Consider the following 132,167-nt stretch of genomic DNA (forward strand, 5'->3'; position numbering starts at 1 on the left):
AAAAAGGTTTGAGGAAGAATTTCTGGGATTTTGTAGGGCCCAAAATAGGGAGGGCAAACAGGTGCAGGGGGGTATGCAGACGGCTGCTTGAACGGCATGAGCATGAGTGGAACCTTCTCCTTGGTTCCACTCATCCCTGTGATCAATCTTTTATCCAGAAAAAGAGTCAAGGAAGGAATAAAGGAAGAAAGATGTCTCTCCTAAGGCACAAAAGACAAATGAGGCAGACAGCAGGGTGGATGTGAGGCTTCAGACATTCATTTCTGGGAGGGGGTTAGGATTTCTCAGCATCCAGCTCCAGCAAGGTGAGTCACCGTGCAGCCCGCGGCTCCAGCCTGAGAGCTTCCACTGCTCCGCACATAAAAGCTACCAGCATGTAAATGCCAATCAAGTGGGCACAGCAGACTTAGCCGTGATCGCATAAGATCATCCAGGAGGATGAGCTCTCTGGTAGGAGTCAGCAAGGGTCAGAAATGCTGACAGCCACTTCTTCACTGCTTTCTAGTGAGCGCCGTGAGCCATGTGAGCTCGGGGCACCGCAGCTGCCGCCCTTTAGGAAGCTCCGTTGGTGGCACGGTGTTGTGAAGCAGTGACACATGGCCGTTTCCTGGTCTGTGAGGTGAGTGTTTTGGGACACAGCATTTTAAATAACTGTTCGTACAGGAACAGCTCATTGCCATGCACTCATCAAATGTTTCTGAGGTTACTCAGTGCCACAGGAACATGGACCAAGCCCTCACCGAGCTCCAAACCCTGCAGCCTGGGCACCACAGGCTGTTTGCACCCTGCCCGAGCGCCTGGGCTCAGAGAGCAGCAGAAACTGCTTTGGCTGCTGGAAACACACATCTTAGCAACCTTTAATCAGCTTGAGCATCCCAAGTGCATCAGGTCTTCTGTTCCCACCCATTGTTTATAATGACAAGGAGTGCAGTTACTAAAAGTGGTTTATTTAATCGCAGGAGCTAATGCTGGCTGAGGGCTGGTGTGCTGCATCTGGGCCTGTGCTAGAAGAACTGTGGGAAGAGACAGATCAGAACACCACAGCTCTTCTGGCAAGCGTAGACCATGCCAAATACATATGAGGAGCAGGCGGATCATTCTGACCAACTTTGCACTTAAAGATCACAGAAGCACAGAATTGCAGGAGTTGGAAGGGGCTTCCAGAGATCAAGTCCAACCCCCCTGCAAAGCAGGCTCCCTACAGTAGGCCACATGGATAGGAGTCCAGGTGGGTCTTGAACATCTCCAGAGAAGGAGACTCCACAGCCTCTCTGGGCAGCCTGTGCCAGTGCTCTCACCCTCACTGTGAAGATGTTCCTTTGCATATTGAAGCAGAACTTGCTACGGTCCAGTTTATGGCTGTTTCCCCTTCTTCTGTCCACACAGACCAATAAAAATATTTGGCAATTGGCAGATTCAGAGAGACCAGGCAAACAAAATTGGGTTCCACTATCAGCAAGACAAATTGGAATATCAGGAACACTGCAAAGATTGTATCATGGATTTCACAATATTTGGTGCTGTTTTACACAGCCCTGTAATTATGTGAAAATTGCTACTTTCATTTAAAAGCAAAAGAAAATGCCTCCACCCTGGAAAGTTTAAAAAACAGTAACCAAGCCCTCCAAATCCAAAAAGCAAATAGAAAAAGAGCACATCAAAGTAGTTATTAAAAAGCCAAAATCACTTAGACAGCCCACGATGTGCGGTGGTCTGAGCTCAGCTGATAGCTGCTGGCTGCTCAACTGGAGAAAATGTGGTTTTCTGGAGGGGGAGGCAACTGAGGGGAAAGTATCTGGTTTTAAAAGATAAGAGTAAAGTCTAGTGGCTGTGTGACTGGGAGGAAGGAATATTTCCAGTTCTTGTGTGTTTTTGCTGTGACAGATGGAGCTGGGAGAGATGCTGAGAGCAGAACCTCGCTAAATCTTTAATGGCTATCTTTGCTCTTGTTCCCTATCTCTATCTGTGTTCCTTATGCACCACCACACAAGCTTTTGAATACCTGGGAAATGCATCACTATCTGGGATGGATATATGTCTAGATGTCTGTGTGTGTGTGTTTTAAATGCCCTCAAACCTGCAGCCACCTGAGGCCTGGTATGAAGCAGAAGCCACTACGCACAGGAGCCACAAATTCCCCCTGATCCTGCTTTAATTACCAAGCAAGCAGGGCCCAGTGCTGAGGCAGACCTTGCTGCAATAGTGCCTGATGACGCAGAGCTGTACAGTAGCAGGGAGAAGTGAAGGCTGCAATTAGGAAACCACTTCATTGTGCAGCAATGCGCTCTGATGAAAGCAGCCGATGGGACCAGCTGTGACTGCATTTGCATTGACAATTGCCTGCCTGCAACATCAGTCTCTGTCATCTTTCCCCTCTCTAGCGCATTTCTGAATGCTTGGAGTGAAGCAATCTCTCTGCAACACACAGACCGAAACCTTTCCTTCAGTTGCTCCTTGAAATCTGTTCTAACTCACACAGTGCAATGGCCACCACATCAGGATAGGACTCTACACTTTTTTTCCAGAACATTTTGCACAGTTTGGACTAGACAAGCCAATAACTCTGCTGTGAATGGTGACCAGATAAGCCTCTTGTTTTCAGCTTAGCTTTCAGTGCATAGGAAGTAAGCACAGGAGGAGGCTTGCCCACCCAAAGAAGCTGTGGGTGCCCACCCCTGGAGGTGTCAAGGCCAAGTTGGATGAGGCCCTGGGCAGCCTGAGCTGGTGGGGGGCAGCCCTGCCCACGGCACAGGGTTGGAGCTGGGTGATCTTCAAGGTTCCCTCCAGCAAAAGGCGTTCTGTGATTCTGCTGCCCTTGCTGTGCCAAGCCTGAGCCTGCAGGATTTTGGCTCTCCAGGGCTCCCCATCTAGCAGCTTGTACTGCATTACAGATGTACTGCTCTTTTAACCAGCAAAGAAAATAAATCTTCCTTGCCATAAATGCTAATGTTCGTGCACAGAGAAACTCAAAGTGAGGCTACAGGGAGAGAGAAACATTCCCCATGCGATGATTAAAGTGCCAGTCCACGAGCGCTGACGTCAGCGCATGCTTTCAGGGCGGCAGAGCACTTTGCATTTATCCTCTCCTTGTTTGTGCTCCATCTGGACAGGTTCCAATGGAAAAAAAAAAAAAAAAAAGAGAGAGAGAGAGAGAGATTGAGAAACAGAGAAGCCTTTCTGATACATTCCTGGATTCCCTCAGTTTCATGCAGGGAGCAGCTCAGGAGCACCTCGTGCCTGCTTGCCCGGTTCAGTGAGATAGAAGAGCCCCAAGGCAGCTGATGCTGTGGGCAGATCGAGTTATAACCAGGCTGTCACAGCGAGCAGTCAGCTGGTGCAGCTCCAAGGATGACCGAAGGAGAGCACGCTGGTAAATAACGTAATTAAATAACATTATCTGAGGATTTGACAATTTGCGAGGCAACCCTGTTTGCCATCAAGCAGATTCATTCCAGCTCCCAGATGCTTTCATATAAAATCATGGTGGTTCAGGGAACAAAACGCCTGAGCACAAAACTACAGGTTTGTGCTAAAAATGGCCTGGTGGGAAGAAGCAAAGGGCAGCTCATGACTGCTGGCAGCTGGCTGCAGGATGGAGGATGAGCAGGGTTGGTACTGGGCTGCCAGTTAGAGCAGATGGATAGAGCAGCAGTTTGTTGGAGGCTACAACCTGAGGGCATGCTGGTGAAGATTCTGAGAGGCAGCTTTATGTGTGCAAAGGCACTTCTCCCTTTTTTGTTGGAGTCAGTGAGGAAGGCTTTACCCCATTTATCTTGGTCACACAAGGGCTGCAGCTCTTGTAGAGCAGTGACATTGCACAGCTTCATGTTGCAGGTGGCTGAGGATGCTGTGGTGCCAGAGCTACACACTGCGGCTGCTGAGCAGTGTGGATGACGTTGCACTAGGGCAGTTTTGGTCTGTGATCACTCTCAGAGCGGGCAGGGCTGCATGGCACCAACAGCTCAGATGTATCTCTGCAGGAGGCTGCCTTGCAGACACTTGTAGCAAGTCTGGATTTACTGGAACAGTATGGTTTTAGCTGGAAAATAAATCTAAAGGCAAACATCCTATGCTTCTGAATGTTCTGAAGCTAAGCAGTATTTCAAGGAGCTAAACAGCCTTGCAATAACATCCAAAAAGGGAAAATTTCACTTCGGGTCTTTTTTCCCGTCTCACAGCAAGGAAAATATTAGAAGACAAACAGAGCAGCAATGCAAGAAAAAAATAGTTAATTTCAGCAACGCCATTTCTTCCCAATAGGACTTTTTCAGAAAAAATACTGTCCCAATGGATATACCTCCACCATGCAAACAGGTCCAAGATCAGATCCCCAAAAGCCCCAACCCTTCCTGCTCCAAGCAGCGCATCAGGATCACTCCAGAACAAGGCGATGCACAGCCCACAGCTTTCCACCCCATAATAAGCGCAGCCTGGGCCCCACCAAGTGCTCGGTGTCCCCACACAGCTCTGGAGCACCAGGGCAGGCCTGGTTCCTTGTGTCCTGCCCGCTACAGAGCTTGCTGCACCCACTACTCCTCCCCACAGGTACGGGCTGCTGCTGTTTCGCTGAGTTTGCATTCACTAGGGGAAAGCCAGGCATAAAACTGGCACAGCAACCAGTCTGGCTCTGTTGGTGATTGAGTGATAAGTTGTGTGGTGGTTACACAACCAGGCTGTGTCTGTGGAGCCAGGATCCTGCGTTTAATTTCCTGCTCAGCCACTGACTCATCACCTCGCCCGGGGCACATCTCTTCACCTCCCTGCACACACATTTCATTGTCTATGTGGGGGGGGGGTAATAAGGCTGCCTCACAGGAATGTCAGGACACGCAGACTGCCCTAATGAATATTTGTAAGACAATTTAGACAATGTTTCGATAAAGGTATCAAGTATTTCACTGTAGAATAAGTAGCAGCCCGGAGAATGTCCCACATGGCAGGCTGGTTCATTTGTCTACTATGCACCATAGGTTTCTGGCAGCTCTATTAAGGATGCCTCAGGTAAGGGAGAGGTAAAGAGGTTGTTGGACTTGTGCAGCAGCAGCATGAAAATGTCAGCTCGTGCCACAACACAAGCATGTGGTGGATGGATGTTATGCCATGGGCCAAGAGGCATTTGTGTCATTTTCAGCCCAGACACACAAAAAGCCAACACAGATGACTTTGAAAGGCCAGTACAGATGCTTAATGTTGTTAAGCACAGCCACATAATTTCTTCAGAATCCATTGTCAACTCTGGGGACTTAGAAGGCACTTAGACATGGGAGGTTCTGCTTTTGCAGATCTCCAGAAGTGTCATCTTGTTGCCCTTGCCCAGGTGTGCCAGTGCCTCAGATCCCAGACGATGTGGAAGGGATATTCAGGGTTATTATATTATTTGTGTAGCCACATGCTTATGTTTTGGGACATCAAGGAGCTTCTGCACTCCAGGCCTTAGGGGCTGCATTTGCACACAGGTGAGCTTTGAGGTTCCCTACACCTGCAATGAAGCTGGTCATTGCTGATGGAAGGGAAGAGGAAAGCAGAGAGCCAAGTCAGCCTTAGGTATTTTCAAGGTATTCACTATCCAACCTATCCAGCTGCATCCTCCCCACTTATTTCTAACTCTTGTGTTTTACTTTGATCTGAAACGTGTTTCAGAGGATACCTGTGGGCAAACTGTCAAGTGCATGTAAATCCCTGGCAGGTGCAGAGTTATTGAGCTGGCCAGCACCTGTGACTGCCACAGAAGGCTCTGGCTGCAAAGCTGAGCTGTTGTGACAGCACGGAAAGCATTTTGTCTCATTTCCCACTGTGAAATGCCCAAGGCCTAACTTCCCTGCTGCCGCTGAACTGCAGAGCAGTCCTGGCTGCTCTTTTGTTTTGAGGATTATCTCCTATTGCAACCTAAACACACCTGGCCCTCCAGTCACCTAATCAATGCAAATGGTACAAACAGGGGTCTCCTTACTGGCTAGTTTTTAAGACAAAATGGAATTTTAAAGAATCTGTGACAGTTATAACGCGGACGCTTTCGAGGCAACAGGAGACTTTTCTCTTTCATGTCCATAATCACTTTACAGCAATGAGAGAGCACTATTAAATGTTTGGAAGTGGCTGGTTTCTCCACGTGAAATATCTCATCCCAGGGTTAACCCATGGATCAGTGGCAGAAGTCTCTCCTGCCTCTCACTGAGTCACATCCACACAGCACTGCTGGTCTGAAGAGACTCTTAAAACCTTCTAGTAAGGAAGAAGAGAGCTTGGGGAGTGCAAAATACACTACTACTGAATCACGTTCGTGGACCAACAGAGGATTGGAGCACGTTTCCATACCCAACTTCTACAAATTCTCTAATAAGGAAAAAAAAAAGAAAAAAGGAAAAAGAAAAAAAGAAACCACATAATTCATGAATGAAATTTTCCCAGTAAAACCCACATAACTGAATCCAGTTATAATTGTGTTATGATTGACGGTCACAAGGTAGCTACACAGAAATGGAAAGCCATAAGGCAACTTCCAGCAGGCAGTCCCAGCTACGTCCTAAATAAGCTCTCCTATATTTCCTTGGATTGACTTGATCAAATTGCTCAAGCCACATGCTTTCTGTCTTTTCTTTTGGGTTCTCTCTGATGGGCATAAACAGAGCTGCAACAATTTCTGCTTTGTGCTAAGAGGTTCATCAAAAGAGCTAATGAAATTTTTTCTTTTTTTCATCTGTCAGCTATGAGTTGATAGCATCGAGTCTCAAGTTATATAAGAGAAAATGACTGCTCATAAAGGAACTCAACAGGTGAAAGGTAGTGTTGCTGGCAATTTAATGGAAGATACTCGGCATGTGCAACGTTAAACATTCCAGCTTCTTTCCATTCTTCCACTGCCCTCTTTTTTGGATAGAGCCTAATGCTGCTAGAAATAACACTCAGCTCTCAGGATGAGCAAACTCTGTACTCAGGATAGAAATAGTTTTAACGTGATAGCTCGCAGAGATCTGTGATTCTCAGAAAACCTGTTTCCTTTTAAGTAATTTGTGAGCCACCTCTTGGATGACTGTTCTTCTTGTTGTTCCCAAAGTCCTAGATACTTTCCTTCCAAAATGGCTAAAAAGGAGCAAGTTCTGCAAACCTGTGGTCTACCAACAGCAAATCCTTTAAATAACTCAGGGAATATGAATAACCCAAATGCAGAGTTGTAAGAATCCAGGGCTCTTCCATCAGTCGACAAAAAGGACAGGATTTGTATTCAGCTGCTGCCTAAGCTGTAGACAAACTGCCAACAGTTATTAGAATCTGACACTTCCCTTGAAGACCAGATCAGTTTACATGGCCACGCAACAGCACACCACTTCTCCCAGCAATCACCTACACCAGGCAGTCCCTTGGTCAACAACTGTCCATGTGCACCGAGCTGCAGCTCTCCCCCAGTGGAAGAGCTAAGCCAGTTTTCAGAGGACATACGAGGTGCTTTTCAGCAGCAGGAAAGACCACTATTGTCTGAAGTAAAATCCTGGGCTAGGACACCATCCATTTCATGCTTCCTTTTTCACACAGGCTTGAAGTTCCTCCTACGCCTGTCTTCCTTTGTGCATCAGTAAGCAATCTGCACCCAGCAGTGCAACGAGGAACATGCCATAGGGCAATGAAACCAAGGGCGTGTTATTAAGGAAAGAGGGAAAACAGACAACTGACAGACAGGATGCACAGATTCTGATTTAATGCTACACTGAATGCAGTCAAAGATCCAGACCTAATAATTTGCCATTCATTTCAATTTAACCCTAACTCTACTTAATAAGCACAGAGAGTACTTGGCATTGATATTTACAAGGAAACAGTTTTGCCTGTGAGACAGCTGAAAACTGCACGATTCTTGCTTGTTTTTTACTTTGTTTTTAAATGTCCATCATTTAAATGTTCATCACATTCTTCAGTCCACACCAGAAAGATGCCAGAAGATATTTCCACAGTCTAAATAAGGAGCACACAATTTCCACTTCCATCTCTTACATGCTCCTGCTGTAATAGTGCAGCAGAGCTGTACCCAGAGATACTACAGGAAAAGGCTCCTGTTGCAGAAGCAGCATGGAACCAATATAGTTTAAGCTCAACAGGCTCAGTTCCCAAAAGCTTCAGTAAAGGCAGCATTTCTCACAAAGCCAAGTGTTTCAGGGAACTGAGTATGTGGAGTACAGTCTGAAGTCACCCAAGCAATAATAATTTCCACTAGCATCCTTAGAAATACTGAAGGAGGTAAGAGCAATGTTTTTGTCTCACTTCCTAACTGGCTGCATCTCTAATGTTTTTGCTTTCAGAAATTCAGAACAAAATTCAGACTCCTACATAAGGAAGGGTCCCTCCAGTAATTCTCATAGGGGGCACCAGCATGAAATCCAGAACAGATTTGCATCTGTCTCCAGGGTACCCAGTACTGATCAAAGGTTAACAGAGAATGGTATCTTTTTCTTCCTTCCCAACCCAGGGGCCACGTGATTTGTAGCTACCCAGGATGGAAGAGGACTTATGAGAACAACAATTAAGAATGAGAAGAGATTGTAACCTTCATGACCCACTGCGATATTTGGTCAGGTTCCTCACACCTTATAATGTGTCTGAGGTAATGATGCTGTGGAACGTGCTGGAATATAGATGTCTTGCATTATGTGTTTAAGGCTGTTTTTGTTTCCAGTAGTTTAACTAAATTAGTATCAGCAGTTGAGACATCAGGTAGATGGTTAATGATGCACACTGAAGACAGGGACTGGAAAAACAGCAGAGCTGTTTGAGCTTACGCCTGAGCTGCACTGAAACAAGATACAGGTGCTTCTGTTTTGCATTTCAAATTCACCTCTGTTTGGGTCTGCATACATAGCTGCCACACTGAGACACACCTGTGGATAGGATTAATGCAAACAACAGTCCTACCAGTAACAGTCCAACCTTTGAGAGCAGATCAAAGGATGGACGAGTGGAGCTATGGCTCCTCACTACACACGCTGTATTTTACCCATCTCTTTTTTATCTTGTCCAGAACAATGTGCGAAATGGAGCCTCAATACCTTCTGTGTATGTGTGTAATGACTAGACTTAAGAAACACGATATACATTTTTATACTTCTTTTCTTTTTTCCCCCCTGAAAGTGTTTTAATTTTCAGCTTATTTGCATTTCCGGAATGGAAATGTAAAAGTCGCACCATTACAAACTATGCTTTAGTTTAAATAAAATCAAAATTAGAAGTGTTTGGCACATGAAATATAGGTACTGAAAAATGAGACCACAGTAAATATATGTAGTATCATCCATGGTAGTAGATCATAGGAAATGACCTGCAAGTATCATAATAAGGAATGCCTGGCTACCGGGAAAGATCATCTCAACTCCTGAGAAGTTTGAAAAATCTTTGCAAATTCTTTCTTAGAGAACAACCCCAGTGATTCCAGTCTGGGATAAACTGAACACACCACAGGTCCCACATGAGCCAGACTGCTCTGGCACATGGTTGATCAGAAGCTGCTAGAAGATGTTTCCTTGGTGTTGCACTTTCCTGAAGGTTCTAGTATGACCTTAGCACCTTCAGCTCAGTGGTCTTACTGGAAGCTAACATGTGAAATCGCTACTTCTCTTCTTTCTCACACCTTACCATTGGGTCACAACTGTGGATATGTATCTAAAATTTTATACTCAGAGTTTTATAGGAAAAAGGGACAAATAAGGTGCCAAGGTGCATGAACAAGTATGTATGATATCCTGTATATTACAGAATAACATATCCTGTATGATATTCAAGAAACTGAGAATCACATCCCAGCATGAAAATGCTTTAACATTTTGAACTCCATTATCCACCTCACTGATCTGTGGAAGCTAGCCCTACAGTGCATTTCTGATCAGTACTAGAGTGAGCCCAAAAATTCCTGGCTAAAAACAAGGTTTGACGAATGTCCAACTGTTTTTTTTTTTGTTTGTTTTTTTTTTAATTCTGCAGAGACAGACTTTTGCTTCACTGGTTTTACAGAGATGTTGTTTTCATGTTCTTTTCTGCATCGATCTCATGTTGGTGTCTCCTGGCTCTTCTTCCTGACACAACCCAGAGGAGCAAAGAACCCACCAGGACTCCAGCTACTGCTGCCACAATGACTGCCCAGTAGGGGACTGAAGGTTCCGTTTTCTCTAGGTTGAGAGGTGAATTCCTGAATCCACTGTTTCTCAGTGTAGAAAGAAAGGGTTTCTCCTAGAAAGGGAGATGAAAGGTATTTTACTGACCACAGACAACTCACAGGCAACATTTAGATAGCCGTATGGGAACTGTAGGATCACAGCCTGAACCATTGAGTCAGCCATGGGAGCACAGGTGAAGGCAATTCACCTGTGTGACCTCTTAGACCTCATTTAAGGGCTGACTGCCACTAGGAAAGGATCACTTTCTGGAGATTGCTCCCTTTGAAATTTTTCCACTGCGAGCCTGGGATGCAGGTGAGCACTCCATCCCTTTTCAATTATTCCCTTCCACCAAAATAATCTTGTCTGTCATACTATTTTAACTGTTTATTCTGTTAAGCATACATCTATATAAATACTATTTGAACTACTAATTCTGTTAACTATACAGACAGCATAGAATACCCCCTCCCAGAGAGGGGAGTCAATTTCTAGACCCACAGTCAACTGTTCTGTTTTCTGTCTTAGCCCAAACTGTTTCCTGCCCCGCTGCTTGAAGCTCCTAGAAGAAAAGAGAGAAGTCACCTCAGAAACATCAGTGATGGCATCATTTCCAAATCTGTTTGCTGCAGACAATCAAATGAAAATATGTAGACTCACTGAAACTGGTTCAAGTAGAGACTTTTTACTGAAGTAAGGACATATCTTCTACATTAAATTTTCTGTAGAATTTCCAATGTATAATGAACAGCATATTTTTGCTATTTAAAACTTTTACAAAGATGTTCTTGAAAAATAAAGAAAAACAATAAGAAGGGAAAAATAAATGTGATTAAAGGAGAGTACAGCTTTTACTTACAGTGTTTGGACACTTGAGTTTTGATCTGTCATAGGTAAAATTATTGTAAGTCTGCTTTTCACCAACTGGTTCCATCTGAGGAAGGAAAAAACAATAGTAAATAATGAGGACTTTTTTTTCTCCTCAGATTCCTGACTTGTGTGCCTACAATATTTCATCCAATCTTTTGGTGCCTGCAGCAATGAAGAAACGTGGGAGAAGGTGCATCATAGGAGAGTTTCCAAACATTTTAACACTCATGAACTGAAGACACTGAGAATCTGACGCACTGTCTGCAGAAAAAGAACTCAGGAAGCAAAGAACAGGAGAAGCCTTTCCTCCTTTTGCACCGAGTGCAGGAGAAAATAGCTCTGACTACCACATACTTTAAATATTCTGCTACAACAAAGTGGTTCACTATATACCCAGTTCTCCCACATAGACATCTCAAATGACAGTATAAACCACAAAGAAAAAAGGTCACATGAGAGATATTAGCCACATTACTTAGCACAGTACTGAAAGAAAGAAGCTTAGGCGTCATGGTGACAGAAGCATGTTCAGAAATGATGTGGAGTTACACAGGCAGGATGAGACAGAACCAACCTTTGCAGTCTACACTCAGACAAGAAAACCCCTGGGAGTTTCAGCTAAGGGTAAATTCACAACAGTACAGGAAATGAATTAAACAGAGCCTTTTAGTTCATTATTTGTCAGCTGAGCTGTATTAACTGACCATTGGCTTTCCCTGAGTCTATTTCAGATGGAAAATAAAATACGTCCAGGTTAACAGCACAGCATTTGTGGTTGGCTAGGAGTGCACATACCATCTGTTACCATGGTTAATCTAAGAAGTAGAAGCTTGATCAGTCATGTTGAGTGAAGTGTTTACAACTGTGTATGGACACACCTGAAGTAATGACCTGAGGACTTGCCCATAGAGAACTGCAGAGCTGTCACCCACCATTTCAAGTATACAGCACAGAGAATCAACACTGCTATCATCTATACACACATCTACTGTCCCACATGACTAGAGCATCACTTGTATGCTGGTGAGAAATAATACCCTTTCTAAACCAACACAAGATGGAGAGGAAAATTCCAGTATGGAAATTCCAGTTTGGGAATACTTTATCCGGTTTCTTAATATGAAACAGAGACAGAAAAAAAAAAAAGTCAAAGGGGAGAGATGAACCAACACAAGATGAAAAGGCTGTTGCCTCATGTATTAAAGATATGAGAAGAAAATAAATCTAAGAAGTGCAGGGAAGATGAGAAGCAAACCAGAGGGTAAGGTTTTACTGGCTGTCCTGAGGTCCTGGTGGACACCTATAAGTCCTAATCATTTGGCCTGCCTTCGTGCTGATGTTGTGGATATTTGCTATTTTATTGCACTTAAGGGGAAAAGCTCAGGTTCTGATGTAATTATTTGAAAGATGTGTGGCTCGTTTCTTGTGGCATTCTGTCTGCAGCCTGACTGGTTAGTTGCAGACAACTGTAACACTTTTTGTGCCAGAACACTTGGCAAGGGGTCTGGCATAATGCCCAGGCTAAGGACAATGAGGTGCAGAATTCTATAGCTTGTCTTTTTTACTTTGACTCTATGTGATCTGTATTGCAGGAGCATATCTTCTGAGCTCCAAAGATGACAGCATCTCCAAGTCCATAATTGTACAATTTCTGGAAGATGCATGCATGTAGCAAACACAGAGGCATAATACAAGCTAAACATGCTATCTGTACACTCTTCTCCTGGGTCAGGGGACTGATGGGGTAGATTTGGGACTTGTAGGAGCCTGTTAAGATTAAAAAGTTTTCTGACTTCATAGGGTGGGAGCACACTTGGCTTTGTGTGAGGTAGGAAGGGCACAGAACATCAGGGTGAGGAAGAGACTCCTTAAGCCATCCCCATTCCTGCATACCCACACAGTGGCCAGGCACAGTCTAGCCCTTTGTGTGGACTGACAAGAATACATGTCATTTGGCCATAAGCCTACTCCTTGCTGAGCTCTTCAGGGAACAGCAAAACAATACGGCCTTTACAGTAAGCTTGCACAACCTCTCCATACATGGACAGGGAGTAAAAAGAAGGGATGTGTTACAAGAATTAGATTTAACTAGGAACTAGCCTAATCAACACAAACTGACACAGCTCTGTGGAAGTGAAAAGTTCCCTTTGTGTTACAAAGAATCCTATCCCCAGTAACCTGTAGAAAGCTGAGTCAGTACTATCATGTGTAGGAAATGAGCCTGGACAGAATTAAAGTTCCAGTGGCAAAGAAAGAGGACTAATTGTGATTCAGGAACGAGTAATGGCTAATAGGAAAATCATGTGGCAACAAATCCAATTTAAGGCTACCATATGCCCAGGTATCATCTCTTTTTCTCCTTGGGATCTCCAGCCATGCACTATTTGAATTTTATTTACATTTTCCAGGGGGTTCTGAGCCAACACAAACCTTGTTAGAGCTACTACACAAAAAAAGTCTACTAGGTTGCCATCAACTGGAGTCCCACACAGTGAAGCCTGATGTTGAAAAATAGATCTGTTGTGCACAAATCAATTACTCAGCACAATCACACATACTGTTTTTCATAACCCTGGACGTATAACTTATACATTATAGAGGGCAACTGCATAGATTTAAGACCTGATGTCCTAATCCTTGTGCTGAAGTTCATTATGGAATATGTTGAAAGTTTCTTATCTTGCTCAAATTTTTACTTACAGTGAAAATAGTTTATCCTCCATTTATGTCTGTTTCTTTCACAGACCAGGATACAGTATTTCTGCTGGCACAATGCATTTGCAAACTAGTGTTAATGAGACAAGAAGGGGAAATGTTGCTGTGGCATGAAAGCACTGTAGTCCTTTTTCCACTGTGGAAAATAACACCATTCCAAAAGTGACTGTTACCTTGGAGTTATCAAGTCTAGCATATGCTTCTTATACACTGTGCCAGCACTATTCAAGAATTGCTTCCCTCAAAATGACAGAAGGAACATGACTGCAAGCAGAGTAATCATAGGTGTGATTTCAGTCCTCCATTAGCTTCAGTGGCTCTGATAGAATTGTCTCAGATATTTGAGTGGATGGTACAACATGTCCACACTTTTAATGGTAGAAGAAAAAAATAAATCTATCACGTGTTTTCATAAGTCTAGGAGACATCAATGAAGAAAGGCAAGCTCATTCAGCAGGATTTTTCAGGAAACATACAGGACTGCACGCTTAACATGGCTGATTTTTGCTTTAGCCCATATTAATTTGCAAAGCAGAAAGCGACTTTTCTTCAGAGTTATGTTGGAACTCTGAGATATTCTCATAAGCAAAGGTGATAAGTAAAGGGTTATACTGTTTTAGGCAACAGGGCTGAGTTCCCAAGCAATGCAGACAGAAGGATCTCAAGAGTTCACTAGTCCTTCTGTTAGCATAACAATTTTATCTCTTGCTTACTATTTTGTTTCACACAAACATATCCTTTCTCATGATCTTTTGCTGGGACTCCTACAACAAACACATAGGGATCCACTTTGCAGCTTCTTACCATATTATTCCAGAGAGCAATAGCCATCTCAGCATGGCCTTTTTCACTGAAATGAAAGCAGTCTGCAGCAAAGAAACTCAGATCTGGCTTGCCATTCTGCAATAAAAAGAAAAATAAATTTATAAATATATTTCACATTTTAAGACTTGACATACTGTATCTAAAAGAGCACTGTACTTGCCACACCCACTTCACACTTTTTGGTATCTGCCGAGAAGGATCTTGGGTGTTCTGGGGGACAACAGGTTGTCCATAAGCCAGCCAAGAAGGCCAATAGGATCCACAGGCACATTACAAACAGTGTGGCCAGCAGGCTGAGAGAGGTAATCCCTCCCCTCTACTCTGCCCTGATGAGGCCACATCTGGAGTTCTGTATCCAGTTCTGGGCCTCCTAGTTCAAGAAAGACAGGGAAGTTCAGGAGACAATCCAGTGGAGGGCCACAAAGATGATGAGGGTCCTGGAGCATTTCCCTTACGAGGAAAGGCTGAGAACCTTGAAGCTGTTCAGTCCAGAGAAGAGAAGGTCAAGAGAATTTAGAAAATATAAAAACTGGGCTTGTCCATCAGAGGCAAATGTCTGCCTTAGAGAAAATACGCCTTATTGCTATTGAAGTTGTAACCATTATTTGGACTGGCAGAACAAAACAAAGATGCTGTAACAAACAGATGAGTATCATGCACAGCTGAGTGGTTCTGAGGAAGTGGTTCTGAGGATTCATGCTGAGAATTTGTACCCTTAACTACACAGCATATATATAATGTTAGATCTGAGTAAAAGGAAGAATCAGTGTTTGGCTTCAAAGGCTGCTTCTTGTTTCCAGTCCTAGGTGAGTCAGGCATGTTGGTCTCCATATGAAGAAAATCTGAACATGTTCAACAACCTAAAGCAGAGAAAAACACTGTGGTGAAGGCTAACCCAGCCCTCCAACAGCAGAAGCAAAAGGGGACAAGCAGTTCAGATGAAGTATGAGGGTATCTAGGTGCAGCATGCCCATTGTGAATGTTTCCCAAAGCTATTTTGATCCACAGGCAGCACAGCCTCTCCTGTCCTCTCCTCTGTCACTCTTATTACAGGTTCTACCCTGTGGCCTCTAAACCACGCGAAGAAAACAGAGTCCTTGCCTCATGGATTCTACTGGCTTAGAGAAATCAAGATACTGGTCCTTGCATGATGGGAAAGAAAAATGGGACTCACGCTGTCCAGAGGCACAATGGTGTTTCGGAAAAATGGCTGCACAACAACTGCAAAGTCCTCACGCTGCTCGTACCGACCACTGTTGACCAGCTGTAAGGCTTCAGCCTGTGGGGAATTGCATGGTTGGAAACAGGAAAAGAGTTTGTGAGGTCTCTCTACCATTTAGCTGCTATTGTAAAAATATGTGTATTACATTTTTTCAATGTAGGTGGTACAAATCCAGCTGAATAGTATTAAACAGTCCAAAGAACGGCAAAGCAAATAATTTGGAAGAGATTTGCATGAGAAAGATGTAAAGAAGCTAGGACATTTGGAAAAACAAAGTTGCTTAACTTTGACTGTACAAACTGTGGTGTGTATCTTAAAGAAACCAGTGCTTCATAAGCATGAGAGAAATGTATGGAGAATTAGAAAAAGGAATAAGGCCAAACTTTTTAGAAAAGACAGAGGACTGGGGACACAAACTTAAGCCATTTGGAACATGCTTGATTTTTCAGCAAGGTGTGCTGAAAGTATAATGAAATACAATCACTGAAAAGCACCTGCTACTTTTGAAAACTACACCTACAGACAATCAAAGAGATAATGAAACTGTCTTCTTAATAACTTCCAGCTTATGAGTATAAACACTAATGGTCCTGGTCATATCCCAGAACAGTTCTAGTCCCACTTCCCTAGTAAAGATAAACGCCCACCTGGGTAAGTTTGTGTGGGTGTTTTCCAAGATGGATTTTTTTTAGCTTTGTCAGATCCATCAGGCAACATCTACAGCTATAGAAAGGATAGGAGGAACGGAGAACATGCAGTGGTCTGAGAGGGATCCCTGCATTCACAGAACTAATGATGGAAAAATCTTCTGCTCCAGTGGCTATTTATAGCCTTTGTTAAATTTGAATCTTAAGCTAGAAACTATGAAATGTTACTCTCAGATAATCAGTTGACCCCTAGTAAGGTATCTGTGTGCTAACTCTCAGCCTATGGTAAAAGAAAGGAATATCAGGTTGGTTTAATTCATTTCCTTCACTAAGATTTATGACAAAACTGCTGATGCAAGTTAATTTGTTACCCTTGCAGTAGCATGTCAATTCCTGTGAGCTCTCCATTGGATTTATAACAGATATATACCAACAAAACAGGCATCATCAGCAACTCCTTTCCTAATGCTCAAAGCAGCAATGGGAAACAGAACTAACTGAGCTCAGGACTAAGCTCAAAGAAAGACTTGCATTGCTGCTCATCAGCTAGCAGGCCAGGGTTTTAATCAAACTGCAGCCAGGCTGTTTCACCAATCACACCTCATTCTGAGGTTTTGTGTGAGAGAAAGGGGATTAAGGGAAAAGATGAAAAAGAAACACAAATGAAGACAACTAGTTGCAGTATCAAATTGTTACCTGAAAATCTCTGTTGACTCTCTTAATTTCTTGCAGATCAGAAGAATTTTCTTTGGGGTTTAAGAAACACGGGCAAAAATTCCTTCAACGAAAGAAATAGTGAAATTAAAAAGCCAACCTAGAGTAGTCTATGCAATGACTCAGTAACGTGTCTGGCACAAGAAGCTCAGAACAGCTACCAGTGCTCACAGGCAGGAGAGCCTCCTTGCTGACTTAGACACAGGTACTTCAGGAAAAAAAAGTCCTCACTTGACTTCATTTTCACTAAGCACCTGCCACAGCCAGTAAGAGCTGCGGGATTCACAAGTCTTGAATGTCAGACACAAACACGCTTGATGTGCCACACACTAGCAGCATATCATGTTTTCAAATAAAAAAGCCCTACATATAGACATACCCAAGAATTTCAGAAATCTAGGAGTTCAGAAAAGAAATCGTTCATGTGATCTGACCCCTCGGACTACTGTGTTTCTTTCTCCTATTCTCGTATCAAGTGGTAACTTGTGCTTCAACTGAAATACATTCTCTAAGAAAGAATAAATATGAAAACATCAAGCAAGACAGTTGATTCACTAATGTCCCAACTAGTGTGCTTCAGTATTTAATTACTTCTATTGTTAAAAATCCATGCCTTACTTCATTTGAATTCATTAGGCATCAGCTTCCAACCAATGGTCTTTGTTAGAACTTTCTCAGATAGATTATAGAGTACTACGCTCACTTTACATGGACATAAAATGCATCCATACTGATTCTTCTGAGGGCATGGCTACTTTATAAAACAAGTTCCACTGTTTTCTAGGAGTTATGATTTTGGTCTCCTTCATTTGGTGGAAAACACAGCTCCTGGTCTTGCATTCTGCAACCCATCCCACACAATAGGTAATGCACCACTGAATACATGGAGAGACATCAGGGCTATCAGCCTGAGCTGCTGAGCAGTGAATGGCTAGGCATAAAAGGCACTAAGGTCAGTAGTAAGGCAACTGTGATTATTTATACCGTGATATGCTGCCTTAGAGCTAAGGAATGCAATGACCAACCACAATCTGCAGGTGCATGCCTTTTAAGCTGAAGTACTGGAAGAAGCAATAGAAACTCAGTGTGAACTAGTGTACTCATTTAAAGGCAGCAATAAAAATAGATCAGAATGGTCAATGTGGCTATCCCTACCGCAGCAACAGTTTAGATTGGTCAGAACAAACAAACAGAAACAAAACCCAAAGGATATTAAAGGTGAAGATTTGTTGTATTCACTTACTCTTCTGTCAGAGTGCACCCCGAAGAGCTTGCTGCCACCTGACGCAGTCCAGAAATCTCGAGTATCTCCACCATGTTGATAAAGACTCTTGGGAGCTGGAGGGATTATAATAAGCAGACATACCGAGTCAGAGAACATGATACCACTACAAAGGGAGAAACAAGTGCCATCCTCAGGTCAGTGAGTCAGTGCAGACTGCACTGACTGCAACCATGTGCAAGGGTAATGTATGAAGAGACGGAGACATATAGTGGATGCCAGCCAAAAAATTCCTGGCAGCTAGTACAAACTAGCTGAAACGCTGCTTCAGCCCCTGGGGCATTTCCATTTTCTCTAGGGTAAAGGAAACTTTGCAGTCAGTTCAGCCACCAGCACCGGCAGTAAGGCTGCAAAATGTTTGATCTGCAGCAAAAAAAGCATGAAACTCAGTTGTCCTGAAAGAGCAGTACATTTTCTCAGGGCATTATCTAACACAGTTGTTTGACTGCTGCTCAGTGCTGCATTATGATCTCAGCTCTTTGGAAGATAATCTTGCATGAAACATAATCACTGAAAGTCTACCAGAGGTGAGAAAAACTTAAGTGTGCTTGCCAGGAACAGTTTGCTAGGGTATCTTTAAAGCTTACCTCCTTATAAAAAATATCCAGAGCGTCCTGAAGGTGCTTTACATAGTTCTGAACTGAATATGCTTCCTATGGAATCAAAATAAAATAAAATAAAGATCAGTCTTCTTTCAATAACCCAGAAGTTTGACTGTTTTCATCTGAGCAATGGAGTCCCTAGTAGCAAGGCAGTGCATGAGGAGATATACCAACAAAATGCACCTTCCTGCTTCTGGTGGCATTTTTGGAACAAGAGGTTTACTGCCATGCTCATACAGGTTATATAGTGCCATGGGAACACGAGCACTAACACATTCACTTAAGCTCTGCAGAAAATCTAGAGCTATGTAAGAGTTTTCAGTAGAATCTCTCCTTGGTGGATAAACAAAACCCATAGGCAAAACAACTCTGTGTGTAGTTAAGTTTCAGCCATGGGGGTAGAGACTGCGAGCAGTCTTTAAAGGAAATATACCAAAACTGAGAGAACAGTACTCAGTTATTTCAATGAGCTGGAGCTCAGGACCTCACAGTGTGTGCTATGGGAACCTTTTCAAGGTGGATGACCACTGACAGCTAGACAAGACATCTTTTTCGCCATAAACTGGACTTCATAAACTGAACTTGGTGTCATTCTGAAGCAAGAGACATCTCCAGTAATTATTGCAGGGAGACACTTTCCAGAGTAAATCCTCACTTGTGTCCCCTGTAACAACAAACATAAGACATCACACTTCTTGAGTGCTTTGTCCAGTCAAGTTAGAAGAGCTCTTCAGTTTATACTTTGCTTTGTTAAGTATAGGGCAGATAGCTGGTTCTTAAATAGTGCATTACTCCAGACCTGCAGTGCCTCAAAATTAAAAGCTGTGTGCTTCTTTCTTATACAACACAGATGAAAGGAATTGTAGTCCTAAGTGCTTTTTAAACAAAGAGGAGCTTTGGCTCATGGAGAGAAAGAAAGGTTAAATTTCCAGGGCTGGGCTCCTGCCAAGTGTCCAAATAAGCATGCCTGCTTCAGAGATACAAACCTTATCCAAGCAATACTGACACAGGTCATTGCCTCCAATGAAGATAGTGATCAGCTTCCAGTCCTCCTTGAAGTTAATCTTCTGGTGGCACAGAAAATAAACAGATTTCTGTGTTTGCCACTTAGACTTGCAGGTAACATTTACCAAAGGGGGGTGTAGAGGGGGTACAAACTGCACAGCATAGCAGACCAAAAGAGGCGCAGGGACAGCAAAGTTATAGCATGGCTTAGATTGGAGGGGCATTAAAGCCTACCTATTTCCAAGCCCCTGCTGCGGGCAGGGCTGCCCCCCACCAGCCCAGGGTCCCACCCAACCTGACCTTGACACCTTCAGGGATGAGGCACCCACAGCTTCTCTGGGCAGCTGCGTCACTGCCTCATCGCCCTCTGGGTAAAAAAAAAATTCTTAACATCTAACCTAAATCTCCCCTTTTTTAGTTTAAAGCCATTCCCCCTTTTCCTATCAAAGAAAAGCATCTGTCTGGGAGGATGTGAGAACCGTTCGCTAGTCTAGCTGCTGCTCACCTTGGCTTTTGTAAGGAAATCCTGAACAGGATTGGAAACAGATACTGGCTTTGGGGCGCTGTGGGGACAGAGCTGGGGTTGCTGGAGTGGCTGGTGAGAGCCGGGGAAGCGTGCTGCTGCGGACCCAGCCAGCTGGGTAGAATTGGCCCACGGGCAGGAGGGGAGAGAGGCACCCCAGGGACCAGGAGAAAGGATTAAAATAGCAGAGTCCGGGAGGCCTGTGACTTCACTGAGCTCATATAAGGGCAGCTGCAGCACGCACGTCACCGCGCTGACAATAGGCGCTGCTGAGAGCTGGAGCTCAGCAAAACATTTTGTAGCGTTCAGAACAAAGAAAGGAATCGAAGGCAGCTATTTTTAGAGCGGTGCATTTACATAACAAACAGCTGCGAAAGGATCCCGCAAATAGAGGAAGGGCCTGGGAATCACCCACGGGTCTGAATTCCCTTCTTAAAGCAAGGCTTTGCTCGGAAAGCGTTGCACAAAGCGTGGCGGGGATTTTCCCCCTCTTTTTTTAAAGAGGCATAAATAGCAGTGAATAAAACTGAATCTAGAGCCATGTAGTACTTCACTGAAGTGCCACGGCAGCTCCCTTCACTGCCAAACTTTTGGTAGCTCAGTGTAACTGACAGCGCAGTGAGCACGCAGCATGCATCAGGAGTGCTGGCACAAAGGGATACGTGCTTTGACAAATCCTGCCTATTCAGTACCTCTCTTTCCCAGTCAGTCTAAGCCAAGGAGCACCAGGCTCTCCTATTCCCTTACCGGACACTCTACGAAGCAACAAATCACACTTCAAACAACAAATCACACAAATCACAAGTCACCAGCACAACAAATTCAGACCATGCTTGGAGCGGGACAGCCTCAGCTTTCTCCCACGTTTCCCCCCACACCCCAAACTTCAGCACTATCCACTGTGTTAAAAGCCTTTGCAGCCCCCAGTGGAGCAGGAACAGTAAGTTGGTCCACAGTACTAGATTCCTGACCTAAGAGCTTGAGGTGTGGCAAGGATTTACTCCACCATGAGGATTTTGGTCTTTGGTCACCAAAGAACGTGACTGATGTTGGTCATTAGGCCCCTGCTCCACGCCTTTATGAGTTCCACTTTGAATGCTGCTGCTTACTCCAGATCTCCTCCTCCTCCCCACTGCCATTCTCACAACTCACAAATACAGACATATTGGCTTCTGCCCTTTGTGTTTGCACACTTCCTGGGTGGATTTGCATAGGTAACTTTTAATCTGATGATAGTGACTGACTCTTAGTTGCTTATCTTGGAAAACATGCCAGAGATGAGGACACTGACTTTTCTCCTATCAGTAAAGAACTCTATTCAGTTACCCAATAACCTGGCGCCATGAGTGCACTGAGGTGCAGCCTGAGGTCCCTGCTTTCTTTCTTAGGAGCAATTCACTCACCGAGCTGCTCTTCATTAGCTCCACCAGTTCACGTGCTTGGGCTGGCATATTGCTGTAGGAAGAGGACAGAAGGATTTTAGGTGCATGCTCTGAAAGCTCATCATTATTTTCTCTTGCACTCCTCATTTCAGGGAGCACCAAGAGTGGCAGAAACCCATACAGAGAAAGTGATGCCTCAGAAGGAAGAGTAGTGACCAGAGCAACAGCAGTTGCACAGACCTGATCTAAAAGGGTTTCAGCTAGGACAGCTGCCAAGTGGCAGTCAAGTGGGATGGATTCTTCCCATCTCAGAGTAGGCTCAAGTGCATTTTATTTAGAGAAAAACACAAATGCCCAGATGTACAGAGATATTTAGCTGCATAAATCCTTTTGAAATCTAGTCGTGTTTACATAGAAACTGGGCACCTAACCAGCTTTCCTGCTCTGGCCTTCAGCCCTACAGCTCATCTGAAAGATTTTGCTCATACTGTGGAACCTCTGGGCTGCAGCTCAGCTCTGTGAAGGATGCAACATCCACAGAGCAAAGCACAAGCCATGCTGAGACACCAGCTGGAGGCTTGAGCTCCTGACATACTGGGATGAGTCTGCGCTTGAGCTAATCAGTCCAGCATTTTGCCAGCAGCTACACAAACAGGGCCACGTTTATTTGCACTCCCAGAATCACAGTGAGCTCAGAGCAGTAGCTAAACAGGCATTGCTAGCTATCTTGAAACACTCTTACAGAAAATTTGATGACTGTTAAAGGGGTCACAGAGTCCTGGAAACAAATTCCATGAGCATCCATACAGTAGGCACAGTTTATGCAGTACAAACAGATACATTTTTGTTCTTAACAGACTAGTGGTGTTTTCTTTCGAGAGGAGAATGGTTGTTTTTATTTGTTTGTTTGTTTTTTCCCAGATGCTCACTCAGTTCATTTTCTTTACACTGCAAATGAGGAAAGTTTTAGTGCAATTAGGTAACAGTGAGTTTCTATTTGTTAGTTTAAGACACATTTCCCAGAAATCAAGGAATAACTGAGAGGGTCATCAACTTTTTCTGGTTACAAACAGCCTAAAAGTGAACGAGGAAGCTGCAAACTGATGGCTGGGCAGAAAACAGTATGGATAGAAACCTCCTTTCTTCATTTGTCTTCTGTGCACACAATATTTGAGCTAATGCCTCAGTTATGTTTCTGTTTTAGAAAAATAATTTAAGAAAAAGAATAAAAATTTAAGAAAAAGAATAAAATTAAATCACAGAATACTGTCTTTAGAAGAATAAATAATCAGAAATCAGACTACAGAAGCATGTACAATACAAATAGATAATCAATATTAACTCAGCCTGAACACGCAGCTCAAAGACAGTCCGATGTCTTGGAGAACTGATACACTGGCAGACTGCCTTTTAAAGACAGTATTTTGTGGGCTCCAAAGACATCAGTTCCCCTTTGCCATTTGTTGGCTTCAGTCACACTTACTGCGACGTGGTGCCTCCCTTGGCAACATTGAATCCAGCCCCTTCCGTACTATTGCCGATGGAGAAGCCAAAGAGGTTTGAACTGAATTTTTTCAAGATATCTTAAAAAGAGAAGACACAATGTTTAACCATCCAGGGCACAACTGGCAGTAGACGCAAGTGCTTTGGAGACTTCAGTACTGCAAGTATTTCTTGGGCCAGGGCCTGGTGGCCCCGATGACACCCAGCTCCCATGGAACACACTGTTATTGGCAGTGAGTGCCAGAGTAATTGTGGTTACTTCTCTTCATGTACCAGGAGCAGAGGCTCCAGAGATAACCCTCTACCTCCCACTCCCCCATCTACCCGTTAAGATCATATTTATTGCAGGGAAATGAATTCTATCCATGTTTACAGGCTTCTGTGAAACCCTCAGCAGGAAAGCGAGATGCCTGCAAACTGTTATTGTTACTGTATCTGTAGTGCTGTCTGAAACCTCTTTATAAGGTCTCGCTTACAATGCTGCCTGCATAATTAAATGTATTTTCTATTTTTCCTTAAGCACAATGTTCGTGGTACAAGACAAAGCATATCAGTTTTTATTACCAACAGTGTCAGATATTGTCAGACTGTTCCACAGCATGGATCACATACAAATAGATGAACCACTGTGAACCAATTCCCCTCTAATTTATGGTCATGCTGACCACTTAGTGGTTTCTATGGCAACTACAGGGACCAGTTACACAGAATGCTAAGACAAGAGACTTATAGTATTTTTAGATATTTTGAGTGTGATGTAGCAGCTTGAAAGCATTGAGAGAAATCAACAGAAAACCATAACCTTGCCAATGATCTTTTCTAAATGGACTGCTAATTGTTTTGTAATCCTTCATTTGCCTACAGTCATTGTGCACTACAGTTGGTGACTGGAAAACACAATGGACTGAAGAAGGAACAGATCTGACATGGAGTCCTACCACCTACAGTACGTTTACTCTTCAACATTTCTGCCAGAAGAATGCATTGGCCACATGCAGACCCTGAAATGTGGAGTGGCTGAATTAGCTTTCCAGCTAGGAAGGTCAGTCTGGGTTTCAGCTGTGACTCAAGTGAACTGCTCCCATTCACAACAGATGGGGATGCCCACTGTTGACAAGGAATGTGTGATGGTTTCCAGATGTTTTTGAACACCCCCTTGGAATGCTTTCAGACTAATAACATGCTTTCCCCGTTACTCATGCTGGTTTTTCAGGATACTCACTGGGTAAAGTGGTTTGGGTCTCCAGGGTGCCATCGCCTCCAATACTGCAAAGGAAAAGCACGGAATTACTGAGTAGCAATAGTTAGCAACTCTCTCGTTGTTAACATTCATTGCTGTGGCAGCCCAGGAAGGTATGTTCCCCTCAAACTGGACTAAGAATATAAAACCACAACACATAGAAGAATTCAGGAAAAGTACTGAAAGGAGATTTCAGATTAAATCAAGCAGGGTTTTAGCTAAGATAGAAACTACATCTATAAACTGAGAATGGAGCATACAGGAAGAATTAATTTTTTATATGGACATGCTGAGATGCCCAGTGTAGGAAGGCATGTGACTTTGATGAAAATACATCTGTGTGCATGGAAGAGAGACTGCATTAAATGTTCATTATCCACCTATCTGGGATTTTGCAATGTTGATAATAAAAAAGCTTCTGCCTCTACTGTTGCCATAAATTGGTTGATCATGGAACTCTCTAAGACTCAAGTTGAAGTACTAGAAAGCAGGCATTCCTTATTCTCAGCACTAGGTATAAAAATGGATCCTTCCACCTAATTGTGCATACCTGGTACAAAAGATCTTCAGCTTGCATACTTTACTTGAGTTACATAAGCAAAGGTTTTCCTAAGTAGCATACGTGTATTTAATACATCCCCCAAAATCATTAACGTAGGGTCCTGCTTCCTTGCACATGCTCAGTCTTTTTGTGGTGGTTGTCTTGAGACCCTCAGGATGAAGTCCATACTCTTCCTCACTGTGTTTGCTGGTTCTTCACACATGCTCAGTTATCTCCTTGCCTTGATCGCACAATATTTGCTTTCACAAAATTAGCTGATTCAAGCAGAACTTCCTTATCTACTCAGTACAAGGAGTTCAGTATGTCCTCGTTATCTACTTGGTACAGGGGCACAGATTCTTCCTGCTGTCTATACAAACTACAGGGCTATCCATCAGTGAGCATTAGCAAGCTTAACAGTATCGCTACAGCTTGTATCACTACCATTCAAATAACGTCTGTGTGCATAGAGAGTGCTCTCATGTACCACCTCTGCCAGGCCTTGACATGGGGGAAGTACAAAGCAGAGAAAAGACAGATGAAGAAAGGAGTATATACATGCACATGTTTATCATATATACCATTCATACTTCTGCCCATAGGAAGCAGGCAGTCAGTTTCTTTCCACTCTAATGCGGACATTGAAATTCACATCCTCTCTAGCGTATATTGTCATTGCTTGCTTTGTAATCACAAATCAATGTGGGACATCTTCACTGAATATGCATGTGGTGCTCTCACCTCGTGCCAATCGGCACTTGCATAGATTTTCTAGCGTTAAAAGCTGCTCTCAGTTATCACAACAGCAGCAGTAGACTGGGCCCAGGACCCCACTGGTAGCAGTCACTTCTCGTTTGAAAAAGAAAAAAAACAAAAAAGAAACACCACAAAAAGAAAAAAATCTTTCCTTTTCCAATTCTGCTCTCTTAACCAGTGATACTCAGCACCCTGTCCATATACTTACTCTCTGCAAGGAGAAGTTTGTTTAATAGGAGTAGGATTTTGCTACTACACTTGTAGCAGCACACCCCTTTGTCTGAGATATTTCATTCCCATCCTCTTCAGAATGCAGCTACACAACCAGGTGAGCCACACTTGTTGCAGATGAAAATACCAGATTGAAAATTGAGCATATTTACCTCCAGGAACATCCCCTCCAGTCCACTTGTGGGTCAGTTGTGCAGGCTCCTGCTGCAGTCTGAAAAGGGTGAAAAGAATAATTTGTAAAATACTAGAATGGGGTGCTGCAAGTTTAGGGAAAACAGAGAATGTTCTCCAGCTGAAGAACTTTAGTAGCATTATTCTCCATCTAGTTGAGCTTTTCCAGTATCTCCTTTACAGCATAAACACTCCCTGTCCTTATTCAACAGCACACACTGTCCTCTGGGTAGTCCTGCATCTCCCATGCTTCAAATCATGGCCTTATCCTCACGTATGAAGGCGACTCATTTAGACATCAGACCTTGGAGCAGAGAAATACAGTCCAGCCAGGAGGCATCAGACTGTGAGGTCTTTGGAACTACATTTGGCATTGGAACTACAACTCCAGTAATAGTGTCAACAGATCAAGGGGAACCAGATTGCCACCTACAGTACTGTATTTGTCTGGATTTTTCTGATGGGAAGCGCTTAATTCTGGCATGTCTTGAACAAAGCTGATGTTGAGAGGCTTAATAATCCAGGGAAAAAAACAGAGTCGACAAATTCCCAGTCAGTTTTAGCAGTAAATAAGTCAGAAGAGGGGCTGTTTTTTAAACTGCCAAGAAAACAAATCTTTGGTGCAGAACCCAGTTTTCTCTGTTGCACCCAGCCTGGAAGCCTAACATTAACAGACTTAATGAGATGTAGGCAGGATTTTTATTTTTTATTTTTGCCAATACAGATGTGTTGGCTTATCTATTGCATTCACCACACACTATGGCTGAGAGGTAGGACAGATACATTCTATTCAGTGACATGACTGAATTGCTCAATGTTTCATTAATCTCCAACTGCATCTAGACTGAGAACAGTCTTCCAGCAGCCTGAACTTTATTACAATTCAGTATAGAGGAAAGTCATCAGAGCAAAGAACATGGTGATGGATTTGAATGTTCATAGGACTGGGACAGAATGCTCTTATTATTTTACTTTTTAAAAACTTCTAGCAAGGTCAGCAGCTTGACTCACTTTCATGACAGCAATAATGAAAGTAGGTTATTCTGCAGCTTTTTAGTTCACTATACTATTCAAAAAGCCCTGTGTCCTGGTTTTGGCTGAGAAAGAGTTCTTTTTCTTCATAGTAGATGGTATGGTTCTGTATTCTAGGATGAAAATAGCTGTGGTAAAAACACTGATGTTTTCACTGTTGCAGAGCAGTGTTTGCACAGTCAGAGCCTTTTCTGCTCCTTGTGCTGCACTGCTATTGAGGCGCTGGGAGTGCACTAGGACCTGGGAGGGGTACAGCCAGGGTAGCTGATCCAATCTGTCCAAAGGGATATTTCATGCCACATGGCAGCATGCCATAAAACTTGGAGGGATTTGGCTGGGGTGGTACTGCTGCTGCTTGGGGATTGGCTGAGCATCAGTTGACTACTGCTGAGTAATTGTGTTGCACACCAATCACTTGGTTGGTTTTGTCTGTTTTATGTCTACTTTTTTTCTTCCCCCTTCATTTCTTATTAAACTGTCCTTATCTCAACAGACAAATTGGCATACACCATTTTCAATTCTCTCCCCCCTCTCCCTAGGGGAAAATGTGTGAGTGGCTTTTGCGGTATTTAGCTGCCTCCTGCGTTAAGCTGTAACATCACTTTATCAACACAGGCATCAATACTGACTGCATTCAGGGCTCTTGGAAGAAATACCAGGAGGAAAATCAATGCACTGGGGAACCAAGACAGATCTTTGCTATAGTCCCTCTGCACCAGGGATGAAGTACGAAGTATGCACCACTGCTGGTGATACTAAAATTTCATGTGCATGTGTGTTCATATGTGTGAGAAATATTCTCTCTCTATGCCCCTCAACCAGCATTCCATGATAAAAGCCCCAGTCACACCTTGCTAGGGCAATGAAGAAGAACTGCATGAATAATGGTGGTATGAAAAACTGCCTTGCTATGCAAGCAATCTTAAGTGCTGGCAATGGATAGGAGGGAGGTTTGCAGGGTCATTACTGAGGTCTTCTAAGAAAAGCTTGGAGCTCAGTAGGAGGGAAGCCAGGATTACTTCAGGTCAAGCAAAATCAGTTTTCAGAGGCGAAGACATACGTGCACACCTGCCTGTCAATAAGCCTGGTCATCTGAGAGCTGTAGTCCATTCAACTCTCTCTCTGAACTCTGCAGGAACTGAAGCTGCTAGAATGAGCACAGGTGTAGCTCAGAAGTTAAAACTCATGTTGACACCAATACCTGCCTTCATTCCATGCCAGAACAATTCTGTAGTGCTGTGCAATTCTGGGATAATTTCTCAGAGAACTTCAGTGCAGATCACCAGTATTCCCTGTTATTCTTTTCTTGGGCCTTTCTTTTCTGAGACTATTCAGTTTACATTTCTTGGTACATGAAATACATTACAGTTAGAAGTGGAAGTTAAAATTAACCCAAGAAGCAGCATTTGAAAGCAAATTTCTGTTACACTGAAGTGTCAGAATTATCTCAAGTGAGAAACACTTTGGTCTGTAATCAGTTATTTCCCTAGGAAATTTCATCAAGACCTCTCATTGCATGGAAAATGGCAACTGATAGCTCTTATGTCAGAAAGTACTGTTACTATCAGGCAGACATTTCCCTTTTCTAAATCACTTGAATAAACTGTGTGCAATAGAGAATGTGATCCAATTTCTGTTCTGTTCTGAATTATTCATTACTAGATTACTCAATTGTCACTGCCAGTGTCATTCATATCCCTTTAGGCTATCTCTTTGTAAGGGGACACAAGTAGATGAGTTTTCTTTGCCAAACAAAACAGTTTGCTTTCTATCTGATGATGACTGACATAACCACATTGAGGTAAGAAATCACTCTTCTCGTTCTAAACCTGGAAATACAGCAGTACTTACAGTCAGGGAATCTCCCAGTGCTCCAATGACTCTGATGTCAGCAGGCTGTAGTTCATGTACTAAAAAGGAGTAGAAGTAATAAAAAAAAACAGCAATCGATAACTTACAATAAATACTATTTATCAGAATAAAGGTCCAAGTCTTTGGTTCCAATTTGATGTTATTTTTTATAGACTTGTTAGGAAATTGAGCTTCAAGTTCTACACGCCTGCCAGCCAAAATGTGTAATTTCTTGCCATTTGTTTGTAACAGTGTGCTCAACCAACAAGGAAATAAATGAACCTTAAGACAGCTATTCAAGTATCACCTTAGGAAAAAAAGGAAAATGGATTAGATATGTTCAGGATTTATTTTTAATATTTGGGTCATAGATCAATAGTTCCCACTAGTGATCTGCCCATGATGACTTCCAGTTATGCACAACACTGCTACTATGCTACTTACAAGGCAAGGCAGGTCAAACTTGCTGAGCAAATAACTTACCTAGACAACTTTAATGTGTCACATTGTTATATGATATATGTATATGATAAATGTGATTGCATTTATCTGCCTGCTGCATTGTAGAACTTGCTGTCTGTGGCGGAATGGATTTTCCTGTTTTCCAGTTTGATATATCAATTTTTATTATTTTCACTCTATCTAGAATTTGCATTTTTGAGACTGTTTTAAAAACACAAGATTATATCTTTCCTGTTCAGAATTTTAGCTGATGACTTCATTCTCACCTGATGTTGGGACATTACTGGATGGAGTCTTTTCAGAACACGACAAGTCACTGCCCCAGTTCTGAAATGACAGTTTACAACTGTGTCACATTTTGGTTAGAAGACAACATGGAATACGTATGTGGTTTAATTGTATTGTGAAGGACAAGCCCAAATTGGAAAATAGATCCTAGTTTGGTTCCTATGTAGCTCAACAGTCATAGACTCATTAAAGTTAGAAAAGACCTTTAAGATCAGAGTCCTTCCTCTTCTTTGTAGAATGCTGTCCAAACATATATTACTTCTGGTGAAAATATATCATTTTGCAAAAGTCAAGACATATAATCTAGAAAAATTATTTGTGACAAGGTTCCAGGAATGGATACTTCCCTTTCTACTGTCTAGAGATTTTCTCCATGATCTAGGAGGTGGCATCTTCATGCTTGAAAACCTGTAATTGTTGTGGTGATATCTGCTTACACTGATCTCAGACATGACCCTACTTGGAGCAGGAGGTTGTATGACGGATGCCCTGAGGTTCCCTTCCAACCTGAATTATTACTGTGATTGTGCAATCCTATCCTTCAGAGAATAAACAAACATGGGCGAGTGGCTTTAAAAAAGTGTGGTTAGTAGTGTAATAGACTCTACTATCAACCATCTAGTTAAAGGTTGACTCCAGAAGCTAGAAAGGACAGATGGGCTTATTTTGGGGTCAAACAGGAAGTTGGCTTGTGTACTCTCTGGTATTTCTTTCCTTCATCTTATCACTTCAGGAGTTATTGCAGTTGAGATTTGCTAAGTACAACAATTGCCATTGAAAGTATAACTAGCTCTACAGATTAAAAATCCCATTTTAATATTACAAACTATGGCTTGCTAAAATAATATTAGCTGTTTCTCTTTGTAACCCTCAAGGCACAAGGAGGTTTTCATAATTTAGATAGGCATGAGGACCCCCCAGTATGTCCAGCTATGCTGTCAACTTTGACTGCTGTTTCCAGTCATATCTGTATTATCAAAGCTGAGCATTCCTTGCATGCCTGCACTCACTTGTCAAGAGCAGGTTTCTGCCCCGTTTCTTCAAGTCCAACACAAAGTTTGCTTAATTTGTAGCCTACTAGGGTAGTTGCTCATTCATCATGAAAAAAAAAAATCCCTGTGAGAGCAGATTCTCAATGCGTGCTGTGCAGCTGGTGGCATATGCAATAAGTAAATATGACTGCCCTCTACAGGTTAAATCTACCTGAGGGCATGGAAGTACAGTGGCTCAAAAGCATATAAACTTTCCTTCAATCATTTGGGGACTCAGCATCCTAAATTCTCTTCCCCCTGCTTTAAGGTACTTGCAGTACAAGTTAAAGATGCACTCCAGGCAACTCACTGTAGGAAATAGCTTTGATACAATTGCACCTGACACAATTAGTTTTGTCTGGCTTTTACAACAAGAAGCATTTAACATTTGTTTACACAGGAAACAATGCAATGCAAAATAGACATTTCTGTATGAAAACTGGTGATAGGTTATCACATTTATAAATTGAGGAGGATGTATGAACAGTCAAACAGGGGCTATTTTGCACAGCTTGTCTAAAACGCAGCAAAAGATGCAACGATTACCTGTGTTGGCTCGTTGGTGGGAAGCACAGGAGGACTTATATAGTCACTATTTTTATTTGTTCCCAGGAAGGAGTTTTTCTGTGACAAGGAAGAATTTTAAACGTTAGATAAATTAGGCAACACATGGCATACAACATAGTAAGTGATGCTGGGACAGAATATCACCAAAGCTTTAAATGTTTGAGCAGCAAAATGGAGGTCTGGACTTAAAAACTGTGTTCCATACCTTAAAATTCAGAAGCAGTGTATCATTTTTACCATGAGAGACTAAAATAAATATATGTCAGATCCTGGTTAGCAATTTAACATTCCCATCTCCTAAGCCTTCCACAAATTACTTATATGTTATTTGCCGTTTAGTCCCTTTAAAAGACATTGTTGTAAAGTCTGGAGAAACATGGGCATATCTTCCTGTGTCAGTAGAGAGTAATAAAGTATTGACTACTGTATGAATCACTCCTCCCCTCCAAGAGAGACTGTACAAACTGCATTGTCATTTTTGTCACCTACTAATGCAATGTGCATTAAGGGAGACAGGCACATTGTATAGGATAAAAATCTTTGTAGGGATATGTAGTTATCTCAAGAGCAATTCCAGAGCAATTTCTTCCACAAGGAGATCTAACAAAGCTCTAAAATCAGAAAGCATATTTAATCAATTGAAATATCCTCTCATCTTTATTTGCAGGGTTTTATCCTACTCTAAGTGGCCTTGATGCAGTTTTCCTTGTCTTTTTGGGGCCTCACATTCTGTCACACCTGCTGTTTTCATGGACACACATCCAAATAAAGAGCCTAAAACCACACTCAGAAACAGTAAGATCAATGAATTGAATTTGTGAGTGTCCAATTTCAATTCATTTACTATTCCCCTTAGTCATACAGAAGGCAAAATCATAGAATCATAGAAAGACCTGAGTTGGAAGAGACCTGAAATACCCTCCTGTTCCAACCCCCTGCCATGAGCAGGTCTGCCACCCAGCAAGTCAGCCTGCCCAGGGGCCCATCCAACCTGGCCTTGAACACCACCAAGGATGGGCACCCACAGCTTCTCTGGGCATCCTGTGCCAGGGCCTCATACTTACCTGTTGAGTAAAGTGCTTCTTCCTAATATCTAATCTAAATCTTGTCTCTTTCAGTTAAAAGCAAATGAACAAACAAACACACTGCTCTTCATCCCATCACTACATTTCCTGATAAAGTCCCTCTCCATCCACTCTGTATGTCCCCCTAGGTAATGAAAGGCCACAGTGAGATCTGCCATCTCTTCTCTAGGCTGAAGAAGCCCAGCTTGCTCAGCCTGCCTCCATAGGAGAGGTACTCCAGTCCTCTAATCATACTCATGGCCTCCTCTGGACTCACTCCAATTTGCCCATGCCTTTCCTGTGTGGAGGCACCAGAGCTAAATGCGGTAATGCAGGTGGGTCTCATGAGAGCAGAATAGAGGGAAAGAGTCCCCTGAATTGCTGGTCACACTGCATTTGATGCAGCCCCAGATACAACTGTCTGCCTGGAAAAAGCTAATTCAGTACGATTGTCCCACTATTTCTTGTATTTTACCTCACAGCTGAGTAGGGAAAGGTACTGGCATCTATATCTATGACTGTTTTAAATCATAACAGGATTACTATTTCTGAAAATAATGGCCATATATTCCTTGCAAAGGATATAAAACTTTTCTGTGACTATGTCTGAACAGCAGCATCTTCAAATAGGGGTGGATTAAACAGAAAAAAGTATACAAGTCCACATTATCTGGCACTGAATAAGTTGCTAGGTTAACTTCAGCTGCCTGAAAAAATTACTGGGCAAATTAAGTAGGATCAGTTTAACGAAGTCTAATGATTTTTGAAACGTGCTAATTAACAACATAACAGATCTTCCCTTTCTAACAGGATGGATGTAACACAGACAGAATATTTCTTTAAGTCTTGAATAACTGTCTCCAGACCATATAGTTCAAATCAGTTCCCCAGTCTGTTCAGTTCTTCGGTTTTCTCAATGAGACTGCTGAAGAAAGCATGTTATTTACTGCTGACTGCAGGGATCATTTCCACATGCTGATACCTAACAACTGTACCATAAGTTCAGCAGCTTGTTTTATGAAAGTAGAAGTATCCAAAGAGCCTGAAGCATCCCTGTTAGGGACCAGGCCAGCAAAAACAGCTTTCCACTAACTCATGATATAACAGATATTGGTATTTTCAAGCACTATAATGACTGAAATCCATTGTTTCTAATGGGAAAATTAATTCAGAGTACTCTATTTGCTGCTGAGCTGCCTACGTACTTCAAAAATATATATTTTCTGATAAAACTGAAAACACACAAATCAGCTCACTGTGAATCAGTATTCATTGCACAGTAAAGGGCCAACAGATACCAGAGCAGGTATACTGAGAAAATCTGCTCATCCAAAGGTCAGCAGAATAGGAAAGTTTTCAGCAAACTCATCCCAGACATACAAAATCTCTGCACTCTGTGGGGAGCACAGGTATATACAGATGCCTGATACCCAGCTTCCACAACATGGGAATTATTTACCTGAGTCGGGCAGCTGAGGACAGCGTCAGTCACGAAGTCAAATGAGTCATCTTTCTGGCCTACAGGCTGCAACTAGGAGGGAAAACAAAATAAAATAATAATTAAAAAACCACGCTATTGTAGCTTTCTCAGTTCATCTTACATTTGTATAACAATTCTCATCAAAAGAATTTAAACACTACTTTCAGATTAAAAATAAATAAATAAAAAATGTTACATTTACTGACCTTGATTTACCCGAGGCTGAAATGCTACTCATTTCAACATGGTAACTGCGTAACAAAACAGCAGCTCTAGAAAGAAGTTTAAAATGGGAAGTGGAAAGCTATGCTGGATCAGCTTAAACTCCAGGAGGATTTTGGCAGGCACATGAAGTTCCTTGGAATTTTGCCAGAAGGCAAGCTTGTAAACTCTGCTCTTGCATAAAAGACACTAAGAATCCCTTTGTTCTCATTGCTAAGCTGCCTGATGGCATCTTCAACAAAAGTCTGTTTATGCGCAGAAGATTAAACAAAATTCAAAAAGAGGTACTACTTGACAATTGCAGTCATGTTAGCTGCTAAGACATTACCTGGAAGTAGGCAGCATCCAGAATCTGCTTCTGACTGCAGTGCTAATACTCCTACTGCACCGTAACCCTAACCAAATGGGATTACCTAAGCAATCACTAACAACTCATTACTAGATTTTGTTTCCAAAAGTAGTAAAGTTAATCTGAATTAAAACTACTTTAATTCTGAGAAATACAAAGATTTAAAACACTTCTAAGTTATCCATTTTGAATTGACACACACTGCTAATTATTCTTTATTTTGTAGCTTTTCATTTAAGACCATAGAAAGCTCGTCGGTATTAAATAATGTCCTGACTTTCACGACAATGCGTGAAATGGATTTCAAGCTGCTCGGGAGAAATCAGGAATGACTAATCATGCACTGACAGCACCCCTCCCTTCCCCACAGGACTCTAAGAAGTAAGAGCTTCTAGGTTGAATCTGCATCTAGCCAGAAATGTGAGGGAATCTGACCGGGAAAGAACAAGCAAGCTCTCAGGACCCACTAGCAAGTAAGTTACAGAGTCAGGTCATGCTAACAATTGTATTGTAGGAATAGCTCGTCACCTTACCACAGAATTCCAGAGAGCCTTGGCAAGCTGAGAATGGCCTTTTTGGTTTGGATGGAAGCAGTCAGGTGCAAAGTAGGAGATATCAGGATGTCCATCCTACAAATGAAAGCACATTGGACATTTAAGAGCAGAAGAATTCACTGAGCTCCAACTGTGAATTGATGAGGACGGATCAGAACCAGTAATGGGAGATGCATTCCACTTGTCCTTGCCACCCCAAAGAAGAGTCTCATTAGTAGCTATGATAAACAGCATATTTTGGCAGGCCCATTAGCTACCAGAAATGCTTATGCACATCTAATATCAAATTCACAAGGAAAAAGCAAACCAACAGTTTTGATTTGATCCCTAGACTCTCTCTAGGCTGTGTGATAAAGCTGGGTTCCCCTCCTCAGCACATCACCACATCTGGCTACCCAGTCACCATTATACTCTGCAGTATCCTCACATGTGAATGAGGTTTTTTTAACGGATGCTGTGCCAGAAGGAACAAAAAGAACCCATCTGCCTTCTCACAGTTGTGTTAGTCCTACAAGTTCAAGAGGAATGAAAAGCACTAAGTGTCCAAGAGAAGGCAGCCAAACTGACTAAGTATACCAGTACAAACTCCTTTATGAACACAGTTGTACTTTAATAGAGATACTGAAGCATCTGAAGAAAGTGAAGTTTGGACATTTAAGTAACTTGGCTTCTGTGTAAGTATTTAGAAAAGAGTTTATAAATAAAACTCTTGAAATAACATCTTTTTGGTCATCATGTTCCTTCCTCAAAACTTGGCCAGGTTTTGATTCAGCATGTTTGGGCAAGCAACTACCAAAATCCAAATCTATACTTGATCTTTTGCCAGATTTAGAGGCAGAGTTCTAGTTTATTTGTGTGAAATAAGAAAAAACAACACCCTGAATTTTCTTAAAACCTGAATGAATGCCTGTGAGATTATAAAAAAAAAAAAAAAAAAAAAAAAAACGGTCAGAATATTTTTCTTCTGTATTTATTTCTGTTTCTCAGCTTAGTGCCAAAGCCCCTGAGGATGGCTTTTAACAGGAGCCAGATTCATGAAAAATTAAAGCCTATTTTTTCTTCTCCCTCCCCTGTGAAGTTTTCAACCAGTTTTCCAAATGTAAGCACTGTAGCAGTAAATGAACTTTTCAAAATTGTTCGTAGTTATTGCTAGCATTGCCAGGATCACACTGGTTCCATAATACCAGTGCAATCCTTATTCAGTATTTTGCCCCATCAGTATGTTGTTCCAGGTGAGATGAGGAAGTGCAGTGATATCTGAAAATTAGTGAGTATCAGTTTCAGAGAAGGTTTGGGTCACTTCCCAGATTCATTGTCTGCCAGGAGCTTATTCAAAGAACTGAAATATAGTTCATAATTGCCTATGAGAACACGCACAAACCGGCCTCTTAAATCAGCTTTTGATTCATTTTCTGAAGCAGCAACTTATATCGACAGCACAGTATGTAAAACAAAGAACTGATACTATATGAAGAAATCTAATCTACTGGGCCAAAAAGCAGAACATTCTTATTAGAAAAGTACATGACAAGCTGAAACAATTGTGCATACTGTCTCTATTGGATGCCCACACTTAGTTCTTCACACACAGAAGTCTCTTTATACCATACCTGACCAAGAGGAATCTTGGAATTTTGGAGGAAAGTCTGGATGACCACTGTGAAATTGTCATGAGTGTCATATCTGCCAGACTCCACTAGTCTTTGAATACCAAGCTGCAAGAAAGAGAAAACAGCCACTAATATTACATCAGCATTTGTGCATAATAACTTTTGTTGTGTACTGCTTTTGTCATTTTGCTAGTTTGTTTTTGAGAGTCAGGAGGAAGCTTTTACTTGTTAAGTAACCAAAGACACTGGTAAGAGGTGGGCCTTGCAAAAGCAGCTAAGGCTGGAACACAATACTGCAATTGTTTGTGAGAGACAGGATTTTGGTGAATAAACTCCTACCTATCCATCTGCATTAGGAAATAGTATTTTTCTGAAGAATTGCTTCTAATTTGCATCATATAGTCTTCTGAATAACACCAAATTCCTGCATAGTTCACATGGCTCTTCTAGGTTAAATATTGCAATGATTTGCTATAAACAGACAGGTTGCTTGGTAGTGAAGAGTCGGTCAAAACTAGAAGCAAAATAACTGCACCATTAATGATAAACATACCTGGTAAGCTCTAGTAGCTTCCCTCACCATTGTTAAGTTTTCTGAGTTTTCTTCTCCTGTGAGAACACAACTACACAGATAACTGTGGGAGAAGTTAGGGGAGAAAACAAGAACAAAGAGAGTTAGAATCAAGAGAATGCAAAAGTGGTTCTTTGCCACCCAATATCCTCATGACATGGGAGTAACAAGGACATTTATACATTTTTGTATCTGTGAAATGTCTTATTGTCCTTGCCATTGCTTTCAGTTTCAAACCTCAGCCTTATTTACTGCCTCACATAAATCGTACTGTACACTGTGCTAAAGTCAGTGTGTCCCATTCATTACATCCAGGCATCCAAAGTCCCTGAATCCTGACACAAGTACATGCCATTTCCTCTGGAACTAGAGAAGATATTCTTAAAATGTACTGGTTACATATTACCTTTGAGCTGATAACTTTTCAGGGCATCAAGGTGAGCAAAGAATATAATTATATACTGCAATAAAGCCTCTAAAACAAGAGATACCAATCTATTCTGCAACTACACCACACTCCCTCAAAATGCTAGAAAAAACTAAATACTTTTAGAATTCAACTCCATCTTGAAGTATCCTGTATCAATAACTTTAATCCAAGCACAATTTGATACGATACAATTTAGTTTGCATTTTGACCAAGCTTGAGTTTACCCCTTATCCTGGTAAGTCCTCCCATGTCCATATAAAATCCCAGTGCAGCTAGGTCTTTTCCAGCCCCAGCCAAAATCCCAAGCCCTACCACCTCTGATATAAACACTAGATAGACATGTTTTCTCCAGTATTAATCTAATCAGCTTCACACACTTTTATTCTTATCCTTAACCAAGTGATGCATAGCCCAGGAATCAAAAACTTCTGCTTCTTAATAGTAGCTCAAAATGCCTTATTTTATATAATCATAACATCAGAAGTCCTTGTCTCAGCTATCTAAATAGTAACCTCATCACTGCTTGGTACAGGCAGCTCAGTCCTCCAAACACAAACTTGATAAAGGAATATCTCTGCAACACTAGTAAGCTGTTACTTATACTCCACAGTTGAAGAGCAAGGAGCTACTTGAAATACTTGCAGCCAACAAAATAAATATACATCTGAGCCTTTTAGGTCAAATTCAAGATAAGAAAACTACGTTGAGCAGGATCACATCAGTACTGGATGTGTTGTCCATAGGAAAATAGTGCTATGAACATATTTCTACAATTAAAGAAGCGTGGGTTGAGAACTTTATCAGCACAGACAGTAAATTCAAGTACAAAATGAAGTCAAACAAGTCTTACTCTGACATGTAAGTGGGGCACTGAACTTGAGTATCCACAAACAACTGTCTCATAGAGAGGATGTCCATCACTCCAACCAAACTCACTAGAGCTTTTGGTACCTGAAAGGAAAGACAGACTTCAGCTTAGAAGAAACTACATACACAGCCCACAGTGTTCTTATTTTGCCCCCAAATTCATCTATTCAACACTGCTTCCCTTTCTCCCTAACTAGACAAAGAAAAAAAATATCAACAAAACCACTCACAAATCTTTGACTCGGCTGTTGAACATTTTCTGGTACCATGATTCAATACTACTGTCTGTCATTTCAGATAGCATCTCACTACTCTCAGGTAACACATGAGTATTACTTTCTTGAAAGTCAGACAGGTACATTTGGTACCAGAAGAGAAGAAATCAGTAGAGCTAGTAACAATAAATTACACACCAGTTCAAGCTAGAAAGCCAGGACAATTTCACAGTACTTGCCTGCTCATGCAGAATGTCAAGAGTTTCTTGAATTCTACTGGTGAAATTTACAGCTGAGTAGTGATCCTGATAGAAGAAGAAGAGAATAGATTATTGCTAAATGGGGACACAAGACATTTGAGTTGGGATGATAATTCACTTCCTTTTTCCTGTGGTAGGAGAAAGTTCTTTCTTCTTTCCAGAGATATCAATTAATATAAAATATAGGAAGATCTGGTGAAATTTTGGGTTTAAAATACAACTTGTCAATTAGCAGCACGTTCCCTCATACAACTTCCTTCATACATACCGCACCTGTACCTAGCATCACCCTACACTATGAGTTATGAGGTGGTGATGGTCATTGTAGGATTGGGCTGATGGTGATTTAAAACAATATTATTTTTTCCTGGATGTCTAATGATGCTTTACTAGCAGTGGAGCAGTTACCAGATCAGCTCTTCGATCACAGTCAGAGAAGACAGAAAGTGTTTTTACCCTGGTGTAAATCAGAGAGAATGCAACCATCTTACTTGGTTGCCAGTAACAGCTTGTATACGAGGGCACTGCCAGCAGCAATCACTATCAACTTATGCAGCAGCTCTACTAGAACACTCACTTTCATTACTGTGAAGGCTCTAAGGATCTGTGCATTTCTACATTGACATCACAGTTTCCCTACAGTTTTAGTCAACCAGTTCTGCTACTCACAGGGTCTTTGCAATAGTTGCATAGATCATTGCCTCCGATGTGCACTGTTATGATTTTCCAGTCAGCACTGAAGTCAATTCTCTGTGTAACAAAGAAGAAAATGTCTTTGATTGATATGCGTATAGCATCTTTGTGGATGGATCTATCACGTGAAGCAGCACCAGTTTCTCCTCATGCTGTAAGATAAGAGTCCCAGGCAACTTACAGAATCAGTTTTCATTATTCCCAGGAGAGCTCTTGCTTGGGCTGGTAAGTGCCTATGAAGAAAAGCAACCAGTGAGTGGAAGAGGAACCTTTGTGGAGAGATCAGTGTTAATGCTCTTCGGACACATTAAATCTATGAGATATCAAATATCAGGAGACTTAAATGATAATGCAGTATAATCCTCCTTTTACAGTGATCAAATTGCATGTTCACATCATTATAAAAAGTCAACAACACATTGAACTTGAACACAGATTTTACTCAAGTTCAATAATTAACGTGGGGCTATAAATTTAACCTTCTATTACACTGCTTAGCTTCTAAAGCAGCTGGAATGCAAACACAGCAAGATGCCTGTTAGAAGACGGCCTGTTTAGAATTGGGCTGTTGTCAATCTATTCCTCATGGACTAAAACAACAAGGGAATCCTGAGTCCCAGTGTTTAACTGATCTCTTTAGCAATGCTTGTGCGCACACCACAGCTGCCCCATCTCTAAGCTGAAGTATTTAAAAGTTCACTGTGCACATCTTCCTTGTTTCTGTAGCTTGCGTCCCAAGTCAATACTTACTTTCCAATTCTGTAAAAGTTTTGTGCATCTTACCTTTCTAAGTTAATTAAAAATCCAAGTAACTTCCAAGATCACTCACACAAGTTAAGATAAGAGCTTCTCTGTTTTCCAACAGTTGTGCAAGCACTCTCTTCTATATACAGATATGTACAAATATACATACATCTGTGTATATACATATTTTGTTTACATGTGTGTGTATATAAAATTGCCATTATTTTCAGTTACAAAAATGTTTGGCTCAACAGTTCAACCTTGTTTGACTGCCCTGACATACTGATAATCAAATATGCACACATAAGAGAATGGAGAATGAATATGGAAACCTTGGCCTTCCAGGCAGCATTGGAGCATGGGATGAGCTGCATTTCCCTCCAGGTTCTTGTTAGAAACACTTCAGAGGCTGCATATCATTTCTGGAAGCACATCAGCTGACACTGATAAGCACGACACTTATTTTGTATGATAACCAGAGCTTAGCTCTCTTTTGCATTGCTGTATTTAATGTAGGAACAGGACTCTCACCACCCTCCTTCAACTGAATACTGATCTAACACTAACATATGAGCAGCTACTGGGGAATGAGCCCTATCATGTATCTGCTTGGGACACAGACATAACACACGTAAAAGTTCTGTTCATTATTATCCTTTTCCAAAGTCATAACCTACTTCATATCCCAAAGCTACCACAAGCCACAGGTGGTCAGAATTTCCTTCTGCTCTCACTGTGAAATGCCAAAGCTAGGGCATCAACTTCAGTATTGATCCAGAAGGAAACGTCCCTCCTGTAGTTGACACTGCAACAACTTTCCTTTCTTGTGCAGTCACTGAAGTGCTGATGCATCCTGAGCCAACATAGTCAGTAAGACTGAACATCTTGAATGATGTGGCAGTACTGCTTCCATTCTTGAGCTGTAGCCTCCACCAAAATTAGATTTTAAGCAACAGAAGCAGTCTGCTAATGTGAAATACGGATATTCACAGCTCCTGTCACCTGTTCTCTCCTCTCACTCCTAAATTCTTAATCTCATCATCTGAAATCAGAGATGTAAGCCAGGCTCTGCTTCAACAGCATGTTTCAGATGTGTCCTTAGCCCCAGCATGCACTTAAGCATGTTGACAGAGAATGGGGGTGGGCCCAAGAAAGTAAAGCCTACACTGCTACATTCACCAAACATCTCTTCAAAGCCACTACTGATTTCACTGGAATAAACTGTTATATCTATTTTTCAAAAGCTGGTAAAGGTGCAGCTACCTGCTTTCAGAAACAGCCCAGCACCTCTGGGAGAGAGTTTCTAGACTGGCACCTATAAGTATGGGCCAGGCAACAATTCTGAAATAATAGCATTATCTTTCTTTCATTGACTGTATTTCCCCCTGGATCATAGGAGAGGGGATATTTTTGGCTGATGCAGAATAAATACAGAACAAATAGAAAAGCAGCAGTGATCTGTGACAATTGTCTTATTTATGTCCTTGTTGGCTATTTACAAAACATGCCTGCAGAATATAGACAGCTCCACTTCTTTGTCCCTGTCCAGCCCAGCTGTGTGGATGAGTAGAAGACTAACTGGTATAAATGAAATGGATAATTTTCCTTTAGATGAACATTCATCCCCTCATTTCATATTGCTATCAAATAACTATCTAATAGTAATGCCTTTGATACTTCTGACACCAAGTTCTTGGTGACATGTTGGTTACTTTATAAGTTGTGTAGCCTGTTTCAAGTTCTTCCCGCACTCCAACGTAACAATCCACAACACCTGTTTAGGATACAAAATGCAAGGCAACAACTAATCTCATTTTTCCCTACAACAAGCAAAACCTTAAGTTATTTCAAGTATATGTTACTTATAGCAGCATATTGAGAAGCTGTCCTGAGTGGCTGAATAAGAGCCATAACTCTTGCAAACGTTTCACCACTACAAAGAAACAGGTAATTCGGACACTGTTAGGAAACAAAATCCATTCCTTCAAGTGTGGGGACTGAGGATACATCAGGGCACCTAGCAGGCCAGAAAATAGAGGCATTTATTGAGATAACTAGCATGAGTCGGAAGTTACTCAAGAGCTACAGGAGTAATAAATACCTGATAAATATTAATAATCATTGCTTAGATACAACAAATTCCAACACCTTGCTTGGCTTCTGAATTTCACCTCCAAGGCTTTAGTACTCTTTGCTTAGATACAACAAACTCGAACACCTCACTTGAACTTAGATTTCACTTGCAAAGTCTTGATAAATCCTAGTAATCATTGCTCAGATATATCAAACTCCCAATTCCTTGCTTCGCTGCTGAATTTCACTTCTCGAGCCTCTTTAGGAAGTAAGAGAAATTTTTCTTCAAACAAACATAAGATTTAATTATTCCATTCTGGGTAATATCACCTAGGAATGTAAAACCCAGGCATGATCTTGCCAGAACCTGTGCCCAGCTATGACAGAATTCTAGCAGCCATCTGTTATGTTAATTAAGCAGCATTGGCTCCTTCAGTCAGAAGCCAGGGATTTCTAGGATAAGCAGTGTATAAAAGCTCAACTCCCACCATCTCCCAGGTGTGACTAAAAGCAAAGAACCAAGTTCATGTGACTACAAATCATAACAATTCCTATTGCACTGGCAAAACTGGCTACAACTGCACAAGGCCTGCAATGCACCAAAACCTGTGTACAATCATCATCAGTTCTCCTTCAAGTCCAGACTACGGATGACTTTTCCCCATCCTGTTGACCACTCTTGCCTATCTACCCAGATGCCTGAGGTCACTTATGGGGAATTTCAGCCATTTTTTGTCCTAGTAACTCTTTACTGATTCACTGTATGCCCATTTTCCGAGAACACCCATGGTCTCAGAAATGTATAGACAGAGACATAGAGAAATGAATGGATGCTGAAGAGGAGAGGTAGAAACCATCACCATAAAAAGTCTGTCAATTTCTTGTTTGTGGATTTCATATCCAGGACTGCTGGCTGCATTTGAAAGTTCAGGTATGAAATAAGCCCATGCATTTAATAATTTCTGAGCTAATTTTCAGCTACAACTAGACTGGTTCTGCTTGCTGTTCAGAGCAAGTTGCAACAGCATTTGAAATAGCTGAAAGTGCATTAGGTGAAGCACCCATCACCCACAAAGGTAAACCAAAAAGCTACATACTCAGCCTTTGCTCCTGGAACCGCCTGGTTAAGGAATGCATTTGGGTCATTCTCGCTCCCTGTGCCAGTTGAATAGCCCTCGAGCTTAGCATTGAACTCTCGAAAGATATCTGAAAAAGAAAGATGGCATTGAAGAGAAAATGACCACATCTATTCCCTGCTTACAGGGACCAGCACTCACCAACACTGCTGTGGTACAGCTGCTGCAGCCCAATCTGCTTTTTCCATCCACCCAAACAGCAGCAAGCGGGACTGGAAGTGACTGAGACAGCTCTTGTGTAGTGTGCCCTGTACTGTCACCAGCAGTTAGAATAAACAGTACTGAGAAGGTACTGCGTACAGCTCACCCTCTTGTTGTGGTGGTTCAAGTCTTAAATTAAAACCTCCTGTCATGTGATGCTGAGTTTGTGAACTGAGCTTCAGGGGGACTTTAGCCCACCAGGAGCCAGTGTTCAGCTAAGGTCTGTTATGCGGCTGTGCAGCATCTCACACTCCTGACATTTGAAGAAGAAAGGCTCAGACATGTGGTGCCAGTGAATGCCCACCGTGTTCCTAATGCCTCAGCAGTACTTTCCAGACGGAGGTAAACAGTGAAATTCTGAGCTGACAGTGAAAAGAGTCTCACTGTAAACCATAAAAGCCACCTCAACCTCAAAGGCTGAATTTAACCACACTGGAAAGAAGGCTTTGTCAAAGGTCATAACACCCAGTGAATCAATTAATTGCTTATAATCAATAAGATATTCTAATTATATTCTTGTTGCATTCTGCTTGTAGTAAAGGGCATGCAGAATGATGGTTTATAAGCTCTCTTCACATAGCAGTTTGTTATTCCAGTTAATCCTAACTATAACTCCAGTGGCTTTACATTAACAATAGATGGAGTTGTGAGAAGTCACTAGTTTTAGTGAAAACAAACTCGTTTCCTGTGAGTCGCATGTGTGTCAGTTAGCCAGATTTACCAAAGAGGTCAGCTTTCTGCAATCGTCTCTTTTTGGAAAAAGCTGTGGTACAATGTTTATTAAAAGCAAACTAATTGCACCTCATGCATTTTCATAGCAGGCTTAGAAATTGAAACAGCCTTCAGTAAGCAGCTCCAGAGGGGAGAGGGAAAAGAAAGGATGGAAATCTGTAGTTGCTTCTCAGCTTCACTGATGGAGCAGACTTCTTCATTAGTCCTAGGATATTGTTTCTTTGAAAGGTAAGTTTTACAAGGTACTTTCAAGTGGCTTAGAGACATTTCAACTTATCACTAATCACCACATTCCCTCTCTCCAGTCTTCCAAGTTGGATCTGCAGAAGCATTTACTTACTAGGCAGAGTTGTTACGCTCTCTAATGAGTCATCCCCTCCAATACTAAAATGAGAAAGAGAAATTCAAGTTACTCATCTTTTAGCTGGATAGAAGTAATAAGGAAAGAGAAAATCTACTGAACATCATGAGAGAAAGCGAAGGGTAATTAATTTGATAACTACCATTCTATCATATGACTTGAAAAGGATAGAAGTGAAACACTTTTGAAGAAAGAATGGTTGAGGTTCCTGTGGGAGAGTCACCTATCAGAAGGATTTATGTGCATGCAGCTGTGCAAGGGCACAGCTAATCCTTACAAAATAGCAGAAGAGTGCCTGAGACTGCTACATATTTGAATGAACAAGCCCTAAAATACTGCAGACTTCAGGGCAGACTTCAAGACCAGTTCCAGCCTCAAGAAGCCACTCTAAGACAGCACCAAGCAGCCGCTACCTCTGGTGACAGAGGGCTGTAGCAGCAGCTCCTTTGTCTCTTTTCCTGCTTCCTGCATAGGAGTGTGTTTCCTCCAGCTTTACAGTCGCTGGGTCACACTCTGGCTCATGTAACAAGGTTAGGACAGCACAGAATTGCTTCATTCAATGTCAGCTGAGCTACATCACCATCCAACCTCGATAGTATTTTATGACTTCATGTTGCATGTGGTAAAAGTTCCGCCATTAAACTGTTTTCCATAGTCCTACAAATAGTTCAGAAGTGTCAGACTTTGAGAAGATCTTCCCAAAGCAACAAGACCTAATGTGCTTATTTCAGTGATTTTGCTCCGGTTCTGTGGATCTCCAACTCTCTGTCCCACCATAAAGCTACAAACTCACAAACAGCTGAAGATAAAAGCAAGAGAGCAGTTAAAAGGCTAGGCGCTGGAAAATCTATTGCTGAAAATATTTTGCAATAAACGAGCTTTGTGACAGAGATTAGTCTGATACATCTTCAGAAGAAACACTAGCCAGAAAAGTTAATATTTTTTCACTTTGTGACAGTTTAAAGCCCTGAAAAAGTGGAAGGAAATATTTTCACAGTAACTAAAACATTGTCTCATCACTTTGCTAAAGACTTACCTCCATGACAATCCGCGGTATTCAGTAACCAGATCCGTGAGATTATATGAGGCAATTCCTGTACCAGCCTGGACATTATTTTTCATTATCCCAACAAAATTAAAACACGGTTACTAACACAATGGTAATTCATGCATTCAAAAGTAAATAAAATGACTATGTATCTCTTCAAAAGCTTTAGGAAGCATCTGGCTTCCCTCCTGAGAAACACATCAATAGTTTTAGTAATTATTTACAAGCATCATATTGTATATGATGCACAAAATAAATGACAGAGCAATTAAACAAATGCCTTCTTCTCATGAATCTGGGTGATCTGAGTAACTCATTTACATTGCATTACTTAAGAACGATTAGAAGATCACAAAGTCATAAAACTTTCAGAGTAATTATAAGAAACATTACATTAATTCATCACAGAGAGCAAACATTTCAGAAGGAAGTCTCATAATACGTTTACACTGATCTGAAGAGCATTGTGCTAAACAGATTTATTTATAGTAGTATTAGAGCAAGAAGGAAAGCACTCTACAATTTTAATGAAGAAAGGGGCAAGCTGGCAATGACATCCCTTTTTAACAAAACATGAGAATTCAGAAGCAGAGTTTCTGCCAGCTGTGATGCTACAGCCCTATGCAAAAACGGAATACCAGGTCATACTTCAGTACAGCACAATATGGGCAAATTATTTATTGCTACCTCATATTAAGCCAAATCAAGACATTTTGTTGGATATTGGGAAAATTTTCTTCTCAGAAAGAGTGATGAGGCATTGGAACCAGCTGCCCAGAGCTGGTGGCATCGCTATGCCTGAAGTTATCCAAGAAACATGTAGATGTGGTACAGAGGGACAAGGTTAGCGGGCATAGTGGGGATGAGTTGGTGGTTGGATGAGAGGCTCTTAGTGGTCTTTCCCAACCTTAATGATTCTATGATTCTCTCCTCCATGTGAGCTTTACTGGATTAACTGGAGACTGGTATTCAGAAAAAAAAAACACCCATGTGTCAAATGGAGTTCAGATAGCAATATACAACTGCTCTTTCTACGAAAACAGATTTTATTACCAGTTTCTACAGACTATACTTAGAAGCAGAAACACATGCAAGGTCCTGAATATTATAATATGACAACTGCAGCTAGATACTATCTTGCATTTGTCGACATTACAGGCTTGCACTGAAATACCGCTATTTATTTTGGTAGCCTCCTGAATGTAGGAGTTTTGGCAAGATGCCTGCCAGAGAGTTGTTAAGGCTGCATCATTTGTATGCACAATATCCTAGTTGTTAAGGCTGGCATTCGGAGATCCTGTACTCCAATCACGTCTTTCTGCCCAGTGCTTCATTTGAGCTGGTTGTAAAGTGTCAGTCTTTAGCCAGTAGAAAAACGTTAGGGATAATGATGTACTAAATTTCTGTAACATCTGGATATTCTTTCCAGCCTAACCAAAGATAACCATCCTCAGTGAGATCTACAACTTGATAAAGAAATCAGCTCTGAATTAAAACAAGCAAAATAAAAAGATTATCTTCTGAAACTGGCAAAGTCTCCTTCACATCCATATCTCGTTAATGGCAACTTTAATGAAATGCTATTGTCCAGCATTCCTTTTTATACACACCATTCCAGAAAACAATAAAAAGAAAAAATGAAAAAAAAAACCTACCAAAAAACCAAAAAACTGATGCAAAAGGACGTTTCACTTATCTGATCCTGTTGAGAAAATCTGGACACACTGTAACCTGATATTTGTGTTAAGTCCTATTTATTTCAATGGTGTGATCTTTCCTGTCTCTGACTCAGCAAACCTTTAAGCATCTCTTAAGAAGATTTGCCTGTATTTTCGCCTGTGTTTAAAATTATGTGAAAATTTGTGTGGGGGGAACACAGTGCTAGAAAACTGATACATTTCTTGTTCTAGCTGCTGTGTTTATTATTATCTGAGCAAATGAATCTTTACTTCTAGGTACAACAGCTACTTCCCTTCCACTGGAGAAGACAAATGTTTGTAGTTCTACCAAGAGAACAGTAAAAACACTGTCTTCTTACCGTCAAAGAATCCCCAAGGGCTGCTATAATTTTCACGTCAGCTGGCTTTAGGGAATGAACTGCAAAGGAAAGATGTAATTGAATCTGGATAGAGAACAGCCATGGTTTTTCATCACTGCATATGTAAAACATGCTGTTGTGCAATGTGATGCTCAGCCACACTGCTTTTGCAGTACTCAGTTCATTAAGCAGGAGCAGTCTCCAGCTCATCTTGCATGGCTATAGCAGCAGTATCTGCACAATACTCAGTTCATCACTAGCTAGCATTGTTTCTGCAAAGAAGAAGAGCAAGGAGCAAATAACAATACCTCACAGTCAATATCCAGCACCAAGATGATGGAACAATGCAATATTGGATAAAGTGGAAATTCTATATTAAAAGCTTTAAGAAGGCAGAGAAGAAAACGACAGAATGAAACTAACTGAAAAACTGAATACTGCTATATCTGTAAACAAAGACTACCTGAAGTTGGAGAAGGGGAGGATGGAGACCTGTCCTCACATAGCAGCTCGCTCCCGTAACTCTAAAAAGAAGAAATATGAGTAACATTTGGCTAGGAAATGCTATCAGGAGTAACTAGGATCTTCCTAATAGAGATCAACTGGATAAACCAGAGTATGATTAACATATAACTTAACACACAGGCCTTGGATGCCCAATTCAATAGACGTATTTAGTGTTGTTTGGATTAGCATTCTGTACTGATAACTGTGCTGTCTGAGGATGTGTTCTTACAGCTTTCTTGATGTGTTTTGCCTAACTAAAGCATTACTTTCCTGTTCTGTGCCCTTCAGCCAAAGACTGATTTCACCTGAGGTGCAAAGTGTGATTTATGACCATACAGGAACAGACGCAGTATAGTAACAGTGAAATGCTGATGTTGACACTTACTGGAGTTTGGTTAGGGTACGTGTAATTACTGTTTTTGTACGTCCTCAGGAATGGCTCAGCCTGCAAAATAAGACAATCCGAGTCAATGCAAAGCATCAGAGCAGACTTCCACTCATCAAGATTCAGTTCTCAGATCTCTGTACGTGACTAGCAGCTTGATGCAAACAATTCCCAGGGCTAAGAAAGAAATTGCATTTTAAAGATCCAATAAGGGGGACTGCTTTTAGATGGTCTGAATTTACAAAACGCTCTCAACACCCTGTTGCATGTGATTAGCTAGAGGCTTGCCATCAAAGGCACTGCCTAGGCTTGTGCCAGCCAGAGGCAGTTTCAATGGCTCTCAGCCAAGCTGGGTTTGACTAGCACCAGTATTGTTCCTTTTCTCCTGGTGAAGCTTTCAGTCAGCGTGGATACCAAGAAGGTAAAATACTCTGCCATAGTGTTTTGGCTGACTGAGGAAGTTGGCGCTTCAGACCTCCATTCGAACATATTGACTGCTTATGCTGCTAGCAGTGCCAGTAGCACAAACTACACAGGGATGGGACACTGCTCACTCCTGACAGCTAGTGAAAGCTCACTGAGTTCCGGCCACTCCCAGCACCAGTGCATAAACACAGATACCCTTGAAATACCTCACTTGGACATTTGAGGAAAATTTCATTTTCCATTTGTTGATCATCTGTCTTCTTCCCTACAGGTTCCACCTGTGGGAAAACAAGAGGTGGGAGAGAAAGGCACAGGCAAAAAGCAAATAAGCAATGTAGAGAAGAGGGTAACTCTGTGCAACCGGTCACTAGAAACCACCTCTGCAGCAGAGCAAGGCAAATGCCATGCACTGCACCTGCTCTGCCCATGCTGCTGACTGCTGCTTTTCATATTGAGAAGGCTAACCCACATGTGTTACCAATGCAGTTGGATGATCAGTGGTAGGTGTGCAGAGTCTCCCACGAGAAGCCCAACACTCATAGCCTTAATGTGTCCTGGGATTTATTGTTTTGAACTGACTGGCTTAATAGTTGAGGTGACTTTTCTTCATATGAATACTCTTTCCTTTGATAAATATAATTAACCGTTCAGAAAAGAGAGCTATGTGGTTGCTCCCCAGGGTTCTTTTTGCTGCCAAGAGCAGGTTGAAGAGGACAAGGACTGACAAATACAACCTTTAAAATCTTACCATGTTGTTCCACAGACCACGTGCAGCCTGCGAATGAGACTTCTGGCTGAAGTGGAAACAGTCTGGGGCAAAATATGAATTGTCAGGAAACCCCTCCTAGAGAATGAGATAGGTGTCATCACAGAGAGCAGTAAATGTGCAATAAGCTATGTGCTCTCCCCTGTGGAAAATCCCAGGAGACTTCAAACTAAAGAAGCTTCAAAGGCCTCTGAGACCAGAAGAATCAAACTGAATAAGAGAACACTGGTAACTCAGGACTGAGAAGCCCTTTAATCTTTTTTAATATGTGATTTCTGAAGTATTAAGGAACAGACCACTATGGCTCTGGGTACAGAACACCTGTGCACAGACACTGATTGTATTCTTTATTTTCCCTGAGACTCACACATAGTCTCTCATGGAAAGTGGTTTTTACACTAGAAGTCTTAGCTTTACCAAAGTACTGGACAGAACTCTGCAGTGTGTGGGGGACGTAAGATGACTGCTCCCCTGTGAATACTTAAAACTACATATCTACTGCACAGTTGTTTGTAGTTGTAGGGGAGTTGACTCAATGCCTAAAACAGTGTCATCCCATTATCCATTATCTCCAAGTTATTCCATAAGCATTTTCTGTAATTTTGGGTGATATCTTAACTGAATTTAATAATTATTAGGCTAGAATACTGCTTTGTTACATTTACAAAAAAATAAAAATAAATCCAGTACAACTCTGAAAAAAATCAGCACGACTGCACCAGGATACAGTGAGGGCTTTCTTTGTATTTACCTGTGTTTTTGGCATGCTGATATGAGTTAGAAATGGCTGCAAAACCACTGTAAAATCATCTGTCGTGTCATATCTTCCACTCTCCACTAACTCACGGGTTCTCTCCTTAAAGAGTTCAAGAAAAAAATTGTCATTGCTTTTTCTTCTACATCCAGCTCACTGGCCTCTTGCATGCATCCATCCAGGGATTCCCTGTCCCTTGAGCAGAAACCCAGATGTGACCATGATGAATAGCCTATACCAGGCAGTATACACAGAGGTTATTTAGAGAGGCTTGATCCAGGCTTTGCTGCAGCAATGCAGCCCATGGGTCATTACCTGAGTGGCACATGCAGACAACCTGCTCAATAATTAGATTTTCTGTAAAAAGATGTCCTAGAGACACTGAAGCATTTTCTGCTTGGCTGCTACTCCTTGTTTGAAATTCATTGCTGATTTATCATGTTCTTTGACTTAATCTCATCTCCAGCAAGGTTTGTGATCAAGAAACCACTGGCACCCTGGCATTCTGACATACTCTACTTCCTATGTTTCCTTAACAGATTTAACAGCTTCCATCTCTCTCCTTAACATTCAATCCCCTCTTGCCTTTCCCCCCCTTTTTTTTTTGTTGTTAAATCACAGCCACAAACGTCACCCAAAAGAGTGCAAACTGCTTTCCAACTCCAAATATTTCCTGCTCTCTGATCACTTGGGTAAGCCCCTTTTCACAGACCCTGCTATTACTAATAAAAATCTGTTTGGTACTTGCAGTAAAAACAAACAAACAAACAAACAAAAATTTACCCCTATTTCTCGGGGAGAGAAGAACAGAAGAATTATGTTAAACCTGTAAAAATAAATAAGCAAATAGGTAAACGCATGAGCCTTACCTGATACCTTTTGTTGAAGGAGACCAACTGCTCGTACTCACTGGAATGGTCGTCATAGTTCAATACGCAGGGGCACATAATCCTGCAGGATGAGAACACCACACTGGGACCAGCTGGTCCTTTTCTCTTTTGCTAGCTGAAAAGCTGCAGGGTTAAAAGTTATTCTGAGGGGGAATTTTCTGACTGTTCAATCACAGCACTTTGAATCATCTGAGTATCTGCACAGCACCAAATCTTGAATGGAAATATGTTTATTAGGGATTTGTGACCATTAGGAAAAGGCTACGTGCAAACAAAAAGCCATCAGAGAGAAAGAAGTAGCAGATAGAAGCCACCACATCCTGACCAGAGCCTCTGTGGCACCTGTTGCCCTACTAATAGGACTGAAGGTCACCTCTAGCAGTAACAAGGCAGGAGGAGAGTTTCTTGAACTGAATTGTCTCCCAGTGGGTAAAGGTAGGTGCTTTAAACTCAAACTGGCATGTGGAGGACAGTATATCATCAACAGTTGCCCAGTTAGCTGGAATCTTCATTCTTGGAAGAGACTCACAACTTGCCTTGGTGCACATGACTTTTTTCTTCTAGTACTCCTCCTTCCTCGGTACACCTCAATATGATTTGACAAACCCAAATGAAAACAATTGATTCCTTTCAAATATCCTGTAGTTTGGTGAGTCAATCCTGAGAGAGCTCTCAGAGTAATATTTCCTATAGGGATGTAGGGAATATATATGTGTCCCTGCCTCCAAATTTGTCTGAATAGTGAGCAACTAATAAAACAACATGATTTTACTTCTACAGAACATCTATATGAAAAATAAAATAAAGAAATAGCATTTTCAGAAGTATTTTAGTAACACAAGTAAGACAAAATTATTGAAGATGTAATCTCTTTTTAGATTACTTACTGCTCTCAGGAAAGAGAGAGAACCTTTCAAGGTCAAAAAGCCTTTTTCATGGAACGTGGCATTTGTTATTCCACACAGGGTCTGCTTCATTCCCTGTAAACTTGGCTTGCTGTCAGACAGACGCAAGTTAAATTCAGTGTGTGCTTCAAATGATGGGAGGGTATGTATTTTGATGTAATCTTACTGCCTCTGCTAACTGCCATTTATCAATGATTAGGATCTTGAGATCTATGTGCATTTTACTCTGCAACCCTTGCTAGAAAGAAACAGCAACTGGATATCAGAAGCGCCAGCACTCTAAGTTTAAAAGCTGTTTAAAAGCTGTTTTTTTCTATCAACTGCCAACATAGAGTCCTTAAATCATACTGAGAGAGTTGCATTTACACTTCTCCTGGAAAATCATCTTATTTCATGGGACCTTCCAGGACTCTGAACCAGCCCATAAACAGCAGCAGGTTCCCTTGTGAGGGCAGTCATTTGGTGGGATGAATTCAAGGCAGATGTTTCAGAGAAGCAGCTGGACGCAGGCAGCCCTGCAGTTCTGCTGTGGTTCTGGTCTCCAAGGATCTCTTGCACTCTGTGCTGCCTTATAGAATCATAGAATGGTCTGGGTTGAAAAGGACCTTTAAAGATCACCTAGTTTCAACTCCCCTGCTGTAGGCAGGGTTGCCAAACACTAGACCATGCTGCATGACACAAGCAGCAGGAGGAGCAGTGGCTGCCTACACTCACAGGACAAGTCTGTCTAGAAAAGCAGCTATTTCTTGCTCTTCCAAAATCAGGCAAGCCCTGCCAGAAGCAAGTCTAGGGGGACATGGCAGCCCCCATCTGAGTCACCATGAGCTTGCTAAGGCACATGTGGCAATGACCTGGGAGAATTGTTCAGGCAAATGGCAACAGGTGGTGTGTCTTGAGAGACTAATGATCAGGGAAACTAATAACCAGCAATGAGATTATAGAGATCAGAAACAATGGAAGAAAGAAGGACAGTTACGATTATAGAGAAGTAAATCTGCAAATAAAGCCAGATTAATGTAATCAACTTAAAAACAAACAAGAAGACCTGTCAGTCTTGGTGCTAGGTGGACAGTTGAACTAGATAACCTTAGAGGTCTAGATAATTTTCAAGGTCTTTTCCAACCTTCATGATTTGATTTGTTTTTCCTGTCTTTGCCACAGCTGAATTTTCAGCTCTGGCTTGAACTCCCTTGCGGCATAAATCATTAAAATGGCAGCTCTGCAAAACGTGGGTACAGTGGGGCCCAGGTATAGACACAGTGAAAAACAGGTATTTCTCTTTCACAGTGGTATGTACCTATCTAGGTACATGTACATGCACAGATAAAGTAGTAGAAATTTTTCCCTTTAAGAAGTATCCAAGAAGACCTTCCAGCCTTCAGTGAACAACAGTGAGAACTATAGAAATCATCTTCAAACCTCATAAGAGCCCTTGGACAGGAAACATTTCTCTCTGCGTACAACTCCCGTAGGCTTGTTATGGAAAGGATTGTCACCAGATTCACAAATGTCCGTGGAACCTGTTGAAAGAGCCAGCAAACCCATAGCTGCTGCCTTTACATAGCCACAGCAGGCCTCAGATAGCAGCCTGCTGATTCAGACAGCTTACATTATTTATAACAGCGATGTGCAAAGTACTTTCTTAATAATTAATCTCCTCTCAGACAATACCAAATTAGAGCTCCTACGTGCACTAGCTATTTTTATTTTGAACGCTAATGACTGGTTGCTTGAAAATGATGGCATCCAAAAGGTCCAAACAAGGTGTAATGGGTCCAAGCATGGCTCAAATACTGGCTGACTTTTTCAGAAGTCTTGCCATCAACCTCATTCTCATCAGCGGGATCAGATTTGATTTTAACAACCACAAAAAGTGAGTACGTTTGCAATATAATGAATGAACAAAGCACTGTATAGTCACTGAATATCACGTTTGCTCAGATCTGTTTTCACATTATTTGCCTATAGATTATCAGCTAGAACTCAGCACACCCTTATTTCTTCTGTAAAATATTCCTCCAGGCCTTTCTGCCTCGCACAGGGATCTTCCTATATGCGAGGAACTGAATTTTCATTCAGTAACCAGTAGCTGCTTTACAAACAGGACACAATCACCCACTCACACGTTAGAAAAGTTTGGTTTACCTCTCTGTGAAGCATGTCCAAAGCTACTTGAATATTATAGGTGTAGTTTTCAGGAGAATAGCGTATCTGTTGAAATGAGGATTGGGTTTTATTGTTGATCAGTTTACTCACAGGCACAACAGTAACTATCTGGCATCTCTCACAGCAGCATTCACATTTTAATTCTTGGCTCAGTGGTAACAGAGTTCTATACAAACTTTCTCTGTCTCTGCTTCTCTTCTTTCCCATCACAGCTATCTTACTTATTCACAACAAAAGAGATAGTGGTGAGGGAGCAAATTCAGGAGGCAGTGTCAGTCGTCACAACATCCTTCATCCTATGCTCGTCTAGGCCACTCATGCAGCAGACCAACACTAGAAGAGATGAGCTTTTGTAAAAGATAACTTCTGCTGCGTGGACTATTAGCAACATGCTTCCTATGTTCTCCTTACCTCCTACAAGTATTAACTGTCACGTCTGAGTTCTGTAAAGGGAAATGACCAGAGAAACTAAATAGGTCTCAAACCCCTTTATATTTGCCACTTAACAGCAAAATATCTTTGTTCAGTTCGAGTGGTTTGAACCATTTCATTCAATTGTCTCAAACTGACTTCTATTTCTTCACTTGTGTTCCTATTCCATAATAAAGTTCCATATGATAAACATTTTTCTTTCTTTCTTTAATTCTTCTTAATGTAATCTCATGCAGAAGTTTTTCTTTCTTTCTTTAATTCTTCTTAATGTAATTTCATGCAGAAGTTCCTTCTGAGCTCCACCTGCCTACTCTACAGAACTAGACAGCTCCAGCTCCCTTTGATTTCCTAAATCAAAGCTCACCACAAACCTTACAGTTAGCACTATCTGTAGTTGTGTGACATAAAGGAAGTATCATTCTGATCTTTGGATGCCAGTCTGATATCCCCCAGCCACCCACTTTTATGCACAAACACCATGTTGTCTGACATAAGGAGCAGAAGGTAGTAATACTTAAACTGGTCCTGATTTTATTGTGCTCCTTTGTTGTTTGGCTGATCTGAAATTTACCATGCAAAAAGTACATGTTCTGCTGTTTGTAAGCAGATAAGAAAATAATACCATTATGTGAGAAGTCTGAGGGTTGCATATAGTATGTATATACATACATTTTATACTATGTTATATTGTATATAATCACATCATAATGAGCTGGGTGTAGAACCATTTCCATAGCACTGAAGCTGGCAAGAGAGATGCTTGTAAGCATGACTGTGCACAAGGTGAAGGAAAAGGGCAAAACCTTGACAGTATCTTTTATCAACAGGTGACTGGATAGCAGGAAGGCAATCTTAGTTAACAAAACAAAGCAGCCCCAGTTACGTAACTTACAGACATTCTAAATATATCCCTTCATTTATCATATCACTGATGTGAACAGTCTAAGTGCTGCTGCACAGCGTGGCCAAGTTCACACTGAGGGCAGCGGGTGACTTACTGGGTCTTCGCAGAATTTGCATAGGTCATTTCCTCCTATGAAAAGCGTTATAAGCTTCCAGTCAGTCTGCATATTTATTCTCTGTGCACAGAAAGAGATGGAATGGAAGGTATGAGGAAAGAAAGTAAAATAAAACGAAGCCCAGGTGACAGACTAAGCACAAATACATTTCTCAGGCAACCTGGTGTTACCTCTAAGCATCTTCATGACAAGAATTTGTAGTCACAACTATGAGGATGTACAAACAACTATGATCTAAATAAGATTTACAATATCAGTAGTATCATGCAAAATTATTGGTTTCTGAAAACTATTGCTCAAAAATCCATCTGCGCTTTCTTTTTCTCCCCAATATCTTGTGTATACACTGACTGACTCTTCCAGCAGATTTGGGAATACATCTTCATTGCAAAAATGATGGTATGTGTTTCACTATGTGCTTTACTGTGTCATAAATAATGCAGCTAACCTGCTGGAAAACCCTGGAGGGCAACATATTTCAGTATTGCAGTGAGACAAACTGCAAAAAATAGAGGGGCATTATCGACTATTTAACAATAGTGGTAAAAAAATTACAGTAATTTTTCTCTGGAAGGCTCTTGCAGAGCAATAGGTAATGCAAGGTAATTATGTTAAAGTAAACATAAACCTTCTTAGCTTTGAGAAAAGCTTCAGATACGATTGGTACTATGTAGCTGACTGTACTCAATACTTTAACACTTCAGTTTCAGTGCAGAACACCACTAGGAAAAGCAAGAATAGTACATCAGCTTCAAGTGGTTTAAAAGTATCTGTCTTCAAAGGCTGAAAGTAACACATCCCAGCACGTAAACACACTGTTCAGTAGTTTGGTCTCAAAATGTACTTATAAAAAAAAAAAAAAGGTGAAAGGTGAAAGTTTTCCTCTTGCACTAAATAGGTGTTTTATGAGGAGAAAAAAAAATCAAAGATATATTACCACTAATATGAACACTCTTCCTAGTTAATTAATTATATAAAATATATTTGCATTCACTTGTTGTGTGGTGCTTCCTAGCCAATAAATACAGCAGAGTGTATTTAAAAGCCTTGGCAAATACTGGTGTGAATAAAAACCATCCACGTGTTTCTTCATAAGCTACTACCCCTTCTAATCTCATTTCAGACACAGTCAGAGTAAAATCTTGTAGAAGTAAAATCTTATAAACAAAGTGTACAAAAGAAGGAAGGTATGCAAATATTTGTGCCAATATGTATTCACCAGTAGTAGATATGCACACGGTTACCTTGAAGGCTTCTTGGCTGCTCTCCAAATGCACAATTGGAATACCAAAATAATATTGTATGACCGAGGTCACTGATTGCATACCACGTATGTCGAATTACAAATGGCAAACATTCAAAGCAGTATTTAGGTGAAAAACACATAAGTAATCCTCAGCCCAATACATGTTTTATAGACCATTAATCAATTAATTGCTAACAACATATGTGGAGGGTGTAAGTCAGCTGATGACTAACACAGAGAAGGGACTAAATTGTTTTTAATGAAAACAAGTCTTTCCCATATTCACTCCATATGACTTGCCATTTAAAGAATTTGTCCTCAACATCCAGCATCTTCACAGCTGGCAAAAACATGCTAACAAAACAATTAAGAGCATCAGAGTAAAATCGTAGCAGAGAAACCTTACAGAGTGAAGTGGGTTGAGAGAAGAAGCAGCTGTACTGAGTTTACCAGGCAGTTATGGTAAAAAAAATGATAGGAAGGTTGCAGTTATTTGGTTTGAAAACAAGAAACTGTCCTAGTTTCAACTGGGATAGAGTTAATTTTATTCCTAGTAGTTGGTATGGTGCTTTGGATTTAGGATAAGAATAATGTTGATGACACAGGGATGTTTTATTTGTTGCTGAGCGGTGCCTCCACAAACCCAGTGCCTTTCTGGCTCCTCATGCTGCCCAGACAGCAGGGCACAAGGGGGTGCACAAGAAGATGGGAGGGGACACAACCAGGACAGCTGACCTAAACTGGTGAAAGGGATGTTCCATACCACATAGTGCCACGTGCAGTAGTAAAATAGAGGTAGAGAGTGGCCAGGGTTGCTGTCTCTGCTCAGACACTGGCTGGGCCATGGGTCAGCTGGCAATGAGAACTGTATTGTGCACTTTCTTTATTCTTCTTCCTGTTTATTTTTCTTTTCTCCTCCCCTCACCTTCGTATTTTTTTTTCATGTCTTACTAAATTTTCCTTCTCTCAGCCCATGAGTTCTTTCACTTTTCAATTCTCTCCCTGACTCCATTCATCCGAGTGAAGTAAGTGAACAGCCATGTGCTGTCTGGCTGCCTTCTGGGTTAACCACAACATGTACTGGTACAAATTCAGTTAAGATGAAATTATAGATGATTTTGTACTGAATGTTACACTGTGCACTGCTGTACCCATAGTTTTATGTGTAGCATCTGCTGTTAGAAACAAATGCCAAATAACTTCATCTTTTTAAAGACATGCACGATATGTTAAACTTACACTGTCATTCATCATTCGGTCCACCAGTCTTCTGACCTGTGCAGGAACATCCCTAAAAATTAAATAAAAATAGAAGGAGTCCTGCATAGAGAGCAAGGCAAAGAGGAAAGATGTTGAATGGCCATCTGTTACTAAAAAAAATACTGAGAAACTCCAGTTTTCACTTTATGCAGGATGAGAGGTGTGATTGCCCAAAAAAAAAGCTATATTTTGAGACAGTGTTGAAAAAAGTGAGAAAAGTACTTACAACAAGCACTTGATCACTTCACAAATGCTGGGTAGTTACACTTCTATAAATTATATACATAGAAAACACACTGTGCTACCACAAACCAAATGCACTTTGCTCCTTCCCAACATCAGACAGATGCTATTAATATACATATCACTGAAGTATTCATGCATGCATCAATGTTATCACACGGCCACAGGCCACTGATGCATGTTTTATAAGAAGTGCCCCCAAGAAAAAAATGATGTTATATGAATTCCACAGAAGATTGAGCATAGCGATTTCTGGTTAATTTCCAGCTCTACATCAGACTGACCATAAGCAATCCATATTTTTATCTTGGTTTCTCTATATGCTATCTTGGTTCTACTGGTTTGAATATAACTCCTGGGCAGTGGAGATATTCACAATAAGGATATGATGCTTTCTGATAGTGCCTATGAAGTGCTTTGGGCTAATTGGTTGACAATTTTAGAGAAAGCTTTCATTTGACAGACAGAAAAAATTGTAAAGCCCCCACCACATTTCTCAGCTTTCATGCTAAAGATGGACTAAAGAAATACATTTGAGTTCGCCTATGAGTCTTACTTGCCACACTCCTGGATTTGCACCTTTTCTTGGTTAGAACCAAGTTTTAAAAGAAAAATCAACTTTCTGATCAAAATAAACAGCTTCCTCTTACTCTGCATGAGCCCCTGCTACTGCTTGGTTGAGTGCAGCATTTTCTGTGGTTTGCCTTCCAGTGCCAGTGGAATATCCTATCAGGGATGGGTTGAACTCGCGAAGAATGTCTGCAGAAAAAGAGAACACCATGAAATGTTGCTTTCTTCAGCAATGATAAGTGGAGTCATAAAGATGAGATATTATTCAAAAAACATTTAAAAGCTTTAAGAGATACCTGTCAAAAATTAACCCCTAAGAAACATACCAGACCAAAAATATCTTTTTGCTTGTTAATTCGGACTGTGTAACCCTGTGCTCAGGCAAGAGACTCCTTCTGTCTTGCTAAATGGAGATGGGTAGGAATCAAATAATTTATCCTCATCTCCCCAGACTTTTTGAACCCAAAGACTTGGATGTTCCTCTAGATCTTGGATTGCAGAGCAACTTTACAAACACCACAGAACTAAAATGCTCTGATCTCTAATGCATAGAAAATCTGATCTTGTAAAATGATTCCACACCTGCCTAAAACAACCTTCCCGTACAGTCAAGCCAGTTATTTTAGGTTATGATCTAATGTCTTTGATTCATCTATCCCCAACACATTTGGGATAAAGTTATAACCAAGAGAAGAAAACAGAAACAACCAAACCCCTACAACAACAAATACATGGTTAAGTCACACACAAACTACATTCCATCTGTTAAGCAACTTCTACTCAACACTGAACATTGAATACACAGTAATTGATTCTGCCATGATACAAATAGTAAGTTCTCCTTCAAAAAGAAAATTTTTTTAGTAATAATAAAAGATGTTTTATCAAACAGTTCCAAGTATTAAACAGGTTCATGGAAAACCACACTTACTTGCTAATGTTGTGACCGTGCTAATGTTTTCATTTCCTCCAACACTTAAAAAGAAAAAAAAAACACAAAACAAGAAATGTTCCAAAATACAATGGAATTCTTCAAACAGTGGACTAAGTAGGAGACTCACTTTCTGCACTCACTCACTCACTTTCTGCACACGAACACAGGACATTCTCTACTGATCGTTGTTATTTATTCAAAGCAAAGCTTTTGTATGCATACCAAAGGGATCACAGAACCAGAGAGACCATAATAATCATAATTGTAGTAACAGCCTTGTACACTAACTGTCCTTTCAGTCTCTCACACCTTGTGAGATACGCTAAAATACTGCTGACAGAAATTAGAATTTTAAAAAGCTGCCATTTAACTATTGTTCTCTCTATTAAAATATTTATTACTTCAATTTGTAGTTAATAATTCTTTTCTACCTATAACAGATTCTAAAAGTAGATATTTCAGAATGATAAGTAGACTCAACATCTTTTCTGCTCCCCAGCCCTTCGTCCCAATCTTATTCACCTCAAAGACTGCTACTAGACTGGTAACATTCACCACCTGTGTGCTAGGGAATGCTACCATACTTTTTTCTTTTTTCTTTTCCAGAAAATCAGCTGTATATTATTAAAGATCAAAATATTAAAATATGGACTTGCAACTCTCTAGTGTCCCTTTAATTTAGTATAGAATATTTTGAAGTGCTCTAGTACTTGTTTAAACCTCTATAAAGCTGCATCTTCTCAGGTGGGTAATAATTTGATGAGCAGAAAATCATCATGGCAGGTTTGATGTTCAGTCAAACACTTGCAAAGTACTAAGTGAACACAATGACCTTTCTTCAGAATTACTTTTTGACCTGTCTATTAAAATGTTGGATAGTTACAAGTCTGTACTAATAACTGACATGTGCTTTGCATAACATAAGTAGTACCAGAAAAGAGCTGAGGAAATACTGACTCTGGATGAAATAGCAGCAAGAAAAAGGACTCCATTCTGCCTTTTTGAAGATCATTAGTTCTAAATGAGAAAAATGAATGACATAGGCTGCAGAGGGGAAGTTCAGACAAGCAACTGAAATAGCAGGAATAGAAATGCAGAATGGTGTATTTGAACTGGAATCCAGGATTTGCAACAACTACAAAAGCAAAAGAAGAAAGGAGCCATCTTGATGACAACTCCATTTCATTTGCATATACAGGCTTAGACCAGGCACACTACATTGCACTTCAGGTAGTCACTAGTTTGAATATTTTATTTATCATAAGTAAAACCACAGTCACTTTTACACAAAACACAGTCAGGATCACTCTCCACAAAGTCTCCACTTGTTACCTAAAAATGAGTGCATATATATACATAACTCTAAGAAATGGATTCCCTCCCTCCCTCCCACTGGAGGGAATTCTTGGTACTCACCTCCAAGAAATACCTCGGTACTGAGTCAGGACATCCAGAACATCATGGGGATTGGATGCTGCCCCATTACCTGCCTGTAAGTAGAGGAGAAACGGAGATCACCTTCAGAAAATAAGAACTGCTACAATAACTAGTTCTCTAACTTATTCTAGTGAAAATAATTTAAGGGAATGTCAAAATATAACAGATCTTTTTTCTCAAGACGATCAAGGGTTGAAAGTCTTTCAACTCTGCTTCAGTAAATTACCCACTTCTTTCAACTTCTTGATTAGATCAAGTGAGGGAAAGATGGTTGAGTGTTTTCAAAATGTTCATAGAATTCTAAATTTGCATAAGTAATAAATAAAATAGCAATGGCCTTGAATGAATGATTCATTAATACGTTCATCACATTAAAACACAGTACAGTGATTTCCCATCTTCTTTCTCCCGTTTTCCCCAAGAAAGGGTGTTACAAAGATTTAATATAGTAGTTATTACAGAAATAAGAAACATGAATTATGATATGAGCAGTGAAATAGTCATGGCTGATTGGAGTATCACAGCCAATCTATGTGTAATCCTTTTATGTACCTCCAGAAGTAGTGCCAGAAGATTCTTTACACGAGTTACTTGATACACCTGATAATCTATAATAATTTTACATAAATATTTAGACAGTTTAAATAAACATGGCTTTCCAGACTTTAGTGTTATTGTACATGGCCACATTAGCTGCATAATCTTTTCTGTTTACTCTGCTTACTAACAGCTTTGAAGGACAACACTTTGATTGCTGCATAGAATCAATAAGGAAAAGCAAGTTGCAAGCTCAATCTAGCAGGGTATTTGTGCTGCTATGCAACCCAATCTTGCAGTTACTCCTTGTTCAGCACTTCTGTGGACTTTAAAATGGGAACCATACACGCATTTGACTCATTATCTGATTACCAGTCAGTCAAGGCGGAGTATTGAAACAAACACGTGAAAACTGCATTTGACTCAATAAGGCATATCTGTATGCACTCTCTCTCAGGTTGAAATTCAGAAATGGTCTTTCATTACTTGCTTTAATGGTGGTTAACCAGCAATTTTTACTTACTGTGATTGAATCTCCCAAGGCAGCAATCACTTTAATATCTCCTGGTCTCAGTTTATGAACTAATAAAAATAAAAGCAGCAGGAGGGAGAAAAAGAAAACTTCAAATTGTAACAGTTATCAGAACTTTTGTTCTGTATAAATATAAAGCATTGCAAAAACAGTATTTTAATAATTATGATGACAACAGCTCAGAATGACACATACCAAGTCATCAAAACAAATGATGATACCTTAATTTCACATTAGTTGTATTGACAAGGGATCCAGTAAGGTATCATTTTTATATCTGTAGTCTCCAATTTGTTCTTACTGGTGAAAACTGCTGAAAGGCAGGCACAGCTCCAGTGCCAGCACAAGGTTAAAAATACAAGGCTCATTGTAGCTTCTGAGAGAAGATGAAACCCATTTGGGACAGGATTCTGCATGGCTCATTGCAGTGACAACCTAATGGCTTTTCCACTCACTTCTTTGCTTGTACATGGAAGGTGAAATCGCATTACATTTACACTATACCTCAGAGAAAGCTTGTGTATTGCTTTACAACTATTTATGTTGTTTCAAAGGATTCTTAAGTCACAGTCAATAGAATATACTGCTCCACAGAAAAGAGCACATTTTATAACTAAAACCAGTTACTGTCCCTCTTCTGCCACAAAATGAAGTGGATCTACATAAGAAGATTGCATAATACTGTACCTGAATCTGGAACTGTATCAGAGGGACCCTGGTTGCAACAGGAAATATTTGTTCCATAACTTCTCTCCTGGAAAAGTAGACAGTGCAATTCTTTACATCAGACTCATTATACTTGTTGTGATTAACCACTGTATCTCAGAGCATTACATCAACAGACTTCCCCACATACTTTGCGTGCATCTACCCACCTCAGCCTTTCCCTGGTCCATACTGAAAGTGATTCTCTGAAGGTAGATGGAAATTCAAACCACTCAGAAACTGCATGTCTACATCAGTGCAACACTACTCTTTGCCTACCTGTAGGGCCACTTATTTCAGACTCTATGCCAAGCTAAATTCAGCTAAGCAATTTTCAGTGCTTCTGTATTCTGAGCTAAGTGAGGTTACACTCCTTTTGTGCTTGAACATCCCTGGAATATCCTAGCACTGAGCTGTACCTTTGTCAGCAGGCCACACACAAGCCCCCTTCTCAATTTGCAGTCCTACACCACCATGGTTAGGCATTTTTTGTCTTGCCCCACTATTACCTTTTCCTGATTTTTTCACACACAACACAGTTATGGTGTAGGAGATAAGAAAGAATGCTATTTCTAAAATCAGACTGGCAAGTACTGTTTGCACCATACAGAGGTCTATACACGATTAGTAACTAATAACAGTTGGAGACAAATTAAAGTGAGAGGAGAAACATGCATTACTATTCCAACAACATACAGTCCATTTTGAGCACAGATACAGTCCAGACACTGTTTTGAGGCTCAAAGCTGAGCAATATGCTTTCCCTCTGTAGCCATTTGGGAGCATCAAGTTCTTCACAGAATCATAAAGCCATGACTAAAAAAACATGGCTACTTATCTCTACGCAGCTAATATTCAACTTACAAAACAACAATAAAAAAAGAAAAACCTGTTGTTCCTTCAGTTTTACTATGGAGCTAACCAGATGAAATCAGACCCACGCAGTGGTGTTGTGCTGATTTGATCTAGTTTCCTTCACAGTAAAAATAAAGCACCTTATTTTCATTATTTCCTCATCCCAGAGAACTTAACACTTACATAGATGTTTAAAAAACATTCTTAACAGTAAGCACTAGACTTACTATCAGCTGGTTGAAGACATCTACCAAGAGTTACACTCTACAAAATCCACCAAGAAGAAAATGTGCTATTAAGTATTTGACTGCTTAGTCAAGCACGGAAATAATGTTTGAGCTTTTTATTCAATAATATTGTTTAATTGGGCTCTAATACAATTCCACCCACCCGTCCCACCCCCTGGAATACACTTAGTTTGTGCACTTTGAACAGTTCTACCTTACCTGTGGTGTTTCTTTAGCATTTGATATTTCTTGGAAAAGTGAATAGTTACTGTTTCTGTGTGTGAACAAATAGGGATTTTCCTGCAGAAGTAAGAGAATTTTGTTTAAGAAAAAACAAACAAACAAAACAACCTACAATAGTGGAAACATAATAGTGAAACATCAGCTGATGCTACTTAAACTAGTGATACTTACCCTGGACAAAATTTCCATAAGAAGAAATTATGGACAACATTATTTTTTGAATGAACATTGAACCAGTGAAGTAAGCCAGGTTAGACCTGAAAATTAAGCCTTGGAATGCCCTAAGCACAGCAGAACCTCTCGCCTCAAACCTAACATCAAACAAAACAGATAATTTAATTTCTTTGATGCTTTAATTGCTGTTTAGTGAAGCATTTTGATGCCAGTAGAATTTTACCACTACTAAATTATTGAAGCAATGCTTAAGTGTAAAAACATTCAAGAACCTGTTCTTTGAACCTCAGAGATATTCAGACCCTGAATACATTACTGAGTTACTGAGTTAAATCTGACAGAGACAGAATCAAATAACAGAAAAGTCAAATTATATAAAATGCATAGATTCAATTTCATTGCTGAAAGATATTAATACTGATAATGCTTTATTAATTATTGACAAATTAATAATTCAGATTAGATGGCTTTTAAATAAAAAATCTCACAGTAAGATGACTGAACTAAACTTTATCAGAAGTTCATGTTTTCTGAGTTTCATCTATATACAATAAAAACTCTGTCAGTGAGCTTTAGGAATGCTGCATTTTTAGTAGTGCCAAATCTTAGGAAAGTATACGTTTCTAAGAACTTCAGAAAAGGACAACATTTGAAAACATGGAAATTTTGCACAGTGTAAGTAAAATCTCCCAGTAATAAGGAAATGCTTTTACCTGAGATGGACACTGGACCTGACGCAGTTTTGTGAAGTCATATGGCTTCTTCTCCCCAATTGGTTCCATCTGGAAAGGGACACAACACAGGACTTATACATGTGTTATGCGGGGGCAGGATGGGAGAGCAGCAGTAACTCGGAGTCTCTAGTGCCTCAAGTTACCTATCAGGTTAGTACATATTAAAAACTTGTTTTGCTTGTGAGTGATTTTAGTTTATTTGCAACATACTACATGCATACATACAAAATCTGGGAGAGGCCCTTTTTCAGCGCCTATGATTAGATTGTGATTTTGTCATCATTAGAAGAACTATCCATGCATTAACTCTGGGTTTGGGAATGCTTACTGCAGGGTGCTGAGCTCGCACCACCAGCATTAGACTATTTGTAATCAAGACATTATTTATCTGCTCAACCACAGCAACTATGGGCAAGCTGTAGAAGAGTATAGCTTCAATTGTGTTTGTCATTCGTTCTCTCCTCTTACAACATATAGCTTATACTTGGCTGGAGTTAAGAAGTCACTTTCACTTCCCAGTTGGGCCAGATATGAGAAAGCAAAAAGGTTGTTACCACAGCAAAAATTATGTTACTGAAACTCTTGAGAAAATTCAGCTCTCAGTCAGATTATACAGAGAGCTTGCTGGAGAACACACTGCTTTACTTCAGGAGATAATAAAAAAATCCCTAATACAAATGGAAAACTGAAGGTTGTCTATTGGGCAATACATTTCTGTTGCATCAACCCCTTACTTCCATCTTGCAAACACTATGCTTTAGTGCCCCTTATGCTGCAAACTAATTTTGCAACAGTCAGAAACAGGGAATATAAAAAACAATCATGCATCAATTCTGTTGTGGCAGTAGCTCACTTAGCTAAATCCCTTCTGATTTATTCTACTTCCATAACTACTTTTCGTCCACATTTTGGTACAGCATCAAAAGGCTCATTCCACCTCTGCATAGAAGCTTGATAACATTTATATTTGCAGGCCTTTATTTACCTTCCAACAAGACTGATAAGTAAGAAATAGTTGTGTAACTCAAAGCTCAGTACTGAAAACACAAAGAGGTAAATACCATTAAGATTCACTTCATCTGTTCATGCACGTTGCCAGGAGCTAATTAAATGGCAGACACATCCAAAGGAGTTGGTCACTGTTTTAAATTCCTCAGTGAACCTCTGCTCAGTTTGCATCAGCAATGGCAGCTGCCAAGATCTTATGGAACAGGACTGAAGGCATTCAGAAATAAGACAGTAACAGGCTTGATGTCACTGATATATGATGGACAGGAATATTGTGTTATATTTGCTTGTTCTGTCAATGAAGATAACGTGGAGGGAAAAAAATCAAAAACAGAAACAGAGACTTAACAGTTAGATATTCTTTGAAAGAAGGACTTGAAGAAACTAAGCCTGTGGGTTTTGTTTGTTTTGTGTTTGTTTGGTTTTTTTTAAAGAAGAATAAAAGGAATGTCCACAAAATAACAAAACCCAGAGAGAAGATATGCTGTGACATAGTGATTTTCCATTCTGTAGGACTAAACAAAACAAACAAAAAACAGCTGTTGAACAACGTTCTTAAAAGGAAATATTCTTCCAGCATGGAATTATGCTACAAAACATGGGACATAAATACAGGAGTGGTATTTTTCAGCTACAAATGAATTACAAATGAGTATCAGACATTTGCATGTTGTTGGGCAATGAGGATGAATTCCTCCAGGCGATTCATCGCAGACTGCTCAGAAACACTTCTCCCAGGAAAAATAGGTAGCTTCTACACAGGTGATCTGGGAAGTCAGGCACTGAGTCTGCACTGTGGTCAGCCAGAACCTACCCTGAATCCTAGCATACAGACAGGTTAGTGGGCTGGTCTGCTTCTGGACTGCAGAGGTTCCTACGTCAATATAAAGCACTGAGAGCAGAAAAGAAGCAGTTATAGCCTCACGTGGGTGCTGTTCTCATTTAAGTTCTTGCCTGGTTTTGGTTTGTTTCTCTCTGAGTTGCAGGATGTTTTTTTGTTTTTTCTCTGTTACACACCAAACACAAGAGCTTCTTATTTAAGTTCTTTATGCACATGAAAGGAGCTTTGCCCTCAGGTATGTTTGCAGAGATAAAGTTGTAGGCACCTGCCAAAATTAATCAGGCTCTCTGTGGTAAACATCAAAACTGTTCAAGTAAACAAACAGCTTCTCTCAGCTTTCCTAACTACTCCATGTCATTCCCCTGACGTGATTACCATTCGAGTTGCATTGCACCTACCTAACTAGGAATGTTTCGGAAAAATATTCAGCTATGTCTAGAACACTTGCTAGCTTAGTTTCTGAGTCAGACTGAAGTCCAGCACTACTGCCAATTGCCACTGGATATTCAAGGTTTTGCCCTTTGGCCAGAGGCAACTAATCAATCCAAGGAAGAGGCTTGTATCAAGCCTCAAAACAAACATGGTCAACATAAGAACTGGGAAACACTCTGAACACATTTTCCTTAGCACCTCCACATTCTGCTATTTGCTGCTTAATAAATCATGATCATGATTTCCTATCAGTTCCCAATATGCATTGTGTGTTGTCAGCATAAACCATTAACTCTATTGAAGAGGACAGCTAGAGTGAACCTTATCCGATAAGGTTACTTACTGGTGCTTTTTACATTGAAAGCATCTTTCATATCACCTCCTTTTACACAATGGCAGAATACTATCACAGGCAGATAAGGAACCTGCCCAGGGAGGTGCCTTTCTGGTAATCACCACTTGTGTTAAGGAAATTCCTCCTGAATGAAAGAGGAGGCAGGGAAATCAAAGGGAAAAGAAGTTATCAAGGGGTACTGCTGTTCCTGCAGTCTTCTTACAAACCATTAGCAATATATAGCTTTGGCACATCTCGATCTTCCTCCAGATCATCCAGGCTGTCTGCTCTTTAGAAGAACCCCTCAGACTGAGGAAAAACAGTGAAATACAGCAAAGCTAGTAGTTGAAAAATAGGGAAACGTGCCCAGAGAAAAAGGGGAGGGAAAGAAGGCTCTTCGCAAAGGCAGATGCTGCAAAGAAAAATATATACCTGAAGGGACAGAGGGAATTTTGTTACCAGCTGAATGTAAGAATGTAATGTAGGAATGTAAGAATTTGAAAAGACACAAAAGAGAAATCAGTGTTGAGTTGAGTATGCTTGCAATAGTTATCAAACTTCAGAACAGAAATTCTGGCCCTCTTCTCTTCTGCAGAGTCTGGATTTTGAAGAAGCAGTATAGGTGTAGCAGAGTAGCAGTATAGCAGTATATGGGTTTCAGCAGTATAGCACCAGAGCTGAGTACAGGGGGATGATCACCTCTCTGCTCCTGCTGGCTACACTATTTCTAATACAGGCCAGGATGCTGTTGGCCTCCTTGGCCACCTGGGCACACTGCCGGCTCATGTTAAGCCGAGCATCAACCAACACCCCCAGGTCCTTTTCCTCTCTACATTCTTCAAGCCATTCTGCCCCAAGCCTATAGCATTGCATGGGGTTAATGTGGCCAAAGTGCAGGACCCGGCACTTGGCCTTACTGAACCTCATCCCATAACCTCTGATAATGTCGTAGTCTTGTAAAAGATGGACATAACTCAAATCTAGAGGTCATCTTCCAACTGATAAACCCTGGAAAACATAATAGATCAGACTAGATATACAGATCTGTACCTAGAGGACTCAAATTCTGACAAACTTGGTTCAGTTAGCCCCAAACAATTCCTGCTGGAGGGACTCAAAATGGGTGAGCAAACAGGCAGCAGTCTGGTCCCTCTCATCAGGAATACCCATTTTCTTCACTAGTTGGAAAAAATAATTCAGCATTTCATTTCAAAAAATTGAAAATGCAAATACTGTGCCAAACACACGAAAAGGGCCATTTCTCACAGACAACTGGATGTTCATAACTCATGTGACTTGCTCCTGCCTAGGTTTAATATTTATAATGGTTAATATCTGCAGAGAATCCACCACCTCTTCCTACGTTCGTACTGATCATATTTAAGTCTCAGTAACCGCGTGATCTAAGTAAATACTGCCACTACTGATGAGGACACCGAGACATGGGTAGTCTAAGTAACTCAATTTTTTGTAGAGAACAGAGACAACAAATTTCTATTCAGGAATCTGACTTCCAGCGTCTGCTGTGCTCACTAAATTAGTAAAGCTAGTTACTTCATGAGACTAAGGTAAAACAACAACATAGAAACTAACATGAATCTTATCATTGCATCTGCTTTGCAATAGAAGAATCAAGATGGGAACTTTAACATCATGGTAAGGAGTGTCACAGATAACAGCATAATAGATGACTCTATGCAGCACATTTGGTCAAGGTTAAAGCTTCAGTGCTTGATCAGCTTTTAACTTTAAGCTTCATACTATCTATCTAAAGTGGCAGATGTACATAAAAGATATATTTTATTGGAGCAAGTATTATTTCTAGTTGTGTCACCTGGCTGAATGAGAGAGTGTCTTCCTGCAAATCTTACTTCTTTAAGTGGTCAGCACCACAGCAGTATTACTACTGCCAGATATAGCACACAATGAAAAAAGAACATAACCATTTATTTGGATTTATTTCAAGTTTTTTTTGTTTTGTTTTGTTTTTAATCTTCAACTTTATTGGCCACTTCAGATTCCTTTTAATTAAAATAAGATTTGTGTGTACTTTATTCTGTGTGTTATAAGACACACAGGCTGCACAGAGAGTTTGTGGAGTTTCCTTCTCTAGAGGCGTTCAAGACCCGCCTGGATGCCTACCTGTGCAACCTGGGCTAGGGAACCTGCCTTGGCAGGGGGTAGAACTAGATGACCTCTAGAGGTCCCTTCCAACCCCTGCAATTCCGTGATTCTTTCCTGTTATAAGGTGCCACTGTTTGGATTTTCTTAGCTGGGTAGAACATCCATCTCTAGAGGAAACAATAGAATCTCCCCAAGTCTGTCTGTCGACTTTTTACTATGAGCAACAGTAGCTGAATGAAAAAAAAAAAGAAACATGACATTATGAGACTCATTAGTAAAAAGTGGGATGGATATAAAACAGAAAAGTACAACCATTTTAATCTTGGGTTGTCAATAGCCTCAGTTGTCACTGTGCCACTCTGCCACTGAGCCTAGCAAAAAGGTTTGCCACAGCTCTTCTACTCCCTGGGGCCTGCTGAAGGGCTACTTTCAAAACATTTCTGAAAAGTTCTTGGTAGAACATAGCAGCCATGGAACAGAAAGACATTTGTCTTAGAAATACAGGGCATTTAGGATTACTGGAGAGTAGACTCTTCACACTGAAAATATATCACGGGATGTCTCTTTCCTACGTTCCTCCTTCCTGTCTTACAGGCTACTCAAAGCCTGGCTAGTGTGGAACTGCTACCAAAGTGTCTGTAATAAGTCCAGTAAGCAACAACAGCTGTAGTACTGCTCACCATGTTTTTCCATAGGCTCAAAGCCATAAAAGTATAATCTTCTTCCAGAGTTTCCACTTGTGTCTTTGATGTTCCAATGAAACTATCCCTGCCCTGAGAAATCATAGAGAGCATGACAAAACAGAGCAACAGCAAAACAATCACAATAGTAACAATATAGGAGACCAGGGAAATACGCAGATGCAATCACATGAATTACTCTGAATAAACAATACTTGCCTAAGCTAACACTTGCAGGCTTTAAAAAAATAAATAAAGAAGCACGAATAATTTGTCTTAGTAGATCACATTTACTCTTAAATGAAAGTAATTTAAGAGTTTGAAAGATTGCACATGGTGGCCTGCTGGTCAGCTGGCTTGATATTACAAATTGGAGGAAACAAATAATCCAACAATGACATAAGATGAGGTTGGAGACAATAACAGAGCAATTTATGGGGAAGTTCTATCATGAAAGTTATGTCTGGCATTTGTATATAGACCAGCAATTAGCAAAACAAGTCTGCCATAAGATGAATTAATAGCAAAGGAAAGTTTTGCTACATTGCGTGTCTAAACTCCCTGGAAGACAGATTTCCTTCTCCCACTTTTTCCACTTTGTTCTGAAACTGAGCTGAAGGAAGCAATGGAATTAAGACATGGTCCAAGAGTTGTTACAGTGCCTGTGAACTGGATTGCGACACACCATCAACCTATTATACAAATAGCCACCAGGTGCTTTATACTGGACTTTGATATTTAATGGAATGATCCATTATCTACAAAATCATACCTTCCCCTCTCCTCCAGATCTCAAGGCATGCTCTACATGCCTAAAGAATTGTCTTCTAGATAGGAAAGAGCAAGCTGAATTACTGCATTCAATCTCACAAGACACACTTCAGAAAGAATGGAAAAACATGCATTTACTCACCAGACCAAGCAAAAGATTTGTTTCTTGGAGAGACGGCTGAAGAACAACAGTGAAATCATCCTTTTGATCATACCTCTTAGACTTGAGAAGCTTTTCCCAAGCATCCTAAATGGACAACCATTTAATCAGATGAGCATTATTATGTAAAGAGTGTAATAGATGTGCAATTCACCGGGGCTTTAAGTGAACTTGGATCATCTCCATCCCTAATAAACCATAATAATCAAATTCTGTAATTCAGAACAAAGACCATAATTGAATGAAGTCATTTCATGCAATAGTTAGAAAATCCTTGCGGCTATGAGAAAGATACACTGAAATACCATTATTTTCTTTGTCAGGACAGCAAGCTTAGTAAGGCAATGAAATGTTGTACTAACTTGCCCCCCATCACTCTTAATGAAATTCCTGCACAGTTGCCTTTGTCTTACTAAAAAAAGTCCCTCTTTTAAGTCCTGTGGCATTGACAGCCAAGTTACTGGACAAGAAATCATTTCCTTAATAGGTTATAACAAACCCTAGGTTCCAAAAGCTAGATAGCCATTAGAAAATGGAAAAAACACTAAGTTCATTCAGACATACAGAGAACTCATCTTCATTGCTACTGATGTGAGAAATGGAGTCAGGATTGCTGCAGATATAGTGAATTAAAAAAGAAGAAGAAAAAAAAAAGCAGTTTCTAATCTTCCTCACCACTATCCCTCCCAAAGCTCCTCACTTCAATTTAATCTGGAAAACGAATAGACAGACATATCTAGCAATACAAGCACCAAGCAATAGAATATGCCTTACCTGATAGGACCACCTCAGGATGTTATCACTTAGCATGGAGCGTTCACGAGTGCAATTGCACTGATTCCCAGTTGAATTGCTGCAGAGAAGATGAAAAGCAGACATTATGAAATTTGAATAAATCAGACAGAAGCATGATCTATTTAAGACACTGACAAGCACATCCTGAAGCCTGAATTATAGCATACCCTGACAAAGTCACATGGAGATATTCTATTATTTTAAATACAGAGTGATATATTTTTCCACATCCAGAGCTTTGAACTGCTAGTTTGTTAGAAAGCCTATTCAGTTGACAAATATGCCAGACTTGGATTAGCACAGGGTTTCACAAGGCCAGCAGTATGTTCAGGCTTAAAACTGCTGCACTAGTCTTTACACTTTATTATCACATACAAAAGTTGAACACATTCAAAACAGAAGGACTTTTACCTAAGTATTTGGCAACAAGACCACCACCTAGAATAGAAACTCAGTGCTAAAAAACATTAACTGTGCAAAACTGTGGACAGGTGCTACTAAGTAGCTGGCTAATCTCAGTCAAATCTCTGGTCTACAGGATGAGATCTGCATGCTGCATGTTTCTGCAGCTCACAGGAAAACTCAGGTTTCCCTCCAAGGCAGGAGACAGGAACAGTATTAGATATATTTGAGATTAGTTCGGTTCCAGTATAGATACACTCAGCTGAAAACTCCTGGATAGACGGGAATCTGAAAAACCTAAAATGGGACTTGTAGGTGTAAGCAGTAAGCACCAGTCAGGATTAGACTCCCTCTCCCTTTCACAAAATTGTAGTTAAACCTGTAAAGTGTCAGTACTTCTGTTAAAATTATTTGTATTAGTGCTGATGAATAAAAGAAACATGAACTCAGAACCAGCATTCTATCACAGCCTAATAGACAGGTAAATGGGGGGCCATTTAAGAACCTCATACAATACACAAAGAGATTTGTAGGCCTAAAAGTGGAGTTCATAATCTGTTTTTATGCTCTTATGTTTTTATCTCTTCTTAGATACTTGTTTCCTCTTTTGGTCTGAGCTCTTATTTTTTCCTTTGAAAGCATAATCCAAAGATGAAGACTTGCTAACTAAATGCTGTGGTCTTTGCCTGGGAGATGACCTGGGCCTGAAGTTGAGATGAGCACAGGAGTTTTATACTTAAGCACAAAACATACAGACTGGTAGAACTGTTCAACCAGATAAACATATCTTCAAGATCACATTGAGAAGTAAGTTTGCCAGAATTCTCCACACAATTGCTTTTGACAAGGAAAGCTCAAGCTCTACTTATGCTTGTTGTTAAGTGCATGCTGCACACAACTGCCAGACCCCCTCCTTGACTGGTAGAATGCCTCACAAGCTGTATATGCACAAAGCTTCTGAAGAACATCAGAATGAGTATATTAGTACATACGGTGTCTCATGTCACAAGCACAGGAAAAAATTACTCAAGTGAAACAGAGTGTAATCTCATCAGCTGTAAGATACTCTATCATAACTGCCCACATGCAAACTCCTACTCCCTGCTAAATTAGGACATAAGCTACTCGCACTTTTCTTTAAAGGTACTGAGAGAGGGAGATGGATGAAAGCATCTATGCAAGTTGTTACCACAGAGGAATTGGCAAGTTGGAAGTTCTCCATCCCACCACGCTCTAAACCCAAACAGTAGTTTTCATACAGCTTCATAATTGTTTTAAAGACCAGTTATTCCTTTGAGAATATTGTGAACACTGATACCTAAAAACTTATGCTCTTAAAGAAGCTCCAGAGTTTTCAATTCAAGAGTTGCAGGGTAGAAGTAACACTGACTAAAGAACAGGAGGTGAGTGGACCGTATAATCTTGCAACCAAAATGATTGTAATGGAGTGAACTTTCTTCACAGCAGCCCATAAAATCAGAGAATTGTTTGAGTTGAAAGGGACATTTAAAGGTCAGCTAGCCCAACTCACCTGCAGTTAACAGAGACACATGCAGCTAGATCAGGTTGCTCAGAGACCTGTCCAGTCTGATCATGAATGTCTCCAAGAACAGAGTATACACCACCTTTCTGGGCAGCTTGTTCCGGTGCCTTACTACTATTATTGTAAAAAACATTTTCATTACATTCAGTCTAAATCTCCCTCTTTTAGTTTGAAACTACTTCTATGGAGTACTAAAATGGAAAACAAGAGAGAGGCTGTGCGGTTGCTTCTCTGCTTCCTGGGGTTGACTCACAACTACTGCAGTATGCGCAGTATCCCAACCGAGAAGTTAAAGCACCTACTTCTGGTAAATCCATGCCTAAAGAGAGAGTGCATCAGAAACAAAGTCAAGATCTAAAAATCTGCTTTGATGTTAAGGACAGAAAGCTGTTCAGAAGTTACCTTGATTCATATAGAGCCAGAACACAGACGTAGCTCTATGTCTGAGCACTAGTAGGAGATGACGTTAAGAATTTAAAAGAGTCTCTGTTACCTGGCATTTTGAGGATCTCGGCACATGAGAAAGGAAGTTGTGATCTCAGTGGAATCTACCAAATTTACGAATGCTTTAGGAACCTGCGTTGGTAAAGTAAAAAATTAATCACATTAATATCTGCTGTTGGAGATTATAATTTACTATTACTACTACTTGCTAATGTCTACAACTTCTGTCACCTCAGGGCTGAGATTCTGTCTTCATAAAATCAATGATGTGAGTCTTTGCCAATTCCTTTCCAAATTCTACTCCTGTGCCTGACATCTAGAATAATGTCATTATTTGTGAAGTATTCATGACTATGGTTTCTTGACTGAAATCTAGAAATGCATTTTTACATAAACCACATGGCCACCAACCAACTAAACTGGACTGAGATGAACTAGGAACTACTATTTTTTGTGGTAATATATCAATACAAAGCTTGGGGATGAAATACCCCATGTAACTGCATGAGAGCTCATGCATCCCACCTCACCTCTCTCCTAAAGACAAAGCAGCTTTTCATTTACATAATGTTGTTTCACTTTCATGACTGTACATATACAGACTCCAGAAATTATAGAGGAGGGAATCTGAAGCAGATGTAAGAGTAGAACTTCAGCTAGACAAAATATTTGTCAGTCAATCTGGGAAGAATGGCTGTGTCCTGATGTAATCAAACTGGAGCAGACGTAGGCTACCAATCAGGCTGTCAACCCAACAATATAAAATTATTGGAAAAAGCCACTGAAATAATTCAGATAGCTTGTTGTAGTAGCAGTACATCCTTATCTAGCCTACTGCTCATTAGTAGACTAATACTCAGGACAGAACACTTCCCAGAAATCATGCTAGAGAAATAGATAAGCTTTAGTTTAGCCAGCTAGAAATGCTGAGGTCTTAAAATGGACACATAGTAGCAGGAAAAAACATATATTATACAGATCGTTGGATGTTTTCTATGGTATAAACAAGTCACCCACTAGGCATTTACCAGCCTGTACACTGCACCAGTTGCTCCACATCCAATAGTTACACATATTTTCATAAAAACCACTGTTAAAAAGAAACTTATTTCAGATCTAGACTGATGTGGCCCATTTTTCATGCAAATCACTTCAAAAATAAACAACACGGACTAAGTAGTACATCAGTCTGAGTAACAAAGCTAAGCAGTTACCTGTCTGTCCTTTCTCTTCATATGCATCAGATTTCTAAGGCACAAATAAAACATTTACTGGCAGTGAAAAGAGCTAGAGGAATTAAGCCAATGAGATTTGTGTTGTGCATTGCTTGAACATTGGTGCAAGCCTAAGTTCAGTAAGAGAGAAAAAGAAATCAGCAAAGGATTCAGGTATTGAAAAGTGATGAATAAATCTTACTTCTTTATATAAAAAGTCCAAGATTTCTTGAAGTTTCTCCAGGTTGTCCAATATGCAGTTCTTCTGTGAATGGAATGAGAAACACCATAAAAACCAATCAGAGAGCTATTCTACTATGGCAGCTAAGATTTGAGATTCCTAATCAAGCACATGTTTCTAAATACAAAAGACTTTGTGGACTAGAAGTTTACGTTATTGAATAGCATCATTCCAGTTTTCTGGAACCAGATACTGCTTTGATTCACTACGGCAAAGGGTAAAGCTTGCAGAAGTGACTGAATCACACACCTTGACTGGTAAAGTACCCCATGAAAAGATTACCGGTTGTGTGAAGACACAAGAAGAACATGGGTTTTCAACACTAAAGAAAACTGTGATCAGTTTCCAATCATTCTGGAAGTCCATCATCTGGAAAGAAAAAAAAAAAAGGAAAAAAAAAAGATTAAAAGGAATATGATGGTAAGAGTTTGATTTGCCATCTTTTCTTTCATGCAAGATCTGCCATGGTTTTAAATCAGCAAGACCAAACAAGTAGGCCACTGCCCAACCCCAGCTACTTTGATCCCTTCCATCTGACTCATCAGCTTCTCTCTAGAGGAGGCAGCAAATAGATGGTCAGGAACCAAAATCCTAGCATTAAAAAAAAAAAAAAAAAAGCTTCTTTCTAACCCTGATGCAGTTTGCTCATAGATTAACATCCCTGAGCTACTGAGACAGGTTCATCCTGGTGGGATGCAGACTAGAGCAAAAATCCAAGGGCTAGAGCTCTGCCCAGCTGTCCTAAGTTCATCAGGCAACACTTGCCAGAAACAAAGAGTATTGGATAGAAGCCTTCAGTTCCACAAAAAACTTGTGCTAAATTCATTCACATACAGTCTTGTGGGCTCCCTGTTCAGGGAGGTGGTAATAGCAGAATCACTTTGGCAGTAATATATGCAAGTTATGTCAAGATCATTTTACAAAATAACATGCCTGAGGGTTGAGAATAGAAGAAAAATACATGCTTAAAACTCCAGGGTGGGATTTCCAAAGCACTCAGCCATGAGTGATAACAAAGTTTCCACCAGCATCAACTGCTGACATCAGCCAAAGCATATCTAGAGCTTTTTGAAAATATGATCCTAAGATATCAGGAGAAAGAGATAAATATCAAGAATTATAATTTTGGGTTGGCTTCTCAGAAACACTGGCACAGTTACACAGTGTAGATAGAGGTCTCACATCCTTAAGCAATACAAAAACAAAAGCGTTGGCTTCCATGCCAACCTCGTCAGCCTCTTCTGACAAACATAAACCACAAGATATACTTTCAAGAACAAAACTTCATACCTTAAAAGAAGACAGAATTGATAATATTTACACCAGAGAAACCAAAGTCTGTTAACCTCAAGAAACAGTATGCTCTGTTTTAAGTGGTGTTTAAGGTATTCCATCACATTTCTCCCTTTCCCAGCTTGGACACCAAACTCTCTGAACTGTTCTGTGCTTTAAACGCACCTGGTTCTCTTTCATGAGCTTCACTATCTCTCCAGCTTGATCCAAGAGGCCTCTGAAAAGCAGAAAAAAGAGAAACTATCAAGGCATCAGCTAGGATAAAGCTCTGGCAGATTTTTACCATGAAGTCAACCTTTGAAATATCAGGAAGGATTAATCTTGTCTCTCCTAAATGTGTAAAAATTAGATACAGAGAACCTGGGGTGGCTAGCTCACATTCAGACATCTCACTTTCAGACATACATTTAGAAAGATGAAAAGAGCAGACGCACTTCTAACCCATGGCAGGGCCCAACACTGGGGAGCCTGTACAGCTGGCACTGAGGCATATTCTGTGTTCAGTGAAATTCTCGAGCATCAAATGTGTCTACCCTCCACCTTTCCAGACATAAATGAACTGCCCAGCCAAAAACCCCTCAAACTTACATTGATTGACCGTCTGATGCTGCTCCCATTGTGCCAGGCAGAGGAGACTGGTGCAGGACCGAGGGATTAAAATGGCTAATAAGAGCTGAATGACATACAGAGGTCAGGCTATTTCTGCATACATGGGACTGTAACACTGCAACTGCACTATAAACAAAGCTGAACTGGACCAGAAAATGTAGGACCTGGGGGATCTGCTGGCAGGCACAAGAGGCTCACCCAAACTGCTTTGCATCTGTTTTTGCTGGTGCAGCTCCTAAGAACTGCAGCTCTGATATTTGAGTTTGCCTCCAGACTCAGGTGAGAAACACTCATCCCACCTCTCATATCAGCCACAAGTATGGGCAGATTTAAATACAAGCAGCTGTAGAAATCAACCTACTGAGAAGGGCAAGCAAGTTAAGGCTCCCTTCACAACAACCAGCTTATGGATGATGAATTCACAAATGGTGCACCTAGGGCAGCCTCACTGCAAACCCCTGAGCACATGGCAGTGGAAAGAGCACTGGACAGGCAAACTTGCACAAGATCTCACTTGGCTAGCACTTGACAGTATGCACAGTGAAGACACACCAGCAGGGACTGGGGCTATCCAGACAGCCTGTTCAAAGCCAGCACAGGTAACCCAGCCTGTGCTGCATGCACATTCCCTCACGTTCCCCTTACAGTCCCATGTTGTGCTTACGCTGCACACACTCCACAGCTCAGCAAAGCCCTTGACTGCTGGCCAGCGCATCGTTCAGTTAGCTTACTTAAGTTTGTGTGACCACAGACACACCTGCCAAAATTTCCATGCTCACTTGAGGGAGGCTCCTTCCTGGGCTGTAGAAAAGTAAGAGAAAACAGGAAGCAGCAGTTACTCCATTCTCAAAGAAGTTACGTTACACTACAGCCTCAACAACTTGCTAGTTAGGCTACAGCTCGGAGCATGTATTCGTGGCAGCTGCTGAAATTAAGAATGGGGCCTTTCTCTCCCTAAAATCACGTCATCAGCTACTGCTGAGAAAGCACACAGTCTTGGATACCATTCCTTCTCTTCACTTTACACGTTGCAGTAATTGTCCTTATGCATACACACAAGCAGTGCTAGGACCTCCATTTGTGCATGCGCAAGCAGACACAGATGTTCATGCAACTACTTAAAAACAGTAGTCCTTCAAAGTCTGCCTTTCCAGGGCCAAATCCTCATTAGGAATGCAAATCTGTGTAACACTTTTGAGGCATCTCTGAGGCTTAACCATGTGATTCTACTCACTGATTTGTATCTGTTAAGAGGGCAAAAAAGAAGAAAGTGGTGTAGAACTTGTCCACAAACACTGGGAATCATTCAGGCAGAGGACAGGCTGCATCAGAGCCCTTGGGTTCTATTTTTGCTTTGATAAATCTCCACTTTCTGATCTCTGGCTAGTGGAGGATATTTACTACATAGGATTCATCTAGAGTAATGAGTCTTAAGGCTACTGAAACTCTAAAGTGGTCACATATCTTGGACAAAGAGTTTCTGTTAACTAAGGAAAGGGAAAGATCCAACGCCTCAAAATCTTTTATATTTAAATTGTTTTTTTTTCTCCTTTCTAGATAACGAAAATTGTGTTGTGCCTAATACTGTATAAATTAGTATCATGACACAAATCAATGCTAACAACTTATTTTTACCTTTGGAGTAAATCTTCATGATGTATGCTGGATCCCAGGGGCTGTGAATGAGCAGGCAATAACAATGTCATTATGCAAAGGTACACACACTGCTCTCTATTGTACTCTTTTCCTATACACGTTTTCTATACATTCATCTCCATTGTGCTTCAGTTTGTCACAGATTTAGGTTGTTTTCCAGAGCTGTCATTTTTCAGCACTTTCTTATTACAATGTGTTCTCATAGTCCAGTTGGCCTTCTTTTTCCTTAGTTATTGCTTTCATTAAAGAATTTATTGCATGTGGCTTAAAATAAAATGTGACTAATTTAACTCAAATTCAATCAAATTAAATGCTCTTCTAAACCATATTGAACTTCTCTCAATCTATTCCTTTTCAACAAGGGAAGTGTTCGTCTAGGAGGAGATACTGAAGTGTTTGCTCTAAAAAAGTAGACAATCATTAGCAGAATACCATTAATACATTTTTCTATGGCACCACCCACAGACAATTAATGAAATCATCAGCAAAAAAGATTTTCTCTGAAGTGCAACACGGCCAATATGAGTGAAGAGCCTTCAAACTTAGGACAAATCTTTTCTTTTAAAGAAGGAGGTGCAGAGAGTCCAGGAAAGCTGATTTTTTAATGGAAAGCTTTAAGACAAGGCAAAGCGTGACATCTTAATGAATACCAGTTCAAATTACAAAGTTGTTTTGAGATAAGGGAGAATGTTCTCCATTTCCTGGAGGCTGTAACCCTACAATAGCTCCCAGTTTTTGTCCTCTAAATGTACTTCTATGCTTCCTCAAAGCCTGGCAATTGTAGTTAAATGTTTTTAATTTAACCCTCAAATCAATTTCAGATATTTACTTCCAACTACTAAGGCAAGTTAAAATTACTCAAATCTAACTATCAGAAGAGGCAGGAGAATCTTACTCAGTGACTTATACATCAAAATGATATATTTATGATTTATCTAGAGCTTTTGCCTACAGTACAGAAACACTTCAACAGGATCAAAAGTCTACTGCATTTCTTGATAATTTGTCCTAATGGAAATTATCACCAAAACTGTACTTTTTTCATCAGTATGATTTTTCCTAAATGCTTCTTCCGTTAATTTGACCTGTTAAGAAAATCCAAGGACATTAATCAAATATCAAGGTTCTCTGTAAGAGCACAGTGATCAGATTTCTCCTGCATGAAGTCAGCTAGCTATTTTTAGACTCATAGTATTCTGAAACACTGAACAGAAGTTATTTCCAGCCTTTTTTCAGCAGAAAACTTTAACGCTCATGGAAAGTTTCAAGTCCTACATGCCCTAACTGGGACCCCAAATTATACCACAAGCTCAGTTCACCATCACCTCATCACAGAGTCAGAACAGAGGAAATGGGTCACATTCAGCACAGCTCACATGTGTACTTACTGTTTGCAAACTTCCTATTGCAGTGACTACTTTAATGTCAGCTGGCCTCAGAGTATGAACTGCAGAAATGTTGAAGATCAGGTTAGAAAAGAGAAGTAAATTTGAAAGAAAGTTACATTCATTAGTATATTAAAACATGGCAAAAGTGATTAAAAGCATACAGGAAGAAGTCTGTACTGATCTTTTGGACTGGTAGCTTTAAATAAGGTAGAGAATGAGAAACTTTACTTAGGTGTTCAGTAAATGCTTCAGATGCATTGAAATGTCAAGCAAGAAGAGACCAGAAAAAACAGAGGCTAATGATCTCAGCAATACCAGCACCCTCAGCAATACTAGCTGAAGAAATTCAGCTTTTTTTAATGAACAAAACAAAAACCCTACAGATGTCACAGAGCCCTCTCTCAGTCACTTCAGTGGAAGCACACAAACATAAAGCCCCTCAAACCAGCTGATTTCCTTCCCTCCATGCCCATTCTTAAATAACTGTGGAAGTGAAAGCCTCTACAATGACAGTATTAGACACAAACCTGAAGATGAAGGAGTCTCAGGTGATGTCACATGCTCACATGAAAACTGGAAGCTTCCTAGAGCCTTTGATATGAACAAATAAATATGTTTGATCGCTTATTTCCAGCAAAGAAATTGGCAGAATGAGAGGTCATAGCGGATCTATTCTCAAATAACACCAAGCTCTTACTGATGTAGCAGAAATTTTAAAGAACAATTGCACCTCTGCTAGAAATATATGGGAAAACAATTCGGGTTAATTTTTCAACTCTTTTCAAATCCACTCTTTCAAAACTCCACACTTTTGGCTCAGCTTTCTCATCAAATTCCCACTGAGCAAAGAATAAAAGGTGCTGAACACAACATATAACATTCATTTTCTGTGAACAGGGAATGCTTAATCAAGAATATCCCAAAAATGAGCTTCTGTGTGCATCTTCACATGCCACAAGGTACACAGCATACAAAACAAAGAGGCACAACTCTGACATGAAGCAGGAAAGGAGAAATGAACCTAAAATATCACCCATATTCTGGGCCCTTGGGAACAGGCAGAATTCCCATGTGATCACAGGAAGTACTGAAGAGGAAAATAATGAAAGAAAGACCTGTATTTAGGGCAAGGACATGAGTGATATGAATAGACTCAGCATGAGATACAGATGACTATCACGAGGAACAACTATTTAATCCTCTCCTACATCCTTTCAATAGGTACGGTCCATCTCTAATACCTTAAAGAGAGACTAAAAACAACAGTCTGCTTCTAAAAGAGCAACAGAGCATCTCAGAACAAGTGTTAACCACAGTCAGTCTATATACAGGATGTGCAACCTAATAACAAGCAGTGTTCAGAGAAACTTATTTCCTGGTGAGGTACTGTAATCTTGCAACTGCAGTACCACACCATTGAGTCATTTGCATTTATTCTTTGCAGAATTCAACAATTCAGCACACTAAGCCCTTCTTCCACTTGCCTCAGAGGAAGTAAAGGCCAAAATGATGAAGACTGATATTGAAATAAGGAGAAGAAAAAAAAAAAGAAAGTAAGTTGTTCTCATAGTTTACCTTTAGTTTCCCCTGCTCTTCCAGGAGATTATCTGTCTTTCCTTTAAAATAAAATAAAGGGAAGAATAAGGGAATGCACTATTTTTAAGCTTAGAAAAGTCTTCAGAAAACGTAATAAAACATAAACAATAAAATCCCTATGAGGAGTAATTTTTCTCCCCTATTTTCCAAAGGCGAATCTCGCTTCAACACCAAATGTATTCTCTTAGTTTTGGGTATATGAATGTAAGATTTTAGTTATTATAATCAGATTATATTTGTTGAAATTAGCAGACTGCAGTTAAGTCACATACAAGAGCAATGGACCTCATCCTCCACAAGCCTTAAAAACTAATTTTTCCAGTTTTCCCCTTCAGACATCATGGAATGGCTTGGGGTTGGAAGATACCATAAAGCCCAACGAATTCCTGCTCCCTGCCATGAGCAGGGCTGTCCCCCACCAGCTCAGGCTGCCTAGGTCCCCAGCCAACCTGGCCTTGACACCTACATGGATGGGGAACCCACAACCTCTCCGGGCAGCTGTACCAGTGCCTCACCACCCCCTGAGTAAAGCATTTCCACCTAACATATAATTTAAATGTCCACTCTTTTAGTTTAAATTCATTCCCCCTTATCCTACCACTACCTGTCCATGTAAAAAGTCAGTCTCCCTCCAGTTTATAAGCTCCTCTCAAGCCCAGGAAGGCTTCAGTGAGCTCTCCTCAGAGCCTTCTCTTCTCCAGACTGAATAAGCCCAACTCCCTCAGCCTTTCTTCATAGGAAAGGTGCTCCAGCCCTTCTGGAGCTGCTCCAACAGCTCAACTCCTTTCTTGTGCTGGGAGCCCCAGACCTGGAGGCAGTACTCCAGATGGGGCCCTACGAGTGCAAAAAAAAAAGAGGGAGTAGTACTGTTTTCCTGTTACGATGGATTTTAGTTTTGTTTCTCAATAAGAGAAGGGCCTATCTGTTTTTGTTGTGAGAGGCAGAAAATACCTAGGACAACTAATAAACATGTAATTCTCGTTAACAAAAGGAGATCTTACAAATAGCAACAAATTCATGTGTGAGCCAGCCCATAATTTTTATGCAGTAGAAATGCAGCCTAGGCTTACCCTGTACAAGTTCAGAGTAACATTAGCATGTGTAAGCTGAAACTCCTTCAGAAAGGAGCAGTTCACATTAATCTACATCTTCCACAGCCAGAGAGCAACGTCACACTGTTGTGCGATTGCCATAGTGATAGAGAAACAGCTATCATTTCTTATTGTCCTAGAATGTTGACAGATATAGCCTGTTAGAGCCAGAAGTCAGGCCTGCAAGCTATTTCAGTAAACATCATTCTCTTTCCTTGAGTGTATACTTGGATTTGTAAGCATCGATTTGGGGTTATCTTAAGATCTTCACAAAGGAAGCCGTGGAATCTGGCTCTGGATTTTCAGCTGAACTTCAAAGCATGCTGACAGCTGTCCTTTCTTGCCACATGAAAGCCAGCAAAGTCCTGCAAGTCTCACAAGTCCTACTGTCTTTTCTTCATTAGCATCCAGAAGCTAACCTGAGAATATTCAGTTGTCCTGCTGCATGCTTCTGCTTACATGTCCTTCTTTCCACATCAAAAAGTAAATGGAGATCCAGCTCAGCCCAGGAGGGGAGATATCCAGGCTCAGGAATCAGACTGTTTGATCTCCTCTCACGTGGCAATAGCTTCATAAGTCTGAACACTCTTCCCCTTTATCCTCCTCCTAGCATTTCTCATTTTACTTTTGACATGAAGAGGCTAGAAAGCCCTCAAGAGGCAACCAAACCAGACTTACATACAGCACTAGAAATGCATTTTCGTGTTTTCTCTCCAATTCCTGAAATTGTCTCCATGAATGCTGGTAACACTGCACTGATGTCCTCAGACAGATACGAACCATGAGGCAGTATCCAATTTAGTCTTCACCACAATCTATGTATAGTTAGAACAAGTTCTGCCCGCTGTACATCACTTTTCAGTTTGAGCATCCTGAAAATTTTACATCAGCTAGCCTGTCTCTTCATCTGATACTGAAATATGCTGAAAGCACCCGTTCCAGTACAGGTGACAGCCTGTTATAGCAGGTTCCCTCTCCTTTCTTCTCTGTCTCAATATTTATAATTCATTTCCTTATTCCAAAGCTTTTAATTAGAGCCCATAAATGTGTTTTCATCCTCAACAGTTTAGCCTCTTCAGGAGTTCTTGGTCAAAAGATTTTTGGAAATTCAACTGCAGCTACCACTGCAGGTCCCCAGATCCTTCTAACACAGAAACCATTCTAAAATCTAGTTTCACATTTGTCATTTTCCATTCCTGACACCAGTGTTGACTGATAGCAACACTTTGAACATATAAAGACATTCATATTTGTTTAGTTTACTCCCCTGGGTGAATATCACATATTTCTGGCAGTTTGTTGCTATTCATTATCAATTTGTTTGAGGATTTGATAGCTCCTCCAGCTTGTCCCCTCCCCAGAAAGGATCTTAGTGCAAGGTCCTTTTTAAGCTCTTTTGCTTAAATAAATCATGGGGGAGGGGGGGAATAAATAATAAAAAGAAAAAAAAAGTATTTCCTGTTGAGCTTCAGACCTTATTTTTTACATGCATCAGGACTTCAGATTCCCTGTTTCAGATGTATTTGAAAGAGAATTTCTTATTTTTATTTCTTTAAACATGATTCCTTGCTTCCCCGCAGAATTAGTTTTGGCTTGACTGATTGTACTTTAACAAACCAGAGTGTACATTTAGTTTTCTTTGTTTGCTTTGGACTTATGCTTTCTATAGGATGTTTTTCTGACCTCTGCTGCTCACAGTGCTCTAGTTACTCTGTGACTCTACCATTTAATAATTCCAGTTTGTATTTTTAATTTTTTCCAAATCCTCTCTCACTCCCTTACCCAAAATAAGTATTATTTTTCTGAAAATCTTTCCAAAATCTGGAAGAAAAGCTCTATTATTTCTTCCCTTTATTTCATAGTTAACCTGTTTCTGCTAATTCTTACAGGCTCTAGCAATCCACATTTTCCCTCAAGTCAAGTTTTCTCATGAATTCTAGTCACCACATATTCTTTTCCAAATTAAAAAGCTGAAGTGTAATCATTTCTTCCATTTATAATAGGAACCAAAGCCCCCCAACTGCTGTTATATTTATCAGAGGACCTGACAGACCTCCAGAGATGCTTATCAACACAGAATACCATTAAGGTAAAATAACAGTAGTGTTCATCACAGCCTCCTTACTGGCAGAATGCTGAAGCAAAAAGCCAAGACGTGCACATTTTTTGTCCTAGATCACCTACAAAATTCAGTACCTGGTACCATGTATGGATTTCATATAGCCAGTAAGGGTACAACGCTTTTCCAACTCTAGCCCCTCCCCTCCTTTTCTCTCTTTTTTTTTCTTTTTTTCTTTTTTTTTTTTTCCTGCTACAGTAATTTACTCAGATTATACAAAAGGTATGGAGGAAGCAGAAATCCTAACAATGATGCCCTGAGTGTCAGGAGATTGCCTACCCATCCGAACAATCCAATGCCACTGAAAAGAAAAGATCACAGGTACAAATTCAAGGAAAATCTCTGTCTCTTGCTCAAACTTCTGCACCGTTTTGGAACAGATCTCACCATTATTTGTTGATGTTTTTCTCATAAGAAAACTTCAGTGTCTACCAAAGATGCAATCATTCCCCAGAGCAGTGTAAACCAATGCACATATCTGTATCTAAAATGATCAAACATATCTCCAAATCACATGCAAGATCCCAGTTTTACTTTCTTATTTTCTTCACCCTGCTTGAAGACTTCTGCTAGACACCCACCTTTCAACACCTAAAAATACAGGTTCCTAAATAGTGCATAACAAGGATTTCCAAAGGACCTCTCAATTCTTACCTTCCGAGGAAAGACACCAAAGGAAGAACAAGCCTAACAATAGCTTCATAAGTGCTTCTATGAGCAGGTAAAATGGAGTGCTGTGGGTTATACTTTATGGCTGCTAGGAAACAAATTCTCTTCTTTTTCCTCCTTTATATTCTACCAAGCTGATAACTCAGCAGCCATAAAATTTATTAGCCTATTTACCTTTGGAAAGCAAAGCCACAATGATAACATTTACATTTCTTATTTCAAGGAGCTCTGCAACCTTAGTTTATGAATAGCCCCATCCACAGGTCAAAGTAAGGAAGAAGTGGCACAGCACTTCCAGTTTCCATTTCCCCCCCATTTTGCTCATCCTTTCTATTTATGAGGACTTAACCATGTGATTTAGCAGAGAAGATGGCAGCTGAGAGCAATGGTGCTTTTTGGGACTCTGCCAACAATAAAGGGAATACACAGAACATCACGACTACCAGGTATATTGTATTGCTCGTGTAACAAATGAGCTCTCAATAAAGACTTCCATAGTTATCACATAGAGTAGATATTGCCCTCACACTACTTTTAAAACACTCTAAAAGCTTATTAGTGTCACATGGTGCCAACCATGCAAGCTCTCTCACAGAAGATGATATCAAGTGTCCTGTTATGGCTTCTCCCTGCATTCAGAGGGAGCTGGCAATTTTGCAGGGCAGTCATCTCAGCAAGTACCAGCACATAAATCACACGTGTCAGCTTCCAGTGGAGTCAAGGGTCTTCAGTACAACACAATAATTCATTATCAGACTACCTCTACTACATGTGGAAGGAGGCTCAATTCCTAAGGCTGCAGAGCAGTTAAACCCCAAGTAGAAAATAGTCAGTTATACTCTTCCCCCCTGCCTCCGATCCTTCAGAGCCTTCAAACAGCCTTGTGACGTTTCTTTTTCTCTTTCACTAGTTTCACAACCACCATGTATTTCTAAAAGATGGCTAAACTCACTGAAACTCTAAGTTAAATTGAGTCCCAGAAGACTGTGAAGAACATCAGAAGGCATCACAGAAGAGAACAGGAGGACCACAGTCTGAAATAGGGAGAGAATACCAGTAGTGAGAGGAATAAGCAAAGGTGGCGAGGGAAGTAATGCAAGGCCAGTACTATACCATCATTTCTGGCAGTAGGCACAATACGACTTCTCCCTTCTACAATCTATTGTGGTCTCCCTCACAGGTACCTGCCAAGACAGAGCACTGCTGACAGGTGGTACGACTAACTTTGCCCTCATTCAGAAAACATTCAACAAACAGAATTTCACACTGAGTTTATCAGAAACAGGTATGATTCGAAGGCCCAGGCCAACTAGCTTCACATGCTAGTTTTCCCAGTTTGAACAGGAACCATGACCTAACAGCCAAAGGTCCATAGGTCCAGTTTAGAACATAGCAAGATTATAGAGAACCACATGCACTCTGGCAGTGTAGAGAAATTACTGTATGCTCACAGAACAAGTCTGTACCTAAGAAGACAGCAAGACTGGATCATCATTTACAGGCAGTTAACCTGAGCATCAAGTATTTGAGCACACAAGACCAGCTACAATGCTATCATGGTAGACCATTCACTTTTGAAGATTTGAGAGATGTGAACAAGTGACTGCTAGACCGTAATATTACTCTCCCAAGCAAGACTCTGCTATGCCACAACTACAGCATTAAGATCTGACCTCTGCAGAACAGCCCAGTGCCCTCAGCCAAAAAACTGGAATTGCTCTCTGGTTTCTTCTGAGCCTGCTGACACCCAAGTAAATCTTCTGCTAAATAATAGAAGATTAAGAAGAGCAACTGCTTGAGTAAATATCTTAAGATGCTTAAACAAACCACTTACACCCCTGATATCCCAGGCAGTCTAGCTTATCCTTCAAAGGGCTTTTTATTGCTTTATGACTGAAATTTGATATTCTTCAGGGAAATATATTGGACATAGGGCTTGTGTTCACTTCACTTTACAAAAAAATGGGAAAGTAAAACCAATTTTGAATAAGAACAGCTATCATGCAGAGCAACATACTAGCAGGAATCTGCACAGACAGAGAAAAAGTTCTTCCACTGCTTGATCTCAAACCTCAGCCCAGTACAAATATACCAGAGACCTCATGAGCCCAAACAACAGCTCACCTCCAGCACAGCAACAGCTCTGAAATGAAGGGAGCTTATTCCACTTTGGAGTCTCACAACCTGAAACTTGTTTTGACACTGACTTCTTTTATCCGTAATAAGGTAATGAAACACTAGAGGCTTTCACTGTCAGATCAGCACAGAAGCCAGTAGCTCCCTGGGCTAGGTTGAAATAGAGTTCCTGGGGCCATTGGCACAGTTGATGAAGCCCCAGGTGAGGCTGGTCAAGGTCATTATGGTCTGTGTGTCAGCACAGCATAGTGTGGGTGTGAGAGTTACACTCAGTGGTCTTTGTCATTTAAGTACAAGGGTTTGTGGTGGCTTCATTTCTCAACAGAAAGTTCTCTTCATCAGCAAATCTGAGAAACCGCCTCCCTAGTGAACTGGAAACGTTTAAAATCTTAGAGAGAATGACTCCACTTTACCATACTCCAAGTAAAAGATGGAAAAGGGAAAGGAGGTAGCACTAATTCATACATTTGCAAAAAAAACAAAGAAGAATTTAGCCTTTAGACTCTGTGATATGCTCCAGAAGAAAAACAGTACTAACTTTAATATAACTATAAGTCTTCTGTAAAGACTACTTCCCACTACCAAATCATCAAAATAGATCCTATAGTGAATAGCAAATAGCAGGTGGCAGCAGCTATCAAATAAGCTGGCAGAAGAGAGAAGAGAAATGTTCTCACAGTCTTAGGAGGTGTCAGAGACAAACCAAATCCTTTGCACTACTGTGAGGGCAAAGCCACATCTTGCAGAAAGCGTGGGGAGCTCCAGCCCATGAGCCAAGCCCCAGCTGACAGCATTTGGGAGTACCCCACAGAGGTGCAGCTAACTGCTTATTGATCCATGCAGAACTTCTGTCTTGCCTGAATGCTGCTGCTCAGGCACAACAGATAGTTGGATGAACTTTGTACCTAACCCTGTGTGAGCTGTGTCAGTCTTCTCATCGCCTGTTGTGATGCAAACTTCGAAGAAGCACTCCAAATGGATTATTGAAGTTAAGAGCAGTTTTGTGCCTCTGTATTTTCTCCAGCAAATGTACCTCTTTTGCATGTATAGGCCCTATGCCACAAAAGCAAAAGTCGAGCTGTAAAGTAAGCAGCAACCAAACATGTATTCATATATAAGTACTCCAGTGTGTCAGTCAGACTGCCTGGCCCATTGCTATGTTTTTATGTATCTTAGAACCATTAAGGATGGAGAAGACCTGTAAGATCATCCAGTTCAAATACCCACTACCACCAATATTGCCCACTAAACCATGTCCCTTAGTACCACATCTACACATTTCTTTAACACCTCTGCCACCTACCCGGGCAGCCCATTCCAGTGCCCAACTATAATTTAGTTGACATTATGGAAACATACTAACACCTTGTTGCCTTACCTCTTGGACCTGGCATAGCAGCTATAGCTGGGAAAGCCAATGGATTCCTCTCTACCTTGCCTTTAAGTTTTATCTCATCTGCTCACTTAAATGAGCTTTTTCCTGCATTCCTTTAACTTACACAGAATATTGAAAACCAGGAATCTTGACAAGTTATGTCCTTCAGCTAAAGGACCAGCTTTTAAAAATACTAAACAACAAATGTATAGCTGCACATTAAAAGAAAAAAGAAGAAGAAAAAAAAAAAAAAAGAACAAACAAACACCACCACAACACTAAACCACTTGTAAATAAACCCAAAATGTTTGCTGCCACAAGCACCATATTTTACTGTGTGTTAGGGAAGTAGTTTCTTAGCTGCTAACAGGCAGAGGCCATACATCAGATGGTAATGCAATTGCACCCACAGAACTATTGTATTAAACCAGCATAGCAGAGGACTTGTTGAAATAGAAAGCAGAATGGCTCTCCACTTCATTTGAAGATTCATTCTGTCTGTGACTCATCAATTTTTCAGCTAATCCTACTGCCTAGCCAAGGCCTTAGATCTTGCTTTCATTTATTTATTTATTTTAGGAAGCACATCCCTGAATCGTCCCATCCATTACATCTAATCCACAATGGGTAGAACATTATAGTGCTGCATAACAGCTACGAATAAATCATGCACCACAGTGAGTCACTGTACATTTCCTCATGGTGTTATGCCTTCTCTTGTTGCAATTCGCAGTGCTGGTAAACTCAATGAACTCCCTGGACCTAAACAGCAGCTCTTCTTCCACAGAAGACATCAGGGACTGAGGCGAGGCCCAGAGCAAGCAGGGACGTGAGGCTGAGAGCAAGGATCCCGCAGCAGCAGGCAGGAGAGCTGCACGATTTAAAGGAGGCTGCTACCACCTGCTGGAGAGAGTGCAAATGGAAATAGAAAAGAAGAAACCAAAGGTTTCTCGGGCAAGAGCTGGAAAGCACCGCTCTGCACGCGGTCAGGATATCGAAAGCAAGCAGAAAGTTCCTTCTAAAACACAAGCTTCTGGAGCTGCTGCTGTTTCTAAGATAGCTTACGAATTCCTGTAAATAAAAACGCAAACGCAAAGCTTCAAATGCTCTTTTTCCAAGTGAATTTTTCTAAGTTGAGCATGTGGCTGGAGCACTGGACCCTTCGATACGGATATTTGAGATTAGCAAAGCTGCTACAGAAACTTGACCTGTGGCAGTAGGTGAATAAGCAAGATCAGCAGGGAAGTTATGCCCACGTTTTGGATAAGCTACAAAGTAGCTGCCACCTACAAACACATGGAGGTAGCTCAGTGCAGCCATATTGCGACAAAACCTCAAGCCCCACAAGGGAATGAAATTCAGAATTTAATCCTTGCGCCTACAGGGGTGACAGACTGCCACAGCAACTGTCTGATTGCTCGGCACAAGCCCATTAGCCACTGGCACGGAAGGAAAACCCAAAGCACATCCCCATAGGGCTGGTGTCACCCCAGCCTCCCTCTGCAGTTAGCAGAGCTGGCACAGTCCCTCTCATCCCTTTGTTTGTCACAACAAAAATGGAGTGCTGGTAGATGGAACTACTCCCCAGCACCTTTTCTAGCAGCATCTGGCCTCCAATTTTATATTAATAATTAATAACATGACTGAAAACTAAAATTCATATGTGGGGGTTTTTGGGCTGAGTGAATTATTGGATACAATCCCGTCTGGGCCCACAGAGGTTTGGAGGGGTACCTCAACTGGTCCCTGCCCTTCTGCTGGCAGGCTGAAGCCATGCTTTGGCCAAGGGCTCTGAACAGCACAACTCAAGATCCTCTGCAAAAAACTCCTTGCTCATTTTACAGTAGTGTGAGGATTTGTTTAACTCTGTAGGCTCAAGATGACCAGATAACTCCCATGACCTCATCTTCAGCTTGCCCCTTAATTATCAGGTCAGGAGGAGATAATGCTGGTTTCTGAAGAGCACTGTTTGCAGCCCTGGGAGAGCCAGACAGCATGAGCACAGCCTTGAGAGAGCGCTGGCAGTGAGAAGACAGCAAAGAGATGCTGTCTAGCTGCTTCCAGTAAGGACAGTGATGACACTTTACAGCAGAGATCAGAAAACATTGGTTTTCTTCCTGTGAGCCTCAGGATGATTATATTTATTCTCAGATCACAAGTACCTAATTCTCAAAGACATACATGGAAATCACACACCTAAATAAGTGTGAAATTAAGCCCAAGTCTCAAACCTCTGAGATTCGCTGTAAAATAGAAGCACCAGCATTCCCTTTCTCCTGTTCTCTTCTATTATGTTATAAAATTCCCAGAGAAGTGCCAGCATCTTGCTGTTTACATTCACACCACAAAGGGGCTCTGTTTCCAGCCAGAGCTGTATTGCAGCAGCATTGTGGGATGCTCCAAACACTCTAGTGCTATCTAGAGTTCTGCCCACACGAATGTACAGTGCACCGGCTCCATAGGGTCAAGCCTATACAAGTCCCATTGCTTTCCAGCCTCATTAGTCCATCTACACACACCTCCTGTTTACCTGTTTCCCCTGTAGAAGTTGTTTCTCAGCCTGCCTCTACAGATCAGAAAGATATCTTTTTGACCTTAGTGAACCAGCCTCAGCTGTACTATATTCCTTTTCAATCATTAATGCCTGTGCTGCTTTTTAAAAGAGAAGGCTACCAAGAATTAGTGCAGGGAAAGGGTATAAGGTTGCTTCTTCTCATCAGCAATGAGGCTTTCCAACCCTTCTGGCTGCAGCTGCACCAAACACAGACATTTGAACTCTGAGGTCCTTGGAATGATCATCTTGTCCATATCCAGCAGAGCCACCTGGAGCTTCAGGCTCAGCCTGCTCCCTTGATGTACTTCACACACCACAAGTTGTACCAAACACATCCTCCCACCGTAGTATTAAGCATCTTCACAATGCTCTGAGCTGCTCTGACCTGTTCTGTGGCTTAAAAACAAAAGCCAAACATGGCCTGTCCACGTGCTCTGTGCCTTCTTGTCTGCCAGCTTTTTCACCTAGTGAGTGGTAAAGCATGTGGAGCAAGCCTAGGGGTAATAGCTTGAGCATCTGTAGAGAACTGGGTTAAAAGGCCTTTGGAACCAGGAACAGTTATTTTCCTTAGGGACCATGCAGGGGCAAGTGGCTGCGCTGGTGTACAGAGGGCCTTGAAGAAGCTAGATTTCCTTTTGGATGGCAAAGAAATCAACAGTCAAGCAACAAGCAAACACCATCAAGTCTATCCTACACCCAGCCCTCAGTGCTCCCAAACAGGGAGTGGAAACCCAGGTAGAAGATAAATAGGATGAGTGACCATATAGAAAAAAAAAATAGATGGCAGGCAGGCATAGAAATATTTACAGTGCAGGGTGGAAAGGAATATCAGTGCACTGCCTGATTTGCATTTCAAGGGTTTCACTTCCTTTTGCCAACTGTGACTCTCTCAGCTACCACCAGAGGACACCAAATTCCTACAACATTTTCACTCCTGAAAACAAGACACCCAGCCCCCTCGGCTGGAAATGGGGAAAAGACTTCTGGCAGTGGAGCTGTAGGTCAGTTCCTCAGTAGAGGAAGCCCAGAACTGGGAACTGGTGACGAGACCTGCTGCAACAGCCATAGTTCTGTGTGCACTCTTACAGCTGGAAGCCAATTTCAAGCTCGTGTATTTCCAGGGACCATGTGCTTTAAAGACCAGTAATAACACAGAAAATATCACTGATTCAAACCAAACCAACGATCAGAGACCAAAAGCCACTGCCAGCTGAACAGATGCTCTTATTCCCTGTTTTCATCGAAAGAGCCTTCACAGCTTTGCCAGGCTTCATCCTGACATTTCAGCTGAATATTGCAAGGATGCCATCAAACACTAGAGGCCTTTGTTTTTAAGACAGGAAGGCTAGGTTCTGGAAAAAGCTATGGGTGCAGGCATGGACCTGTGCATAGGATTTTCTGAACAATTAATCTGCACGTTATTATTTCAACTGATCCCAATAAATAGCAAAAGCGGCTCAGAATCAGCTGGATAAAAATTCAATAAAAACACAACAAAGTACTGTGATTGGGAAGGAGAAATTAAACACAGAAGTGAATGACTAAGAAAAAAAGGGGTTAAGCATCAGCACAATGCAAAAGTATAGGAGTGGATCATGTAATAAATATGAGTTGATGGCATGCTGCTGTTTCAAAATAAATGAATAAAAAAATGTTTTAGGATATGTTAATGGAGTCATAAGCATGTCACCGAAGGTCATTATTATGCTTTATCCCAAAGAGTGCTCACCGGTGCTAAACATTGTGCCAAATGTGGAGCACTGCACTTTGAGAAAGATAGAGTAGAACAGCCAGACCAGAACAAATCTTATGACATCATGAAGACAGCTGGATTGAGCTTTTCCAGGAGGAGGCTGAAAAGAAGACAGCCTCATCCAGCACTGGGAGCTGTTCTAGTAAATAGTAGTTAATGTGGGTCCCTTTTACCTGGCAACTCAGATGACACAGAGAAAGGCCGAGACCAGTGTGGAATAAAGAACAGACACCAAGTGAAGTGCCAGTCAGGGTTTCATCCCAACAGGCATCTCCTCTTACATAAGAGTGAAGGCACACAGGTGGGGGATGGGAGGGGCCACAAGTTTTGATGTGATGGTGACAACCTGGAAACTTGCTTTCAGAGGAGAAATGGTGCTTTTAACACAACAAAGTGGCACACCCAGTGCATACAGACCACACCTACTGGAGCCAGCTACCACAGGGTTGTTTGTACAGCAAGCAAAGGAGAAAACAGAGATTGGAGATGCAACTTCCTTTTTGCCCATTCCTCCCTCAGGTCAATCTGACCTTATGAATAGCATGGCAAGGCTGTACACGTATTGCTGCTTTCTGCAGCTCCCAAGGACTTTTTCAGTCCTGCTAGGCTCACAGCTGCTGTCAGACTTCTTCCCCTCAGACCTGGCTTCCATCAAGCACCTCAACAAATTTGGGCATGTTCCCATTCAGCCAAGACCTTAAACGCATGCTTAGATTTAAGCATGAGCTTCAAACAAAGCATATATTTAGCAACTTCTGCAAATGAGGCCTTCACTTTAAAACACACATAGATAAAATGATTGTTCACTCCAGCTCAATCCAAATGCTTTCTTCAGGCTCCTTTAAGTCGAGTCTACCACCTCTCTGACACTGAAATAGATGCCTTGCATAAGAAGACTCTTGCTTCCTCTCCTCTGTAACTCATCAGCTCTTCCCTGCTCCAGGGCACGTACCTCTAGGGATAGATGAGATCTATTCCTGTTAGTTACTATGCAGGGCTAGATCTCTGCAGCAGCGATAAAGACCTTTGCACATCCTAGCTTGCTTGCTGATACTTCCCTTTTCTCTGGAATTCATACTCCTCACCCGCCCTTGCTCCCTTCCCCCTTCCCCAGTTGCTCATACTTCTGGAAAGACGACTGAGGGCTAACTAATGACTAAGGCGCTGCTGCACGTCATCGCCTGTCTGCTGCAAGAAGGGGTGAACAGGTTCGTTTGTCCACAGGTTAAAGTAAGGTTGCCATCCCAAGACAGAGCACGTAATTGGGAGACCAAGCAGTGGGAAACCTGCCCTCTCTTCTTTCTCGTCTGGACCATTTAATTTCTCTTGTTTTCTTCGTTGCGTACAGCACTTTATGCCTGCACAGCATCTTTCAAGCGAGGATCTTAAAGGACTTCATAGGCCTTAATTAAACCTCATAAATCCCTAATTGATAGATGAAAATTCTGAGTCACAAAAAGGTGAAGGGATACGCTCATAGTGCAACAGTGAGTCAGTTGCAGAGCATGAAGCAGGGCTGTGGTGCTCCCAGCCTGGTACAACCGCATCCTCCCTGCTCACGGGACATCATGGATGAGGATCCGCTCAGAAAGTACATTCAACAGCTGCCTGACACTACTCCCAAGGGTCAGTTGATCCACAAGAGAGGACAACAGTCCCAAGGGCTCAGGCCACACAGAACTGGCCGGCATCTGCAAAAGAGTGAGACATCAGAAGCAGCCAGCGTCATGGCCACTGCTAAGTGCCTCCCACTAGAAGCTTTGCCTGTCCTTGGCTTCTGCTCCTGGCCCCCTCTGCAGCCAGGGAGCTCCAACCATCCCAGTCCTTCCTGGCCCTTACCCTTAAGGGCTTGCTTGGGGCCCGAGGCCAAACTAATGGTTAAATCCAAAGCCTGAGGCAGCAGGCTGGGCTCTCAAAGACCAGCACTGCCATGGCAGGGGCCTACACCCAGCCCACATACCTCAGCCAAACTCTGGTCCCTTTTTACCCCTGCTTCCCTCCCCAGCCTTTGTTTTCGAGTAAGTAGCGTGTCAGCTCAGCAGGGCAGGGACCATCCCGCCTGGGCGTTAGCCTGGTGTGGCCCGCCTGGCCTCCCGCCACCTGCACTGGGCAAACAGCGTCGGGATGGCGCAGCCCAGCCTGCCTCAGTGCCAGTCCCTCTCGGTGGACATCATCACATACTGCTTTCCAATTATAGCCTTTCAGGGCTGCGACGGCATTTAATTGTCTGAGTTTTATAAACACTGCGCGGCCTTGGCTGACGCCCCAGTTAATGATCCCCTGCAGAAGTGACTTCGGTCGGTCAGACCTTTGCCACACCCACCAAAGAGGGTGAATTAAGAAAAAGGAGAGGGTAAAAACGCAGAAAGGCAACTTAAAAGATGATGCTGCATCTGAGGAAATGAAACATGACTCTCTCTTGTCTGTCAGCAATGTGTGATGCTACTGCTGACACTGACAGCAGCCCTCCTGCTCACCCAGTGACTACTGCTGGTAGCAGGATAAACAGCTTCATTCACCTCCTGCTTCAAACCTGTGTTTCTTTCCTTCAGCCTTCCCCCCCCGCTCCCCACCCCCCCCCCCCCAATATCAACAAGAAAGAGAAAACAACAACAACAAAATCAACCCTCAAAAATGCAAACAGAATGAAGAATGCCACAAGAGTAAATAACCAGGGCTTTTATGTTAATGCAACTCACTGAGAGCATCAAAACAAAGGAAAAAAAAATCTCTGGGTCAAATTTACAAACTAATGTAAATCAGCCTGTCAAATTTCAGTGAAGAGCGCTAATTTTCTCTGGCTGTACATATGACCATGTGCTTCCCCTCGCCCCTTTATTAGTGCCTCCTGCCTCAGCAGTACAAACTGCATTGCATTGGAAGGGGAGCAGACGGCACTTCGCTATGATTTCTACATATGCATCACTAAAGCTCAGCATTTATATTTGAAGAAGAAAAAAAAAATCGGGCAAATGCACAGCTGCAAGGCGGGCTGGGTAATTGTGCAATGCTGGGAACTCTTAGGTAGTTAATAATTATACTCAACCTTCGGTCTAGTTCCTAACAACACCCCTAGGCGTGTCGCTCTTACAGAATAAGGGCACACGCCCTGCTGTGTCTCCTTGCTTAACAGGAACACAAAGTACAGTAGTAGGAGGTGTTTCCTTGAACTCTGAACAATTGGACATTTAAGGATTAATTACTGTTAAGGAGCTTTGGACTGGCAAACACACTAACTCAGCTCTTGGCTGCGTCTCCCAGCCAAGTTCTCTCAGTCATCCTAATTAGACATTCTGATACCATCTTTAATTATATGATCTCACATACTATTTATTTTTTTTCCCCTTCTTCTATTATTTTTTTTTTGCACAAAACCTCTGTCCTGTGAAGCATGCTGAGAGGAGGGAAAAGCACCCATCTGGCAGCACAGTGGCGGCCAGACCATGTTCCACTGGGATCTGCGGGCCTACTGAGAGCTGCCCAGGGCTATTACAGCAGGGAGGCAAGTGCCCTGCTGCTGCGGGCAAGACGGGACCCATTCTGTATTTGTCAGTATTGACTGCAGCCTGCCTGGAAAAAACGTCTGCGCCACACAGCACCCCGTGCCAGCCACCACAAGTGCGTGTGTGTGCACATGAATACACACACAGGCTCTCCTGTACACACCTTGATCTTGTTGAAACAACAGGAGGAGCAGGGTGCATGTTGTTAATGCTTTTCACCTTGATAAACACTACAGCGCTGGGGCGACGTTCCCGCGTCCCAACTTGCAGCACCCAATGGTTCTAGGAGCCGGGAGCCTGCCAAAAGGTGTTCCTCATACAGGCTGGTCCTGCTGCATGGCAGCCTCCTTCCTCACATGGGGCCTGGCATCGCTAACTCAGCGCCGTGTTGGCTTCTGCCTGTGGCCGTTTGCTGCCCACCGGTGAAGCCCCACTCTGGAGCTGTGAGGGGAGTTTTGGGTGCTGTGCTTTCAATTAAAATGCTGTGGCTGCTCTGGAGACTCAGTGACCTGAGGTCAGCTGAGGTTCAGTCAGCTGAGGAACTCCTTAAATGGCAGTCTTGCTCTAAAGCCTGCTCTCCTTGTTCCTGCAAGCAGTGAGGGGATGGATGTTTGAGTGCTTGTTGGGACGTTTTTGTGAAGGCCGGACACCCCAATGAGTCATGGAGGTGGGGGCCGGGAGGGCAATGGCACCTCCTCCCCCCAACCACCCTGAGGGTTAGCCCAGTGTTTGGCAATGGCTCCAAGACCCACCCCTGCCTCTACTTGCCAGGAGAGCTGGCTGGCCCCAGCAGGAAGGCAGTCATGCACACCCCGTGCTCTGGGGCTGGGAAGCCTGCTACGCGTCCCAGCAGGGTCTCTGCCTGTCCTCCTGGGAGTCTGGGCCAGCCCTAGTGCAGCCAAGCGCTTTGCCACCTTTTCCAAAATGTGAAAAGAGGAAAGGGAGACCTGCCTGTCCCAGACTGGCAGCATTATCCGCACTGGGAGGAGCCCTCCTCACAGTTCCTTGGCGTTCCTCGCTAATTCAGAGTCAACATAATGGGGCCAAGGTGGCGCCATTGATCCCGCTGGGCAGGCGGAGCCAGGCCTCGGTGGGGATTAGTAATAGCTTTCTTCCCCCATGGCTCTGGGTCACGGGATTCAGCCCTCCACATTGCCCCGTGGTGGAAACAGTTCTCCTCCCTCTCCAATTCCAGGAGCATGCTCTTGGAGCAAGGGCAGCAACTGCACCGGGAAATCAAGAGCTGGTGCCAAGCAAAAAACAGTTGCCCTGCCATGGCATTCAACCATACTCTGAAAAGCAATTCCCTAGGAGCCCAGCCCCCCAGGACAAGCATATCCATCTGTTCATACACCCCCTACAGTCAAGGTGCATCTTTGTGGCTGAGGATTGCCCAGACCTTTACTGCACAGCCCCTTTGCCTCCATGCCGCCACAGCACAACCTCCATCCCTGCAGCTGCTGTTGAAGGTCTGGCCCGAGGCGACCTTTTCTGCAGCAAACATCCTTTCACATCAGCATGACAGGAGCAGAGAAGAGGATGAGCAACAGGGCAGGATAAGCATCCATCCCAGGAGCAGGTGCTGGCTGAAGAGTATACACAAGGTCAGGAGAGGCACCTGAAGCTGAAGATTTAAGGCATCACTCTCCTATTCCCTCCTTCTCTCCACAGACAGCGTCACAGACAGATCTCCATTTCCTCAGTTGCCAGAAGTGCAGAAGGTAATTAGATACCATCATGGCCTCAGAGCATTGCTCAGAGTAGAGATTTAATCAGTCTTCATGGCATATAAACACAACATTCAAATGGAGGCTCAACAGGCAGCTAATGTCTCTCATCACCCCGGTGACCTGTATCAGGTAGGGTGGAACAGAGGATTGCAGCCATCTAAGTTCTCACCAGCCCAGGACAAAGGCTATGGCAATTAGCTCCTGTTCTTGTTGCCCATGGCTGATGCTCATGCCCTGTCCTGAGTCTTGGCTTTGAAAGTCAAAGCAGGGCTGTGCCTGGATGGGTGGTAGGGCAATCCAGAGCATGGAGCAACCACGAGCTCACCTTTACCCCTTGGTTACCAGAGACATCTGGGGGCCTTGGCTTATATCATCTCTTTTAAGCCCCCGGGCTGGTGTCAGGTTCTACTGCTGTTAACATGAGATAAGCACTTTCCAATCTAAATGCATTTCAGACTAGTAATATGACATAAGCAGGATAAATATAAATTCAGTGAATGCACTTTTCTGTCCATGTTAGAGCATCCTACATTTGAATAACTTGAGCTCCTCAAGGGGAAAGCACTGACCTATTTCTTCCCTCTGCCCCAAACAAATATTGTCCCCTGCTATGGATGCTCACATCTATAACCACCACCAGTATGTGTGATCACTGTGAGCTCAGTTAGGGTTACAGAAAGAGGGTGAGGGGACCAGGGGCAGCACGCAATCTGAAGGGTTCTGGCTGGCCCATGCACTCACCTAGGCTCACTGGCTGTCAATCCACTTTTACCCTTCCAGGAGACTTGAAAACAATTTTTTCCTGAGAGAAGAAAAACAGTAGGAGAGCCTGCAAAAGGCAAACAGGCAGCAGTTACTGGCACTGCCTATGAACTTGCAGAGCTGAACAGTCATTTGTGGGATGCAGGCTGTAGATCACAGCCATGTAAGGCCTGTCTCCCTGTCTTCCCCCACACTATTCTGTGGAATGGAGCATGCAAAGTAAAAAGAGAAATCTGAGACTCACACTGTGGTATGCTGAACAGTTTACATTCTTGTCTGCCATGATATCTTCCTCCCAGCCTAGTTCTTATCTGTTTGACCTCACATAGCCAGCATCAAAAAAGCTGATATTTAGAACAGAGGAATTCTACTGTTCAAATGTGATAGCAATGCAAAGGGGAAGGAAATATGTTTGCAATATACTACTTCTGGACTATGTGGGGTAAAAAGCAGATACACAACGCTGGAGATTGTCTATGCTTAATCCACCCTCTGCTCAGCAGGTTGCTCAGAGTTGTCTCCATTCAGGCTTTGAATACCTCCAAGGGCTGAGATTCTACAGCACTGCCGGAAGATCTGCGCTAGTGTTGCATCACCTTCAAAGTGGAAAAGCTTTTTTATTTCTTTTGTTGCTATTTGTGACCATTGCCTCTCTGTACTCCTAGGGAGAGCCTGTCTGCATCTTCTTTGCTCCCTCCCCACATCAGCTGCTCACACACATCAGTGAGACCCTCCCCCCAAGCTTTCTTTTCCCAAAGCCTCTCCTCCCTCTCTTGCCTTCTCTTCTGCAAGGAAAATCTTCCTGAGGTGTTTCGGATCTCATTGCCCTGGAACTCACAAGAAAAACCTCCTTCTAAACCTCAGTTTTAGGAGAGCATGCCAACAACTTCCACCCAGGGTGATAACCTGTTTGTATTGCTCCTTACGCTAGCAGTGGCCGAACACTGCTGAGCAGGGCCTCAGTAGTGCTACATGAGGCACAGCAAAACACCCTGCACTGTTGCAGAACTCAAGAACTTGTTATGATGACATGAAATTTCAAGCGGATCAGGTCACAGACATCAGTAGGAACATAAGTTGTTGTTTCTTTTTTTTTTTTTTTTTTCCTTTTTCAAAAATGCATCATTTGTTCCACTTCAGGCTATCTGATGCAATACCCGTGTCACAGTTTTCCTCTGTCACATCCTTCCCACATGACAGTGGAAACATCACTTCAAACCAGCATTCTGGATGCTCTCCTTTCCCCCACACTCCCACTCCATCTCTACTTGCTTAAAGTTTAGCACATGCTTATTCTTTCCACTGGCTGCAGAATTTCTGCAGCATTCCTGTAGCTGCTCCTGCAGATTCTAGACCAAGTTAAAGAAGGAAGAAGAAAAAAACAAACCACTACCCAAACCCCCTCATCTGACATCACATTGCCACCGCAGGTTTGATAGAGTCAGGTCACTCCTCTAGGACTGTTTTTGCCATAATTCTCTGGTAGGGTCTCTCCTCCACTGAGGAGCAGCAAAGAGCACAAACTTAATTACACCAAGTGTGTAGAAAGAAATCTCTGAACCTTTAGGATCAGGCTGCCCTCGTATATTTTCCAGAAATGAACCTTTTTCTTGATACTTCACTGAGAAATATGACTAAGGAAAATTCAGGGATTAGTCTTGCACAATGGGGAAGGAACAGGGAAAAGGGAATTGGGAACCTCTCTTAATGCACGAATGCGGTAGATACACTGTCAGGCTATCAACACGAGTGTTGCTGTCACAGATGGTTTTTGTGTCCTTTCTTTGCAGAACACACAGCACAGTTCCACTAGGGAAATAGCACCCAGGTACCTTACTTGCACAAGAGCCGGCCATTGCAGGGTGGGGGGAGGCGAGCCTGTTTCCAAATGGAGGGGAATTCCCTACATGGACAGGAGAACTAAATAAAAGAAGATGAGGGTGCTGGGAAAAACACAATTTTCATGTCAGTGTGGGAGAATTCAGCCTCCCCCAGCCAGAAGACTGGTGGAAAGAGTTTGCTCTGCTGTGTAATTTCATTCTCCAGAACCAAATTACAGTAGTAGGTGTGAATATTCCAGCACCTGTGAGCTAATGATGACAAAAGATAGTTGCAGCCAGTTGGTGCTGGGAAGAAATCAGGCAGGAGTGCAAATCCTGGTCCTGCAAATAGCATTTGCAGACAATCAACATTAACCCCTTTGAAAGGTCACTGCCAGCTACCAGCAGCTTAGGGAGCACTTCACGAGGCAAGCAAGGATGTATCCTTCTACTTGCCATTTTGGGGAGGGAGTGGGGAATGCTGCCAGAGGAGCCGGTTTGACAGAGTCGGGGCTGGCCTCTATGCACCAGTGGAATGGCAAAGCCCTTGGTGAGGCAGGAATCGCTTCAGGCGCTCCCCCTTCAAGAAAGCTTGCGCGTAGTAGGAGATCAAATGGGGACTCCCCTATGCCCGAGGCTCTGTGGAGACAGATATTAAAAGATGGGACCTTCAGCAAATTTCCTTATAATTGCCACCCCCTCACCCCCCAGAATAACTACTGTTCCTTCAGCCACACCAAGACGAGCAACTTCGGTAGAAGCCTCCTGAAGTCTCTTCCTCACCCTCTGCATCGTCCTTGACGCCATGGGGCACCCCAAAGCTGTCTCCAGCTCTATAGCCCTCACTGTTCCACAAGAACTTCATGTCAGCTTTCCTACAACATGGATTCCTGACTGCTGAGCTCACTTCACGCAGGCATGTGCACGTATTCCCCATTCTGGTGACTGATACCTTCAGCATTCTCCATGACTTCACAAATATTTCCACATATGAGCCACATAACTTGCGCCGACATCTCTCATCACCTTCCCCTATGGCACTGTGAGAACACAGAGTGAAAAAAAAAAAAGAGAGAGAGGACAGGGACCAGCAGGAAGCCAAAGCAGACATTACTCCTAAGGAAACCCATGAGTAACAAGCAGCTTGGCCCAACGCCATGTTGGCTAACAATGACTCACCCAACATCTCCTCCCCACCACAGTATTTTTACTTGAATATGACATCCTCCACTCCTAACCTGTGGTGTCTGGGTTTCCTCCACTCCAGACTGTCGCTTTTCCCCAGGTGAGCAAGGCAGTCCTGTATTAACCTCCTTCTCTCTGCCAGTGAAGCAGCCATGGTGTCCACCCCACCCCAAGCTTTCAGGGCAGAAGCTTTGAGTCTTTCTGGCTGAAGCAGTGGATTAAAAAAAATAATAATAATAAGGTCACCTCAGCATGCATTTTCTAGCTCTATCCCTTCCTTTTTGAAGCAAAGAATAAAGGATTAGTGCATTATTTGCCTTTTAGCCCAGGTGGTCTGCTCTGCAAGCCTCTGCCCCATTTACCATTGTTGCTGCTAACAGCTGTCTAGATTGCAGCTGCTCTAATGAAAGAAGCACTGAAATGTTCTACAGCCGGGCACCTGGCTATGCTGTACCCATTTGTTCATATCGAAGGAACATGCAAGCTTTTAATTGTTCATGGCAAAGGGAGCTTTTTAATGACTTCAATTAACAGAGAGAGAAGAACTCCAGTTAGCTCTTGCTATACAAAAGTGTCCACAATGTCATTAAAACAAGATTTACAAGTGTCATAACTCTCAGCAGCATAGTCAACAATACAGCCAATCATTACAACTGAGCACCAAAGGAGAAGGGGGGGAACCATCACACCAAGTAACAGGAAGGAAAGAAAGGAGAATGGGGGAGGGAGTGCAGAGGAAAAAAGAAAAGTCATTTTTCTTTTCAGTCTAAATTGATTTTATTCTACAAAATGCTACTCAGTTAAAATTGTAAAAGCAAAACCATTTTAATATGTTCTTTCTTCCATAGCAGCAAGCTTTCTCTAACAAGCTTTTTGTTTTAGTGCAAATACTGTAGGCCTGTATTACAGTAAAGTAACAAGAACAGAGAAGAGACAACACCAGAGAGAACACCTCAGAGCTGAGACTCTCCAGGACTGCAAGAATGATACCAAGATCACAAGCAAAGAAGGGTCCCAATTCAGTAGTCACCTTTAAGAACCTCCTTGGCAGAAACTATTCCACTGCAGACAAAAAAAGAAAGAAAAAAAAGAAAAAAAAAGATTAAAAAAAAAAGAGAAAAAAGAAAGAAAAAAAAAAGAAAAACCATGAGCTAACACTTCTGAGGAAAAAAAAGATGATGGTGCCCCCAAACCTTCAGTAATCCTCATGTTCATATACAATTGCTGAGCTCAATTCCATCTCTGACATCCACTCTACAGCAGCAAAATGCTACTAATGCTTTCCATTTCCACAGGGAAGTGGAACCAGAATCAGGCCCTTTCCATATCTGAGGATCTTAAAGTAGACTTTAGTGACACAAGTAACTTATCACTCTAATAAAGATGCACTATCCCTTATTGATGTTACTTTGAACTACACAGTATATCAAGATATATACAACATTTTATCCTCTCACTGAGCAAAAACAATTGGATACTTATTTTCTATACATTTTAATATGGTTTTAATATCAAGTAACCACAAACAAGAAAGTGGAATAACCCTTTAATCATACAGGATAGGAGGGGAACAATTAAGTAAAACAGGATGGAACTTTATTATTATCTTGTATTCTGAGACTTCTCCTCAACTCCACCTACTGTTCACAGAGGAATGATAATGCATCTTTAGAAACATCTTTTTTTTTTTGTACATTTTATACAGACAGCAAAACCCAGAATCTTTTATTTAAAGAATCAAAATAATAAAAAAAGCCTAAAAAAAAGAAGAAAATTGGAATATTTTTAATGCTTTCTTTATTATATCCAAGTCTTGAATGAGAAAAAAAAAAGATGTAAACATGATAAATAAATAAGAAATAAAATGTAGATTGTTCCCCCCACCTCTTAAAATGTTTGACTTGGCCTTCCTAATGAAAATGAACTTCTAAGTGTCATAAGATTTCTTACATTTCAGAAGTCTTTTTTGGAATGGAAAAAAAAAATCAACAACAAAAAAGCAGAAAAGCAACAACCAAACACCAGGAATGCATGTTGGGAGGATGTTAAATTAATGGCGGGCAGATCTGCTGGAGCAGGCACAGAGCGGCTGCCTGCCAATAAATAATAAGATACCAGGGAGGAGAGGGGTGTCTTAGGTTTGTTTTTGTTTTCTTTTCATTTAGGATAAAGGCCAGGTGGATCCTACATACAGTAAGCAGCAAAATTAAAGGTTCAGATGAACTACATAGATCATTTAAATAATAATTATAAAAAACACAACAGAGAGCTACTGTCCCCAGCAGGTTGGTCCCAAATACCATCACACCACAAGCAGTTTGAGACTAACCCCGTCTCCACACCTATGAGAAAGGAATGGATGAAGGCAGTGCCACAACCAGGGAGGGAGGGAGAAAGGAAAGAAGGAAGAACAAGGGCAGAACTGGAATGCTGAATGTTGCCTGGAAGCTGAGTGTCTCCTTCACAAGCAGTTGCTACTGCCACTCCCAGATGGGCATTGATGAACTTCAGATGTTACTGGATGATGCTTCATTGGGCCAGTCACCAGGGGGTCAGTTCAATACCAGCTGAAATTCCCAGGGCCTTTTTCTATCACCTTCAAAAACTTCAGTTCAGAAACTGACCTCACATCCCCAGCACATGCAGAGGAATGTGGAGACAATGTACACTGAGGAATCATTGGGGAAGGTACTCAAGGAAAATACTGTTTGTGGAGAGGGAAGACATTCAGTTCCCAAAAGCACACCAGTAAGCCTGTGAAGTATGCAGGGCCAGACCAAAACAGCAGGAGACTTCAAGCTGTACCCGTTTGCCAGCAGCTAAACAAAGGTAACGCTGATCCACTAAATACAAAAGGCAGAAGACCAGCGATCCCAACACAGACATCCTCTAAGAGGTCTGAGGGAGAGAACAGGCAGGCACAAGGTATTCAGGGCTCTTTCAAGTAGCAGAAAATGATTCTCTTTTCTATGTAGTTTTAAATTGCTCCCCACCAGTATCACAGGACAGAAAAGGGGATGTTCCTGTCCTACCTCTGAGATCAATGACAAGTCAACATGCAGTGGGCAAGGGCCAGCAGCAGCTCCTTCTGGGAGCAATTTAGAGAGCAAAAGCAAAGGTAGGAATCATGAACTTCCCTCAGATACATGCCACTCTCATGGGGATGGGGAGACAGTACGGATGAATGGTGAGCCCCTGAATTTAAAACTTTCCTGTCTAGCATGAGACCTATCCATTTAGGGAAAAACAAATACACAAAAAAACCCACTCAGGTAAACTTGTAGAGACCAATCTGGGGCTATCACAGAGGACTGTGTGAAGTGTGAAAACAAATATCTCCAGTTGCTGGGATGGCATCTGTAGGCAGCAGATGTGGGGATTAAGGGCAGAAGGCCATACTTAGGGATTTTTTCAGAAAACCTCTGCTTTATTAAAAAAAGAAGTTTTGATGATCACGTGAGGGGAGAAAAATGTATCTACTTTAGTTATTGTAAAAGCTCAAATTGAAACTTCTAGTGCTAGTATAATGGTGGAAATGTTTAAGCAACAAAGGAAAAACCCACATTACTGAATCAGTTTTATGAAGGAGAAAGATCACTCATCTTTCTATTGCTGGCAGATCTTGCAAATAACTGGGTTTAAAATAATAATTTTTAAAACAAACAAACAAACAAAAAAAAACCAACAACCAAATAGCATCCCTTTGAAATGATTAAAGGAACAGGCAGTGACCAGAGTTTGAGGGAAGCCAGACCACCTGAGCAAAAGGTCTGGCTGCACGAGAGTGGGCCCTATTAGTTCCCAGTGGAGCTGGCAGGAGCTGCAGCAGTTCAGCGTCTCACAGCACTGACCCTGTCATTGCATTCTGCATTTCTCCAGGTCCAGCCTGACAGAGAAATTCCCAAGTTTCAGCCAATGTAAAGACAATAATAATGAAGAAAATCTCACAATACATAGCTGCCACCACAGCTTCAACAGGCTGGACTGAAAAGCTATCCCCTAAGCATGTGCACAAGGTCATGGTTCATCATTGCCTTGACACCTGGACGAACTGAGCTTGGCTCCAAGCAGGAATAGTTTCACCCATTACTGTTCTCACCAGTGAACATCAGCACTTGTGCCCTCTGTGAGCACTTCGTACTGGCAGCCAAGCCCACAGGCTGGAAAAGACAGGGACACAACGCTGGTGGAAGAGCTCTCTGATTTGCTTTTGGTCTTTGGGCCAGTCAACCCCAGCAAAACCAGATCAATTACACCACAAACACTAAAAAGCAACAGAGGCCAGAGACCAAGGTGCAAAACATGGTAACAATTTTCCTCCAATGTCAACTTGTCAGTCACACCAGATGTTATTAGAACTTCAGCTACATCACTGCTGCCTGGTCAGGAGTGCCTCAAGGCCTGTGCTGTGTTGTGCTGGAGGCTGAACTCTGGCCTTCCTGCAGCCTCAGAAATTAGGGTACTCTGAGCAAATTCCACCAGCTAGTATCAACTGTGTGGAAGCGTGCTGCTTTGTTTCCCAACAAGGAAAGCCTGATGGCACAACAAGATCCCTACATCCTCCTAACCACTGCCAGTCTCCACGGTACCATCTCTCTTGCTAGTATGTTCTGCAAATGTTGCCAAGGGGAGGGGATAATCTTATTAACAGGAAGAGATTGGTATCTGAGTCAGGGGCCCTGAATGGAAGGAAGATGCAATACTCCCTAGAGAACAGGCAACCCAGGAGAAGTAAACAAGACCAGCAGCAGATTTGGTATTACCAAACTGTGGCTAAAATCCTGCCAAAGGCACTGGTAAGTGCCAATCCAGCAGCTTTTCTGATGCCACTTTGGCCCTGAGATGCTAACTTGGCTTTTGAAGAGCCCAAGGGGATAAAAACATACACTCATTATGAAAAAAAAGTCCTCCACGTAAGCCTCCTGTTCTCTCCATTCACTGTCTGTGTCACAGGTATGAGTTCTGCCCTTGCCACTGAGCCCTTGAGCCCCTCTTGGTCCCCCCCACCAGCTCCCAGGCATCCCCTTCCCAGCTAGGCAACAGTACATATTTCCCACAGCCTGTCCCAAGAAAGATCCTAACAAGCCTTTAGAGTTCAGAGCGACTGGATGAAATGTCATAGGATCGACAACATTGGAAATGATAGGCAGAGAGAGAGAGAGGGGGAAAGAAGAAGTTGTAAGGTAACTAACCAGAAAGATCTAAGCACAGAGCATAACCGATCAGATCAATTCACAAAGGAAAGGGATGGCTAGCAACTGTCTGCAGCTCTCCTTCAGTCCTGGCCAGGAGTGCTCCCCAAGTCCACTATGGCACCGAGACAAGGTTTCCATCAGCAGACCCTATGGAGAAGACATTGCCCTCTCCCATCAGTCCTGGTGCATCAGTCCCACCCTTGCCTTTTCCTGCCTCCAGGGAGCTGGCGTTGGTCCTCACTCTCTTTCCTGGAGCTGCAGCATTTCCCCGCTCTTGTTCTTGCTGCCCTTGTGCTTGAACGACCCTGTGCCTGTCTCTAATCCCATGGAGGGGTCTCCCCATGGAGCTAGGCGGGGTTGTAACACACTGGCAATAGGGGGCCTCAGGGGATTACAATGCCAGCAAGGTGGGAGAGTTCAAGGAATCCGAGGACTGGTCACCACTGCTGCTGCTCCTCCGGTGAGCTTTGGAGCAGGACTCGGATGGGGAAAGAGGAGATTCCTGATCCAAGACGTTGGGGTAGGTGAACACCAAGTTGGAGGAACCAGGAGTGATGGCTGGTGTTGAGGTCACCACGATGGGAGTGTTGAGTGCCTCCTCTCCATAATAACCTCCAGCAATGCTGATGGGCTTAATGACAGACCTCTGGGCTTTGTCAAGGACCAAAGAAGAAGATGGTATCTCTTCCTCCACAGGCTCCTGCTTCACCACCACTGCTCCGCTTGCTCCAGTCCGAACGCTCTGGAGGCTGCTGGCTGGTGGGCTCCGACGTTCCTCAGGGCTGATTTTACACACAGGGCTGTGAGCCACCAGCATGAACTCTAGTTTCTCCTTCTCCTTCTGGAGCTCAGCAATCTCTTTTTGAAGCACTGACTTCTCCTCCTCCAGCACCTCAGTTTCCTGAAGACAACAAGAGAACAAATAAGTATTCGAGATTCTGGCACTGCTCCTCACCTAGAACATGGCCATCAAGTCCAGCTCCCAGCTGGCATGGGCAGATATACCCCAGCCTCTTCATGAGCCAAGCAAGCACCAGGTATTTGCTAGTTCAGCGTTTTGCATTTCCTGTGTCTGCCTGGAGACTTATTTCCAAACTTCACCAATCTAAGGGATACAAATGATCTTCTCATGAGCCTGCCTGTTATTTCATGGGAAGTTTCTACAACTCCTGTCTTGTTCTGTGGCTTAAAGCTCTCTTCTCCCTTGCTATCTATATGAGAGACACCTTAGTAGAGAGGATTCAGATCTTCTACCATTGGGTTTTGTGTTATAGCTAAATCATGTCCTTTTCACTTCCTAGACATAAATATTAAAAAGTTCTCTCAACTGTTTTCATTTTCTTTCTGTATCTCATACTCTAGATGAGGCCTTGCCTGTGACTCGTGCAAAGGATTAACACTTTCACCTCCACTGGATGCATGCCAGGATTATTATTCCATTTACCTTTCCCACGATCACATAATACTGATGGCTCACAGTCAATCTGTGAGCAATTAGTATCTTCCTGTGTGAGGAGCCTGCAGAAGTACTCACCCTCAATTTGTCAGGATATGACCTCCCAGTTTGTACTCCTCTCACTTATATTAGTTTAGTCATGAGAATCCTTAAATTCTTCCTATAGGCTGCCCTGCTTCCCCAACACAGAGAATACCTCCCAGATTTGAGTCAGCAGCACATTTCACCGATGTGCTTTCACAGCTGTGATTCTTAATAAGCTCTAACAGAACCAAGCCCAGGCTGCTCCTTGAAGAGGAGTGCTGGAATCTCTACAGACTCTGTCAGCGCAACCCATCCTTGTCTCCTCTTCGTCCAGTGTTACTCATCTCATAGCTCTTGTACTCATCCCTATCTTTTTTAGCTTAATTATTCCCCTATGGCACCAAACTGTACATCTTTGCATTGCTTCCCTTGGGTAGAAGATCAGTTACACCCACCAGATACAGGTTAGTCTAAAGGACGTAGCTTAGAGAAGTACACATAGCATTGCTTCACTTTCTCCTGTTTTCAGATAATACTAGAGTTGTGTGTGCTTTTGCCCCAAAGCTTTCATCTGAAGCACACAGCATACTCATTTCCACTTACAGAAAGAGACGTGGAATAGGGAGAGGCACAGTGGCCAGCAGGCTCTATGGGAAAAGACCTCCTAGGATGTTTTGGGCAGCCAGCGAGAAGAAATTACGCTGCTGAGCCCTCACCACTGCTGACACAGGAGCAATGCCACCGGGCAGCCCTGGAAGGCAAAGGCAGCGTGCATTTTGCAGCATCTTCCCCAGATAGGTTGGTAGAGAGAAAACAACACCCTGCAAGCTGGTCCAAAGGGCAGACAACAAGGAGGGAGAAATGCATGCAGAGCACGTACCGCCTGGAGTTTCTCTGTTAGCTCTCGGCGCCTGTTACGACATTTAGCAGCTGCCAGCTTGTTCCTCTCTCTCCGGATCCTTCGCTTCTCTTCTTCCTCGGGCGACAGCTGTGGGCAAGTGCCAAGAAAACCCACAATCAGATCTGAGCAAGGCATTCCTTGAAGTTTGTGAGGATTTAACCGCAACGCAAAGAAAAAAAGGCCTGATCCAGCAGGATGCTCAGCACTCCCCCTCTCCACTGATGTCAGCAGAAGATGAAAGCACCCAGTATCTCTGCTAGCACCAGGTCGTAGCAGAAGGGTGAGGAGAAGGCAGAGTGGGGAGCAGTGGGGGGAGATTGTGTAAGAGGACAGTGAATCTGCAACAAGGCCAAACAGATAAAAGATGCTCTGATTGTTTCACAACTTGGGTGGTACATTAAGCAAAACCGGAGCGCGATGTTGTAAGCGCCTCTTTCTTGAAAGAAAATATCTGCTGCTTCCCACACAAAAACAGTTGTTAACTTGAAGGTCGGGCATGGGGTGGGGGGAGAGGGAGATCAGCAGAGCTCTCATGAAGTCTGTGAAGCAACAATTATTTATACCACCCCAAAATCTGACCTCAGATTTTCAAGCACTCGTTGCTATAACAGACTGCTTTTCACATCAGCAGGTAGGGCTCCAGTGATACCAAGGGCTTCTGGAGGCCAGCTGACATCCTCACTGATATAAGTCAGGAGTAAGTAGTTCAGTAGAAACCCATAGAATTACACTGTTGCAACACCAGAGGAAGAGTGCAGGAGCCCACAGGATCTGGTGAGGTCAGGCCTTGCTTCGGGGATTTGAGATGAGCTCTTACAAACCCCAGCAGTGGGGAGCAGAGCACCCACGCCACATCCTGCTCTGCCCAGGGCTGACCCCACACTGACATTGCCGTGACTGAGCCCAGATCCAAGATGAGTGCACTGCAGGGTGCTTGTTGGCAAAGGATGGAGGGGGAGGGGGGAAGAGAGAAAGAAAGAAAACCCTCTTCTCATAAAAGCTTTCGGTTTTAGTATTTTCAGAGATGTCAAAATTGCAAACAAGATTGCTTTCCTACTGCCTCTTCATTTTAGTGTCAATTTTATTCTAACCTCATTCTGGTTTGTTTTGGTTTAGTTCATTTCCCCAGTTTTGATCTCCACAGTTTCAGGGAGTTTACTTCAGCGGCTGGGCATTCCCCTCTCTCTGTTCTGCTTTTTTCAGGCTCCTATGCATGACAGCAATGATTTCACCAGCAGGCAACATGCCTCTAGGCACGCGCTAAGGGACAGAGGCATTTCTGGTGCTAGCTGGGACTCTGGGATGAGGACTTTGGACCTGAGAGCTCCTCTACCAGCAGATGACAGCATTCTGTCCTGGGAAAGGAGCATCTCCCCCTGCAGGTTTTGGTACCCTCACCCCTGCAAGGAGCCCCAGCAGGCACACCCAGCATGGCTCTGATGGCTCCATTTGTAGCCTGTAAGTAAGCAGGATAAAGTGTACTTGTGCACAGGTACCCGTAAGGCAAAGCATCACACATGCACGCAAACTCTGGGATGACTCCAGGCCTCTGTATGTGGTTTTCAGGAGCACAGTTCTCACTGAAAGACACTGGGACCAAAATGAGTCTTCTCAGGGCCTTCAGTCAATTGTAAGTTATTTATCTCAGAAGTCACGCTTTAAATTTCATAGATGGGGCTGAAGAGGTGAATCCGAGCCTGCTTTACATTATAATGGGTCTCAAATGGCATATTCTGTCAGCTGCACTAAATTTGTTTAAAAGCAGTTTGCTTTGGCACGCTCGGTGTCCCTGCTGCACGCACGAGCTGTAGCTGTCACTTGTCCAAACCCCATGCATGCAGTCACTGGCAGGACCATTCAACTCTTTTCCTACGTTACACAACATTTTCCAAAAAGGCAAGCACCAGCAGCAGAAACCTGAGCCAAAGAGTCACTGCACACAGTCCGGGTCCTGCCATAGCACGCATCTAATCAAAGGGACTTGGATCTGAATGACCCATAGCGAATGGCCTGCAAACAGGCCAGGAACTGCTTGGCAGGAATCCTTCTGCAAATAACTCTGAACAAATAAACCAGAGAATATGGTGATCTCTTCACGGCCAATTTGTGAACACAGAGGCAGCATTTGTCAAACAAATTAGTCGCTGCTAATTATTCCCCTGGTTCTCGTGAGAGCTTCCCCCAGCACTGGAAACCAGCCCTGTGTGTTGGGATGGGAGGCGCCTGGGCCTGGCTGAAGGGACAGCACCTCAGCCAGTCCCACGGGGCTCTGGCCTATCATGCCCAGCACACACAGGCCTGCAGTGAGCCTTTCAGGTCCCGATTGGGTCCCTTATGTCCATCCCACAGAAGATAATTGGAGTGGGGATCCAAACAGATGATGTGGAAATAATAGCAGGGCTGCTGCATCTTACTGGGAGCAGGCCTCACGCAGCAGTGTGCTCATGCACTGAGGAAGCACAGTGCATACTGTTATGTTTCTCTGTGGTAATCCACAGACCTGCTGTTTGAGAGCAATTTGGGAAGATTCAAGTATTTCAGACTAGCTTTACAAAGGGATAGGCAGAAGTGGGATCCGCTACTACATCCAACTACAAGAACACCATCAGGATGGCAGCACTTGGAGGATACCCATTTTGTTGCTGTGAAGAGGTCAGGGTGGAGAGGTGGGTGTAGATCCTAGACATCCCAGAGGTTCTTTGTGAGACTGGAGGTGTTCTGGGGAGCTGTTCCTCTCTGCAGAATGCTGCCTGGCACTTGTGGTAGTACCCTAAGCAAGACTGGAGCAGTGCAGGTGGTCACAGAGCCATGAGAAAACACCAGCTGATGTAATCTGGGCATCAGTTTTGTGAATTACCTATGTAAAGCTCTGGTTGCTCAGGGGTTTCCTTTCTGCCTGGAGCAGCAGAGGCACTCAAACTGAAACTTGAGGCTCAGCTTGAGAGTTTCACCTGCTCACGAAAGCTAGCCGCAACACGGCCTGATGTCACGAGGCCTGAGATGGAGATCAGCTGTATCATGCCACGCTGAGGAAGTAGCGAGAAAACCACCGTTCATCATCCTGAGAAACACCAGTGTACGTACAGAGCGTGGGACAGGCCTCTGCTGTCCCCACGGGGCTAGGTGACGCTGTGAGAGGGCAGCGGGAGACTCCCCTTGCATAGGGGAATCCGTACACGCACCACTTGAGTGCCTTGCACCCTCCTCCCCACAGTTACCTGCTCATCCCTTCGTCTCCGTCCCACTGTGGTGCCGATGGTTTTGATCACACCCGGTCGCTGAAGGGCCGTGTGTCCGGCCACCGAGGACAGCGGTGGCAGAGGGTGGCTGTAGGGGTGCGAGCGAGAGTACGGGCTGGACATGGAGGTGATGACAGTGGGCTGCACCATCCACTGCAGGTCTTGGCTGGTTGTGATGGCGTTGATGGTGGGGATAAAAGCGCTGCCCGATCCTGGCATATCTACTCGAAATTTCTAGGAGGAAAGGTGGAAGAGAGAAGAGAGGGAGAGAGAAGAAGAAATCGTCAGTGAAAGCAGAATGTGGCACATCTTCAGAAGCCAGCCTGGACCCCAGGAGTGGCAGCAGTGAGGACCAGAGCAGTGCCTGCAGCAAACACAGCACTGCCAGCCCCTGCAGCATCCTGGTCTGCTCTGTGCCAAGCGTTTGGCTTGTGAGCTTCCCCTCGCAGCAGCCATGCCCCTCATCCAGCCCTGTCCTTGTTCTCCACCTCCTCAGCATCCCCGCTGCTCCTTCCAGCATATGGCAAAAGGGGAATTAAGTTGTTTCTAGAAAAACATCTATCAGTCCAAAGAAAAGGAAGAGAAACTTGGGCTCTGAAGTGCCATTACTAAATAGAGCAAAGCCACCTACCAAAGGATTCCCCCAGAATCCTGGCTTGGTCTGCATGAAGCTGGGTATGGTGAGAGCTGCTGCTCGCCGCTTGCTCAGAGGCTCTGTGCTTGCCGCACACAGTGTGAGAAGCCCAGCCCCGGGATGGTTACATGCAGGGATATGTATTTTAATAGCAGCCTATAAAATAGTTCTTAGGTTTGAGATCGGACAAGTTCCCTGCAGCTCTCTGAACTGTCTAGACAAAACAAGGCAGCAGTAAAAACCAAGGCAGTAGGTAATGATCTCCAAAATACGCATACACCTTGTTTCAGACAGAGGTAAATCCATCTGGATAATATGCTGGCACTAAACTGCCAGGAAAACAATTGCTTGTCCCCGGAGGGGGAAGCAGGGGAGGAGGAATGCTTTTGTCTATGAAGAGCTCCCATCAGGAGACTTTCAATGGTGAAACTGGGCCTTACAGACAGGCACGCCTTGCTCCAGCTGCCTCCGCACCCACTGGGGGGGGGCCGGGGCTCACAGGACCCACATCTTGCAGCATTGAAATGGTCCTGTGAAAAACACCCACTCTCAGGTCAGCATGCAGCCTCCCAGGGACATGAGAGCCCTTGCATCAGCCTGACCTCAGCCCAGGTAAGTGTCCTAGATAAGGGACAGTGCTTCACAGATTTCCTTCTCAGGGTGTGCCTAGCCAAGCACCGTGCCCAAATGCTTTGTTAAAGCAAGGCTACTGCAAACAGTGTTCCACATTCTGATAGCAATAGCACTTTGGGGCAGTTTTATCCAGAAGACACCCAGCTGCCAAAGCCTCCAGACCAGAAGATTCAGTTTGAACGCAGATGAATGCCAGTTTACAGCTCTGGATAGCCCTAAATCTAACAAGAAAGGACAAGAGAAGGCAGGAGTTCATCTAGTGAAGGGTGTGGGAGAACAATGCTGACAGGATGGCATTGAGAGTTGGCAGAAGCCCCACCAGAACCTCAGAAGTTCACCTGCAGCTGGAGCCCGACACAGCGCCAGTACACCTCACGCATCAGAATATGCCATCCTCACGAGCTCTGCCTGTGGAGGCCCAGAACTGAGCACTGTAAACGCACCAGAGGAATTTACTGGTGAAAATCACCACCTTCTTTATACTCTGCCCAGTGTAGGCTGCGACCACACAGCCCACAAGAGGACAGCTCAGTGACTCCACAGCCCTCACACCATTAAGAGATCTGAACCCCACAGCAGGGATGGAGTGCAAGACAAGTTAAACTACAGCTACTGGCATCAAGAGATGCAAGTTCTGCTGCCAGTTCCACGAGTACCTTCCTCCACGACCTTTACCCACCTGTGCCACCAGCCTTCCTGCACCCAAAGAGCAAAGAAGGAAGCATCCTGCCTTTATAGGGATGCTAGAAGCTATGGCTGTACAACATATTGAGATTTTCCAGTGCTTTGCTATACAAGAACATTACCTGTATTCTAGAGGAAAGGACCTTTGCGGCAGTGCCATACCACCATAGCTTCCAGCACCCACTGACCTGCTACAAATTCCCATCAGAGCCCAGGAGAGTCAGATTCATCACTAAATTGGCCATGTAACGTACAAATACATGACACAAGTCAGCCCCAAGGTACTAATCAAGTGATTGTTGTTATCTGAATGTCATTGAATCCACCAGCAAACATCCCTTTGTTTCACTCAGGGGGTTTCTGCACCCCTCGCGCAGGCTCCCTGGATAGTAAAGGGGGGGTGCTCAGCTCGGCCACATCTCCTTGCTTACTTTGAGGCCAGGGGATGCAGCTTGTCTGTGCCATGCCCCATACTGCCACCGGCTTGCTTTTCCATTCCTCAAAATATCTTAAAAATTTCCCCAAATCTGCATTCTGTACTCTCCAGAAGCAGTATTTTCACCAGATAACTAAGCAAGGGGCACGCAGCTGAGCCTTCAGATATGGGCACCGGGACCGCTGCTGGATTTTTCCTATGCTGTGCTTCCCACACAGCCAGGCCTTCCCTGCACGGCCGAGCCTTCCCACCAGGGCACTGCAACACAGCTGTGCCCGTGTTCCTGCCCACCTCCTTCACACTCTGCTGCTGCTCCCAGGGGCACCCCTCCACCGTCCCTCAGCTCTCCTTATCTACAGGGACAGGTTGGGTGACTGCCAAACCGCGGGGCCGCACGCACAGCACAGCACAGCACGCACTCCGCTGCTGCTCTCCACCCAACCCAAGCAACACGTGGACACAGGTGTCATTACACAAGCAGAACAAGGAGCGAGGAGGAGGCCTGTTGTTAGGAGTGCAAAGAGCTGAGCCCAGCCCTGGCTCTGCCTCACCAGAGCCGGCCCAGAGGAGGACCCGGCCCTGCTGGGAGTGAAGTGCTGCAGGGCATGCCCGGCTCAGAAACGGAGAAGGAAAACACACACCAAAACGCCCCCCAAAATATCCACCGAGAGGATTTTAACTAACACTCCATTATCCGATACAGAGCAGAGTCAAATGGTGTAACAAATAAAAGGCTCCAGTGGTCATCCGGCGCTGAATGCCTCCGTGGAGAACTGGACACAGTGCTGGGATGTCGGAGGGAAGTCGCCCAGCCTGAGAGCACACAAATTACTCCCATTAAGATCTGTGTGTACCACATGGCAAGGCAGCGAGGGGAAAAAGAGCACGGCACGCAACTTGAAAGAAAAAATGTTCCAGTGCTGTGCTGTATGGGAAAAATAATTAAAAAGCATCAAAGTTTTGGCTCAGAGACACAGTTTCCACTCAAGCATGTGACTGGTGCGTCTTCCCTTGCTTTGGGAGAAAGAAAAAAAAAAAGAAAAAAAAAGCTGAAGAAAAAATTTCTGCAATGCATATTTTCTGTGTCGATAAAGCCCTGCAGATCTGCCCAGCCCGGAATCAGCAGAACAGCCCCATTCCTGGGGGAAGGCAGCGCTCGCGTGTGATCCTAATCTGCAGCATCTGCAGGGACCAAGAGAAAGACGCCTCGAGAAATCGCCTCTGCCTTCTGCGAGAAAACCCTTTCGCTCCTGCCAAGTCCCGGACGGAGCTCGCGTCGGTGACCTCAGGGATGCGCTGTGCCGTGGCACACGCGCGAGGACGGGCACCAGCGTGAGGGAAAAGAAGCACAGTTATCATCCCCTCGGCCAGCCCGAGCTCGGGGCACGGCAGCGAGCGCGGAGAGCGGGGCACATCCTGGAGGACGGAGCGGAGGGGCCGCAGTGCGGGCGGAGGGCCGGATCCCGCTCCCGGACACGGAGGTGCCCGCGCTCGGCGCGGCGCGGCCCGCAGAGGGCACCCGCGAGATGCGTTCGGAGGCGGCCGGGAACCGCGGCGTCATTTCTGGTAAAACTTTCTTTAATGTGAGGAATGTCACGGGCTGGTACGGCTGGCAAAGTTTAAGACCGGACTTTTTTCTTTCTCCTTTTTTTGGTTTTCACCCCCCCATTCCCTTTATAACGACTCTACGGCTTCTCGATGGGAGGCGGCAAGGCGCTCCCGCTGCCAGCTCGTTCGCACAGACCCACCCGAGAAAGAATAATATTGGGAGAAAGGGGGGAGCACAACTCCGAAAAAGCCAAAGAGTGGGGAGAGGCGGGCTGATGTAAACAAGTTATGAAATAACCTCGGTTTGTATAACTGCCCCGGTTGTGTAACGCCTTCCACCGAAGTTGGTGGATGGGGGCTACATGGGCAAAGAACCCATTTTTGAACGTTTTCTTCCGAAAATGGGAAGACGGGCTAAGGAACGTCGCGCCCTTTTGGGCCCGGCTTCGAGGAAGCCGCTCCCGTCCCCGCCGTCCCGCTCACCGCAGCCGCCGACCGGAGCGGCCCCGACGGAAGCGCGTGCAGTCCCGCACCGCCCTGAGCCAAGAGCCCGGGGCAGCGGAGCGGGGAGAAAGAGCGCTCGGGAGCCGCGGGGATAAGAGTCGGACCGCGCGTGTGCTCCGCAGGGAACACGGCCCGGAGATCCGCCCGGCAGAAGGAAGGGAGAAGGACGGGACCGCCGCGCTGCCGCGGGGCAATGTCCCACCGGGAGCTCCGAGCGCGGTCCCCCCGTGCCCACGCGGGTCCCCACCGCCGGGATGCGATCGCGCGGCTCCGGTCGCGCTCCGCCCGCGGAGTCGTGTCCACTGCGCCCATCCCGCCCGGACGAGACGGGGCGGGGGCGGCCTTACCTGCTGGGCTGCGCCGGCGGAGTAGGGCTCGGGGTGTCCCGGGGAGCCGCTGCTGCCTCTGGAGGAGGTGTCGAAGCTCCCGGGATAGTCCTGGTACATGGTCCGAGGTCGGCCCGGGGGAGCCGCGTCCCCGCCTTCCCGCGCCGCGGCCGCCGCTCCCTCGCCGTCTCCCCGCCCCCTGCTCCGTGCCGACCTCTCGGGCTCTGCCTCGCGCTTCCCGCAGCCGGGGGACAGTCCGCAGCGGGAGGAGGCGAAGAAGAGGGGAAAAACAAAACAAAACAAACAAACAAAAAAAAACAACAAAGGGGGAAATATATATATATATAAAAAAAAGCGGAAAGCCGACAAGAAACTACGGACGGAGGGAGGGAGCGTGCGGCGGAGCGCTGCCGGGCGCCGAGCGGGGCTCAGGCGGGCGCAGCCCCGCGCGCTGTGTCCTCTCGCTCCGCGGCGCCCGAACTCGCCCCGCCGGCGGCGCGGCCCCGGCCCTGGGGCTGCGGGCGGAGCGGCTCCCGCCCCCGAACGCCCCTCGCTAAAAGCGCCGCTCCCGCGCGCGGTGACTCAGAGCCGCTCCGCGCAGTGCCCGCCGTGACTCAGGGCACTGGCAGCGTCCGGCCCCACGCGCCGTTTATCCGGCCCCGCGCCGCCGCCGCCGCCGCCGCACCATGTGCACCCGCACACGTCAAACCCGCGGCGCTGCCGCCCCGCCTCCCTCCCTCCACCCCCTCCCCTGCCCGGAACCGCCCACCCGTCCCTGCGGGTGGGGACGGGCGGCGGGCGGCGCTCCCCGCGCTCCGCCCCGGCTCCGCGCCGCTCCGAGGCGCCGTCGGCGTCCCGCGTGTCCCGCGCTCTCTCCTCGCTCGCTCCCGGCTCGCTCCCGCCGGCTGCCGGTAGGTTCCCGTTAACCCTCCCCCCGCACAGCCGGAGCCTCTTGGTGCCGTCCACTGTCGCACTGTTGCCAAAAATGGGCATTTGCGTCGCACTACGCCAGCGCGGGTTTCCTTGCCGCGGATGACGCGCTGCGAGAGAGGGATTCCCTGCTCCGCGCCGCCGCGATTTAAAGGGGCAGCGCCCTCCAACGCGGCGGGCCCACCGGCACCGGGCGCCCGGCGACCCGCGGGTTCCGCCGCCGCTGCGCGCCATCTCCTGAAAAATGCAAAACACGAATTCCGTTGTGCAACGGCGCTCCCTGCGCCCAACGGAACAAGCGAGGGCTTGTCCCGTGCCCAGCCCGTCCCTGCCCCAACCCCGGGCAAACGGAGAGCGGCCCCAGGGCCCTGTGTGAGGGTGACGGTGGGAGTACGTGAGCTCCCCGGTTTGTTGTAGCTGTGGTGGCACGCCGGTAGCAGTAAACCCGCCACACTCTCCGGGACAGGAGGTGGAAACTGTCACTGTGCGGTATTCCTCGGATGCACCATTGTCAAGGCGCCCCATAGTGACCTCCTGCCCGGCTCCTGGTGTTCTGGGGAGCAGTGGGCTGCCGTGGAAGATCGGGGTGCATCCGACCTACGTGCAAAGGCAGCTGAAGTTCTTGTAAAGCAATGCAGAGTGTGACACCGGCAACACCGAGTACAGCAAAACATCCTGAGTGTCCTTGATGCCAAGGCAGCTCTGAGAGTTCCAAGGATGCTCTCGCCCAGGATGTTATTCCATCTTTCCACCACAACCCGCGCTTTTTTCCGTCACCTTCTTTCCCTCGCTGCTATGTATGGAAATGTGGACAGCAGCGCTGTTCCATCTGTGGTCTGAGGGGATGACCAGGAGGTGGCTGCTCTGGACAAGGGCTGTCCCTGTCAGGCAGCTCCGTGCTGGGGTTGGTAGCACCACTGTTTACACACGTACCTTCCCCCTGCCCAGGAGCCGATCAGACAAAACACTCTTGTTGCCTCTTCCTTTCCCTCAACTCCTCGTTGGCCCAGCAGTTGCAGCACTCACTGAAGGCACTGGTTCTGTGCTGCCTGCATCCTGCCTGCATCTTGCATCCTGCCTGCATCTTGCATCCTGCCTGCATCTTGCATCCTGCCTGCATCTTGCATCATGCCTGCATCCTGCCGGCATCCTGCCGGCATCCACCCTGTGCCCTGCATCCCTGCCTGCATCCTGCAGCCCCCCTGCATCCTGCATCCCCCAGCTGCATCCTGCCCGCATCCTGCATCCCTGTCTGCATCTCACACCCCTGCCTATATCCTCGCCCGCATCTTACACCCCTGTTTGCATCCCCAGCAGCATTCCTTTCCACCTCCTGCATCCTTACTTGCGTCCTTACCTGCAACCCCACATACATCCCTGCCTGCTTGGTTGCCACAAACCCACCCTACAGCAAAGCCCACTTTCCATGTGGGTTTAACAACACACATTAAAATAACAGAGGATTCACAGCAAGAGGTGTTGTTTGTGGACGCGAGTTGGTTTGAAGAGAAACAATAGTTGGTAGCCTGCATGGGCAGGCCCAGGCTTTGGCAGACACCTGCTGCTCTGCCTGGGGGAGCACTGGGAGGATACCCAGGGACCACCTTTCCCTGCTCCTCTGCCAGCAAAGGGAGTGCCCTGCCACTGTTCAGAGGTGGCTCTGGAGTGGCTGTGCCCAGCCCGACCTGGCCGAGTTACATGCATCTTTCAGGGTTCTGGGGCTCTGCCAAGCCCCCCAGGGAGCGAGGGCTCCAGCTCTCTGCGAGCCAGTCTGCTAGATCGTGCTGTGCTGGCAGTTTGCAAAGCTGTCTATTATCAGCACGTTAATAACCTTTCACAATGTTTAATTACTTGGAAAGGTAATCGGTCCTGTGGTAGCTGTTTGAAAGGCATGCCCGTTTCACTTGCTCTTGGCAAAGACTTCTGGTTTTTGTCTTTCATTCTTGCAATAAATATGTTACAACCGATCCTGCTTCAAAAGGCTGTACCTATTTGTAAAACAAAGAGGAAGATTGCTCCGTGGCTTTCTGGGTATCATCTTGGCAACAAGGGTGGCGTGCCACAGATCTCTGCTGCTGACATCACCAGGTGTGTGGACTAAGGAGACTGGTGCCCATTCTTTTTCTCACCTAAGGTGCCCACGCAGCCAGGTCTCCAGGGGCATGCTCCCTAGCAGCAAGAGCGATGAGGTCCAAGTGAAAAGCCATCCCCTGTTGCTGTCTGCGCAGGAATAAATAGCTGAGGGCCCCTCCGTACCCAGCCCAGCCCCACCGAATTGCCCCCACTCCATCGCAGACACCGGTGCAGGTTGGGAAAAGCAACAATTGCAATGCTGGGGATGGGAGGAGGGAGAAGGACATGGCAGCTGCAGGAAGGAGCTGCAGGAAGGTGGCCTGGCTGCCAGAGAGTGATACCGGGCTCTCCAAAGGACAAACAGCCCTGGGACCCCAGAGAAGTGGCTGGTTACTTTCCTGATGCGTGAGGACACTGCCACTCATGACATGAGTGGGTTCGTAACCCCTGCGGGCCTGTGGGGTCCTGCTGCCTCCCCTTGTGTGGGGATGGGTGGGTGCACTGCCCCGCAGGTTCATTGTGCCACTCAGCACCTCCACAGCCCGCCACTGTGGAAAGTGTTGTGAATGGGTTTTCTAAATCTGTCCTTTTCCACTGATGAGAGGTGTCCTATGAGCCAACGTGTTCCACTTCAGACGGCATGGTACTCACTTTCAGGAGAAAAGCATGAAATGGTACCAGAACAAAACGTTAATTCACGATGGTAGAAAAAAGCCTCTGGCAATCTTTCTTTCTTCCTTCATAAGCACAAACATGTCAAAAAGCAAATGAAAAGCCCTCAGCGGTTTTCAAAGGACCCGGCTCTCAGCCTGCAGTTTTCCCCACGTGTGGGCATATTCAGAAATCTGGTCCGAGTCCTGCTTGTGTTTTCTTGGAAGTCTTGACAGCTTTGTTTTCTTCTTTTTATTTTATTTTTGAAGAATAATAAGAATTATTTTTTTAAAAAAAAGCTTTTAACAGCCCTGGGGCAGAAGGCTCTCACTTGCTAAATCACAAGGTTTGCCACATTGAAATGTAGGGACGTGCCCACAAATGAGAACTGGCTGTCTTAGCTTTTGTTCTTGAACATTTGCCAGAACCCTTAAAACAACACAAGTAGGTTCAGCCACCTAACATCCCCACGTGCCCGGGAGCACATACATCAACACAGTGGTCACAGCTGGCCGTGGGGACATCCTACTGCAAGAGGGCTTGGTGGCCACGGCTCTGGAAGGTGCAGAAGGGCCCTGGTGCCAGCCACCCAAGTCCTGCCACCTCCTAGGGGTCCCGCTGTACTGAAATGTGCTTTCAAACCCTCTGTGGGGTTTGGGCAAAGGTGGGCTTTGCCTCCAGTGCCAGGAGATGGCAGTCAGTGCTGGGATGCCCAAAAGACACTCCCCCTGGCCTCTAGACCTGAAGGACAGTCATTGCATTCCTCTACCAGGAGGGTAGTGAGAAGAATGGGATTTGCATCGAGGTGAACAAATGTTTTCATTTTTCCCTCGGCTTGTTGAAAGAATGGCTGTCAGAAGGGATAGTGAGGGGCCAAAATTCACAGACCTGAAGGGAGAATTAGGGAGATGCTGCTGCAACACCTCCAAAAAGCAGCCATAGGTGCTGCCTCAGCACAGAGCTGCTGGTGAGCGTGAGGCCTAACCCAGCACTCTCCGTGCCATTTCTGGGCTTATTTAATTTGGACAGCACACCTCAGCCCTCAACTGCAGATATATTTAGCCTTCTATTTCAGTCACATACTTGGAGAGAGACCAGATGCACACCTCAGATCTTGCCTATAGTCATTCCTTGGCCACCTTGCTCTTCTGCTAATGTTTATTTAAACAGATGAGGGGTGGAGCATGACCTAGCAAGGGCTTGAGAAGCTCTGCCAGTGTCTGTCCCTGCACTGGACTCTGGTTGGCCACCTGACATCCACGGTTTGATGAGAAGGCCTGGAGCAGCGCTGCGTCTGGACCACAGCTTCTCTCAGGGCACTCCAGGCTGCCATTTCCATCCTGCTGGCTCTGGCCCTTCCTTCCTGTACCCACTGAGGGGCTAGATCTCACACTTTAGAGGGATTTGGTGTTTCCACCAGACACATTGCTCATCCTAGACTCCACCAGGTGCAGACTCTACAGCAAGGCTCCCTCTGTTTACTTGCAGCTTGTAGTGTCAGCTTTCCCTTTGGCTCTCCTCCATGGGTCTCTGCACGGCTTGAGAGCTCAATGTTATACTTCCCTTGGGTTTTCAATCTCATGTAGGTCTCTCCCAGCAAAGTGGCTGTGCTGGAGCTCTGCTTCCACAGCACCTAGGCCCTTTCTGACCATTTCCTTCTGAACTTCCTCCCTCTCCTGGCAGCTGAGGGCTGCCATACCCTTCCCTGGGAGCACACCCCTGCTCCAGTGGAGGATCCCTCCAAGGGGATGCACTGTCCTTGCCCAGCATCACCCTAACTTCAGCACTTCCCCAGCTCCCATCACATGAGAAGCACCACGTAAGAGTATAGAGGTGAGCTGGGATATCCTGTCCCAAATTCCTAGGTCCCAACAAGCCCTGGAGAGAAGGGGGCTCTTCCCTCTTGACGTCATGGCTCTAGTTTACAAAATTTAGCATGTAAGTAATAGCTCAACCCACAGCTTCTTTCCACATAATTATAGCTCACTAGGTACCAGGAAAAGGAGAGCCCCTGCCTGGGCTGCTGACGTCTTTTTCCTTTCAGGTTCAATGGCTGCTTTATTGTGGTTGAATTTTCTTCCTTTCTGCTGCCCGGTCTTTCTCTGACTGGAATCGTTCCCCTTGAAAATTCGGTGACTTTTGCTGAAAAGCAGTTCTGCCACTTCTGTGGAGAGGCAGCTCTTACAAACGGCACAGTGGTAGTTACGGGATGTGTGGTTTACCTCAAGACGTCACATCTCCTCCCCCAGAGAAATCAGGAGGTTTATTGCTCATATTCAGCTTCAATTGTATAAAGGAAAAAAAGCCCTGTGACTTTCACTACTACTTTTAATGTTCTAAGAAACCCTCACACTCTTTCTTCAGGCTGCATCAAAGGACAGATAGATAGCTGGGGCATGAGATGCTGCCCTTCAGCACACAGAGGCATCTGAAAGTGTGGTATAAAGTCCCGTGAGTCAGATTTCAGTATTTCCTACCCAGGGAAACAAGTTATTGATTTTGGTGGGGTTTTTTCCTGAGTGAAGGCTGGACAGAAAGCAAGCAAAGCTCTGAGCATTGGGTTTGCCCTTTTCTGCCTTGTTGTTCAACAGTTTTAGAGAGCTCTTGGAGGTGTAGTGGTACTCAGCTGGGAGAGTGAGTTCCTTGCAAGGAAGGATGACGTGAAGATCAGGGCCGGCAAGCAGAGCTCTATGCTGTGTCATAGCAAAAAACAGTATGGCAAAACCGAAGTACCCACTCTGTGAGAAGAGAGCTCTGAGGCGAGCCGCAGGCAGGCTGACCACACCGGACACACAGTGTGTGTTAGAGCACAGACAGAGAGCTGAGAGAGGAAGCTGGCAAACCAGACCTCCCCATCTGACTAAAAAGCACACAGGGGAGGTAAATACAAGAGCCAGTGGAAACTTGCTCACTGCCACCTCCCCACACAGGCAGTGTCCCTGTCACCAGACAGCCAGGATGCAGGCATGCATGCGGGTGCCCTGTGCAGTGAAATGCCCTGGGATGCTCTTCTTGCCCCTTCTGCTGGTGAGGACAGCAGCTTCTTTCACGGAAGGATCAAAAAATCCCTCAGGTTCTAGCAGCTTTTGCCCTTGTGCTGAGCTGAACTGGCAAAAACACAGCGCTGTGAAAACTGAAGGCATGAAGTTTTACTCATATACTGGATGTGTTTACGCTTTGTGGGTTGATGTGGGGTTGAGTGAACCCCAGCTGGGTACCTTTAGGTGCTGTGATGTGGAGAAGGGTAAAGCACGCAAAACGTGCTGTGACCTTTTGCTCACAAGTGTGAGGGTAAAACTCCAGCGTTCGAAGAAAATCATCGCTGAGCCCCACTTAACTGAAGTCATCAGTGCTGATTTCCAGCCCAAAAATCTGAAGAAGGAGTCCCCAAGTGTGGGCTGAACTTTCCAGATGTTTTATAGAAAGAGGCCACGTTGCACATGCTGAATGCAGGGTTTGCTCATCAGTGTCTTCCCCCCGTGCAACCGGTGGTGCTCTGGGCCTGCCCAGGAAACGCAGCTGGTTTCCTGCCAGCAAGCTCAGCAGTGCTGCACTAGCTGAAGACCTCCCTCACCTGTGCATTAAGCACAGTGCATTAATATCTCGGTTTTGTATAGAGAGGTTCTAATCTGCGAACTAAAAGCTCTTTCCCAGGGGATCAGCGACTTCGTGCCACAGGCCACGCAGTCCCCACCAACCCCAGCACAGACCCACGGCTTTACAAAACACATCCAGGCAGGGGAGGTGGGAAACGCGCGGGGAAAAGGAAATGATTGCAACACAGCCCCGTGTGACGCAAGTACATTATCTCCTAATGCTGAGGTGTGAGCGTGGAAGGAGTTCCCCTCATCTGGGGATGGGCTCTGTGACCCAGCACGATCCTGAGCTGCTGGGGCTGGCAGGCTCCTTTGGCTCTAATTAACCCTTTCTGCTGCTGAGGAAGTGCAGAGGACACTCATTGGATAGTCACGGTGAAAAAATTTTGTCTATCAACACTGCCTTTCATCCAAGCATCTCAAAGGACTCCACAAGTATTAATTAAGCTCACCTCCCCCCTGCCCCCAAGGCAAGTATGAATAATTATCATCGAGCAGGGTGGAAAACTGGGGCCATGCTTGCCCAAGAGCATCCAATCAGCCATAGAAAAAGAGCAATTTCCAGCGGCAGGCCCCAGCAGCAAACCTGTGGGCAGCACTCAGCCTGTGAGCCAGCCCTGTCTGCTGGGCTCTGCTCAGGGGCTCCTTCCCCTTGAAGGTCACAGCATTCAAAGGACAGAGGAACAGAGTTATTTTCATTTTAGGGTGCAAAGAGATTGATTTCATGGTATAAAATATGGATAAAAATGACACGAAGGTATGAATTTCCTATATCTATATGAAAGCTTTCTGACAAACAGAATATAGTCTCATTCACCCCGTATCCCGCATTAAGCTCTTCTGCTGTTCTTCTATGAGATCAATATTAAGCTCTTCTGCTGTTCTTCTATGAGATCAATATTAAGCTCTTCTGCTGTTCTTCTATGAGATCAACAGTTTCTGAAACTAGTGAACCAGGTTTCACAGAATCAGGTTCAGAACTTGTGGAAGATTTTGAATATGGAGTGATCAAGCCTGTGGTTTTACAACCTTGCTTATTATTTCACTTTACTATTATAAACTTCAAGGCTTGGAGTGCTTTCATTTTCCTTTCCCTCCAACCATTCTGCAGCAAGACATCTCAGGTCAGGACTGCTTAGGTTGCAAGTTGAGGTATACTTTGCAGCGATAAAAACTCACTGTCATCAGCTAGTTTGAACTCTCGCATGGCCCAGCCCCGAGGAACTCGGTGAGTTACCCTGTAGGTAGCCCAACCACTTACATCACGTTATTTGGTTAATTTTCCTGGGTATATCTGTAAGTGCTGAAGGGGCTCTGAAATTTCCCCACCTACTAAATCCTGCTCCATTCTTTGTGGAGAGTCTCCGGTATTGGGCTCCTTGTTTTGCAAATTCCTTACCTACAGGAATGTTGTGGGAATGAATATACAAATATTGTCAGATTCAGAGATATCAGTGCAATGTGAAGGGGAGTCATAAATATACCTCACACAGATAATAACTGCTATAAATTTTGTTGCCTTGATCTGGCTTGGCATCACTGCATCGCTGCGCTAGTTCCTCTCTCTGTGGCAGAGGAACTGTTTATTACTGATATGTAACTATATCATTTTGGTCTCCTTCTGGATGGCTCAGGATGAAAGTAGCTCTATAGTCTGAGTTAGGCACTTTCCAAAGCAATAGCAGCTAAACAAACAAACAGCCCTACAAGTCCTGTTACTGGGTTAAATTCACAATTTATCTTATGCCAGCTCAACTTTCTGGTAAATACCTTCTAGGCGGCTGTGTGGCCTCTGAGCTCAGACCACACTTGACACCTTAGCCACCAAGAGATAGGGCTCTGAGGAACAAGCACTAACCAGAGTGAAGAAACTAAGCAGCCAACTCTTCTTTACCACAAAGGATCCTCCACCGCAGTGATGGGGTGGGGGTAAGGCCCAGTAGAGCTGGCTGAACCCCGCTGACTTGACTGATCCCTGGTGGCTGCTGGGACAAGGCTGTCCCCTCCCAGCCCCTGCAGCAGATAGTGGGGATGGGGAGACTGGGAAAGGTCCCAGGCCATCAGCAGCCCAGCTCTGGAAAGTGTTTCAGATCAGCACTGTCTGTTTCCAATTATGTCCTAGAGCATTTCTGTACCAAAGAGCCAAAGTCTTGATTTATGGGCTTTCGGACAAGGGAATGCAGTGTTTTTTATTATCTTTATCTCTAAATCTTCTCTTGTTGCTTGCAACAAACTTGCACAGCCTTTCAGTCTTGTGGTCTTTCAGTTTTCCTACACACTCGGGTGCTAAAATCCTGTACTAACCTTCAGGATTGCTGCTCCTGCACCAGAGTGGAGGTCAGCCTGACACGTCCCCAGGAGGAGGACAGGTGCTGGTGGAAGCAGCAGGACGGCCACAACGGGCCTTCAGTGCCACCACGGGGCCCAGAGCTGAGCTCAGGCCTGGCTGTGGGGCTGTGCTGGAGGTGGGCTGTGGAGCCAGCCCGCTCCTACGCCACTCGGCACCAGACATTCCTCTGGCCGGAGTTGTGCTGCATTGGCTTCCCACATATTTATCCTGACATCACACGGGCTGGGGCCCTTCTCACTGCTGCCCAGTGTGAGCTTACTGTTCAGAAATCGCTTTTAGAAAATGAGGTCTTCCGCGGAAGGAAAAGGCTCAGATGCCGTGATGAAGAGTTTTATGAGCTTTGCCTCAATACTCGTTGTGCAACATCTTTGCAGGATTTCATTACTTATGATTTTATCTAGCTACGTTCTATGCCTAATAGCTTGAAGGTGCCGTTGATTAATTTTTTCCAACTCTTTGATGTACCGGCAATAACTTGTCCACATTGTCCTGTGTTAGAAAAATAGAAATTGCCACAGTAGGGCCAGGGTGAGGTGTTGTGAGGTGGCCACAGCTGGAACCACTGTGCTCCCACTGTGGGATAGGGCCTCCCTGGATATGTTCTTGCTACTTGCGTTGCTGCGGTGCTTGGCTGATGGCAATGCAAGCTGAGTCAACCCCTCAACATGATAAAAACCTAACTCAACCTAAAAACGTTGTTTTTCTTTTTTTTTCTTTGCTTGGTTAGTGAGTTAACTCATTCTTCACGAGAGCAGGTACTTAGCAGAGGTGGTGTGGAGGACAGCGCAAGGGATTGGGTAGTGGGGAGCATCTGAAGGAGGAAGAGGAAGGAGCAGGGCAAGTGGGGGCAGGCTGGGGGAGCCACACCCTACGTGCGGACACTGCTGTTGGATTCCTTGTACTGGTTCCATCCTTGATGTCGTAACCAGTTTCTGGAATCTTTTCAATTAAGCAGTGATTTATTGGTTAGTGGGGTGTGTTTGGACAATCTCCAGCAACAGGCACGAAATGCATTACCATGCTAAGCTCGGTCCTACTGCCTGCAATGCTAAGGCATGACATTTTTTTCTCCAGGAAATGAATCTTTTTTCAAAGTGGTTATAAGATTATATGACTAGGCTATCAAGTGATGTAAACCTGTCCATTTCCAAAGCTTCGGTGCAGTTATACCACTTACAAAAGGATTTACTTTAAGATTTTAGCTACCCCAGCATATTAGTTGCTGATGAACAGGAGGTCTTCCTGAAAAGAGTGCATTTATCAGCACAAATGGACCTCTTTGTTCCCTTATGTAGAGGTTTTCAGCCTGCCCAAGCTAAAGTGTTTGCTAGTTCAAAATTTATTATTTCTTGTCATCACTTCTCTTAACAGTCATCACCTCTCTGGTATAGGTCCAATTCTGTGGATTTGTCAATCACCACCACAAAGAAACCCTGAGCCAAAATAAACCTGGCCTGGCTTGATTTTTGCATTACAAATGTACTGGCACAACTGTTGTCCACAAAACCTCCTATTTCAGCAAAGTGCTTGAAATCCCATTGACTTCAATTAATAAGTTAGGCAAGTGCTTAAACGCTGTTTGAACTGGGACCTGATGACCCTGCCTTGGCCAACAATTCACTACATTTCTTCCCTTTTTTCTCTCTTTTCTCACTTTTCTCTCTTTTCTCTTCTTTCTTTCTTTCTTTCTTTCTTTCTTTCTTTCTTTCTTTCTTTCTTTCTTTCTTTCTTTCTTTCTTTCTTTCTTTCTTTCTTTCTTTCTTTCTTTCTTTCTTTCTTTCTTTCTTTCTTTCTTTCTTTCTTTCTTTCTTTCTTTCTTTCTTTCTTTCTTTCTTTCTTTCTTTCTTTCTTTCTTTCTTTCTTTCTCTCTCTCTCTCTCTCTCTCTTCCTCTCTCTCTCTCTCTTTCTCTCTCTCTATCTCTCTTCTCTCTTTCTCTCTTTCTTTCTCTCTTTCTGTCACACAGCTTTTAAAGGAATTTCCACATTTCACTTCAGTCAAGGGATCAAAAAAAGATTGGTGAGATCAAGGAGAACTGAAAACAGATATTATGTTTCCTTCTGACATTTTTAATTTAGCAACTGTAGTAGATGAAACATTAAGGATCCAAGGACAGTGAATGGAAAGAGGTGGCCTTATAGGACGCTTTCTTCTTGAAGTTATATGGTCAAATCTTGAAAATTTAATCTTACGCCCCTCCAGAGGAAGGGAATTACTGATGTATCATATAAGGAAAAAAACCTTCAGATTCTGGACTATCACAAATATACTTTACTTCATGGTTGCTGGTGCTGTCTGGCAGTTCTATATTACATGCTACTCCTGTTCTCCCTGTACACAATTACGTAGGCATATCGGTATAATGCATGGTTATTACAAAATAACCACAACATGCTGGGCAGAGCATTTTATGCCTCTCAGTTGGACAAGGCTCATCTGGCCGTAATCTGATCTTTTTTTCTTAAGGGACATCTATTTTAAGGTTTTCCCTATTTAACCAATGGAATCTATGTTAATTTGACCTATATTAAATCAGCTTTTTTTTTTTTTTTTTCCTTTTTTCATTATTC

At 43.3% G+C, this 132,167-nt stretch overlaps 2 protein-coding genes across 2 annotated transcripts; both read right to left on the bottom strand.

Annotated features, from left to right (window-relative positions):
* Nucleotides 1–9,747: 9,747 nt before the first annotated feature.
* PLB1 (phospholipase B1) lies at nt 9,748–87,635 on the bottom strand. Its single transcript, XM_065736241.1, has 58 exons — nt 87,587–87,635; nt 83,702–83,742; nt 82,654–82,717; nt 82,127–82,185; nt 80,718–80,758; nt 79,840–79,883; nt 79,062–79,146; nt 78,639–78,690; nt 77,463–77,549; nt 77,142–77,204; nt 75,775–75,857; nt 73,316–73,394; nt 72,524–72,628; nt 71,611–71,703; nt 66,171–66,239; nt 65,260–65,340; nt 63,941–64,007; nt 63,245–63,303; nt 62,164–62,237; nt 60,745–60,788; nt 59,894–60,002; nt 58,980–59,031; nt 56,474–56,554; nt 55,023–55,088; nt 54,297–54,397; nt 51,952–52,033; nt 51,080–51,184; nt 50,311–50,406; nt 49,769–49,840; nt 49,137–49,196; nt 48,708–48,768; nt 48,245–48,303; nt 46,195–46,262; nt 45,138–45,181; nt 43,826–43,934; nt 40,093–40,144; nt 39,888–39,968; nt 39,198–39,263; nt 38,727–38,827; nt 37,429–37,510; nt 36,876–36,980; nt 35,245–35,340; nt 34,120–34,191; nt 31,576–31,653; nt 29,977–30,037; nt 29,249–29,307; nt 26,347–26,405; nt 24,649–24,692; nt 23,407–23,506; nt 21,945–21,996; nt 20,000–20,080; nt 18,999–19,064; nt 18,373–18,467; nt 17,112–17,193; nt 15,721–15,825; nt 14,526–14,621; nt 10,996–11,070; nt 9,748–10,209 (listed from the first exon to the last, which is right to left on the bottom strand). Exons 1-58 carry the CDS (start codon nt 87,633–87,635, stop codon nt 9,988–9,990), a joined length of 4,434 nt encoding a protein of 1,477 aa, XP_065592313.1. The 3' UTR covers nt 9,748–9,987.
* Nucleotides 87,636–105,949: 18,314 nt separating this feature from the next.
* On the bottom strand, nt 105,950–120,273 carry FOSL2 (FOS like 2, AP-1 transcription factor subunit). Its single transcript, XM_065755039.1, has 4 exons — nt 120,021–120,273; nt 115,214–115,468; nt 111,975–112,082; nt 105,950–110,515 (listed from the first exon to the last, which is right to left on the bottom strand). Exons 1-4 carry the CDS (start codon nt 120,117–120,119, stop codon nt 110,006–110,008), a joined length of 972 nt encoding a protein of 323 aa, XP_065611111.1. The 5' UTR covers nt 120,120–120,273; the 3' UTR covers nt 105,950–110,005.
* Nucleotides 120,274–132,167: the final 11,894 nt, after the last annotated feature.

The sequence above is a fragment of the Cyrtonyx montezumae genome, unplaced genomic scaffold (assembly GCF_038088225.1).
Source record: "Cyrtonyx montezumae isolate F1298 unplaced genomic scaffold, pur_monq_1.0 scaffold_0, whole genome shotgun sequence".
Lineage (NCBI taxonomy): Eukaryota > Metazoa > Chordata > Aves > Galliformes > Odontophoridae > Cyrtonyx > Cyrtonyx montezumae.

Bases quoted from the DNA above. Each gene is read 5' to 3' on its own strand.
- PLB1 (XM_065736241.1), bottom strand. From the start codon at position 87,635: ATGAAGCTATTGTTAGGCTTGTTCTTCCTTTGGTGTCTTTCCTCGGAA. The intron at 65,341-66,170 runs GTAAAAGCATTT...TTACTTCTGCAG, and splicing joins AGGTCCAGTGTCCATCTCAG to GAAAATCCCTATTTGTTCAC. The intron at 20,081-21,944 runs GTGAGTGAATTG...CTGTGCCACCAG, and splicing joins AGCTAATGAAGAGCAGCTCG to AAGATTAACTTCAAGGAGGA.
- FOSL2 (XM_065755039.1), bottom strand. From the start codon at position 120,119: ATGTACCAGGACTATCCCGGGAGCTTCGACACCTCCTCCAGAGGCAGC. The intron at 115,469-120,020 runs GTAAGGCCGCCC...CTTTCCTCCTAG, and splicing joins CCGCCGGCGCAGCCCAGCAG to AAATTTCGAGTAGATATGCC. The intron at 112,083-115,213 runs GTAACTGTGGGG...ACTTGCCCACAG, and splicing joins GGAGACGAAGGGATGAGCAG to CTGTCGCCCGAGGAAGAAGA.